Source organism: Pholis gunnellus, assembly GCF_910591455.1.
Source record: "Pholis gunnellus genome assembly, chromosome: 14".
Lineage (NCBI taxonomy): Eukaryota > Metazoa > Chordata > Actinopteri > Perciformes > Pholidae > Pholis > Pholis gunnellus.
Window position 1 is genome coordinate 14,755,463 of NC_136541.1, and position 123,749 is coordinate 14,879,211.

Below are 123,749 nucleotides of genomic sequence, written 5' to 3' on the forward strand. Positions count from 1 at the left end.
AGTTGACTGTGAGCTGGAGCTATAGATATAACCCGAGGTCTTTGAGGCTCCTGTGTCCTGACCTGGCAGACGGGCTGGGAGCGCAGGCCATACTGGGGTCAACACAGATATGCTGTAGATGCCTCCCCAGTGGACAGTCACTGTGTAGCCACATAGAGAGACTGGATAGAAATACAAGCATGACAGACATATGGAGGTTTGTGTGCAAAACGCAGAGAAAGCTATGGCAGACAGCTGTACATGTTAAGTGCCATCGCACTGTTATCTCTGACATACATGAACACACACACACGGCTCAAAGCAACTCTCAGCTCTAGGGTCAAACTGAGCGTGTGCAGTGAGAACAAAGAGCTTTGATCTGATTCCACTTTCGCCCCATCCTGAGCGGACATCCATTAATATTCCTCCTCCAGTTACATAAGACTGCCATACAATATATGATGCTATTATGCTGCCCCAAGAGAGATGGGCAGATATACAGTTCTGTTTAAAGCAGTGGCAGTTCTTTCTCCAAGTCCTCAATGCAGACTGGTTTCAGGATAGCTGGTGATTCCCTCCATCTCGTCTATGCTGGTCTGTAGCAACTTGCTTCATAGGCAGTGAGTTATAGCGTGCTCTTAATTTCATGGATTTAAACTGCAATAAAGGAATTACAAAATATTTTTTGATGGGAAAGATCCTTAAAAGGTGCTAAGATTGGGAGCATTTGTATTGCCTCTGAAGGGTGCCGGCGTGGTGCCTGTCTTGCAGCTAACGGAGCTAACGGCAGGAACAATGAGAACAATAGGAAAAAAAAGCTGACAGAGGCAACAGTGTTTACCTGAGGGGGAACAGGAGGGTGGGTGCCACGCTTCGAGATGCTGTTATTGTCTGTAGCTGCTGTATGAGCGCAGTGAAGAGCTGTGGCCTTGAGCTCGTCATTGGGGCACACTCACATGCACTCACATGCACTAAGAGAATGCACCTTTGTTTCATCTTCCAAATAAGTTTGACTAACTTTGGGTTTGTTTTAAACCTGTGCGACGGTCTGTATACGCCCGTATTACTTGCCCCATTAAACATGTTTTTTTAATATTGCCGCATTCCCAGATAAATAAATAAAATAAATAACTTTGTTAGTACAATAAAACAAAATTAGGAAACAAGAATTTCCCTTCAAGAATCACAGAGGATGCTTTGAGTGTAGCTGCAGTAAGCACGGACGTGAATGGGGTAAAAAAAAAAAAAAGAGAGGCAGTAGTGCTGTGTCGTGATACAGTTTAACACCATCACATACAGTGAGGCAGATAAAAACCCACAGATGTTTGGTTAAAGCATGCAGGAGACCTTTCGAGTTGCATGAGACCTCACATAACACCCACACACCAAAGCACTCAGGGCCAATCGATGCAGACTGAGAGGGCAGGGTGGTGGTGGTGGTGGTGGCGGTGAGATAAGTGACTGAGAGTAAGAGAGAGACAGAAAGACAGAGAGAGAAAGGCATTGAGCATGCAGTAGATTAGTGTTGTTGCTGCCCTTGGGCAACAGAGCATGGAGGACAATTAGCAGCAGGAGAGAAAATTCTGGCTCGACTATCTCTCACACACATAAATACGCAGTGCTCTATATTAAATCATAGCCTAAGACACCTGGATGACTCAGGTGATCAGCTGAAGAAACAAAAGAATCTGCAAATAAGATGAAAAGCTTTGTGCCGAACAGAAAATGATGACTAAGCCTCTCCTGCCCCATGCTCTGTGGTTATATAACTTAAGTCCAGTCAAGTTAAATCTCACTGTCGGGGTCTCTGCCATTGCAGATCAGTCAGTCTGACTACGGCAGCCAAAAAAACAAATTTGCAACAAAAAACTATTTTCTATATACAGGATTGTACCACTGTATTCATATATTGGCGGAGCAGAAATTGAAGTGAGACTAAACCAAGTCCAACGGAGGAAAACTGGAAAACTCGTACTTTAAGGGAAAATCCAGCAGAACTCTCTACATATGCGGGGACATAGCCAACCTCCATCCAACCACACGGAGAGCCGAATCCATCATTATGTGTTTTATGTCCCAGTGCTGCAGTGGAGCCGAGCTGCACCCCCTACGTCTCTATTGTCATTACGTATAAAAACCCGCTGGCACTTACAGGACTCTCCTGTTCAGGTAGTCGGGGCATTGGACCCAAATGTCACCATGGAAACCAGATGATAAACCATGCGAGGGTCGATACAGAGTGGGGGAGATTGAGACCACCACTGTCTGACAGAGATACGTTACAATATGTGAAACGGTGTGTGTGCAGCGTGTATTTGCGAGTGTGGATAACAAGAGGACATACGATCGCAACAGTCAAAGGAAATGAGAACGCAGTAATGTCACATCATTGTTTACTTAGTTTGAAATCTTCTTATAGTATAAAAGACACAACGATGAAAACATTTGTAAAACGTTAATATTCACGTTATTGCAGAGCACAACAGGTTGAGATTAAAATTGATTCTTGACTTTGAAAACAGTACTTCATAAAACAATCTCACCATAAAACGTCATATCTGTCATGTGAGAACACACATGTAACTAAAGGGGGGGGGGGGGGGGTGTTGGGTTTAGCCAACAGCTACTTAAATGGCAACTGAGCTAACGCTGTCTGCTGAGGAAGATCGTGGGATATGATCAAAAGCTCCAGAACAGCTTACCTTACCTTACCAACAGCAAAGTTGAAGTTAAACAAACTAGAGTTACACCATCAGGAAGTCATGGAACAAAAGAAGAGCCATCTGAAAAATCAGGCACCTTTTTTTTTTCTTTTCCCCCAAGTCTTAAAAATAGGCAGTAATTAGATCTCAGTGGAGAATTAAAAATAAATGATTTCTACTTTATCAATGCGGTCCCCCCCCCCCTCCAGTCACCAGCCTTCCTGCCTGTCTGCATGCCTGGCTCTCTCTTTCAGGTCTAAATTTAAGCAGCAGAGAGCACAGGACCCGAGACTCATCTCATGTTTCCTCAACAAATAACACGCAGGGTGGGCCGTTACTTGTATGTGCTGGCTGGTTTCAAACTCTGCATGCCTCCATTAGCAGCTTTTGTTTGGAGTCTAAAGCAGACATGGTCCAGATGCAGACAACCCAGAAGGGGAGAAATCGATTGACATATAAATAGACTTTAACACCGACTGAACATGCAGGTCAGCGCTGCTGTTATGTACCGTGTCTAGACGTGCCAGTTTGTCTTGCAAATGTTGCCACATGGGCAGACTTGTGCGGCACCATAGAAGCAGAGGCTGGACAGGCAGAACAATTAAGAACACTGGGATGTAAAATAGTTTTTTCAAAGTTAAAGGTTTTCTATTATGACCTGCGCTACAACAGAAGCTGATGGTAGCAGCTTCTGAAAACTATGACACAGACAGAAACATGATGAGTCATAGTTAGACACGAGTACAAATGACTCCACAGTAATCACAAACTGAATGAATGACCAATACAAGTGTGTGACTGTTGTAAATAGTCTAAATAAATACCACAGTTTCTTTTGATTCGTCTCAAACATGATTATTATGCTACTGTTTCCAATTCTTCTTTGGAAATGTAACAAATTATGGTGAATTCACCACATTGTTTTGTATGTATCTTTGGCCACTATTCGCTATTGTGACAGAACATTATTTGTATTTTATTTGTGTCGAGTGTGGCTGGTGGTGCATGGTCTAAATCCTGAATAAAACAATCCATCCTCACAGAAGCCTATATGAACATCTGTGCCCAACATAAACCGCAACTAAAAATACACAACAGTTCATTCTTATAAAATTACATAACTGTAAGGCAGAAATTGTCAGGTCACGAAGGCCGTTTCTGGAGAAGTTTGAGTTTCTTTGGTCATTGTCACAGTATAGAGCTTACTCATAAATCTCAGAGTTAATCTGTTCCTAGAATTCAATATTAAACAGGAAGTCTTCCTCATCTTTAGTTTGCATTGTGACAATCGTGGTAGGCGGGGATTTGGTGTCCTCCAGTAGCTTTTTCTCGAGAGCTGCATCTTCTGGGCTTAGCTCCTCTCCTTTGGTCATGACGTACACGAAATATTCAAAGCCTTCGCCGTAACCATACTTCTTAATCGACCAGTTGTACTCTGTGCGAGCATAGAGGCGTTTCCTGAAGAGGGGTGAGGCGAAGGTTATAGAGACAAATCGTCCTCCAGGCTTCAAGCAGCGTCTAACCTGGAAGAAGAATGAAGAAAGAGGAGAGGAAGAGTATTAGAAGCCCTACTAACAAGACCCACACACTCATGGCACTGCGTCGCTGTAAGCCAGAGCAAATGTTAAGCATGGAGATTTTCAGTCCGCAGTGCTGGCTGTTCAGCCATGCGATCTGATAACATGGTGTGACTGTAGGAAAACTGTGAGAGTCCCTCTATATGAATAATTCTTGTTCTGGGTCCATCAACACACCAGTGTGTCGATCCTTCGTGTGAGATGCACGTGTGCATCAGGACACAGTTAGCTTGAGAGAACTGCAGAGCTCAGGCAAATACGAGTACACACACACACACACACAGAATGTGGAAATTGACAGAAACACATGCATGCAGAGACACATTTAGTTTGGTTCAGGCAGGGAGTTTCTCCAGAGACAAAAGGTGTGTGTGGGAGAGAGGGAACAGAGTCTGCAGAGCAGTGAGCAACACACTTTTTGTGTTTCATTCATCAAACATGTAGACTGGGTCAACATATGGTCACATATTCTCTCATTGCATGCATTGCTCAAACAAAAAACACATGGCAACATTCAAAACATGTGGCTAAAAAAAGCGGAGAGATGCAACGACTTTCAACATTTAAGGAGAGGTGAGTGAAGGCTAACAATGTTCTCTGACCAGTTATGGATTAAGCTTCTATTCGCTAGCATTTAGCGGCACCATTTGAAAATATGAAATAAATGAGCCCTCAACACTATTAGCATGGCAAGACAATTGTTGTAGTCAAGATTTTGGTAGCCTAAAAGGTTGTCTTTTAAAACAACAATCAGCTGTTTCTAATGTTAGCTCCCTGACGTTGGAGGCCAGCAGTAAAGTAGACTTAGACTTCACATGGGACTAGGTGGTCTTGACTTGGGACTTGAGACTTGCAAAACATTTTTTAGGGCGTCTCTATTGGTAATTTGAAATATTATATTAGGAATCACCACTACATGGACATTTATTGTTCCATGGGATCAGTGAACTAAATATAAACATGTTGTCTCAAGACATCATTTATGAGCTAATGCCATAGACTGTAGATAAAGTATGTATAGTGAGAAGCTGCTGCTCGGTCTCAGTGGATGGCTGAGCTTTGAAGGCAGAGGAACTAGCGTGAAGCTCACGTGTGACTTTCATGAAAGCTGGGACGGTAATGTCCTGTAGGACGGGGTAGAGTTGTGGTCTATAAAGCTGTGGAAGAGCAAAGTGCCCCCCCCCCCCCCCTCCCCCCACGCTGTCCTGGGATCCTCGGAGAGAAGAGTCGCTCTGAGACGAGCACGTGTATCCTGCTCTTCTCACATGATTCATCTCCACCAGCGAGCAGCTCGAACATGAATTATTCACTCTCCACTGTGACACGGAGGAAAAACCAGAGGAAGGGTGGAGGGGTCGTTGAATATGGGATGAAATGAGTAATAAAATGCACAGCGATGGGAGGCTGAAGCGTAGAGTGATCTACATTAAGAAGTGCCCGACAAAAACATGGCAGAGAGAGTTGGCAGAATTCAGAATTGAAGCCATGACAATCACAAAAGAAAAATGGAGCAACATACAGAAGATACAACACAGCTTCGAAGTTGTTGAAAGGCTTATCGTGTTGCTTGTGACAGGGCTAGGCTAACTGTTAACCCACCTCAAATGTTTGGGCTGAAGAAGCCTCAACGAGTCCTCGTACAGTACAGTACCTAACGTGTGCTATAGAACAAAAGATATTGAGCTAAAAGAGGCACAAATGCTCAGTAGAACTGATCTTCTTTTTACCCTTTCGATGAGCACATTGCTGGAACAAAAGTCAAAGTACAGTACAGGTGGGGCCCTCCGGAGGCTTTGGTGAGTGAGGAGACCGAAGTGGGAGATAAAGTGCATCATCCTGACCTCACCCTTCAGCCATTATGCATGACACTGAGATGTATGGGTGCACACTTTGTACCTGTGCGGTGTAACTCCAGACCCCTTATGTCACCGCTGATTAGAGGACTGACGTCACTGCAACCCAAGACGACACTGAACTATAGAAAACACCTCGGCCATAACCGCCACGGCTTGTCAGCTGGGCCGGCAGCTGGAGGACGGCTTGAACACTAAACTCCCGTTATTTAAGGACATTTTAAACAAGCTTGACACAGACATTACCCCCCCCCCCCCACACACCTCACACCATGGGTTTCTCAGGATACATTGCTGACCGAGATTCTCACGCTCAAGTGTGTGGTGAGTCATATTTATACATATTCTGTATGTATATCAGCATGCGTACTACGACAACAGCTCTGGCAGCTCTATGCTAATCATCCACCCACAGATCAGAGTGGTGGCATTACTATGATAAAGGATCGACAGTGGCAGGTTTGCTCGGATGTAATGCTGTGCTTTGAACGCTGCAGACAAACAAAGTGTTAATCTTAAATGTGCCTGATGTAGAGTCTCTAACCGAATCAACAGGTGGAGGAAGGCTCACTGGCTGCTACACCCAAGTGAAGGAGCAGCATCCCAAAAACTCTGAGTCAGTTTTCAAAATCCCCTCTCAGTCCAACATCTGTAAGCTGATCCTAAGTGGGCCACAGGGCTTCTCCAAGAGCAGAGGAAACCACTCCGTTAGCGCCCATCTTCACACACTCACACTCCACTGAAACCATTCCTCAACATACACACAACACGATTTACTTAAAACACACACACACATTGCATCATGGCCTCTCCTGAATTATTCAGTGTGGTGGAAGGAGCTTGTGTCTGAGTGACCTGACCCGCCTCAAGTGCACTGCAACAAAGAGGAAACATGAGATCCGGAGTTCAGATCCCCATGAGGAATTCCAGGTAATCCCACTGCCATTTTGAGATGGTCAACAAGATTGTAATATCAATCATTCTACTGTATTTCTTCATGTGGCGATCAACTGTTTAGTGTTATATTATCAGAACGTTGTCTAGCCTTCCTGTGATCACCCCGTTAAGAATTAAGAAGTAACAGTCTTTGTACTGGGAGAAACAAATGAACTTGTCTAAAACTTTGAAATATTAACTTTGTATAGGTCAGTCCAAGTCCCCGCCTGACCTTTTCAATAGTCAATGAGAAGATAAGTTGTCGATCCAATAAGAATGACATTTCTCTGTGTCCTCAATTCCTCCCATTCATCGCTTTGTCTTCCCGCTCACACTGGACCGCTATAATAATATTCATCCTATTTATCTCCTCTTTGAGCTGCGGTTCGCCTAAAAGATACTGTACATGAGATAACTGGTACGATGGTCGGATGAGGAGAGGGGGGCCGGGGGTCACATCTTACTCTGTGATATCACTCTGCAGGACCTTCGTGTTACCCAATCTGGGTTCATATAAGATTGAAAAGGTACATTTGAGGCTCCTGAGGCAGTAAGCGCACACAGTGTCTTTCAAATTCTCCTGCATCAACACAACTCAACGTCCACTTACCGGCTGTAAACCACGGCCTTCATCGCTTTTCTTCAACTCGATTTGCTTTTAAAGACCATGAGATGAGGTTAAAAACTACCAAACTAGAAGGTGGACCATGAGTTAAGACTTGTATCAAATTATCAGAGGATACCTATTTTTGGTGTGTCACCACTTTCATTATTTCTCTCTAGAACAGTCTTATGAGCACAAATGCACACCTGGCAAAGTGAAAGAGGAATGATGTTATTGCTGGTGGTTAAGTGTGTCAGTCACTTTGGTCCATTTCACTTCCTTGCCGATCGCCAAGTCATGAAGGAACGGCAAGCTATAACTGGTCAGGGTCTAATGTGTAGTCTGCTATGCTTCTCGATCAATGCACAATAACAGTTCACAACTCTACGATCCCCTTCAATGACACAATGACCGTCTCAAAAGACCAAAAAAAACATCCTTCAGTCCTTCCTTGCATTGAATGCGTTTCATCCAAAATGTGTGAGAATCAAAGAAACATTGTGGTTTGCCCACTAAAAAGTTATTGTAGTTTTGTTATTTTTTTTGCCCATTCTGAACCAACGATGGAGGCTTTAGTGTGGGGGATGATTAGTGTGAGGCAAGCAGAGGTACATGTGTGTGTGTGTGTGTGCACCCACCTCCCTGTGGGTGAGGCAGAGCTGATCAGTGGGTAGAGGCAACAACAGAGTGCTATCGCCGGTCAGCAGACATGTATGGGCCCCTGCCTATACTGTCTCCTTTAGAGACACTGTATACACACACACACACACACACGCACACGTATAATATATGCAAGTACACCCACACACACATGGCTATGCAGCCTGTGCAGCCCTTAAATATGCACGTAAGAACAAATACTTGAACTGGGGCAGAGAGAAAAGGGATGAGGAGGTGTACTTTTTATTTAGGTCATATTTTCATAGTTTATAGAATCCCTCCCATCTTCTCTGTGGTTGTTTACTGGTCTCATAGTAGACCCGTAGACCCCTCACTGCAGCCCCTCCCTGAAGTAATGTCCATTTGAAATCAACCGCTTCTCTTCCTTTCAATTTCACCTTACACACAGACACTGCAGCCAGACATGTGGATGGCAAAAACGTGTAAATGTCTTGAGGAAACAGAGAAACAACGAGGGAGTGGGTGAGAGAAAGGAGGAGGGGAAAAAAAAGGAGGGTGGTAAGAGAGTAAAGATGGGAGGGAGGAGGGGTGAGAGAATGAGGTCTCAATGACGGTCTACCAACAAAGCAGATCTGCTCTTCTGCTCTTCCCTCCAGGGGTGCAACAGCCTGCTTTGCTTCCTTCATTCTTCCATCCCTGTTTTATCCCTTCTTGTCTCTTCTTCCTCCTCCAAGCTCCTGCCTTCAAGAGCCAAATGTGCAAACGCTATAAGGCACCATCTGCCCCGGAGAAGCGAGTATAAATTTGCCTGAGCGAGTGGGCTGTTGCTGCACAGGCAAAGTGGCTTCCTCTGCAACGTGTTTTAAAAATACAAAAAAATATATATTAGAAAATAATACACCTTTTTAAAAAGATAATAGCAGTTTTTCTAAGTCTAGGCGCTCCATATGCACAAGAGCAAACCAACAGAATAAACATGCATACTTGTGATCACACGTATTCTTTAATACAGACACATTATCGCACTGGAAGACTTACAGTACTTGGCACAGTGATGGATAACAGTGAGTGTTGGATTCCCTCTCTCTACCCTCCTGTCCTCCCCTCTCCTCACCCAGCTCACACCCCATCACCTCCGCCCCCCCACTGCATAGATCAATTATACATCAAAGACCTTTTCTCTTTTCTCCCTCAACATCTATCCACCCTTGCCCTGCCAGGACAAAACCCCCCAAAAAAAGGCTTTCCTGTGCGCGAGTTGACATTACAGAAGAAAGCGGACGCTGATTCAAAAATGCAGATTTCTAGGCTTGATACCTGCGTGAATATTCACTCCGGTATAAATCAGTTTGTGTGGTGCTTGTGGAGGCTCGGGCGATCGTAGGAAGACGACAGCGTCCCGGCTTTCAAGTAGGCGCATCCCTCCCGCTCACACCTCACGTTGCCATGGAGACAAAAGTTTAGTGCCGGTCACGGGGAACGTATGTAGGTCAGAACGAGACACCTCTCAAAACACAAACACCAGGCAGAACAGAGAAACTCACGCCCTTCGTTAGACGAGGAGATTGCCAGGAAGTTTGGATAACGAGCAGCGCTGATAAGAGAACACAAGCTCCAACGACAGAAAACTACACCCAATGTTTACAGTGGAGATAAACACCAACACCTCACGGGGATTTGAGGCGCTCTCAGTCTGCAGACAAGCACGACTGTGTGTCAGAGAAGTCTTTCTCAGTAGCCTAATTAGCGGGTTGGCTTTAGGTGAATGCCGGAGTTCAATAAAAACAAGGACTCTTTTTTTTTTTTTTTACAATAAATGTAGCTGTGAACTGGTTCGCTGTTGATCTGTTTACGAAGCGCTTTTTCAACATGAATAAAACTGAAAGCTGCGCCTTGGTCATTTCCTTTAACATGAGGGGAAACTCTTGTCTTCGGGGCAAATTTTCAACCGCGTGTCCGCGCTGCGAGATGCAACGTTTAGTGTCAGTGTGTGTGCGCTGTGTCCGTGCGTGAACCTGTCTAACCGATCAGCATCTTCGCATTCAGCTGCCAACATTCTCCCCTCATGGCAATCTGGCATGCCAAGCTAAAATTAAAACCTCCCTTTCTTCCCTTTTCATCAAAAATAACTGTCTCTGGCTTTTATCGCTCCTTTCTTCTTTATCTCTCCCACTCCCTCTCGCAGCCTCCTCACCCGTTCTGCCTTCCCGTTCCATTGGGGACCAGAGAGAGGTTGGCTTTAATTACTGAACTTCTTTTCACACCGGCGGAGAAAGACAGAGACACACTTCAGACACCCACATCCGCCCACTGTCATGCTCCCAGCATCCTTGCACTGCTTTTAAATGCCTGTACTCACAAACCTGTGTATGTGTGTCTGAGCAATTTGAGTTTGAGTAAAAACTTTCCTCATCCACGGACGCTACTCGATAGCAGCCACAGATAGAAAAAGCAGCATTTCACTGCAAATACATATTCAATTTAATTAAGCAATGTCTGCTGTTCGTGGTGCAGTATGACGAAAAAATGATGCAGACTCTGTGAAACACTTTGTACTGGATGGGAAAGGCAGAGAGTTCGCGAATGTGTAATTAATAAATTCATCTGCCTTTCAGAACAGTTTTTTTTCTTCAAAAAATCGTGAAACCGCAGAGGAACTGGAGCAAAACGTGAGCAGCTGGTACAGTGACACGTTTGGCTTCGACGCAGGAAGAGTGAAAGGAGAGAGGGTGTTCCCCTCTTTTTGGCTGGCTCCCTTTCGCTCCCTCTGCACCTCCGTTTCCCTCCGTCTCTAAATCAAACGCTACCTTTTAAAGCCCAGGACACTTATTACACTTATCAAGCCCTTGCTTGCACTTATATGTAATTATCCATTAAGTTCTTGTGGGTAGACTAGCATCAGCAGCGGTTGGGTAATTAGTTTATTGCAGCCATTCCCTCTTTAGCAACACTTGCCGCTAACAACTTACACCGCAGCTAATGTTGTGCTACTTTATATGATTAGTTTTTAGCCATAAACTGACAATGCACATTTAACTGCTTGGACAGAAATGAAAAAGTCAATCAATACAGATAGACATTATGGATAGATTCAAGAGCCAATACGTAAACGACTACTTCAATAAAGCCTAAGCTTGGCGAGTCGGAGATAAAGCGCTTGGCAGCAGCTGGAGACGCAGGGCGAGACACAAGAAGAGAAGCAGAGCAGGAAGGAGGCAGAAAGGGAAGAAAAGTGGGCCAGTGTGTCTGGCTGCTGAAGGGGTCTCCTGTGGGATGGGGAAGGGGGGGGGGCAGCTGGGAGGAAGTTCCAGAAGCCCACTAACACAGTCCTGTCCAGTCAATGGGCCAGCAGCGCGGGGAGCCACTAAAACTGAAACCAACTCAATGTTACATGACACAAAATTGACACCTGAAACACTTTGATACTACCGAGGTAGCTCTGAGGGCCGTCACAAATTCAAACTATTACCCGAAAGTGGGGTAATAGTTGATCGTTAATCATCTGTTTGAATTCCTTAAACGACTTATACTGTAACTCCTTTTGTCTGGAATACTGTACTGCTGTACAGCGTCCAACAGGTTGAAAACTGTTTTACTTCAGTTTCTTTTTAAACCCTTTACTGTCATTACCTTCCATTTTTGTACTGGCACTCACTGCCTCTGTGACTCTTCCCCCACTGGAGACCTCTCAGTGAGTCATCTTACGACAAAGCAAAAGTTCTCCTTTGCTTTTCCTCGCTGGCTTGACTAATAAAAACAAAACAAAACCTAGCACCCTATCATCATGGAGAGACACATTCACTCCTGAGTGCAGCGAGTAAGTTGTCTTTACTTGACCCCTGAAGAGGTAAGAGAGGGGGAAGGTTCACTCCGGCCCGCTGAGGGAAACCGATTCATTTGAGCTGCTGCTTGTCGGACAGAATAAGAGTAACAGGTCAATTTATCATGATTGGTTTAGAGGACACTGGTACATTTACTGTGTCCTTCACTGGTTCACACACACAGTACTGGCTGCACACAGTGGTGCCACCCTTGATACAATCGCTTTGTTTTTGGTGTGCAACCAAGATTTGCAGTGGCCCCATCAGACTGCTCCTATGACAAAACTTCCGGAGGCGCCACCGGCTCCAAAGAGCACAACGTGAATCGCCACGGATGGTTTTCTAGAGTCAGTTTGTTTTGCCGTATGCAAGTTGTGCTGAATAATAACAGTAAAACTATTTACTGAGTGACTGTGGAGAGAATTAGAGGTAGAAAACACTTTTGTACAGCACAGCACTGCTGCAGACGTGGGCGGGCCAGTTTCCATAACAACCTGCCAAAAAAAAAAAAAAGAAAAGATATAAAATAATAAACAACTTCAGCTAATTTATTCTTGAAGTTTGGGTGCAAAAAAAAAGAAGCAAGGCGGCTCATCTATTTGTGATTGTGATATCCATAACATATAACTGCAGCCTCAGTTGATTGTTCCTAAACTAAATGTGTTACATTTTAAAACCATATTAGGATTTAAACTTATACTATTTGTCAAGGCTGGCAGCTGTGTATGAAGGCGCCACAACACAGAAGGAGCCAATTAGTGTCAAAGGCTGCAAGCGTTCCATTGGTCAGCATGGAGTCTCTTCTGGACAACAGTTTGTATTTTGTTCTTGGTCAAATATTAACATTTCAACAGTGTTTTGATGACATACTGCGTAAACTACAGCGGTGTCGATCATGTTTGCAAGGTGACTGTTTTTGTTGAAAAGCTTCTGCTGGGTCACAGGGACGATAATGTCATTTTGTCACAAACGTTGCAGACGTGATGGATGGTTTTCACAACTCCAGCGAGTTTCAAGAGTGTGAATTGATTTTAACGCCGCATGCAAATTAAAAAGGAAAGCACTGATTGTCCGGAGGGGGGAGGAAATAGACTCAAAACCTTAACACACAACAGTAGCAGCAATGTGAAGTATACATGGGTTAAATCAAATGGGCTAAGACAACCAGTCACAGGTTTGATCCATGAGAAGGTTTACAAATGACAGAATATGTCCCCTAACTCCCGGCCTGTACGAGAGCCTATATAACGGGCGTTCAAATCTTAGAATTGCCCCCTTATCCGGGTAACACTTCAATTAACTCCCAACTCTGTGCCGATGTGCAGTAAGACAGCGCTCTTGTCCTTCTCCAGTTATACTGCCAAAATTATAAAGCAGCTCTTGCTCTTCACACAAAACCGGGCCGAGACTCATTAAATACTAGATCATCAAACTGCTCTTTAACTGTGCTGCTACTGTCTCATTATACAGCAAGTGTTAGAGCCCCTCGCAGTCAGGCAGTTAAGAGCTGCAGACTCAGGGGAACAAGTGATGGGTTCGGGCCCAGTGTAGTGTGACTGTACTGTATGTGAGGGCGGGAGAGGAGGAACTGGATCCACATTAAAGCAGTAGGGGACTACAGAGCACGAGAGGGGCAGAAAATGCTAGTTGGAAGTGCAGACTACAAGCTATAAAAAGAGATGTATTCTTTACCGGGCTTACTGGACACCTCAATTGCCTGTTAGGGCAGGACAACTTTCATTTCATCATCATTTATATTGGCGCATAGAGTTATGTGTAATTCTCAACAGAGCTCCTCCCACTCGGAGTAGTCAAAGACATCTGTGTGGGTGTGCAGGTGCATATTCGTTTTCCTCACGCTTAACTGATAAATATCTAAATCTGCCCAATGTCAGACCACAACACACTTACCTACAAGCCATAGAACAGAGTCTGCCCCGAGGTACACAACATTTACTGGACGTTGGAAGGCTCCAAAAGAGACTTGGCTCCACTCTGAAATCCAGCTGAGGCATTGAGCAGGGCAGTTCTGGGATGCCCCACGCTGACTCACGGTGTTTTTCTACTTCCACCTGGGTGGACTGAGCTCCCGCAGTGAGCGTAAAGCAGCAGTGGCCGTAGGAGTTGATGTCGAAGTGACTGGAGTGGGACTGAGTCACCGCCAATGAGGCTTTAATACATATTTAACAGCCAGAGGAATTCCCTGCCTGTTGTACTGCAGCATCAGGACCTATAGTACACAACCAAGAGTAACTAATAATGATCCAAACACAAAGCTTACAGTGTGAACACACACATAGCACAATGCTTGAATGGCTTCCACTGTACTTTGTATACGGAACTGCTGGTGGATGCAGTCTCGTATCCTCACGTGCTAAAACAACAGCAACCCACATTTAAACAAACCTGTGTGTGCAGATTAATACGCAGCTGGCTTGGTTAGCCTTCAAGCCTCCGCAGTAGATCCCTATGCAGTTAGCAATAGCTAATCCATGGGGCTAATTTCTATGATTACTGTGGTGAGGAAATATGGCTCACGCCGCTTTCTCCAATACAGATTGTTTTTCCAATGGATGTGTTTTGTTTCTTGAATCTCTGCAACACAAGTGGCGAATGCAAAGTTAGAATGACCCATTAGTCAATATGGACACACTTAAAACTACTGAGAACTCTCATCAAGGGCAACAACAACCACTGAATGTATGGATGTGTGCGTGTATGATGAGTTTCAAAACCGCTTAAATCAATAATGAGAAAACATTTGAATAAATCAAAACCTGGGGCAATCATTATCATCTATTCATACGATAACACAACGACACAAGGTGTCGTGTGTTGTTTGGGGATCAAAAACAAGATACCGCTACTGACTGATTATCAACCAGGTTATGAATCGGGTTCATTTTGGAAAACAGCAGTTTTGTGGGAAAACCCGAGAGGCACTTGACACTGAAGATGCACCTGAGGCCCAAATACAGATATTTGTAATTAGACGAAAATTCATGAAGCATAGATTTAACTCTGTATCACCGTCACAACTTGTTTATTGTTGGATTTAAAAACAAATAAATCATTTATTTTTTGTCTTTTTCAAAATTCAAAGAGAAAACAAGGAAGAGCACTGCTGGGTGCTCGATGTGTTACTTTAAATGCTTTCTCTCCTCAGCTGTGCTATTGATTTTTGATAACTTATGTAACTTTGTAAACTCTCAGTCCTCTCTTGAGCAAACCAAGAACAAACTGTGATATGTTTCCAGTAACTGGAGAATTCCAATTTAGTTACTTCCCTTAACTTGTATCCAGCTCCTCTGTTCTTGAGAGGATCCATATAAACGTGTGTGGCACAGTGATAAAATCCCAAAATGTTAATCGGGGTTTGTAAACCTATGATCTAATGGTTAGTAGTAATGGAAAGTATACATTACAGTTAATAGACTAACACATGCAAAGTCACAAGAACATCAAATTGAATTTAAAATCAGATTGTGATGTAAGTAGCGTGTATCTGATATGACTTTAGTATGATTGACTGCATATTTTCACCACTGCATGTTAGCCTGATTTCTATGGAAAGTAATGACAAACAACATCAAGAGTGCTTTTCCCAGAGCTAATCCCAAAGGGGACTGAACAAATCCCTTTGCATCTTGCCACCGGCATCAAAGCTGGAGAGTAACACTGCACATCAAAGCTCGAAACAACTCAACCAAAAGAAGAAAAAAGAAATCATCAACAGCCTACAAACTGAGCGCCTAACAAAAAAAAAAACGCCTCGAAAAATTGAATCCACCTCATTCCTTGTTACTGTTTCTGGCCCATCCAGCGAGTAACCACAGCAAAGAACCCAATGCTCACTGAGCTGCTTTGTCCAACCTTAAAATGTCACATTCAATTTAACAGACACTCAATAGTGCCCTCAATAGTGCCGAGTACCGCTGAACTGTTGCTATTATTTTTGGAGCTATTTCTGTGGCAGCAGTGGATCCTGTAGGCAGAACGTGCAGTTTGTAGACTGCTACAGCGGCGTCTCCTCACGTGCCTCAAACCAGGTCGGCTGCAGAGCAGTAGAGGGGGCGGGCTGAAGCTCGCCCACTTAGGTCCCTCACACCCTCCACCCTCTGATATAAAGCGCTGCTTCGACTGGGGGAAAAAAAAAAAAAAGAGTATTCAACTTTCCATGCAATACAAGTTTTCATTTGCAGTTCTGATGCGGCCGACTCGTTTGTGCACATCGGTGCAGGTAATGCAAAACATTTCGGTAGTAGCAGGAGCTGATGCCACCTCGGCAGCAGCAGGCGTAACACGGTCTCTCCATCACACTGTCGCACCTTCTGTTTGTTTGTGCTCTGCTTATCCGTCACTCTTTTTCTTTTTTTTTCTCTCTCCAGGCCCCTCTGTCTGTCTCTTCCGTCGCTCTCCGTCTGATCGAGGACTGGATGAGCAACTTGGATTCGAGAAGCTGTGATTGTTTTGTGAAGATCCGACGCGGCCCCGGGCTGTTGTTTTTCATAATTAAATATTGGGAGCAATAATCTGGCTACAAACAAAACCCACAGCAGACAGGGACGGTCACACGGCCTGGGCTGTCATTGTAATATCCATACTGTACATGTCAGAGCAAAATGACCACATACAGTGGTTCCAGAGTGGAGGCACTGTGGAGCGTTAGAACGGCTCTGAACATGTAAGACAGGAACACATCTCCCCACCCCCCCCCCCGCCCTCCCTCCCTTTACACGTGAGTAGCTTTGTCTACCAAAAACGCCCTGCTGTTATCTCTTTTCCTCCCGTCTATTTCTAAATCTAAAGCGACATAAAAGCCAAGTCCAATTTTTTGCTTTTTCTGTATAATTGCATCATTTGGCAAGTGGTACAGTTATTTCAAGCCCTTGGATGTCGCTCTATACACGACGCAGAGGCTCAGAGAGACATGCAATTGAAGATTTTATAGGATAGAGGAGAGGAAGAGAGTGGAGAAAAGGGAAATATCACAGATTATGGATGGACACATTGGAATTCTGCAGGTGGGTCAGCATTTGATTTGATGTATGGTGAACACAATGGACATGGATTTAATTGTTTTAAACGCTGTATTAATGGAGATTCAGGAATCTTAAAAGTACCCTGATCGACTGATAAAAACCTCCACATCTTCAAGATTCACTCTTCCTTTGAATATTTGTTGGATGATAAGATTTGGATGTTTTAAAATGACTTAAACATTCTGTCAAAGTTTATTCAAATTGCACATCAACATCACTTATTAACATAATAACAATTTCTCTGGAGGTTTAAATTAAAAGTGTAACATCAAACGCACAGTTTCATCTCGATTTTCTGCAAACAGAAGGCGGACAAACTTTCCCTTTTTCCGAACACCTCTCGCCCCGGCGATGGCACGATGGAAAGCACTGCACTGTCACCTAGTTTCCATGGTAACCTGTTGCTATGGAAACAGGCCCTGGAACAGACTCGGGAGTCGGGCGGTGGAGATTTTGTTGCCGGAGAGGCAGAGGGAGGTGAGGATAGAGAGGCAAAAAATGGATAGAAAGTAAGTAAAAAGTGGAGGGGCTCAAACGAGAGTATTATCCGAGCATCAGAAACAACTCGCTAGTCACCAGAACTTCACAATTCACTGTAACCTACATCTCTCCTGACCGGGGCTGGGGTTTATTGCTCCGATTTTTTGGGGGGATTCGAGTGATAGTGGACCTGATTCCACATTGGTGAAAGGAGGAAGCAGCCTCATTTACATTCATCTCACTCGTCCGTTGGCCTTAGTACAGCAAACATTACATAACCACCGTGATGGCTGATGGCTGCCACTACAGCCAAACACAGAGTTACGCTCTCTCTCTCTCTCTCTCTCTCTCTCTCTCTGTCTGTTCTACTCCTCTCATCTTTTGAGGAACAATCTTAATTTTTGAGATTCAGAACAAGGACATTTTGAACCCTCCTCATTGTTTATATAAGATATACCAGTGTTGAGGGTCGAGGTGAGACGCTAAGCGTTCCTGTCATGCATGTAGTGCTGATGATTTATGGTCAACAGAGGGAATAAAATAAGAACAAGAGTGTGTGACTGCATGGGTGTCAATTCACTGTAGGAAGTTATATAAATCATCTTTTCAAGATAACAGCAATTGACCATGTAGCAAGCACACAAACACACTCAATCCCATATAATATGAGTAAAGAGAGGGTTAATTTGACAGCTTAATTTGTTTGTTACTGAGAAAATAACAAGTGGGCAGCGCTCGCTGGCGGGCAGGTTCACACAAGCCTAACACAAACATTTGCAGATGTCCGGATAAAAGGCAGTTTCCCAGAAATTACAGCCCGACCAGCCTTTGGACGTCATTTGATTTCCCGTAACGTCTTCCTGCGCACGCAGCACCCCCTCCTCATCTCCATCTAGCTCTCTAATCTCTCCCTGGCTGAAGTTGGACTGCAGCCTGCTGAGTTCGTCTATTTAACTGCTGTCACATAGAGCGCCTTGGAGCATGTTGTGTACTACAGTCAGTGACAGACAATATGGGCAGCAACTGGCAGAGAGCACCAGAGGACAGATGGATACACACACACACACACACACATACACACACACACACACACACATTCAGATACACACTTATTCACTCAATCGCTCTTACAAACTGCACCGGGGAGTTCAGTCAGACCTTTTCCATTATGGAATGTAAATAAAGCTGAAAGCAAACATGTGTAAAACAGGAAGTGATTTATTAACTTCATATGCAAAGAGAATTGTAATAAGTTTTGTTTTTAGAGTACATACGTGTACGTGTTTTAGCAAATCTGAATCCAGCATTGAATCTGAATTCATTTGAATATCTTGTCGAACACTACAGTATTTAGTGGTAGCCTCATTAATGTACCAACCTGGAGATACGACTTAAAAAAATAGACGTCAAACGGAAAGTTTGACATTTTGATATTTACAGGGGGTTTTGTGCAGGACTATATCTTGTTTGGGATCAGTCAATTTAACTGGCAAAAGCAGTGATTTAATACGAGAAGCCTGCTAGCTGAACGTCTTCTATACCTCTCTTTGCTAATCACAAAGAACAATAAAATAAAAGGTTCGGCGAAGGATGTTTAGTATCAGAACAGTATTTTACCAACTGGGAATCAGATCTAAAATGGAACAGACTTCTGTTATCTGTTTCTAGACTTTACGATGAAATGTTTCAGTCCCACCTTACAAATAAGATGCACATTTCACGATACTGGAAATACACGTTTTATATCACAACATCCCTTCAGAACCACTGACGGGGGGAAAGGAACAGAGTTAAGCAGGACGCAAAAAGGAGAGATGAGCAGAACATCTGATGGTCAAACCAAGAGAGGAAGAGAGATGAGGCAAACTGTGCTCTGCTGTTGCCTCCGGCATTACGGTTTCTTTGGACGACAGGATAAAAGGTTTGCAATGACTTCAGTCTGACGAAACTGAGGGAGGCGATTTAATTAACTGATTGGGAGTATTACATAACTCCACTTCTGTCCAATGAAACATAAAACTAACCCCTAAAAAAAAAACAGTGAAAGTCTCTGTTTGTAGCAAACTGACATCTTTCCATCTGCCCGTTTCGTCGTGTAAGCTAATGTTGACGATCCGGGTTTGTGATGCGATGGCAGTGTGATTTCAAACTTGTATCTGCATCAATAGTGGCAAATTATTTTCTTCATGAACTTGTGACGAGGCCATGAAGCCGATGTAATTGTCTGAGGTTCAAACGTAAGTCAGCCAGACACTCTGTACATGGAATCACTTTTAGAGTTAATGAAGCTTCGCAATACAATAAAGTCATTTAAAATGTGCAATTTAACGCTTAATATCCAAATACATTAAATGGCAAATACAGGTTTTATTCCTTAGATTTTCTGAAGCTTTTTACACCAGAGTAATGGCAGGCATTAGGACATTTCTTGGACTTGATTTGCACATGTAAATACACAATATTGTGTGTGCAGTGTCTGCCAAAAAGCCTGTAGACAGCTGCTGGCAGCAACTGTGTTGCGGATGCATAAGTCACTGTCAGATAGTCACGCTTCTTCCAGCATGGGAGGTGTCAGTTAAATAAATGTATAATTATCTAGAGGTTGTCAAAAAGCAGTGTAGTGTGACACCACGCAGCCTAACGCAAAGACATTTTTAAGTGCAAAAAAGGCCACAGGGTTACATCTGTGTCTGTATGCCGAAACATGCATGACGTTTTTATGCGCGTCCACATGCATGTAGGTGTATGCATGACTGTGCGTGTCTTTAGCACTACCGGCCAGCTGTTCAGCAGTGGCATCTCTGCACATCTGGCAGCACACACTGGCCTGAAGTGGAGAGGGTGTCTAGCACGAGAGGGATGGGAGAAAGAGAGGGAAGAGGAGGAGGTAAGATTAAAGACAAAAAGTGGTGCAGAAGGCTTGAAAGATTATGGATAAACAGTATATATATATATATATATATATATATTTTATTTTTTTGGAGGGGGGTTTAGTAAAAGATATTGTAGCAGCGTTCCCTGTCAATTGGAAGATTTGATTTGTGAATACAGAATATTCTGAAAGTGTTTACAGAACTCAGCCATCAGGTCCTGGTGATGTTGAGTCTGAGTGCATTGTGGAATTCTGTTACTGTAAATGGATTCTCAAGTGCATTGGCCTGGTCTTCATTAAGTTGAGGTAAATCAATATTGCTTAGAAATGTGTCGATGTCTTCTTGGATTGGTTGACGTTTTGACGAGTGTTGGTGTTTATTTCATCAGGTGTCTGCACGATCTTCCCTGCTGAGTTCACCATCGTTGACATAGTCGTTTTTGCTTTGTTTCGCTTGATTTGGTTGACCAGGTATTTACCAGATTTATTACTGTATTCGAAATGTTGGTGTCTAAGTCTGTGTATGAGGAATTGAGTTTTTTTGTTTGTGTGTTCATTCAGTTGTAATTTGTATTTCCGTAATTCATTTTGACTTTGTGTTGTGGGATTATTTGCGTTGTTGTTCTGTAGTTCTTTAATCTTTTGTTCTACGCTTCCTGTTCGTTGTCCTTCTTTTTCTTGTATGTGGAATATGACAGCGCTAACTACGGCAAAAATGCTGACTGAGCTGACTGTGTTTACTTAAAGGGGTACCGGGGGTTGGGTGCTAAGCTTCCACGCCACTGCCATCGGTTGCGCCGGCGTTATCAGCTGTAACCGCCATATGAGAGCAGTGCAGTTGCCTGCCAGTGGGGGGGATGCTCACATGCATGAACACGCACTAAAAGCATGCACGGCCAGCACGGCTATGTCCACAAAGCAAGGAGAAGCTCTGATAGCGACACACAGAGCGAGAGGGGCTTCATTCTCGGCTCAGTTAGACACGGCTCCACTATATCTTCACAAAGCAAATTGTTGTTTTCTGCTATATTAATGCTCTGAATCCAATATATTGCACCTTTAATACAGCACCCACCCTCCGGATCCCCCTCAGATAAACAGTGTTAGCTCTGTCCACTTTGTCAGCACTGATAGCCGGCTCCGCCGTCGCCATGCTGAGAGCCATATGGACGCAGTAGGTGTGCTCTGAATTTGAAATGTAGCACCTTTAACCAAGTTGAGAAACACACACCTGTTATAACTGAATATATGTAATACTGGGAACACTACAAACTAAATTCAAATTTGTACAAAGTGATCAGAGCTTGCAGAAGCTTTCTCCAAGGTCTCTTCAAAGCGGTGCCTAAAAGGACTCCAGAGCTGACAATTGGTGAGTTACATGATCTGTTTGTACCTGCAGGAAACAAGTCTATTTCTGGCGAGAGGGTCAAACCTCAGGAGTCCAAATCAACGATCTTTCCCCGGCTTCAACCACTCCTTTAAGCAGCAAATAGCTGGTACATTAGTTGTCTGCTCTGTTCTATTAGTTCAAAAATGAGGAGGTAATTTTGGTCACTTGAGATGGAACCGGCATAATCTTGTGTGGATCTCTGCCAGCAAAGACTAAATCAGTTTCTTACAGAGTCTTCTGTGTGTGTGTCCGCTGTGGGACTGGAGGACGGGCAGATAGAAGATCACGAGGATGAGCCATCGACCCGAGCTTTCAGTGGACAGTGAAAGGTTCGGGGAGAGGAGAGAGAAGAGAAAATAGAAGGCAGCAGAGGAAAGAAAATGACCCAACTGCAGACTTGATTGACTTGCTGTGTGGAGAAAGGCCGCTCTCGCAGTTGGCTGGGTCCTATCTATCCAGAAATGCACATGCCAATGCGCAGACGCACAAACAAACAGTTTCTTTCTCATACATGCACAATGATGCCTCTCGCATATCTGATTCCCCAGATATCCAAACACACATGCAATGTAAAGAAAAAGCAGGTCTGTTAGACTGATGTTTTCCTCCCCCATTGCCCACACCATCAACTGTGGAGAAATAGCTCTCTCATGTGCAACAGAAAGACAGAATCCATTCTCCATAATGTGAAACTGGAGACAAACATGATCATGACGGCGAATTGAATCAATGCAAAACAAACCCAGCCTCCTAAACTCTCCTCAATCGGAATATTAACTTTCAACAGGAGAACGAAACAGCGAACACAAAGCATTTCAGTCGAGCCTCCTCTTCCTCCCTCCCTCCTCTCTGCCTATGAAAGGCCTTAATGAGAGAAAAGTGTCTGTATCGATTCTCCTGCATTCTAACACTCTGTGATCGAAGAACAAAAGAGGAAAGATACGGACGGAGGCAGAGCGGGAGAGGAAGAGTGCATCCTATCGGAGAAGATCCAGACACTGCAGCCAACCGAGGAATGAAACACTCTGTATAAATAATACAAAAGGTTTTGTTTGACTGCCTGGCTGTGAAATAGAAACAGAGATGTAAGTAGAAATGTGTATGGCTCTCTGTGATTGCACTCAGTTGCGCATGTCCACAGCATGTGTGCCGCTGTTGTTAATACTTCTTAAACTCAGGAATAATAATAAAGGAATACACCTAGAATAATCGTATCGTCTGTCCTGCAGGGAACAGCTTAAAATGTAGAATAACAACGCTACAATAGTTAGCACCTTTAGGAAGCATATACTGTTAACAGTTTTATTTAAGCAAAAGAACATAATCTATGAGTTAATTGAAAAAAAACTCTCACATTTGCCAGCAGCCAGTTAGCTTAGCTTTGCACAAAGACTGGAAACATGAGCATACAGCTAGCCTGGCTGTGTCCAGAGGACACCTGGAGCATCAGCACCTCTAATAAACACATTCTCCTGTTTATTTTATCAGTACAAAAACTGAACAGGATGCCAGTGAAGACACCAGGAAGATGCTGGTCACTGCCTCGTATTTTGACCAGAGAAATGGAAAAAGATATCTGATGGATAAACACAGCAGTTGTAAGAATGCAGACTTAAACAAAAAAGAGAAAAAGAGACTCAGCTTCCAACAACATTGACATGTCTTGCATGACAAAATAGGTTGCAACAACATCTACTTTTACATGATGAATAGTTCAGCTTACAATCAGGTCAAAAGAGCACACTAAGGAAATGCCGTGTGGTGTTGATGAAGGGGTACTTGAACTCATCTGACAGGAACACGGAGGTACGTTCGACAGAAAAGGTAGGGAACCACTTCAGTGTACGGACTGACTGACAATGATATGGTACAATAAGCTCAGGAACATAAAAACATCCCAGCGTGTGCAGTCACACACACACACACACACACACACACTCCTGGGATCTACTAACCTTCTTTAAGGAGTGTACTCCCATTCACTACACGGTGGCATACAAGGATGTTCCACACTAAGATGTGGAGCCTCCCTACCAGGTTGTGCTTACCGTGTGTCACCTGGATGAACAACAGTAAATCATCAGAAAGATGAAGTGAAAAAGGATGAACGGACAGTAAAATCACTATAACACTCTCTGGTAATAATCTATGTTCAAGTGTTAAGGGTCCACAGCTCTGCTGAGCGACACCTTCTCCCTCATTATCCTGCCCTCTATCTCTTTTCCCTTGTCTCTAGTCTCTGGTCTTCATCATCCCTCTCTCCTATATGCTCTTATTCCAATTAATGATCTTCCTCCTTTAGGCATCTATTGTTTCCATAGGAACAGTGCTCTGTAGTCGATACCAGTCGTCTAGGCAACGGTGAGCTGGGAAGGACATTCTGTGTGTGTGTGTGTGTGTGTGTGTGTGTGTGTGTTTGAATGTGCGTGCACATGTCACATGTTTACTTGGACTGGCTCCTTGCCGTGGTGAGGTAGGTTCTGTCTCATGCATTTCTTTACTTGTAGTTAATTTCTCAATGTAGCAAAATAATACCTTTATTTTCATGTAAATGTATATTCAACCAGCCTGCTCCGACATATTCCTCAGTTTGTTCCTCCAATTCTACTACATTGTGTTGTCGGTTCTCCTCTTTAAACATTCTCTCTCAGTATTGTGCACACATATGCGCCACCTTTTTCTGAAGGGCCGTTCTTATAGATTGTAATCTCTGTCTCGAGCACAGATTATATTGTACAGTATGTCTTGTGAAAAGAGGGAAACACAATGTTTCCCAAAGCAATAGTGCAATCAGCAACATAACAAATTACAACCAATACTGTGTGCGTGGGTGTCTCAATGCATCAAGTAAGTATTAATGCATGAGATCTGTGCATTCAAGCATGCAGTCACATTTATGAGATTTAGTAATGACTCATGTTTAATACAGTTGCATCTGCCAACCCATGTCAGCACATTACAGGAGACGTTATATCCGAGCAGACAGTAAACTTGAAACGGTCTTTGTGTGAGAGAGTGAGGGGGGAGGGAGAGTGTGTGTGTGTGTGTGTGTGTGTGTAAAAGGGAACAGAGGGATTGCGTCTGGCTCCGGGGGCTTCCCTATTCACAGCTGGGACGAACCTTAACGCTGGATTAACAAAAGTATCCACGGATATAAAGAGCGAGCGCGAGGTGAAAAGTACAGAGGAGGCATTGGATTAAACTGGGACAGAAGAGAGGGAATATGTAGAAAATCGGTACAACGGGAAGGCAGTAAATGAGAAAACGGTTTTATTGAATGTGACGAATATACACATATATCAAATATATCTAATGAGCCTCAGACCACAAGTGCATCTGTGTTTGTCTCTCAAATCCATTTCACACAGTGAAATATCATAATAGAGAAGAAAAAAATACTACTTAAACTGTGGTATTAATATACACTTACTATAGCATATTCTAAATATGTATACATATAGCGAATGTATGTGTTGTTTTGGTGGTAGTGTCGGTGTGTATTTGTGCGTGTGGGGCAGACCATCTGCCAATGTGAGCGCCGAGTGTGTGTATGACTGAGCATGTGCAGAGAATTATGCCTGAGCTGAGTGAAAATCTCTGGAGAGCCGGTAGGCCTCGGCTCACCAGTCCGTCCCCTGACACACATCCACACGATCACATACTACATGTACACAAAAAACACATGCATGGACACATATAGATGCAGTGCTGGGATTATGCACACACACACACACACACACACACACACACACACACACACACACATTTTGTAAACCCACACACAAGCATGTGGAAGACAAGCACCACAAGAAGCAAATGCACTTGAAAAAAAAGACAGCATAGACAAACGCACTCGCACACCACGTCTTTCATCCTTACATCTATACACATGCGCAACCAGAATTGCAATCACCCACACTCTCTCTCTTCCTCACGTGTGCTCCACTGCAGGAGCTGGAGAGGACAGGGCTAGCACCCTAACCCTCACGCACGCGCTCAGACACTCACTCACACAATTCATAGGTGGTATTGTACACGAAATGATGCAGAAAAACTCACAAAAAGCATGCATGAATGACAAACACACACACACCTGCAAAGCAGCCTGCAGGTATGAAAAACACGCACTCAAATTTGCAGTTTGGGGGGGATGCACATGTATTAGCATAAAAAGAACAGCATGTATATGTGCATATGTGCAAAAAAAAAAGATGGGGAAAGAAAGGGTTGACATGGCTTGTAGATAAACACAAACACACAAGCAGTGATGTAAAGAATATACTTCAGCTGCTACGGACATTAATCAGGTTTTTAAGTTTACTTGTGCACTGACCTCATCACTTTGGCTGCTGGGACTAATAACTTCTTACTTCCATAGACCTACACAATCCAAATGAATCTTTATCCAATAAAGCTGGGCATACGCTGTACGATTTCAGCCCGTTTCTGACCCCATTTTATGAGCCACACGACTCCCTTTGGAGTTGGACCAAATTTCAGCTTTGTCTGGTGTTGTGCGCCATGCAAGTGCACAAGTGGAAGCGAGGACCAGTCATGGACCGATCAACTGCTCCCAATGTTCTGATGAATATATGACATGTCAGCTTTTGGTCGGCTGTCTTAGTCTGTTGAACAGTTGAAGCACAGCCACTAATGGAATCAGTGCCTTTTTGTCTCACTGCACCGGTGCAAAGTGGCAAACAAAACACGTCATGTGGACGAAATAAACACCCTAACAGTCTGTTTTACTGTAGACAGTTACAAAGTTCAGGCTCAGAGGACCTTTTCAAATGCCAAGAAAGTGGAGCCCAATATTTACATGTATGCCTGATATCTGAAATTGGCAGAATCTCCTAAATCCAGATTGTACTGAATAATGTCCGGTTTTAAGTTAAGCCTGCAAATTGCACTTTATTTTCCATCCTCTATTCAAGCTTCACATTTTACAAGAACATGGAACGGGGTGAGGCAGACAAGGGAGAGTGTGAAAAGTGAAAGAGGGAGAGAGAGAAATAAAGTGGATTGGTGTAATCCACTTTATCCTGGAACAAAAGGTTCAAACAGCAATGAAAGCATGCCGACATCAAGACAGACAGAAACACACACACACACACAGGAATATACACAGTGTGTTAAATGTTATGCGAGCATTACTGGACAATGTTTCAGAAACTCGACTTGAGCTGTGTGTTTGTGTGTGTGTGTGTGTGTGTGACTGTTATGCCATGTATGTGAGTGTGTGTCCTAATATGAATGTTCCCCTGGGGCCGTCTTCCCGGCAGGCATCCAAGCTTCCCGGTAATGGAGCACGGGAGGACTCTCCACAGCAGGAGCCAGGGACAACCAATCAATGTCAATGAATGTTTCTCACTGTATGCATTAAACCGGCTAACGCTGATGTCATGACATGAGCCTCCCCACCATGATGTGTAGGTGGGTACACAGAGCTTTCCAACACATTACATTAGACCATTGGAGGTGGGGATACCTTAGGATTGAATCACCAAATATCTCACTTTGTAAATTCTCTTATCTCAGTTTTCAACACTTGCACACAAGAGGACGACATGTTTCTCTCACGGTTGCCAACTGGGACAGAGAACAAAAAGTAAAAATATGACTAAGAGAAAATTGCACCCGGTGAGACAAAGGAGAACTCCAACCAGGGAGCACCACACCGAGCTGAAGATCTCTTAGTACTTAAGAGAACACCCCCAAGAGAGTTCGCCTTTGGTTACCACAATCAATCTCAAAGCACTGAATACTACACGCCAACATTTACTCCGTTCAAACACATGTATGCACCGGTGGCAGAGGCTGCCATACAAGTTGCCACCTGCTCATCAAGATCTATTATAATGCTCATTTCAAACACACCGACGGCACAACCTTTGGGAGCAATTTGGGCTCCGGTATCTTGCCCAAGGACACTTCTGACATGCTGACTGGAGGAGCCAGGGATCGAACCTCCAATCTTCCGATTAGAGGATGACCCGCTCTACCTCCTGTGCCACAGCCGCCACGAATATGAACCTCCTAATTTGAGCAGCAGTAGATGTAGCTCCTGGACCAGCGGCGCTGGAGTCCAGCATTGTCCAGAATGCGCCACAAGGGTTCAAGGTGACATCAAAATAACAGCTGTGGCCCCTGCTCAAGTAGGAGGGGTATTGGAAGCACTGGACAATGTAGACACTTGGGGCGAGGACGACCTCATGGCCAGGCCTTTCTGAACCCAAAGACCGAAGCCCAATCTGTTGCAAACTGCCAGGTCCTGGGAGATGGGGGTCTACGCGGGAAGGAGGCTGTCGTTGCTAGAGGTTCGTGCACAGAACCCTCCATTGCATCGTGGTCAACCAAAGACCAGTAGGTCATTCTGGTTGAGCTGACGGTGCCGTGGGAGGAGGGATGCGAAGAGGCCAACGACAGATATTGATTTCAAGAAGTCCTGAATTGAGTCTGAATTAATCTAACAGAGCAGGCCCCCACGGACCTCTTCACGACATTTTGAATTTCTCAGTTTTAAAGTTTTTCCCCTCATCTGTTGCACACGACGACGACGACTTGGCTATAATTCAAAATCTCTCACTAATACACTGACACTATGCAGAATTACCAAACTTGTAAATGTAGCTAAAATTCTAGACCTTGCATTATCAACAATATTCACTTCAGTGCCCTCAAGCAAAAAAAAGAAACACCAGACACCAGGGACACTGCTCCACAGCTGACACTGGATGTTTATTGAAGGTGGAAAAAGAGAGAAAATCTTCACGTACATCAAAACAAGTATCACGTTAAACCTCTGATTGATATTTACTTCTTTAAACAGAACCAAAAAAAAAGCTTTTTTTTAAGATAACTAGCCCCTACCTCTTTGAACAAGGCTAAAGGTTAGCAATTAAAAGTGTTAGTCTGAAATGATATCCAATAAAAGAGTCTCCATAGCAACAGTAAAAGTGATTCACAGAGCATGTCAGGCTGTGAAATAAATTTCGCACCTCAGTGCACCTCGGCCTCTACTGTGAGATATTGTGTGTGTGTGTGTGTGTGTGTGTGTGTGTGTGTGCGTGTTTGCAACAAAAATAAAACAGTATTTGTTGCTGCACCTTTTGTTCCATGTTTCTACAGCAGCCCGTCCTAGACAGACGCCAGCGATGACTGCGTGAGGACGTCTTTGTAGTTCTGCATATTCTGGTGCATTTGATGTTTCCGCTGTGACTCTGTCGCGTGTTATCTACATGTATTGTTTTGTTCATGTAAAATAAAGAGTTTTTCATTTTAAGTGGTTTAGATTATTGATTGTCACTTGAATATTTCTTTGCTTTTTACTTCAACACTATTTATTCAGTTAGGAAACACTCACAGGGCATATTTTAGAATATAGTGGGCTCCACTCTTCTCCCTCCCCTCCCTATTTCTACCTCTCCTTTGCTACCTTCTTCCCATCGGTCTCACACTGGTGCACTGCTCATGAGCTTTCTGTCGGTCTCTTTTTGCCCCCCCTTTCTTTTTCTCTTTCTCCTGTGCTGTCATGCAGATTCACCCTTTCCTCAATCTCCTCCTCCTTCTTTCAATCCCTCCTTTCTCGTGTGTGAATTCAGCAAAAGCGATTTTCCTGCTTCCAGTAGTTTCTTTCATTCCTTCTCACCTTTCTCTCACTTCCTCATCTCCCTTCATCTGTCCCCGTTCCTTTTTTTCATTAGGTAACAATTTTGTTGTTTTTTTTGCAAGAAATGAAAGTAGGCTTTGAACCCGCCGCCTACATTTCTGCATAACGCACACATAAAGTCGTGACTGCTGTAACTATATATGCTATAGTGAGAGAGCAAAAATACACCAGCGGAGAGAGCTATCGACTTCTCTGTGATTACACTCTCACCTCGGTATTTGCACACATCGAGATGAACAACACTCACAGTGCAGCAGAAACGGAACGTGGCACGAGCACACATTGCCATCTCCACACAGCCCTGAGCTCAGAGCAGGGCGAGAGAAACGTAAGTGGGAATGAGGGGAAAACAGAGTGAGAGTCATACGTGAGAAGAAGAGATGGTGTGAGGGGAAGCAGGTGATGATGACTGAGAAGGAACTCGACTCTGTAATGGCTTTCAAACAGGGCTGCTTCGTGAGTTCAGCCACACTTCTTTTTAAGGGATGTCAAATCCTCCCATCTGTGCCCCGAACTCACTCACCGATCCTTCTTTAATACTTCCTTCTGTTAAGAGGAAATCACCCAGGACACTGTCTACGTCTTTGAGTGCACGTGTGTGTGTGTGTGACTGTTGCTATCGTCAGACTTTATCCTTAAAAATCTTGGCCCATATACAGCACAGTGTATGCCTTTGTTTACTCCTTGAGAGTCAGGCCTGTCCCTGGTTAAGCTCACAACATTGGGTCCTGAGATGATTTGAGGTGATTAAAACTCTGACCGTTTTCCGCTCATTCCCGGGGCCTCTGCTGCCTCACTGGCATGACAAGCTAACGTTACACTTGTGTCTTACAAGGTCAGTAAAGAGACGTCCACTGCATTTAAGGAGTTGGCATCCACTGCAGTACAACGATCAGCCTCTCGTACCTATACGCGTGAGTTTAAACAGATTTTCTTCACACCTTCAAACATGGCCCGGGATTAAAATAAACAATCAATTACATTAACTAACTAACTTCACATTACTTATTAATCTGTTAATTACTTCTTAATTAAAGTAGCCCCTCTGAGTTACGTTTAGATTTAGTGTTTCTCCCTAAAACTCGCTGTGTGTATCCTTGAGGCCATGTTCAGTCTATGGTACTAATACACTACATCACCTAATGCCGCATCCAAATCATCAGCAGAAACTGTATGCTGGCAGCCTAATGACTGCAACAATTCCAGTGGAATATTCGACTGAAAAGCACCTTAATATTTTCATTTATGTATATATTAAAAATATCAGGTAAACAGGCCTGTATTTTTTCTTCCGTTTAAATGTGCATTAACATTGGTTGCACTTTGTCCTCTCTCCCTGCCTCCATTAAAATGATTCACACAATCTGACCTTTCCCACTGATGCGTTTACTGTAATTATATATTCGGTCTGTGTGTGGAGCCTACGGTACACCTGTAATTACAAACTAAACTTTGAATTACATCTCGTTAACAGTGCTCCAAAACGTGGCAGTGAGTACATCGTGAGTAATTCTTCCACAGTCAGAGCTCGGGAGTCACCTGCTTCAGTTGATAGCAGTGCTCTCTTGTCTTAAGTGTGTCAAGGTCAAGCATGGCTAATGGCCAAAACATTGTCATTGTCACACTGAACAGTGGTGGTTAGTGCCGCAGCCAGCAGCTGAAAGGCCTTGGACGTCATGTAAGTCAACTGATGGGCTGTGGAGATGGAGTGGAAATGTAAAGTGCCACTATTACCGATTTCACTGTCAGGGAGAAGTAATTTACAGATAAACTCTTCCTGCAGCCGAGCGTTTAAATCATCATAGGCATGTAAAGACGCTTGTAGGACAATAAAATATACAGAATGTATTCCAAGTAGCCGCTTTCCTCAAGAAAATAAAAGCCAGTCTTTCAAGAGAAAAACATCGTCCAACTGTTGTAGCATTAAACAGACTATGGGAGTTGCTGGACCTGACTTGATAGGAGCTAAGCATTCGGTTTTTAACCAGATTATCCTGTTTAGAAGAACTACTGTATGTCTATACTGTCCCATCCATCCCAACCCAATCACAGGCCTGAATATGGGAGAGGCATGACGGAAATGCAAGCTTATATGTTCAATATGTTTTGTTGGTTTCCTCTAATTGATTAAGAATAAAACAAATGTATAAATCTTTGTAGGATTTTATCAAAGTGTTACTCAATTCTCCAACACAGCTGAACTGTAAGGTGCCACTTTTAGCAATGAAACCCCATTGAAAAGTCTGCTGCAGCTGAGAAGCTGATCTACTTACATTACTGTCATAATGATATTTGAAGTTTGGTATCTTTGCTTCAGCGGGTAAACACAACGACATGGAACCCAACAGAAACACGAGAGCGCTTTTGCTAAATTAACTAAATATTGGCTTTCCAAGGATTTCCAATAAACCTTGTGAACTCAATATTCAACCCTTTCATTCACAGAGTTTTAACAATACCTCTGTGAGTGCTTGGTGAATTAAAACGGCAGCTTGGGGGGACACCTCCCACGGCGTCTTCTCTTCCACCATGATGGCATCCAGCGTGGCCTTCTCTATGACGACGTCGAAGGACGCATCGGGAAAGGAGAGCTGGCGCACGTCCATCTGGTGCCAGGTCATACCCAGGCAGCCGCTGTACCTGGCACTCATCGTACCGACGCACACAGAGGAGTAGTCTATGTTGGTGATGGAGTGGTAGCCGGCACTGTACATGTCACCGCTCATGCTGCTGTTTCCACAACCTGGGAGGAAAAGAAACAAGACATGTTGGGAGGAGAGGAAAGAAGGTCGTGGGAAGAGACGAGGAGACAGCAGAGGAAGAACAGAGAGAGGGAGGCTGACACCAATATGTCTCTGATGACTCAAATCCCCAATATGTTTTCAGTAAATGATGGTGTGATCAATATTGCAACAGCATATGATTAAACAGCAAGGTCCCATCACGGCAGCAAAGACTGTTGTGACTGGGACCACCTCCTGTGATTGACACAAACGCTCACACAGTCTCCATTTGATCAAGCTGCCCTTCAATCGCGAGCAGCAAGCAGAGATGGAAACTTTCTACTCCAGAGGACCATATGGGCGCTCAAATAAAGTGCATTCGGGGGGGTGGTGGGGGGGAATGACCTCAGACTGCACAAAATCTCCCACAAGCAACAAGGTTTTCAACTTGTAGCTCGTCACCGGGTGACGGTTGGATGAAAGCCAAGGAGGGAGATGAAAGAGGACGAAACGTAAAGATTGCCTCTCGTGTAGCTCCGCAAGATGAAAATAATCTACTGAATGCTGCATCTCACCCTTTGGATCAGATGACTCATAGATTGTGTAGACGGAGGAGGAGGAGGAGGAGGAGGAGGAGGAGGAGGAGGAGGAGGAGGGGGTGGAGAAGACAGACAAAAGAAAAAAGGGGACGGACTAAGTAGGAGAACATGAAGAACCATATGGGCCAGCCAGCATATTCACCATATAAGAACCATATTCACTCTGTCTTGATCATGTTTGTTGTTCTTGGAAACGCTCATGTTATCTTGTACTTATGAAAGTCTGTGTGCGTGTGCATCTGTGTTTAGGGGTATCCACCTGGGAAGAGTGCAGAGTGCAGAGTGTGATGGGAGGGGGTGGGGCTGTGACTTCCGGCAGCACGTTGGCACCGGCACCTCTGTTGGAAAACGTGTGGCTGGCGCTTGTTATCACCTAACTGCTTCGACTAATTACCAGCCTTTAAAAAGCTGTGTGTGTGTGTGTGTGTGTGTGTGTGTGTGTGTGTGTGTGTGTGTGTGTGTGTGAGACTGATACCGTTAGTAGCCTCACACACTAAATGACACATTTGAGTCTGTGTGTGCAGTATGTAGAAACCTTACATGCATGTTGTACTCTCGTAGTAATAACTGAAAGGCAGCAGATAGGAACTATGAAAACAGAACTAATAAACAGCCACAGATAAATTAAAACACTATACAGCAAGACAAGCCTGTGCCAAATACACTCGACAAGTGATAGAGTGTGTTAGCTGTTTATACATGCACATTTGTGTCTGTGTGTGTGTTCCAGACATCAGAGTGCTGAAGGTCCCGTGACGGCTATCCCTGGACGTTGGCTGCAAAACAAGGCAGAAAATATTTCAGCGCTGCTTGCCACACTCAAATCCGGCTTTCTTTATGGATGGCTGGAAGATGAGAGAATGTCTCGGCGTTGAATTACACGGACTCAAGAGGTTATTTTAGGTAACCTTAATCTTGCTTTACACATGCCAAAAACAAGCAACAGCTTTGGGAAATACGTATTGCGTTCGAGGAGAGGCCGGCTGACAAACGGGACAAGATTTATAGGCGCACTGAAGATTATTTTCCTCTCACAAAGGGTCAGAAACACCGTAACAAGTGGTGACATCATCCTCATTAGAAACAAAGACAATCAGTTGATAAATTCAGAGGAGTGAGGTGATGAGGGTCTGTGGCCCCGTTTCATGCACCGGGTTTGTTGCTCTCCAGAATGGGTTAAATCCCTCCTGCACTCCTCTCTCAAATCCCCAAGCATGCCAGACATTGTTTCAGAAGGGTTGCCCCCGCTGACACAGCTATGTGCGTGTGTGTGTGTGTGTGTGTGTGTGTGAGAATGTGTGTTTTCTTTTTCCATTGCCCTCGGTTCTGAGGAAGAAGTGTCACATGACAGCTCATTCCTCGGGGTTGTCACCACAAGTATAGTTGCCAGGCTGTCATCAAGGACACTCCTCTCATTTTGGGTCAGTGACATCAGCTGGCGCCCCCCCCCCCCCGCAACCTCTGACCTGCCTACACACAAACACAAACACACACTCAACAACTAACCTGCACACAAACACACACATACCAATAATGAGGTTTGACAGGATGTGCTGCATGGCTGTGTATGGGGAGATCCTACAGTGCAAGTATAGCACGCACTTATCTGACAAAGGTTTATTCTGGGTAATAGGCCAGTCCAGGCCAGACTGGAGCCAGGAGTCTGTTTTTCCTCCAGCTGGAAGCAAGGCAGCTAAAACCTCCTGATAGCGCATCCTAACTGGATTATCCAGAGCGGCACAGAAGGAGACTAAAGTTAGAGGTGTCATATCACCTCGTTCTGCTGGCTGTGTGAGTGTGTGTGCATGTGTGATGGAAAATCTGAGTCCTGGTCTTATAAAGTATCATATCGCTCATAACAAATTGGCAAAAACAAATTGTGGTGAACATCCATCATCTGCTGTGACGTGTAAACTGTTTGTACGTGATGTCTCCGCGTCCGTTCATACAGCAAATTCTGCACAAACAAGGTTTCTTTTCAAATAGGAGAAGACGAAAACCAGCTGCTAGTGCAGAGAGGAATGTTGGCCAAACATGGAAGTGGCTCCTTCCCGCAGACTCCGAGATGCTCGGTCCAACAATGGCATCAGGTTGCAAGACTGACCTGACAAACCTTTGATATTCAAGAAAAAAAAGGGCTGGACACGAGTCGCTCACAGGAAAGGAAGCCTCAGAGGTAAGCCACTGGAATAGCGCAGCATTCCTCTGCTGCTCGTAAACAGTTGGCTTACCAAGCACCAGGAAATAGGGCCACGAAACAGAAGAAAGTATTTTCCTAAATTGTACTGTTAAAATGCATTTTTTTCCAACATAGGAAAGGGTTAATCTATAAAGTCCATGTCATACGAATTGAAAATGGACATGATTATATAGCAAACATCAGAACTCCTACGATAAAAACGTTTTAAAATTGGAACAGACACCTGCTGATATTTCTGAAATGTTCCAAGTGGAATAACCTCATTCAACACTCCAGTGAATCATCAAGCTGGTTGTCCCTGTGAGTGCTCACCTCATTTATAGCACAAGCGTATCGGATAGTGTTACAGCAGACTATCCACTGCTAAATGTAAACTCAGAAGTGTACTTTAATGATGACGTAAAATGCTTTACATCTCGAAAGTGCTGCTCCAGCATACTGTCAACTGTTATTTTGATACTTAGTTCAAAAATGGGGCCAAAACTGCGCAATCACATCCTTATTTGGAATATAGCAGCAGCCCGTCCCTGACACCAAAACTGTCAGCTAAGATTTAAGGCTCCTGTATCGTCATTTCATTAGTTTACCAGTCACGCTCCTTGACTTCTACACAACATGAACTGTTGGGAGGTTTAACCTTTGGGCTATCAGATGACCCCCTGTCCACGTACACAGCGACTCTCCAGAGTCCATCTATGGTCAGGAGGGGTGGTGGGTGGGGAACCCCTGCGAGTGAGCATGCGGTGTGAAATATCAAAGCTGCTATCTCTGAGATGAGTTGAGCGCAGCAGTGGAAACTCCATGATGTCAGAGGCACGCAGGGCACGCAGTCACATCCCAGCTAGGTTTAGACACATTAGGGACGGGGTCTGTGGACATTGCTGATGAAAGGTGATGTTCCCCACCACCCCCCCCCCGCTCACCATGCAGGCCCTGGGCTAGCCCGAGGTAAACCGATGCCACGGTGACGCTCCACAAGGGCTCAGATGCAACTACCGTCAATGTCAACATATGAAGAAAAAAACAAACAGACCAAGTGGATTGTTTGTTTCTGTGGTGTGCACATGCACATTAATCACGGGCAGATGCGAGGACACGGTGTGCTATGCGTCACAAAGAAAACCTTAACGAAGACAACATTTTCCATTACGTTCACAGAGGTGAAGCTAATGTTGGTGCAGTTTTGCGCACAATGTGTGATTAAATATGACTGACTGGTCACGTCGGGTCATTGGAAGCCTGCACACGTGTCGTGGCATCATGACAAAAGTAGACAAGAGTCACACTGGGCCTTGTTTGAACCAATTATCTCTTGTTATCTTCCCTCTAAGTTAGGTTCTAATCTCATTAATTAAGCATTTGCTATGACAACCACCTGTTGACATTTGCATGCAATCACAGAAAAAACAAACTTTCAAAAACTTTCACTTATTTGACCTATATGGACTCTTAAGGCTGAGGTATTCTTATTTAAGTAGTTTGAACGTCTTGTCAACCGACCACCAAGTATATAGGTGCTCCGAACGGCCACACTCGAAGGCAGGGTTTTCTTAGTTGGCAGTGACATATGATGAATAGCAGAAATAGAGACACTTCTGACAGTCTCACCTTGAAGTCATTTGTGCTGTTGCACTTCAGCCGAGTTCCCGATTAAAAAATGGACAATTTTCCAAAAGTTGTGCTGACTGAAAACAGCCTCACAGCTTGTTCGGCCTCACACTGAGACAGAGCAGAGAGGATTTTGGAAGGAAGGAAGGAAGGAGGGGAGGTAAAGGTGGAGAAGAACGAAGGGAAGATTAAGACACCAGAGGAGAGAGGGGACACAGAGAGCTATACAAACTAAGGAACAGTGGGTGTGAGAGAGAAGTCGTCATAGAAGGGGAGAGGGAAAGCAGAAGGTCAAAATAAATTGGAGAGAAAAAGGAGGAAAGTGAAAAGAGATACATACATCACCAGCTAGCATTCATTCACAGTGATGAAGGGATATTAAAATACAGACAGACATGGCTGCGTGTTTTGGTATCTACAAGTGGATCTGAACTGAGCCTCATCTAAAACTAGATATAGATATTCTTTATTTCCATTTCTTTCCAGCAGTTTCAGATGCTCCGGAGAAGTTGCATCAGCAGCGAGGCCAGATGAAATTCTCTCAAAAGCTCGGCTCTTCCGGCAAGTTCTCCTTACACGTCTCCTCTTCCCTCCACTCACAAAAGCAACCTCAGTTACGTAACCGGGTACGCGAGATAATTAGTGACTGAATAATTAAATGTGTGCCCGTGACAGTGGGGCGGTTTGATGGAGTGTGAGCCTGCGTGTGTGAGTATATGAGCGATGGAGGACTTTTGGAAGGACTCCACTGGATGAATATGCCTCTCGGCTGTGGCACGAAGCCTAAAGCGTCTCTCAGATCCAAAAACACCAACAGGCACAAGGAACGGGGGCTCGGTAAATGGCGACGAGAGGAGAGGAGAGGCATCTTTTCTCTTGTTTTAGCCAGAACTAAACGGTTCTTGAACGCTAACCACCTCCTTCTTTATATTACTCCCGAAGCCTTGTTACCTTCCCTGCCACAATTCACACAACACCACGAGTCAAGGATAAGCTGCACGTAACTTCAAACTTTTGAACGTTGGCAGCCGCAGCGCTTTAAAACTTCACCGTCCGCTCAAAGAAAAACACTCATCACGGAAGGTGCAACACTACTGTCTGCATTTTAAGCACTCTCTGTCGTCAGCAGTGGTCAAACAACAGACGGGGGGGGAAAAAGACTGCGCTGCGGTGAACGTTGGACCGATGGATAGAGCACTAACATGACGGCTGGGCAGCGGTCAGACAAAGTGGGAGAGATGAGAGCAACAGGGGTGACTAAGAAAGACAGAGAGACAGATGGACAGAGAGAGAGTGTGTGTGGTAGAGAGCCCTAATGATGCAATTCGATCTTGCTGTGTAACTGAAGAACTAGTGGGGGCACACACACACACACACACACACACACACAGCAAGAGTCAGGTGCGTCACGTCAGGTCCTTGTAAAAGGATGATGTTGTGACCTGTTATACTTACAGAGACAGCAACAACAAATGATCCCTCCTCCTCATAACAAATAAAGCTTATAATAGCAGCTATTGAGTCCATCTGTCTCTCGCTCCCAGTTTACCTCCACAATACTCTCATGAGATCTATTAACGCCCCACAATGTAACTGTATCGAAGCACAATCCCCATCACATCATGACATCCTTTGACACAAATACAGATGGATGAGAAATTGGAGATGATAAGGATTAAGGATGAACACCATTCCTCTAAGAGATATTCTCTCATTTGCTGTTTAGATGACGGTGGTGGGTAATGGTCGCTCCGAAATATATATATATTCAATACAGTTATGGTCGGGGGACGGCATACGCCACATCATATGATTCAGATACTTTTCAAACTCATCATACATCACAGTCACCACTCATAGTTTTAGAGGAGATGCATGCATTGTATTTTTGCACAGTTATGGTCGCTTTAGGATGAATTAGAATAACATTGGCTGTAGACTTTTAGCCGTGGTCTAAAAATACCTTCAATGTTCCTCATCATGGAGACACAAGGCTCTCTGAGACGATGCAATGATAGGTTTACATCATGGTCCTTAGTTTTGATTATTTTGGTTTTGTTTCTGAGAAATTATGTTTTGCAGATTAGTTTGGCGCGGAGGATGGCAAACGGCACCCAGGTGTAATTCAAAATGCTTCATAATTTCAGTCTGGAACAAACCACAGAGAAAGTGATTATGTAATCAGTCTTTTAGAAAGTGTTATCTTTAGGCTTTTCATTGAAGAACCAGCTATTTTGGTACTAATGATTCAACCAGGAGCCTTGAAAGTGCTCCAGCTACCAGTCACCTATCAGTGTCGTTACGGATATCGAATGGTTGCATTCAATATCCTTTTCTATGTATTTATTCATGTTTTTTCCTCTGTTTGTCCCTCATAGCTTAAACCTCTGAACCACAAGCAGTGTCGCTGAGTTTTTTCACTCCCGTCACATTTTAATCTCCGTGGCCTTGTTTCCACTGCAAGTCCTGCACCGCTATAGAACCGTAGAGAGAACTCAAACATCTTTTGTGCAGTATAATCATAAATCACAAAAAAATAAATAAACGCAAGTTGAGTTTTTTTGATAATTTATTTGAAAAAACAAACAAACAATGGAATCTATTGACAGGTACGCATTAATGGGACAGCATACAACAGTTATGTACAACTCTGGAGCTTTATTTTATGTTTTTACGCCCTCGATTTGAACATCTTCCAGGCTCTTGCCTTCCAAGACGAGAGGTGATTGTCCAATTATCTATGATCTATAGATCTATCTCTCTACCTTTACTCGCTTTTGTCACAACAACTTAAATAAGCAACATAAAAAAATAGTTGATCAATAACCGATGAATAAACAAGGTGTGTAATACAGCAGATTCTTGCACCATCTCAAATCTTTAAAGTGAATGTTTCTGTGTAAATGTAGTATGCCAGGTTGAACAGCCATGTGACATCCTCTTTATTTACCCTTTTTTATGCTTCAGGGCTTAAAACCAGCTGAGCTCCAAATCCCATACTTTTTTCCTTTTAGTACATACTTCAGCTGCCCTTACAAAGTGCGTACTGTTGCATGCAGTACGTATTCAATCGGGACAAACTACTTTGTCATAACATTGCACCTTGAATTTTGACCCTCTTGCTTATATATCGGCTGCACAGAGGATTGTGGATCAGAATAGCCAGATTAGCATGCTGGCTTGAATACTGCAAAACGCTACCGGATGCTGTGGGACATCCTGGTACTTTTTGGCATACTGCATTTGACATACTATCTATGGAGACATACTAAATCTTTTTCTCACATACTAAATAGTATTGTAGTATGGGTATTGGAATGCTCGGCCCGTGGTGAAAGCCACGCTATGAATTGTGGGCAATTCCCTCAGGCAAAGTTGTCAGAAATGCAGACTTACGGTGCATAAAAGGGCTCAAAAAGGTCTGCAAGAGAGACCTCAAGCCCTGACAGACTTTGCGGGAACGCGCCTCAAAGACTGTTAGTCTGTGAGTGTGGACACTGGGACTGGGCCAATACCAACTCTCTCAATATGTTTTAATATTCAGAGAGTGCAATCTTATCACTGTAGTGGAAATAATCCTACCGTCACAGCCTTTGTCAGGTCATGCTACCCCACATGAGGTACAGAGAACTGGAGAGGCTTGTCCAGGACTGTTTGCCTGCACAGTTGTGTTTAGCAGCTGTGTCTGTCAACAGCGTTCACCTCTCGCTCCCCTTGATATTCATTATAGCCCCGCTGAGTCAGTTGCAGAGGTACCAATATTTATTTTTCCGTCGGGCTATTCAGGCAAGAAAGTATGTGCTTGCGTGCGTGTCTTTGTGTAACCACAAACTGTACCGTTTGTGTTCTCTTTGACTGGCAGTGTTTTAATCTAATGTCAGTCAGTGGTGTTGCAGCAGAGAGGGAGGTCATGATTCAGCAAGAAAATGTGTGTGTAAGTGTGTGTGTGTGTGTGTGCAATCAGGTTCACAGGAATCATTTCTCTGCTCCCTTTAATCTGCCATTAATCCACTTCACCTGTACTGTGACCTGAACACACAATCAGACAGAAACAAGTACAGCAGAGACAGACTCACAAACAGTATGCAGATGAAGTTAGAAAAAGCAGCTCGAGTTGTTTCTCCAAACGTCCCCCACTAACACACTGTATGAAGCTAATATATGCACGAGGCGCTGAGACATCACTGTCGCTGTCGGGTACTTCCTTGTAACTGCATGCAAAGAGGATTCGGTGCAGATTCTTTCAGCAGTCAAACACAGCACATTATAACAGTACAGATTAGGGCAAAGTCAGGGAGATAGTGTGTGTGAAATAAGACTGGTACAGAGACCAGCTGACAAGGATTCCTCAGAGACTTCATGACAGTTCGCACAAGATAGATTTTTACTGTCGTTTCTTCTACATTTTTGTGAGGCAAGATTTAAATGAGGCCAAAACTTGAGAAAAATCTCAAGTGTCCCAGAGAGTGTAACGTTGGTGGATAGTCTGACACACGCTGGGAACAAGGAAACTAATACATAAATAAATATACACACACACAGACACAAACACACACATTATTGTGTGGAGGGGGACGAGAGGGTAACAGCAGTACAGGCATTTTCAATTAGCCACCTACCAAGACCACGTCTGTGACAAAATAAAATGGCCGAAAAAGCACAGGTATTCTCAAGTTTTTAAACACACACACTCACTATGAGCCCTCCTCTCCCTGCCTGTACACCCCAAACACACACACACACACACACACACACACACACAAAATCACTTAACACACACGTGCACGCAGAGGCTCAAACTTGACTGGTTAATTTTCTGCCTGGTTGGCAGGCGAGTTTGTCAGTTCAAGGTGCCTGCGTCTATATGTAAATGGCTCTGTGGCATGACCTTGGAGTGATTATGCATATGGATCAGGTTTTACAGATGAGAGCAAAGCCCAGAGTGGGAGTTTTATGGCTGACCAAGCATATTGATCCCTGCAGGAGGAAATAGCATGTCTCTCTGCAGTGTCATTGTGTCACAGTCTAATCTAAATCGGAAGTCAGAATTAAGGCTCGCTCACAGAAATTCAGCGCTCCAAAGACAGCCGCTCACTCCGGGTCCTGAAACACTTTGTGCTCACTAAATCTACGAGAAATGAGCCATTAGTCCAAAACTTCAAAATGTCCTTTCAGACAAGGGTCATTTGCACATTCTGAAGTTATGAAGGTGTTGTTTTCTTGGTCAATCTTCAGACGAATACCGTGACAGGGAGGCCAGCGCCTTCAATGAGCACATTCAGCATGTTAGCTGGGGGAAAACATGTTAAAATGTACACTGATGACTCCATTAAACGCCATCTTTCTTTTTTTCGACAGCGCATAAACTAAGTCATTAAATGACATTCATTGATAGCCCATTTACATCTGTTCAAGCTAGCTAAATGGCCAAACCTGCCGTTTGCCTCTGTATGAAAATGGTGCACAATTTAATGATTCACATCATGTGCCTCTATCTACCAGAGCGGAACACTTCAAAACACAATGGTAGCCGTGGGCAAACTCTGCATTGTCCTACATTTGATCTAAAAGAACGCGTAGAGTGGCATCGGTCCTTTCATGATCGTAGACGGTCTGGCCGTGCTTCCAACAGGTGCTCCAAAATAGTTACTGCAGTTTGTACCGACATGATAGTGTAATTTTGCAGTCTGCTTTTGGGGCCACCAGTGAGCAGCTGACAGCAGTGAAGTCGCTAATGAAGAGTGAGTCAGCCTCCGAGACAGGCTGGTGGATGGAGATGGTGATTAATGCTGCATGCTTCATCCCCTCCTCTGGTGTGCTGATACATGCAATATGCCAATGCTTCATCTCCATCGCTCTCTGACAGACACACTTTGATGTTCCAGCTGCTTGTCTGACACTTCATAAGGAAACTATCACTTATTTAGTTCCGTCTTCATTTATGTCAGTCATCTGCATCGGCGCACAAGAGCGCAGGTAAAAGGAAGGTCGCGCTGCAGCCATCTGCTGCCCGAGTGACTGAGAACTGGAACGGACCGGACTGAACAACATGAGATACACACGGACGGAACACACGTGCGATGGTCTGTTCTCACTGAGTCATAGCCACTTCCTGTTTGGCAGGAACTGGGTGTTCTCCTCTCATGAGAAAAGCAAGAAACAAGTACTGGAAGAGGTGAGAAGAAGGACGTGAGGAGACTGTGAGAGTGTGTGTGTGTGTGTGTGTGAGAGAGAGAGTGATACAGAAGTTATGTGGTCGGTATCTCCCAACAGGCTCCCTTTAAACACCATCCAATTCCACCTGTCTGTGACCTTTCACTTGCGCTTCCTGCAACTGCTCAAGTCAGACCAACACTGTTATGTCACTCACTCAGCCAAGAGGAAGTGCTTATATGGTCATGGGAACAGGAACCGCAAGAGGAGCCGCGGCGCTTTACTGTAGTAATATCTGCGGTGCTGTGAGGCTACCTGCGGTGTGAAGAGGGCTGCTGAAACTCTCAACAGCTCTTTCTAGGCTGCAAGGGATTGAGAGAGAGAGCGAGAGCGAGAGAGAGAGAGAGAGAGAGAGAGGTATGAATGACACTCAATTTGGTGGAAACGGGAGGGCGAGGGATGTGAATGGCCGGGGCTATGAATGAGGATAAGAGAGGAGGAATCTAGTGGATGGGGTAGGGAGTGAAAGGGAAGAGATGCGGAAGAAGAGCAGGCTGAGATAGAAGAGTGTGAAAAGGAGTAATTGGCAAGTGCGACGATAAAGAGGAGAGAGGAGAGGCTGCAAGTGAGCGGGTGGCATGACGTATTCAGAGTCTTTCTCTGGCTCTCTCTTCTCTCTCCAGCGCTCTCGATTAGGCATCGCTGCTGCAGCGTTGACTCCAACTGCATACTTGATGAGAGAGCCAGTACAGCTCCCAAATCTCAACACGCACTCCCGTCGCCACCACTGCCTGCTCACACACTCACTCTCTCACTCACACACACACACACTCTCTCTCTCACACACACGATTACAAGAGGGGTTCCACTGTTTTCAAAAACATTTTACAGAAATGAAATATTTGTTTACTGAAGGTGCATTGAAACGTACCATACCAACTAAAATCCGACCTCTCTTCTTGTGTGAGCTTATGTAATGTTCAGTTGCAAAGCCAGAGTGCCGGCAGTTTCAGACCTGCAGTAGCAGGTGTGGCATCCTATAAGTAACAGTAGAAGCAGTTTTATAGTTCTCAGATGTCTATATAGACTATTTATTTAGCTATTTATATCGCTGTAGCTGCTCATTAATCATCTCATCTCATTTAAAACAGATTCACACACAGTGTTGAAATTGTTTCAATCTTTTACGCTGATGGAGGCTACGTCATAGTTTGGAGTCTGGGCTTAAACAACCGTTCTCTCACACGGCTTATGTGTCAGTTATGTTTGCTGGCTAACAATAATTGGTACTTTGGCACTGAGTGATTGATAAATGTAGTAGCAAGTAATAATAATGATTTATATTACATTACACAACCTCGCCTTGCATTGTTTAAACAGTGGCTTAGAGTGGTTAATGTACTTTATTAACGTTTTTTGTGATATTTGTTGAAATGATCTTAACAGCAATCAAATAAATCAAATGTTCTAACAAAAAAGAAAAGAAAATCTGGTATCTGTGGCTGTTGCAGGACTATAATAAACCCTTTAATTCAGGCTGATTGAAATGAACTGCCGCCTACCTGCCTGCTGCTGCTAGCTGAACAGCTGTGAGTACACTAACAATAGCCATGTTCGTTGGTTACGTTCATAATTCTGATTTTGGGAGAGTGGCTTTGGAGGGAGGCCTGAAGGGTTGGGCTGTCACTGTTGCCAACTTTGCAACTTCGGAGCTAGATTTAGCAACTTTGAATAAGCAACAATGAATAAAGACCGACCCGGATATACCGGAACAGTGTTGGTCCGTAATGTCATTGTCTTCAGTCTCGATCACAGGTAGATGTGATCTGCAGGCTTTAACTCTAATCTTAAACTGTGTTTGCTGCTGAATCGGTTTGACATCCTGGATATATCTTACAAATGCATATTGTGGACCCTTCTGTCCGCTTCTCTCTGAAATCCCCTTTTTCGTTTTCCCAAAAATTTGGGACACACACACAAAATTCAAGTAGGATTTCTCTGTAGATTAAACAGCTTTAATTTATGAAAACCAGTCCTCTTCAAAACAAGGCATAGCAGAAGCCCTTCCCCTCCTGACCCACCCTGCCCTCAACAAACACACTTACATGTGCATAAGAAAACACACAAACACACACAAATAATACTAGAAGCAGATTAAAGTCGGTATTAATAGATGAACAGCTGAAATGACATACAATTTTCCCTCGGCATGAATAGGAGTGCAAAGATTATGACATGCCACAGACAAGCAGTCCAGCAGTTAATGAAAACCAGATCCAAATGTGTGATCAGACAATGATGTCATGCTGCTGTTGTGATTTGCCACTTCTACATCAATGACAGAGAATATGTATACCGTCTCTGATGCGACTTCATCTACCAATCGATGTTCTTCACGGTCCGTCAATAGCACTGGACTTGCCTGGGTGATAAAAACAAAACTCAAAATACACAAAAATGATAATCTATTTGGTGGACAACTGCTCACACTTCAGAGGATATTTAGACACAAGAGGGTTTTGAGAAAGTCATTATTGTAGATATATTTACTGTATCACTTTATTATAGGACAGCCAATGAAACACATTTAAGAAAACAAAGAACTGAAACACTTGAAGAGTAGTTGACATACATTGTAGCCTCATAGTTTCGCTATAGTTTCTCCAGTAGATAGCAAGTGATCCGTCGGCCCCCGCCAATTTGCAGTCGCGACAGCAGCTGCGTGAGCAGTTATCAGGAGCAGTTAAGATTTGTCACATTGATCACAGAATAATGGTGATTTAAGAGCCGATATTTAGTCAAAAACTGTACAGCTGTGTTGATCTCATCCACGCTAGTCTTTGTTTTTCTGTCATTTATGAATGCAGCTAGTTAGCGATCTAGGATCGAAGAAAATGATGTCCCCATTATTAATCCCGCTTACTGAGCCCTGATTGGTCGGTTGCTTCTCTCACAGGGATTAACAATCACCGCAGCGCAATTTGAAATAGTGAGCGAATGCAGCCAGCAGACCGAGAAATGCTCCTAAATATAACTTCGAAGATGACGCCTGGAGACAAGACAATCTCAAAGTGGCCAAAGCTGGAGGCTGCCAAATGCCATTAACCGTCATCCTTTTACTCATTACTTAAGAGAAGAAACATCCATGTGCTACAGAACGTCTTCCAAATCTTTTTTTTGTCCTTACAACTGGAGCATCAAATCATCTGACATTCCCAAATGGTCTCTCCTCAGCAATCTCATTCACCCCACCCATCACCCTCATTGAGCTATTGCAGGGAAATGCATTATGAACAAGATTAAGACCGTATAAAAATGGGAAGAGCGTGAGGCAGAGGCCGAGAGGGGGGTGGTTCTCAGAAAGATGGGAGGATATAATGCTTGGCGTGGGGTTAAGTCTGCTGCCAAAAACTAGTTACATCATCGCAGGTCAGCGAGGCAAAGTGTAATCATGATAGAGATGAGATGAGCGAGGGGATGAGCGAGGGAGGAGGAAAAAGGAGGAGGAGAGGACGGGCAGACCAGATGTCAGCTCCTGAAGATGAAAATGAGCTAGACCGGCTGCAGAGGGTACATGCTTACAAAAACAAGCCCTATGAGGGGGGGGGGGGGGGGGAGTCATTTGAACACATGTGAAAGAAAATGAAACAAAAGTAAGCTAAAAATATTTAATAACACAAAAACATCATTTTGTCGTAATAAAGACCCAGACTGCCGTGTCAAGCATCATTTGCTCAGACATCAGGGTTCTCAGGCAGAGCGTCTTCTTCCCCTCCTCCAGCCCCTCTTCCTCCCTCCACCTCTCTCTAATGTAGATTATGCAACGTGGGCTACAGACTCCAGAGGAGAAAAGGTGGCCAGCGATGAAAAGCAAAAGGACTGTGTGCAAAAGGTAGAGACGGAAAGACAGATACATAGACGGGGATAGAAAACACACCAGAACACGGAGCATCATGAGGAACAAAGAGACAGGACGTGAGAGCAGTTACCATGAGTCGTGAGGAGCCCCCTTGAAAAAAATAAATAAAAAAAGCAGCGTACTGTGACATGGACCACATTTATAATCCAAGCATATATGCACAGCAAGGGTGGAAAGCACAGCCAACTGAAAGAGAGGAGACACCATGCGTCTCAAACGCAGCAGTCTCATCCTGCTTTGGGTGTGTGTGTGTGGTGGGCGACATAGTTTAAATATGTGGATTCTGAATGTGGATTTAATCTGCATGGGAACACCGGGTCTGGAAAGACTCCCAGTAGTAGGATTTGTGAAAATCTGCAGCTCAACTCTCTCTTTTCTCTCACTCTTTTCGTCCTTCCTTCCCGTCTTTCTTCTTACTCCTTTTCATGAACCCGGTAACAGGTACATCGACTGTCCACCAATACACAGAGTTCAGGGTAACGTTGGCATCTCTGTCGGGCTCTTTATTGGATTTGGGGAACTTTACACTGCAGCAACGCAAGCCAATGAAACCTAAGCGTTATGTTTTGCTAAACACATCAGTTCGTCCTCAATTTAAAAGCTTCATTTCCTGTAACTTTAAAAGTGAAACAAATTGTTTGAAAATGTCGAACAAGTACGTAAGTTAAGCAGTCAAATCTGGTTATGTCCGTATTAAATAACGGTATGATATTAAAATGTCCTCTTTATAAATTACTAACTGGCTTTACGCTGCAATACGAGCATGATGCAGTTTCTTTCTTAGTGCTATGTCTTCTACAAGGATTATTAACTGGTGGGAATGGATACGTATAGCCTTGGGACATGCGGCTTTAGCCTTCCGTATTTTAGCATGATAGCATGTATGTAGCTTTGGCATATTTAGGACCTCCTCTACAAGATTCTCATTTAAAATGAGTCAGCTGGAAACATTAAAGCGGCAGATGGACACAAGAGTTTTCAAGCAACTCATAAAGCTAACGCTATATTAATTAGCTAGCTATAGCTAGGATAAAACCCGCCAGCAGCTGTTGTCATTTCAGCCTGCAAAATGTAGGTCGCCGGCTAGAAGTCTGCTTTTGTCGACCTCTGTCTGAAATTTAAAAAAACGTATCTTCTCAAATATTACCACTCATTTTGAGTGGTTAAACTGCCACTCGTATCTTTGTAAATTGCATGAGTGTCATGCCAAAAGGAAAAAAGTTTGACAGTAGCATCAACAGTAACTAAGGCTCGCAGGGCTTAGTGAACAGTCAATGCTTTTTCTAAAGTCCTTCATCTCCCAGTGGTCTCAACACAACGCAGCATATGACACACAGCACACAGCATATGACACAGCCCGAGTCCATGAAGGCTCTCCCACTCATTAAGCTCACACACAGAAACAACACCACCACCTCCTTCTTATTATTATTACAGACCAACAGTAAAATTAATGCATTACGATGCGTTTTTAATTACATATTGTCTTGGGGAGTAGGTAGCCATGGCAACAGGCAGAAGACCTGACTCTGCAATGGTGGTTTGGGTTTGTTCTCAGTCCTCTCACAAACTCCAACATGACTTAATACTGTAGGGATGGGAGGGATTGTTTTCCAATACTGCGTTGCATTAAAGAAAAAAAAGAAAAAAAACTGTCTCACGCTCTTCCTTTCGTTCTCTTTCTTTCGTGTGTGTGTGTGTGTGTGTGTGTGTGTGTGTGTGTGTGTGTGTGTGTGTGTGTGTGTGTGTGTATGTGTGTGTGTGTGTGTGTGTGGGCATGAGGTATGCGAGGCCCCTTGTTCTCAGGCTAAGCGTACACAGCATTACAAACCACGGCAGACCATCTGCTCTCCGATCCCCTGTACAGGCTAATATAGGCCACGCGAACACACAGTTGTTTGTCATGCTCTAATGGCGCTCGCTAATCCTAGCACCACTGGACGAGATAATCCTCCATCCAAACGTGAGACTTCTACTCAAAATACCTTTTCACTCAACCCCTGCGTCACTGTCCTTTAGTATTGTCCTGCCGGAGTGAACCATGTAGCTTTAAGAGACGGACAGTAGCGAGCACGGCCGCTTCTTCTTGCTTCCGTGTTCGCAGTTAATACTTTTGAGAGACAAATCAAAATAAATAAATGGCACATAAAAGAGGAGGTTCAATGTTATTTGACGTGACAAGCAGTGGAGCCTGTTGGCAACATTTCGTGACCCCTTCGATTATTATGTTCCACTCTAAAAAGGGAAATGTCAATAGCTCTAGTTACTAACTTTTGTTTATGCGTCGTCCGTCTCTCTCTCTCTGACATACAATTAGAGAGGTGAGGAGAGTCATGATGAATCTTTATCATGGAGTGCAACTAATGACTGTCCTCATCCTTGTTCCCTTTAACCACTTGATTAGTGAATAACTCATCAAGTCATAACTTCCCAAAACATAAATTGACATATTTAAAACAGCTTGTTGTGTCTTAAAGCCCTTCAAAATCTCATTCATGAGACAATTTGTCTACTTTAAGGTCACAAGATAAGGGTTAGGTTTAGATGATTGGAAGGTCCTAGAGCCTTGGGAGTGGGCTCCCGAGTGTCTAGGAACTTGGGAAGAGGTGGATCTCATTAATGATCTCACTTCAAATCACATTCATGAGACAATTTGTCTAATTTCAAATGAGATTTTAGAGAAAATGGTGCATTGTTACAAAATAATGTTAAAACAGGCTAATAGCAGACCACCTCAAGGCCTCACTCTGAAATAACCAGGACATTCTGATGTAGCATTCCAAAATTAAACAAAAAGGAAGAAGACAACCAGCAAATAGTTGCATGAAAAAGGCTGGAACTGGTGAGTTTACAATGTTGCAGCTTTATTTCTGTGGACTATTTATTGAAATTCTAATCTCGCAATTAGCATATTATGGTATAGAACCTTTCCTGGAAAATGAACTGAGAGATAAATAAACTTACCAAATAGGAATTAGCAATGGCTGATATTGTCTAGTTCAAATATTGTGATATTCTAAAACAAATACGTCAATATCACGTTGTTGGTTTTGTTCTTAAAAATAATGGCACGGTAACGGCACCCTGCACGCCCAGCAGCACGGAGCGCAGGGGAGGTCCAGGCCAGTCGAAGCCAGTGATGTGCAGTGATGGAACTGAGGGGACAGGTGGCTTTCAGCGAGCCAGGGTCAGTTTCCACCATTAATCAATTCAATCTCGCTCTCACACACACACACACACACACACACACACACACACACACACACACACACACACACACACACACACACACACACACACACACACACACACACACACACACACACACACACACACAGCACCTCGACTCGCCCTCGCTGTACTCCTTAACTTGTCTCACTGAACACCCTCATTTGCTTTCTGGTCAGTTCATCCAAGCACCAATACCCACAGTAATACATACAGACAATGCGGAGAGCAATTGTCCTGAAGAGAGGGATCTATATTAGTTTAATCACTACTTGTTCATGCATTCTTATCCAGCATGGTGTGGGTCACAGGTCAGTGCATGGCTGCATTTACATGGAGCCTTCCATTCAGCTAATAATAAGAGCTCAATCTTTACATAATGACTAATGGGAAATCATTAACTGGGTCACTCTGAAGGAAATGTATTCATTTATATTAGGTAAAAAAAAAGATTCATCATTTGCACTAAACGCTACTTACCCTTGATCTCAAGTTTTTTGTGTATGCTGACCAATAAGTTCTGGGTCCAACCTCTTTTTTAACAACTGCAGGAGACATTTTCATCATTAAAGATCACAGCGGGACACCAATAAAAATGCCAAGCAGCTGAAGCAGCATAAACTTGGTGATAAACTGACAGTGGAAAATGCAACAGGACACTATCATCATCATCTTCATCATCAGTCAGGTTTCAGAAAACAAAAACCTGCTGATGTAACCACAACCAGGCCTGGAGCACGATGTCCGTTTGACCTTTGTTATGTCGGACACTTGTTTGTGAAACTGAATATGTTCATTAGATTATGTCCACCCATTAGACGCTGCCAGGCCTGCGTCATCACCGACGGAATACACACTACTGCACACAACATGGCCTCGTCACACAGAATTTGATCAAAGCTCGGATGCGTTTGATTCAGCAGGCCTCGCGTTTCCCGGGCACTCTTCACATCACTATGGTGATTCATAGGATGAATGTTCAGATGACTCTCTGCTGTATTTACATTTTGATATGAGTTATCATGCAGCCAGGCAATCATATGATTGCCACCATAAAGTCATCCTGCCATATCTCAATCAGCAGGGACATCTGTTCGAAGTGGTCTAACCACCCTGAGTTCCATCAACAAATTACAACACCGTGTCACACGGTGTGATGAAGTGTGGCGCGGGCAGAGGCGGCAGAAACGAAAAACTAATAAAACAGAAGAGTAACACAGTGAGGAAAGCCTCAGAGGATCAACAAAATCAGGAACACGATGACAACCCTGCCACTGATGGTGAGAAACTGTTGCTGCACTGCACAGCAACACCACCGGTTTTTTGGTTTTTTTTCCAACCACCTGAGAGAGACCACAAAACACAACACGCAGAGCTGTGAAGCCAACGAAGACATCGCCAGAAAATCTCAGCTGCCAATTCACACCAACAGAACAGAGAAATAGGAACCTTAAACCGTGCATCAGAATATCTGACAAGACAAGCTCTCCTAGACACACAGAGATTACAGAATATTTGTGTGTGTGTGTGTGTGTGTGTGTGTGTGTGTGTGTGTGTGTGTGTGTGTGTGTGTGTGTGTGTGTGTGTGTGTGTGTGTGAGAGAGAGACAGGGGAGAGCGCAAAGGCAAATGGAGAGTTACATAAGAATATCACGACCGAGCCGAACTAACTCTTGTTATGTGTGCCATATAAGAAGTGAGAGATAGAGAGAAAAGATGTACAAGCAGCCAGAAAATAAAGCAAAGATTGAAGACCGGCACTGAGTTGTGTCCACACACACACACACACACACACAGAGTGAAGAAGCAGACAGAGAATTAGCAACAGACAAACAGTGGCTCAGGGAGTAAATCTGTCAGCTTAGAAGGCACAACGAGAGAAGGGCCAAAACGTTAGTAGTTAGCGTAGCTACGTTGATGGATGGCTGTGTACTTCACACAGTCCAGGAGGTAGAGTGACAAACGGGCAGACAGATCCACGTACACAGACTTGGGGGGGGGGACATGAAGAAGCAGAGGTGGAGGTGCGAGCTTGTTAGCCTGCAGCATTACAAGCAGTATTATGTAAGAGTGCTGGGGACAGTGTCGCACAAAGGTGTATTTAACGACTTAGCTGCAGGATGACGAGGGGATTTGGAGACATGTGTGGAAGATACTGCAATTCAAGGTTCAGGTGTAAATACAGTACTAATTGTGAGGGGGTTGGAATATGCAATGAACTATAAATATGTCATTAACGACATCCTCGGCTTCGCTATGTGGTGTAAAAATGCTGTGAATGCCATTCAAATGAACATACTGTCAATTCAGAGACTTGCTGCTGTAGATCCTTACTCTAACGAAGATTGGCTCACAGGCGGCAATATGTACACGGCAACGCACCTACTCCAAAGTGACCAAAGTGTGTATAGCTCTACATTACCCCAGCAAGGTGGCAGCAACAGTGCGTCACTGCAGAGGTTGACATGCATTGGTACATCAATGACGCACACCCACTGCTGCTATCAGGTCGTTGACAGGGCTTTCCCTGCTCAGAGCCATGTGCCGATCGGGTAATGACGCCATTGAGACTCAGAACGCAGCGCCTAGCTGTCTCCCTGACGAGCACCCATGTCAAGCGCTCTGAAATTATTTTCCCTTTCACAAACAGGCACCGAAAACCTGGCGGTAACGCTGCTGTGTCTGTAGAGTGTTACAACCTTTTAGCAAACAGTGAAATAATAATGCGTGTGTGTGTGTGTGTGTGTGTGTGTGTGTGTGTGTGTGTGTGTGTGTGTGTGTGTGTGTGTGTGTGTGTGTGTCCAGCTAACTGCACCATAGGAAGCGATGCTGACACTGCAGAGGCTGTTAGGTGCCCCGCCTGGAGTACACACTTCAAAGCCTTGTCTGAGTTGTTAGATATTCAGCTGTGGAGCTCTGTCGTGCCGCGCGCGCATGCTTCCATGACCATATTTGAATATGGCTGAGCAATTAGATCCAAGTGCATCCTCGACATTTTCCGAACGTGGCGTCAGAGTCCATTCAGACACTGCAGAAGCATTTAATGCTACGTCACTCTTAATGGCGGGACCATATGTGCTCCAATGTCCATTTGACAAGCACCGCTCATTTTGTCATCCGTCAAGCCCTATATGAGCACACTCATTATCGCAAAGCTTCATCTGTCTTTAAGCAGGGTACTAGCCGCTGTCTTAATGTCTCGTATGTGGATTTTGTGGGACAGAGCCTGTCGCTGTAATCACAGATGGAAGTGTACAAGGTCACAAGGAAGTGACTTTTTGTGCCGCGACTGTCACAGCAAGGGAAGCTCGTCTCTTTCATCATGACAGAAGAGCAGGGCGCCTCTGAATACACTCACATGACCTTTCTTTTGAGGTCGACATAATGTCTTTGTGAGAAATGCACAGCGAGCTCCAGGACGACACTTCAGCTCTTGAGAGGCGACTTTGGCTGCAGATGCACCTCTCGGCAGCCACTCTTCCTTCCTCCCCCTCCCCCTCCTCCTCCTCCTCTCTGCGGGGGGGGGGGGGGGGGGGGGGGGGCGCAACGAGGGGACAGGGAGGAAGGGAAGAGGAGAGGTGAGAGAGAGGGGAGGGAGTCAGCAAGGGTAATGTGATGCAGCAGTGAGCAGTGCAGACGGGGGAGGCAGTTTGAATGCCAATCACCAATATACTCCCCAGCCTCAACAGACAGGCACAACACAGTTCTGTTAGAACATTGTGCTTGTAACATAAAACCCTTGGGTTTCTAAGAGACTGCTCCCTTACAGTTTCATGAACGCTTTAATTGAGATACTGCATTCACAAATACTGTACAGATGCAATTTAATGGGCCAGTTTTAGAAGTGTATTATATGTAGCTGCTGATGTGAGAGGGTGGATTGCTCCTTTCAGGACACACACACACACACACACACACACACACACACACACACGCACACACACACGCACACCTTCCAGAGCAACAGCCTCTGACACTTTAACAAAGACATCTGCAGGCACGCTAGCTGGGCTGCAATTAAAATGCAACCATTGTATGTGGACTCTGATTGGGCAGAAAGGATGTCAAACTGTAACCAATTACAAAAAAGGTTCAGTTCCACAAATTCCAACATAAGGAAAACATATCTTTTAACTCACCTCTCGTGGTACGTACCATGACGACCTCCAAAACCAATACAAAGGAGGTAACTGGAATTTTGTTGCCCTCAGTATTGAAAATTACATTTTAAAAACTCAACAGCAAACTATCTTTCCATTTATAGTATCTTCATTACTATGGACAATTCAAATACCGTGAAGTAAACAGATTTTGCCGGAATTACCGTCCACCGCTTAAAAAGGTCCCTGTGAGGATGGGTTTGGTGGATATTCCCGCTTATTGGGGACATTGTTTTCGGGAGAGATGTTGCTGTTTTGAAATGTGATGCTTCAATGCTGCATGGACCACATTCTGAATTCCACTCAGCACCGTAGTATTGTGAGGGTGGAAGCAGATTTGCGAGATATGCATGTCTCAAACCCCTGTGCACGTAAAAACAAAACCGTTTCAATACCCTCTTAGTTTTCACATCTCTGTTCTCTACGCTCACCAAAAACCCAATTTTATTGTTTCCAACACGCGAGCTTACCCTCACAACAACAGCACAAAACGTAATTGCATGCAGCACACATTTAATCAAATCAAGTAGCCAGTCCAACTCATTGGCTAGCTATATAATTTGCACTCAGTGGGGGATTGGGGGAGTAAAAGGCCTCTCCCCTTCCAAAGGCCACACTATTACCGTAAGTGTCAGCAGAGTGTGTGTGGTCACCCATACAGTCCGCCTGCACAAGCCCTCTCACCAAGGGCGTTCAGTGTTACTGAGAACAGAGTCGGTCACTGAAAAATAAATAAATAAACCTCCACGTCCACACGCAAACCGCAGCCTCTACTGCCGCTAACGAATACACACAGCCTGTGTCCCTGTGTGCAGTCTACGTACCCAAACACACACACACACACACACACACACACACACACACACACACACACATCCCATCTAAGGTCGAAGGAGAATTGATAATAACATATCTTATAATTGTCCCAGAACAAAGAAACTCCCACTGCGACATCAGAAACTCTGTGTGACACACACACACACACACACACACACACACACACAGCACCCTCTGTGCTCTGTTTATCAGGGCCAGGCCCATCGATCATCCTAGCCTGGTTGCCCGGGTAACCCCGTTATTATTCAAAGCACGGTGCACCAGCTTGCAGAGAAAGCTGTTCATATGTGTGTATGCAAGTGTGCAAGTGTGCGTGTGTGTGCGTGTGTGTGTGTGTGTGTGTGTGTGTGTGTGTGTGTGTGTGTGTGTGTGTATGCTTGTTAGGTAGTGGAGGTTCCCATTGGCTCATAGACAAAGCAGCCACCGGTCCAAGCATCCTACCTGATCTGCATACCAGTTAGAGAAGACATTACCATACACACACACACACACACACACACACAGACACACACACACACACATAGGATAATGGCTTGAAAAGGACTCCCATTTTCCTAATATCACCCACCACACCATCTCCCCCGCTCCCCTCCTACACTCCCTCCCACCCTTGTGATTTTCATTCAGCATCTTTCCTCCATTTTTCTTCCCCGCTTTGCTGCATTTCATTCAGCCTGCACCCCTATCTGCTCACTCCCTCTCTTATTTTTCATTCACATTCTGCGGCTCTGAGGCTCATTCATAAACAGCACCACTCCTTACAGCGGCAAAAAGTAGGGAGGTGGGAAGGGGAGAGGAGAGGAGAGGAGAGGAGGAGAGAGCGGGATAGAGGGAGGGTTGCCCTTACTGACTTACTGACTGCTGCATGGTGAGGGCTCCCTGAAAACTGAAAACAGCCAATCCGGAAGCTGAGAGGAGGGGAGGGTAGGGAGGAGAGAGAGAGAGAGAGAGGATGGGGTAAGAATCCCTCCGCTTCAAACTACACCCTCCTCCACCTCCTCTGTTCCTCTTTCTGTCATTCATTCATCAACCCACCCTCCATTCACACACACACACACACACACACACACACACACACACACACACACACACACACACACACACACACACACACACACACACGTCACACACCTCCTCTGCTGCAGTTTTGTATCTGCTCTGCTGCAGATGTTTCAGCACCTCGAGGGAAAAACAGACAGGGTGGCAATGCAGAGAATTTTGTGTCCATGGACAGCATATATGTGTGTGTGTGTGTGTGTGTGTGTGTGTGTGTGTGTGTGTGTGTGTGTGTGTGTGTGTGTGTGTGTGTGTCTTTCCTGCTGGTTGGGGCCAGAGGACACTGCAGACTAAACAACCTCTACTGCCTTTGTATGCGAGCAGCTCCATTTATCTCTGCATTACCTTGTTCCTGACCAACTGCTCATTATTAATTCACCCAACAAGACATGCAAATCCTTCCGTACCATCGATGCAAGACCACGACATGAGCCTGATTAACATATTAGCTTATCAGCGACTGCCTGGGCCTCGGAGACCATACAACCACCTCAGAATTAGGCCACTGTTAAACACATAAAAGCAATATATTCCTTGAACGCCATGCCGTGTATAAGCTGGATGGCAACTGCCAACTGAAACTGGGGGCAGTGACAGGGGAGGACGGAGCTGATACGAGTCTATCTGATCCGACGTGGGCACCGCCTCCAGCCGCCACAGGAAGGAAGGGCTGCAATCAATAAAAGGAAGGGCAAGCGTGGAAACGGCCGAGGCCCGTCTCCTGGTTCTATTATTCCTCTGAAAGCTGCCCGTTCCTCGCGGCCTCGCTGCTGTTGTTATTCCAAGTGCGAGGAGGAGGCGTGTGCATGCATGTGCCTGCCAGTGAGAGACATGAGAGACGATAGGAGAAAATAAGAGTGGAGGATAAATGGAAAATGGATGGAGGAGTAAGGAGAAGAGGGAGGGCAGGGGTGAGGGAAAGAAAATAAAAAGTGGATGCAGGAGGGAAATCAATAAGGAGGAAAAGGTCACCTGGAAAAAAGAAGAAACTCAACTCTATAAATGAGGGATGAACTTCAACTGCATATCTGATGTCAGCCGGGTCTTCTGACAGCTGCAAAGACATAACTCCTGACTTCAAGTCTCTCTCACTATCCCGCCGCGCTCTGTGTTGCCAGTGACTTTCCATCCCATCAGCATTTTGAGTCAGTGTGTGCGTCTGTGTGTGCGCGGGCATGTGTGTGCATTTCTAACTCGGCGGAAAGAAGGAGACGTGAGAGGACTGTCGTCTAAGATCTCCCTGTTAACACTGAAGTAAAATGAAAGCAGCATAGCCGCCTAAATCTACAATATGAATTATTGGTATGACATATTAAACACATTGAATGTTGGAGCTGATAGATACTCAAGAAACGTGCAAGTCTCTACTGGCATGCCAATTCCTCAATGAGCTGTAGCTCAACATAATAGCCCACCAACAGTTAGTTGGACTCTCTATGAAAAGCGCAGCTCCCACAGATCTCAACACTGCTGTAAACACCTTCGCTCCAGCTATATATATATATATATATAGCCGGACTGACTCTGGATACACAGGTGGACGTCTTTGATACCAAATACTGACAAGTAGGCAAAGGGGAGGCACAAGTGAGGCAATGGTCGCCTTCAGCGAGGATGAAATGGAGGAAGAGAGGGAGTGATGGAGGTGACAGAAGAGCGAGATGGGGCTGGAAGAGAAGGGGCCGGGTGTCAGGAATGAATGAGCAACGTGTGGCGTGCTAGAGGCAGAGGGGGTGACTGAGGGGAGACTTTACATCGTTGTTAGCATGTGGTAATGCTCTTTATCGAAAGGCATAATGTCATTGTAGTCGAGGCGCTCGGCCATACATAGTTACACGACAGCTGACTGAACGGTCACACTCGTGGTCTTCCACTACTCCATTGCCAATAAACACCGCTTACATCACCCTCAGGAGCCGAAGGGACCCACAAAGTGACGGGACAATGATGTCAGTGGGTGAGCTAAATAGAGGCAGCAACGCAGGACAGTTTAGAGAAGATAAAACATACCCTGCAAGTCTATTACATGTGCAATGTGGCTTATCAATTAGTTATACTCTTGATTGATCGTTTGTATTAAATGTTAGAAAATAGGGACATTACAAAATGCCCAAAATATCGTCCTCAGATAGCTCGTTTGTGTCAAGAAGTGACGCAAAATTTTGCTCATACATCATCTGCCGAAGTGGACCGTGAGATGCAGCTGAAAGCTCCAGAAAGAAAAAAGCTAGTAAGAGAAGGCACTGTATAATTTTGTGTTAACTAACATTTATTTTGGTCAGGAATGAGCTTTTGGCAGTCAAAGATCTTCAGCTTCATATCGTAAAGGGCAAGAAGAAGCAGCATCTTCACATCTGAGAGGCCAGAACCAGCAAATGTTGAAGCTCTAATGTGCAGCTTTTAAACAGCCATAAATACACAGCCTGTAAGTCTAACATAAGCAGCCATCCCATAACAACCTACAGATGAGGCCATCAGTTGTACAAATATAAAAATACAGAGTAGTGTGTGTGTGTCCGCATGCGTCTTGTTCTGAGAAACCTTGAGTAGTTATTCCCCTGAATAACCTATTCTATATGCACTTCAGACAAATATATTGTGATGCTGAAACACACTTGTGTTGAGTAGCCCTGTGGTCATGAAAGGAAGGTGTTCTTGGTCTGACTGGAGACTCTGCGTCATGCCCTCTGGACCGGATGCCCTGATTTGAACATGTAGAGAACATGGTAGGCAGACAAGACACTCCCAGGGTAACAACTCGCACACATCTCAGGCCCCATTCGCTGCTGGAGAACAGAGCCATTACATCATCACCCCTCTCCTTGGAGAACGAGGCATGAGCGCTGACCACTGGCAGACGCGGGTGTCATTACATCACTGGCAGCAGCCAGGGGCAAGCCATAAAGGAAAGAGCAGTGGCTGCGCGGCAGGCGGGAACTGGACCGTGCGTGAGCTGATCATCGCGAATGCTCGGTAATGTTGCTAGAAGACACACGGGTCAGGTGGAGGTTCGGGAACTGCTTGACGCAATGCTGTGACACACACCACCCAAGGCCCAGTAATAAACACTGTTATGTCACATTACGAGGCCGTATGAGAGACACACACACACACACACAGTGCTTTCATGAGAACATTACATTAATATCAATGTTGGAGTCCCGTTTCATACATGTAGACCTTTTGATAAGACATCAATATGTATATTTCCAATGCAAGAGCATTTTAGGTCTGATTCTCTGTATCATTATTCTAAGGTACGATACAGCGCTCTAAATAAGCAACTTTCTCCATCTTTTTGAAGCAGAAACAACACTGATCTAATGTCTTTGTGGTTAAAGTGGGTGTCTGAGGGGGCAGTGGAGCTTCTAAACAGGATATGCTATTTTAGATGGTTTTACCACCTTTTTAATCACGAAGGACTAGAAGATCAATACTGTATCTAGTAAAAAAGCACTGTTAGCAAGTATATTTTAAAAAGGAAACATACCTCAAACAGTAAATAAATAGTTTATTTATTGAGGACTATATTTTGCTGCAGCTTTGATGCACTAGAACATTTAGTAAGCAGAAGTATGACGTATGTGGGATTGGTTTACCAACATATTACCACGTGCAACTGCGTGGCAGTGTTTTTGAACAAGCAGGAATACACTATAGCAGGCCCTGCATACACAAACAAATCTTGGTTTTGGTCTTTTCGGACGTGGTCATAGTCTAGATCTCACGTCAAAGAAAGGACAACACAGACAGGCAGACATGGGTTACTGAGAATAAGGGGAGCAAGAGCGGCGCGACGGTGAAGCCAGTATCTCCACATGTCGCGGTAGAGTAAGGCTGAGACAGTGTCAGCTAAATATGCACGTATGGAACTGTGGAAGACATTAAAACGGTCATCAACCTGTCAGATAAACAGAGGACAAAGAATGAAATATATATACACAGTATATTTTGAAGACATGAATAAACTGAGGGAGACAATAAAACTGTCAAAGTGCTCTAGCTCTCCTCATCTACGCACCGCTCCCTCGCTTGTATCTTTCTCTCTGTGATGTACAGATTATCTTAATGGAAATGACCTCCATCTGAAACAGTGGAGTGGCTCAAACCTGATTAGTTATTGACCTACCTTCCATCTCTCTCCCCCCCCCTTTATCCACTCATCATACACACACACAAACAAGTCTTCCTTTACAGTATGTCTTCCCTCCTTCTCTGCCAAATTATGCCCCGGGTCCCCCTATAGCGGTGATAATTTATCGTGCCGTTTTATACGAGACAATCGTCCCTCTGGATTTACAGACTCGACGTGTGAGGCCAAGCGCTGTGGTATCCAAGTGCTATTAAAGAGCTCTGTACAACACACGAGGGTTCAAACATCTTTCCAGAAGGCTTCCCTATAGAGCTGCTTATCTGTGCAGCAAAGCCGTTGAAGACGTCTGGTGACAGACACGTGTGATTCCATGATTTGGCGAGAAGAGAGCGATAGAGAGAGAGAGAGAGAGATTTGCCCTTCAAGACGAGAGCGCTCAAGCGATATAGTGACTCATCTTTGGGTTTAAATCAGCGTGCAGAAAGTGCTCTGACCTGGTGTTGGCTGCTGCAACGCAACGCAGGAGAGAGGCAAGAGAAGATATATATATATTTATATATAAATATATATATATATCAGACTCCAGAGTCCCTGAGCCCATTGCTGTAGGTGTGCCTACTATGACGCACATCGAAAAAGTGAGGCTGCATACTATTTGTGTCTGTCAGTCAGTCAATGTTCTCACCTAGAAATGTGTTTCACAACACAGGTTTTTAAACAGGCAGGGCTCCAGACCACCACCACCACCACCACCATCATCATCATCATCATCAACCAGATCTAAAAAAGATCTCCAGGTATGATAAGCCTGTGTACTGGCACTGTAGTCTTGCAGGAATTAGACAGCAGCGAAACACAGGGAGGTTTTTTGTCGAGCAAAGAACGTCTGACAATCTTGTCAGTCCCACTCCTCTTTACACACACACACACACACACACACACACCAGAAGCCCCTGTCCCTCCCTGACACAAATTTAACAAACCCCCTGACACACACACTCACACATACACACACACACACACGCCACTGAGCATGCATAAACAAGGCTCACATCGGGAAAAGATAGACCACCGTAGCCCTCTATGCTTCTGTGGAGGTATAACAGTTACAAACAAAAGACTTCAAAGCTGGCATCTCAGCATACACACATCTGTGTAGAAGTCATCCCATGATAAACCAACAAAAAACGCATTATTAATGTGAAACACGTTGCCTGCCATCAGAAGGGACTACATCGAAGTGTAAAGCTCGTATTGATCACGATTAAGTAGAGAAAACAACCAAATTAAGAACCTCTGTAATACACAGGTCCATACCAGCTGTGTGCACTCTTTAACAGCAATAGTAGGCGAATAGCAATTTGGCATGCCAATGATTAACAGATAAAGTGTACTAATAGTGAGAACGCCTCGAATAGCTTTTTGGCTCTCAAGCCAATTGCTTCATGTTTTGCACATCTCCAATTCACGTGCAGGTCTACTCCATGTTCAGCAGCGACAACACTGCGTTCATGTTGTTGCATGTTTCACAGAGCAGCGGGGCCATTTAAAACCAGGTACTGCATCGTGCTGGATGCGAGAGAAAAGGCCACATCTTTAAGGGAACAGGGACATCTTGTGGACACATTTGGAGATTTCGCTCCAAAGCCCAGGGGATTCAACTTTCTTTGTCTCTCAAAAGTGATGTCAAAACTCAATTCCTCTATGTCCTTCACAGAGAGAGTAAGTATGCTTTGTATGACTTTGTAATAGAAATAAAACAGACAGAATAATCATCATCATGCACCAAATGTTGGTGTGTAATGCCTGATCAGGCTGTATTATATTTAAGCTTCTTTATGTTCTTTGCACGGCTGCTTGTGTTAGACAACATTTTAAAAAAAGTTTGGTTTCTCATGTTTTCGTGTCACAGATAAGAGATATCCAACAGAGGATTGTGTGAACCAATACTCAGATATCATATTGGCAACAGTGTTAAACATTATCAGTTAATACTCGTCCAGGTGTCAAACCTATTAATTACTAAAAGGCTACTTCTACCACAGCATCTATAAGGACAATTCTATAAAAACAGCTGCCTAGGAGGAGTTACCAAACGTATGTGTGATGCTAATGACAGCATTGACAACCATGATGACCATCATCATGGTTGTCGATGCTGTCACCATTTGAGATGAGTGTCAGATACCATATCTGACACTTGTGACAAACGGTGACAGGCATAGAGGGTTGACTTGCAACAAGAGTCTTCGGTTTGAGTCGAACTGGGGGACCTCTACTTTACCAGAAAGCCAGCCCCCCCCCCCAATGGTGACAATACGTTCAGACAGAGAGATGCTTTGTGTCTCGTACAATCAGAATAAGATTAAACTACTCACCGAGTATCAGAATGGAGTCTTCTTTGTGGACGTGTTTTTCCAGAAGATGCTGGAATTTGGAGAAGCTGCCCAGCCAGTCAAAACACTGCTCCGTCTTGTATCTTTCATCCCAATAGTCAATGTCTTTGTATCTGGAGTTGTCATCCGGCAGGTAGTCCATATTCTCTGGGACATGAAAATGTAACAAAAAACATCAAGCGTTTATCCATTTCACAAAGGACAGTGAAGTGCTTATGTTTTGGCTGTAAATATATTTGAATAGCTTTGAACCAGGAACATGTGTATTCAGAATAAGATCTAGTTCTGCAGCCAAACCTTTTTCAGACATTCAGAGCTCAAATATTTTGACATAATATAAAACGCATCAGCGAGAAGGTAAAGTTTTAGTGACTTATGAGTGAAAAAAAAAAAAGTCAATGTCAGGTAAAAAACAATATACTTTAAAGGGTTAAAGATGAAAAAAAACAACACATGAAATCAGAGATTAATTAATTTATTCATCAAATATTTTCATTTTTGAAATGACCTCTTGTCGTGTGAGGAAAGAGGCTGGAAGACGTTCAAATCAGTCTCAGTCTCTCACACTCAACCACTTAACAGGCGACGTTCTAAGAGTAAAGTGTATTGCAATATGTATCGTATATATCGTATCGTGACACGTGTATCATGCGAGCTGCTTGCCAATACACAGCCCTACAATTGAGGTTGTGATTTGCATCCAATATGTTCGATGTTTTACTCTTTAGTTGTGTATAATTTAGGTTAGGTTGGATTTTTGTTGTGCTAATATGATATTTACCTGATGCTCCATTAGTCTCGACTGTCTTTGTCAAACTATTTTTTACCTCGTGGCTTTTAAAGGAGTTGGAAGTGACTCGGGGTCATTTGTTTTTAGGTGCTGCCAGCAGAGCTCTTTTCTGAGTGAAGAGAAAACAAACTGTTTACTGTATGTTTTATGTGCTTTATTATGTTTCTTGTATTTAAGTCTGTGTGTTTTCTTCCGTTTTTAACCATGGATGTATAAATCAACTGGCTTCAAAACAAATATATCTTCTGTCCCAAATATTTAAGGTTTGTGATGTTTCTCTGGATTTTATCCGTCGCTCATTGACTGCACTGCTTTCAGTGCTGCCATCAACTGTCAGACGCTGTAATGCCACAACTGTAACTGGCTATTCCTCCGACCGCCCTCAACACCATCGGGTTAGCATTAAATAATATTTGTTTATTTATTTTCTTCTAAAGTATCACCTCTCTCCGGTGACTTAGTATTGCTTTACATCCTCCTGTTAGAGAACCAACTGGTTACTAAACAGCTGGTTAACCTTTAGTTTGCCAAATGTTCTTCACGATATAGTTTTTGTGTGTAGTTTATTTTCTCTGCGTGCCACGAGCAAATCTGGCAACAAAACCCACTGATAATCTACAATAAATCATATATTATACATGATATAAATGATCTGATCAGTGACGTATGGTGGATATTACAGTCAAATTAGGTATTTAGGATATTGTATTGGGGCTAGTTCACTCCACACCCCCCCCCCCCCCCCCCCTCCCCTCCCTCCACCACCACCACCACAAGGGGCTCCAGAGCAACCGCACTATTTACGCCCCTGGACCTGAACCGAATAGCCTCGTGTCACTGCTGCTTATCATTTGGGGTATTAAATATACGTACTTGCTCCACATAGACCTATGTGGCAGTTGTGTCTAAACCGAGAGTGGTTCACGACGAGCAGACGTGAAACACAAGCAGACAAACAGACGGAGTGAGATTAAGTAAAGGGCAGAGGAGCAGGCGGACCCGAGAAATGCGCCTCTGGCGTGAACCCCAGCCTGTAGAGGTGAATACATCTCACGCGCACATCTACGTTAACTATAACTTACGATTTCCTGTCTGTGTTCAGCGCTGACGGCGGTGTGGAGATCGGGGCTGGCTCCGTTCTGCAACCAGTAAAAACGCCGGTTCGCAATTCAGTGAGTAGATCCACGTGAGATCCACGTGTTGTAGTTTTACAGCACTAACGCTGTAGTGCCCCAGCCAGCGTGGGTACTCTTCAGTACTGCAGAAGCAGCTTTTACAACAAAAATAAATCTTGATGAGAAACTACATCGAGTCCGAGTCCTTTGAGGAATTATTAGTTTGAATAGAGACTTATTTCCTTGTTGTTAGTGAATGATTCAGAGAAGGCGGGGCGTTATGAAGTAACACTTTAGTGCCCGGGTGTAAACTCAGGCATGGGTTTAACGGTAAACACACGAGAGAACCAAACTCAAGACAATTTTGATTTTTGCAAATCCCTCTTTTGTTTGTAATAAATATAAATGAACGGCGGCTGATGAGTATGTTTGCAACAGTAGTTGACTACATATGCGATTTAATATTCATTTATAATTTCGTTCATTTTAGCACTTCACTTTGTTTTCATGTTGTCGTGGAGTCTTTTTTAAAGGACAACGTGGAGGCTGCTGTGTTGACATGAAGCCCACTGTGGGCTATAACGTTACATGCTACATGCACTTTGCCTGAGGCAGGACTTGGTTAGCTACGCATGTATGACACAATTTAAAATAAATGATATGAGCTTGGTTCTCTCCAACTGAGGATAAATAAAATAAACACACAAGTATCTATTTACTGTGCTTTATTTGTGATTAGTTTAAAGTGCACACAGGTTTTAGAATCAGCACATGAGATGGGAAACTCCCCCCCCCCCCCCCCCCCCCAAAAAAAATGAGGCTAGTTGCAGGACATGCATATGGATGTCCCGTCAAAAAGAAGAGGAATCGAAGGTGGGGTTTACTTGATGCACTGCAGCAATACCTTCAGCTGACGGATGGCACCTCTAATACGGTGACCCCATGCTCTGGATCAGCACTGTCAGGTTCCTCATTGTGCAAGTGTTCTGCTTGCAGGATCTGAGATGGACCAAACACATTAATTACGATTAGTAAAAAGAGTGATATAGCAAGAATAACCTATAAATAATAGAGTTGTAGCACATGCATGTTCATTTCCATGTGAGGCATGCATGTGATCTAAAATACACCGATTTAAAGTATTTTCCCAGAGCCTGCGTTCATAATAGTGTGTGTGTGTGTACTGCACAGCTTCTACCACCAGGTGGTGCGTTTGAGCAAATTAAGGGACGTTTCAAGCAGTGGTGACAGAAGTAGTACAAGTTTTCTTCGGTGTCTGTCCAGTGTAGTCAGAAGACGCACGTTGTTTTTAGCTACAGTGTCGTCAACTGTACCTACCTCGCGCTCCACTCAACAAGTGGGTTTCAATAAAAGGCCTAAATGCGTTGGATGGACATTCTGCATGCAGCCAGTAAAACTTAAATGCACCAATCACTTGGTCTGCTTCCTGGAGTGCTTGTAAATCTGCCCTTTCCCACCTTGGGAGAGCTTGCATTGCCAAAGTAGTGAAAAGGTCCTTAGGTGGATATGCATCTCACCTCGTCTTTGCATTAAGAAGCCTATAGTCCACATGTACAGCCTCATGCGCCCATCCTTCCTTTGGACAATGACTATGGGGGAGGCCTAAGGACTGCAGCTTGGCCGAATGACACCGCTACATAACAGCTCCTGAATGTGAGCCTTGACTTGCTCGTACTGTGAGTGGGGTAGCTGCCTATAGCGCTAGCGAACAGGGATGTCATCCGTCACAGGGACCTCATGCTCCATCAGTGTGACGCAACATATCTCCCTCTCCTTGATTGAGCAATCCTGCATATTTCTTCAATAGTGCCTTCCCCTGCTGCTCTTGTTCTGACAGCAGGGTAGGCCATGAAGCACCAGATAGATCAAAATGTGAGCCACTATCAGCAGTAAAGGATTGCACTATAGTTCGTACTGGAGCAGCAGCAAGGATAGGTACGCTGAACCTTGCTGAGGTAGAGGCATCAGACTCCTTAGATGGGAAACAGTACTTTGGTTTGTCACCGGTGACTTCATTTTCAGCCTGAATCTGCCGAACCTGATCCATGACAGCTTGGATGTCCTCCATACCTCAGACTAATGTTCACTGCAGAGGCTTGAAGCGTCCTGAAGTCGTTCCAGATGATCCTCCGTTGGAAAAACAGTGGTTGGCTCCTCTAGTGTCTTTGTTTAAAGCTAAAAAGAGACAATGCATTATACAAATAGGAACCTTTACACAAACATTTGATAAAACATGCAAAGTAAAAGTAAATAAACTACCTTTCTAGACTGGACACCGTCCCCTCCCCTAGTTGAAGACATGCCGGTGACTGGAATCTAGATTTATAAGAACCATGTTAATATTGTGTTAAGGGGACTAAAAACCGATATAAAAACATCTCCGTTCTGCTAAAGCATACCTTTCTTCTTGGCTGATGTGCCGACGCAATCGCTCAAAGTTTTACTCCCTCACCAAGCATGAATCTAGCAGATAACACATTTTTAACCATTATCGAACACACCTTCGATTTAATGCTATGACCTAAAAAGAATACATTGTCTTTCTACAATTTCACTCTTAAAATCATGCTTTTAAACATATTTACAAAATAAAAGAACGAGCCTACCAAACGAAGGCTGGCCTCAGCTGCTCTCTCAGGTGTGTCTGAGTTCAGGAGGAAAGGCCCAGGTGAACCTCCCACCCCCTTTTTATTTAATAAATATGTAATCATCTGAGCTTCTATGTTGACTGAATGGAAAAGAGCCAAGTAAAGAAATAGGAGGAGACAACGAAGAATCAAGCTTCTTCTTAGGGGGTTTATATAGTCTTGGCTCTTTTGGGGATTTTAACTTTTGACAAAATTGCAAAAACCAAATAAAACTGGTTCGTATTTGGTACATTCCGACCAAAGTGCAGTCTTGCTGATCTCTGCGGGTGCCTTCGTAGTCTCAAGGTGAGACAGCTCTTCCCCTGGGACAGGCTGACGGCAGTAAATGATTGGTCATAAATCTGAATGACACCTGTTACGAGCGAAGGTTAAAACGGTGTTGTTCAGTATTATGTGATTTACTGACTTGGTTGGCTCAGATTGTTCTTGATGCTCTGCCTGTTTATCATGCATGATGGTGCATTGTGATTATAGTGCTTAGACATTAGCTGTTGTGTTGTTAGTGAAGTCATAGGGGTCAGATTGGCATCTAAATTGATGGTGTTAGGCCCAGGGTCCTGAAGCTGCCCTATATAACCGAGCAGGGTTCCCAACCACACGGGGTTCCTCCTCCAGTGGTGGCCCTTTCGAGCGGGCCCATCCTGGAGTACTTCCAGTCCTCCTACACCTGTTGCACACACACAACAACGTCCGTTACTCATAGGTCAGAAGTCACTGAACAAGCCGTCTTCCAGTGCCTTACCTTGGGAGGGGGTGAGAAAGACATTCATTAACGATTGGTCTACTGATTATTTCCTCTATTACTTGATCAATTGTTTTTAGAGTATGAAATGTGAAAAGTTACAAAGACCAGAAGACCAGAAAGAGGACTTTTTCAAAAATAATTTCAGCTCGTCATAAAGTATCTGAGTTTTTACGGTGACACCCCATCTGTTATGCGACAGATCACAAATCATTGCATGTGTTAAAACTACTGAACAAAATCAATGAAAGGTTCTCGGCTGACATTTCTAACCAAATGTAATGTTTTCAGAACTGTCCCATTAAAACTTGGTTTAGTTCCTCTAAACTAGTGGTTCCCAACCTTAATTTTATCTGATGTAAATGATACAATGTGAGCTCCAGCGGCCCGAGAGACACCACCATTTAACTGGATTTTATTTAACACCTTTAACAATCTCCTGGAGTGGCAGAAGATGAATGTAACCATTAATGCAACCATTAATCCATTACTTTTAGCTATTTCGACCTCTAACACACTTTCAACGGAGTCGGGTTGTCAGGATTTAATGCTTCCCTTTGACCTATACGACAGGGAACTGAACCTCTTTGGGTTCTGGACTGCTGGTCGGATTAAACAGTCAGTCGAGATAGCTCACCTCGGGCTGTGGATATATTAACAGGCTTGTTTTCCCCTCTATTTTCTGACATTTTATAGACAAACTGTCAGATTAATCACTAAAAGGGGGGAGAAAAGGCATTGGTTGCAGCTCTTACTAAATACTCAACTACATATAATATAGGAGACTCTTATGTCTGTATGTCAAAATTAGGACCACATTTCCCATAAACCAACATCAAGAAATGAAGTACTACTCTACAGATACAAACATACTGAAGTAAAGGCTAATGATATTAAACGCCAGCCACAGTGGATTTTTTACTAAAGATATAAAATAATCCAGAAGCTAAGTTCTGGATACCCAGGACGGGTACAGTCAGCAGACTGGCTCGCACATCAGAAATTATTATAAGCCTCCTATAATATAAGTAAACATGGTTTAGAGGCTGAACAAAATAAGAATAGCTGTAACCGCTCACACAACAGCGTGCATCCTACATCACAAGGTAGGAGAACAACTCCAAAACCGCAGTCTGACCCGGAGGATCACGTAAACACCAGCCGGCACACAGATGAGGCCTCTGTGGCCGTCCTCATGGACCATGACCACTGTCTTCCCACTAACGGTGAAGCAGAGGACCATGAACGGTATCGTGCTGATGGGACACTGAATCCCTCCCCCATTTGCATCACCTGAAATCACTTTTTCTTTTTTTTTTATTCCTATATTTACCGATATAGGAATGCAGAATCTGTTTACAGAGATTACCCTGCTTACCGTTCCATGTGATTTCATAATGGCGAAAAAGAAACAACGAAAGTATAACTAGAAAATTTCGCAAGAAATTTTGACAGTGTGGCTTCTACTGCCGGAAGACGTCGCAATATATAGCTACACAGGCCGATGTTACGGTTCGATTGAGTTATCGCTTCTCTCTTTTCTGCATTTAAAATCCATACTCTTGAATTTAATCTTGTATAACGGTTTCAATTTCCTGTACATGTGAGTTTTTCACACACCAAGCCGGATCAAGTGCTGTCTGTCTTCAACAGGCAGTTAAATATATTGTCCACCGTTAATGGTGTCAGCATTGGAGCTAGTTTTCTTATGTGTATTGAGAGGGACCCCTAGTCATGGTCATTACTTTATAACAATGAACAACCCACAACTAACGCTCTTTAACAGAGCAAATCACAACGACACAACAGTCTGTGACACAAACAATTTGTAACACTAATCATTTTACATTTATAAAATTACACCGCCGAACTGCATGCTGGGTACAGCTCACTCGCCTGCTAGCAAAACAGTCTGCTAACAGCTGGGAGAGGCTCCGTTGCTCCAGTAAAGTTTTTCACATGATCTGCTCTTCAACTCATCATTCCTCTCATGTAGTCATATCGGAGCAATAGGAGCTACGGTTATGGGGGTTTGAGGATTTGTTTGAGAGGTGTTTCCCTGCTTTTTCTCCATGAACAGGCTGCAGGCGCACAGGTGATTCTGATTGAGCTAATTAGTGAACAGAGACTCACAGTGTGTGTATGTGAGTCTGTGAGCCTCTGTTCACTAATTAGCTCAATCAGAATCACCTGTGCACCTGCAGCCTGTTCATGGAGAAAAAGCAGGGAAACGCCTCTCCTCACATTACGTGATGCCTACTAGTAATGCCTTTGGAAATGATGGGAGCTTACGCTCCCATCATTTCTCTATTTGAGATAAATACATTTGTTTGAGAAGCCTTTGGAAATGATGGGAGCTAACGCTCCCATCATTTCTGTACGAACCTCATTCTGAGCTTCATGTTAAGATACAGTTAATCTATGGGGCTTTTATTTTGAAAGGGTGGGACTGGGTGGGTGAGAGAGGGGGAGAGGAGACATATTCATAATGTTTGACACAAACACAAAGGTTATTAAATGACAGGCTTCATCACAAGTATTCCAGTTAGGATTCACTCTGTGGGGCTTTTATTTTGAAATGGGAGGGGGGGTGGGGGGGGGACAGAAAGATATAGAGAAACAGAGTGAGTGAGTGAGACAGGCAGACAGACAGAGCGAGAGAAAGACAGACAGAGAGAGACAGACAGTGTGTGTAGAGAGACAGACAGAGAGAGCCTGCGTGCGTGCGTGTGTGTAACTGGTTGCCATGGTGAGGACGCACCTGGCGTTAGAAGCAAACTGATTAAGAAACGTTACAGTAAACAGTGATTTTGAAACAAAACTTTTTAACAAAAAGTAGGAGTCTGAGTGCCAAAATAAGGATACCGTGAGAAAGATAAGACTCTTGCGAACATGGTGATGTGCTTTTTTATGTTAGTGGTGTTAAAAATGTGAGCTCCAGAGCAATGTACAAAAGTGGTACCGTCTGCTTTCTTTGAGAAATGAGTGGTCAGATTTAACATTGGTCTCTATGGAGCAGAAAGCTGGTTTTCCTGTCAATTAAGGTCTGTAGTGCAAAATGTGTAAATGTGCTGGATTCCACAGTCATTTCTCTAGACCAGCACACCATTAGCTAACTTTTTGCAAAAAATAATGCATGAGGTGTGCAAATTGTGGCACTCTGAGCAATTTGTTTTCAGAAATCACAAAATATTTTCCTGCTCTGCTCCACTCTAACAATTATGCCCTCACTCTAGCCCTTAACGAGCTGCGCAATACACACCCATTATAAAATCTGAAATGGAGCCAAAATGTTCCTGAAACTTAATCTGCGACTTCATGAAAACTGTGCTAGCTATCAAAATGTCCATTTGGCTCAATAACCTCCAGCGTTTTGTCTACGTTTTAAACTTTAAATCATTTTTCTATGTTAAAGTATGGCTTGTCAATATGGGTCCAAAGTTCAGTGTTTTTTTTGCTCTCTTCACGCCGAAACCCCATTCAAGTCTATGGGCCAATTTTGCTCCGTTTTTCGGGATTTTCGGGAAAACCGCTGGGCGAATCTCTTATAAAAGTCTTAGCACACCATTCCCGATCGGGCCGCACGTTCGGATATACTTTTCACGCCGCTGTTGGCAACGCTGTGTGACTAGATACACGCCGAAATTCGGGGTGGCAGATGGAGAATAAGAACTAGAAAATGCATTTCCTGCTGAAAATGCGTTGGAATGCTGAAAGCTGAAATTAATTGCAAAAACATTGCTGAAAATAGATATCCAAATTAAAAAAAATTGCAAAAAGCTTAATAATTCATAAAGTTTAAAGATTACAAATGGCTGAAAATACAGAAATGAGAGACTACCTGTCTGAAAAATGTTGTAGCCTGAACGCATTTAAACTGCACTGCTGAAAACCCTTCTAATTGAAATGTTTAACTATGGCGTCTGTAGCTGAAAGTATGAGGAAGAAGAAGGCTTTGAAAGTTGAAGAAGTTTAAGAGGATTTGAAGATTCAAAAAAAGATTGCAAAAAGCTGAATAATTCAAAAAGTTTAAAGATTACAAATATGAAAAGTCATATCACCCATCTCCTGAAAGAGCTGAACATTTTGATAGTCGAACGGTTTCTGTAGCTTAAAAAAGGGAAAAGTCCTCTAAAAATCTCTAAGACTAAATGAATATATGAGAGACACAGAGAGAGAGAGAGAGATAGACTGAGTGAATGAGTGTGAGAGTGAGAAAGAGACAGACTCAGACAGTTAGATGGACTGAGTGAGTGAGTGAGACAGGCAGACAGACAGTTATATATACTGAGTGAGTGAGACAGGCAGACAGACAGTTATATGTACTGAGTGAGTGAGTGAGCCAGGCAGACAGACAGACAGACGGTCTAAAAATGCCTTTGACTGAATATCTCCAAGTCGTGTGTGTGTGTAGAGAGCGTGCGTGTGTGTATCTGGTTGCCATGGTGAGGACGCACCTGGTGTTAGAAGCAGACTGATTATTAAGAAGCGATTTTCAACAAAACTACCTGTCGAACATATGCTCTTTATACCAAAACCAGTCAATCTCAAAAAACATCAATCTCCATTGATATCTCAAAAAACATCAATCTCCATTGATATCTCATTCAAAAAAGATTGCAAAAAATGGAATAATTCAAAACGTTTAAAGATTAGAAACATGAAGAGATATAGCACCCCTCTGCTGAAAGAGCTGAACATTTTGATATTTGAACGGTTTCTGTGGCTTAAAGAAATGTCAGCAGTAGTGATATTTGTAGTAGTAGTAGTAGTAGTAGTAGAAGTTGTAGTTGTAGTAGAAGTATTATAAGTAGTAGAAGTACTAGTAGCATTTGAATAAGTACTCGTAGTAGCAGTAGTGATTTTTGTAGTGGGTAGCAAAAGTTGTAGTTATAGTAGAAGTATTATTACTAGTAGAAGTATTAATAATTAGAAGTAGTAGAAGTAGTAGTATCAGTAATTGTAGTAATAGCTATAGTCGTGGTATTTAATATAACAGTAGTAGTAGTAGAAGTAGTAGTAGTAGTAGCAGTCTTACGTAGTAGTATTACGTAGTAGTATTAGTACTGGTAGTAGCATGAATAGCAGTAGTAGTAGTAGTTGTAGTACAAGTAATAGTAGTAGTGGTAGTAATAGCAGTAGTGGTAGTAATAATATTGATGGTAGCAGTAATAGCAGTAGCAGGAGTAGTAGTAGTAGTAATACTAGAAATATTAGCAGCTGTAGTAGTAGTTGTTGCAGTATTAGTAAGAGCATGAATTATTTCAACAAAAAAGCCTAATTTTAAGCTTAATGTTTAAATACAATTAATCCATAAGGCTTTTATTTTGAAAGGGTGGGACTGGGTGGGGGAGAGAGGGGGAGAGGAGACAGAATCATAATGTTTGACACACATAAACAGAGGTTATTAAATGACAGGTTTCATCACAAGCATTTCAGCTTAAATTCACTCTCTGGGGCTTTTATTTTGAAATGGGGGGTGTGGGGGTAGGGAAGAGGAGACAGAATAATAATGCTAGATAAACACAGACAGGTTATTAAGTGACAGGCTTCATCACAAGCATTTCAGTTAGAATTCATTCTGTGGGGCTTTTATTTTAAAATGGTGGTGGTGTGTGTGTGTGTGTGTGTATGTGTGTGTGTGTGTGTGTGGGGGGGGGGGGGGGGGGGGGGGGTCCTCTAAAAGTATCCAAGACCTGAATGAGAGACACACACAGAGCTAGATAGAGAGAGGAGTGAGTGCACGTGTCTGTGAGTCTGTGTGTTTATAAACATCCCTAATTAGAAACACCTGTGTGCCCGCAGCATTTTAATGGAGATAAAACTGTTAAACACCTCTCAAACAAATCCTCAAAAACCCCATAACCGTAGCTCCTATTGCTCCGATATCATTACATGAGCGGAAGGATGAGTTGAACAACAGATCATGTGAAAATTGTGTCTGTAGTGTAAAAAATGTGGCTAAACTGGCGATGTAGAAATGGGGTACCGAGTTCTGTGGAAGATGTTTTTGCAGCAAGATTTAACATTGGTCTCTATGGAGCAGAAAGTTGGGTTTTCCTCTCAATTAAGTCATTTTCTGGCAAATGTGTAAATCTGTGGGATTCCACAATCACTTTTTAACAAGAAGACAGGATTAGCTACTGTATGAACTAAAAAATATATATGAAGAGTGTAAATTGTGGAGTCGAAGGCAAAAGACAAATATTTTTTTCACAAGAATCTGAAGCTGCTCTTCACTCTAGCGGTGACATCACGCACTCTAAGCTGCGCAATACACACCCATTATAAAGGCAGAAGAGGACTGAAAAAATCATAAAAGTTAAAATGGGACAGTTCAAAAAGTATAAAAGATATTAAAAAGATTATAACATACAATAATAGCTTAAGATTTTCTCTGTATTTTAAAGTTGAAATGGTGTCTGTAGCTGACAGTATGAGGAAGTTGAAGGATTTGAAAGTTGAAGAATTATTTGAATTATTTGAAAATATTCTCCATAGAAACCCATTCAAAAAAAAAGTTGCAAAAAGCTTAATAATTCAAAAAGTTTAAAGATTAGAAATATTAAAAGTCATAGCATAAATGTCCTTAAAGAGCTGAACATTTTGATATTCGAACGGTTTCTGTAGCTTAAAAAAGGGAAAAGTCCTCTCAAAATCTCTAAGACCTAAATGAATATATGAGAGACACAGAGAGAGAGAGAGAGATAGACTGAGTGAATGAGTGTGAGAGTGAGAAAGAGACAGACTCAGACAGTTATATGTACTGAGTGAGTGAGTGAGACAGGCAGACAGACAGTTATATATACTGAGTGAGTGTGTGAGACAGGCAGACAGACAGTTACATGTACTGAGTGAGTGAGACAGGCAGACAGACAGTTATATGTACTGACTGAGTGAGTGAGACAGGCAGACAGACAGTTATATGTACTGAGTGAGTGAGTGAGACAGGCAGACAGACAGTTATATGTACTGAGTGAGTGAGTGAGACAGGCAGACAGACAGTTATATGTACTGAGTGAGTGAGTGAGACAGGCAGACAGACAGTTATATGTACTGACTGAGTGAGTGAGACAGGCAGACAGACAGTTATATGTACTGAGTGAGTGAGACAGGCAGACAGACAGTTATATGTACTGAGTGAGTGAGTGAGACAGGCAGACAGACAGTTATATGTACTGAGTGAGTGAGTGAGACAGGCAGACAGACAGTTATATGTACTGAGTGAGTGAGTGAGACAGGCAGACAGACAGTTATATGTACTGACTGAGTGAGTGAGACAGGCAGACAGACAGTTATATGTACTGAGTGAGTGAGACAGGCAGACAGACAGTTATATGTACTGAGTGAGTGAGTGATACAGGCAGACAGACAGTTATATGTACTGAGTGAGTGAGTGAGACAGGCAGACAGACAGTTATATGTACTGAGTGAGTGAGTGATACAGGCAGACAGACAGTTATATGTACTGAGTGAGTGAGTGAGACAGGCAGACAGACAGTTATATGTACTGACTGAGTGAGTGAGACAGGCAGACAGACAGTTATATGTACTGAGTGAGTGAGACAGGCAGACAGACAGACAGTTATATGTACTGAGTGAGTGATTGAGACAGGCAGACAGACAGTTATATGTACTGAGTGAGTGAGTGAGACAGGCAGACAGACAGTTATATGTACTGAGTGAGTGAGTGAGACAGGCAGACAGACAGTTATATGTACTGACTGAGTGAGTGAGACAGGCAGACAGACAGTTATATGTACTGAGTGAGTGAGACAGGCAGACAGACAGACAGTTATATGTACTGAGTGAGTGAGACAGGCAGACAGACAGTTATATGTACTGAGTGAGTGAGTGAGACAGGCAGACAGACAGTTATATGTACTGACTGAGTGAGTGAGACAGGCAGACAGACAGTTATATGTACTGAGTGAGTGAGACAGGCAGACAGACAGACAGTTATATGTACTGAGTGAGTGAGTGAGACAGGCAGACAGACAGTTATATGTACTGACTGAGTGAGTGAGACAGGCAGACAGACATGTACTGAGTGAGTGAGACAGACAGACAGACAGACAGACAGACAGACAGACAGACTCAGACCGTTAGATTGACTGAGTGAGTGAGATCTCCAAGTCGTGTGTGTGTAGAGAGAGAGCCTGCGTGCGTGCGTGTGTGTAACTGGTTGCCATGGTGAGGACGCACCTGGCGTTAGAAGCAAACTGATTAAGAAACGTTACAGTAAACAGTGATTTTGAACAAAACTCCTGCCTCCTTTTAACAAAAAGGGTGCCAAAAAATAAGGATACCGTGAGAAAGATAAGACTCTGCCGAACGCGATGATGTGTTTTTTATGTTTGTGGTGTTAAAAATGTGAGCTCCGGCGCAATATACAAAACTGGTACCGTCTGCTTTCTTTGAGAAATGAGTGGTCAGATTTAACATTGGTCTCTATGGAGCAGAAAGTTGGGTTTTCCTCTCAATTAAGTCATTTTCTGGCAAATGTGTAAATCTGTGGGATTCCACAATCACTTTTTAACGAGAAGACAGGATTAGCTACTGTATGAACTAAAAAATATATATGAAAAGTGTAAATTGTGGAGTCGAAGGCAAAAGACAAATATTTTTTTCACAAGAATCTGAAGCTGCTCTTCACTCTAGCGGTGACATCACGCACTCTAAGCTGCGCAATACACACCCATTATAAAGGCAGAAGAGGACTGAAAAAATCATAAAAGTTAAAATGGGACAGTTCAAAAAGTATAAAAGATATTAAAAAGATTATAACATACAATAATAGCTTAAGATTTTCTCTGTATTTTAAAGTTGAAATGGTGTCTGTAGCTGAAAGTATGAGGAAGTTGAAGGATTTGAAAGTTGAAGAATTATTTGAAGTATTTGAAAATATTCTCCATAGAAACCCATTCAAAAAAAAAGTGGCAAAAAGCTTAATAATTCAAAAAGTTTAAAGATTAGAAATATGAAGAGACATAGCACCCCTCTGCTGAAAGAGCTGGACATTTTGATATTTGAACGGTTTCTGTAGCTTAAAATATGAAGGAGCAGAAGCATTTCAAAAAACGGACGGAAGAAATATAATAATAAAAAGAGGAATAAAGAAGAGGATAACAATACTTGGAATGCTTAACAGCATTCCAACAATAATAAGCCCGCAGGATTACAGTCAGTGTGCTTTGGCACAGGCAGTTCTACTGCCTTTGTGCCACAAAGCCACACTGAATAAGGCCTTAATACACTGACTATGGATAATTACCTCATTCAATCCTCCTTCAAAACGTCCCAACTACCCCTGTAGGTCTTTGAAAATGAAATGTGTTGTGGAATATTTCTATGTAGATGCGGGATAAGAGTTGATTAAATAAACAGAGTCTGATAAATGCTCAAAGTAGTAGAGTCCATTTAATGCTTGCAAGCAGGAGAGTGGACACACAGACACGTATCTCAGTGAACTGTGCAAACCACTGTCAAAGAAATACAAGGCACATCATGTTTTATGCATACAAAAGGTCACGCCTCCAGTTACCTCGTGAAAAGAGGGGAGTATAGGGTCTCTGGACATGGGTTGATTTGTTTCTGCTCCTTATCTGTTATCTCCAGGTGCGATCAACTGGGGGTCAGTTCATGCAGAAACAGGAAACAATGGTTCCCTGTTTCTCCTTTTAGTGTTCATGTAAACATCAACACTGGAAAACAGGACCTAGGTTTTATGACCTGATTCACCTCTGTAGGAATGCAGTGTTTATCTGCATCTCGAACCTTCCCCTCAGTAGAACACCCATCTTCCGAAACATCCCAATATACTAGAATATATTTTACCATTACAAATGTCAAATGCTGTTTTCATATTCAAATGGTTAGAAAAATGCATTTTTATTTTAATTGTGACTAAATAACTCCAAACCAAATGGAAAGATAGGCTTTTCCATTTTAACCAAATCTTTTTCATATAGTCATAGAACGATCAAACACGTATGTGAAAATCAAAATCACATTTCTCATTTTTAATCAAATAACACATACATATGTGGAAATTAATGCCATTGTGGGTTTACATTTTAATTTTCAAGTTTAATAAAGTCCCCTATGGGCTTCCATACTGAGATGAGCCCAACACTATGATAAAGTAGTTAGTTACCTGGATGAACTCCAACATAAAAGCTATGCACATGTACATTTTACATGCCAACTCATCAATCTTGGGACATTATATTCTATATGATCCTTTGTTTGAATAAAACAGTGAAGAAGGTGAAGATAATGCATAGATGAACGTAAATGTAGTGGCCATTTGTCGAATAAATCAAAATAAAACAAACAATAATCAAAGGCCACTGATGCACCGTGGTTTGTAGTTTACGCAGGCAGAAAAGAGTTGAATGTCCATACAGGATTCATATTTTTCTTATTTATTTAAGTAAACCAAACCAAACAAACAAAAAGAACAAAGAAATACTACCGTCGCGTTTCACGCGTCGCGAATCGCGCCAAACGCGCCGCCGGCATCGGCCGGGGACTATTTGTGTTCATTCGCGTCCAAAAAGGGGGCGTGGCTTATCGGCCTGAAAGCTGTTCAACTGTCCGCCATCAACCGTAGAAAAATAGCCTCTATTTCTGCTCAGTACGTGTTGTGGAAGTCCCAGATATCACGGGGAACTAAACGCCGTCATGTCTGGTTCATAACATAGTCCGGAGGAGCTCCGTGGATTTCATCGAGCTCACTGTGTCTAGCGAGCCACACGTCGGCTGTTTACTACAGCTGTATGAACACACAATAAACTGACTTGGCTGTGATTTAACGGCAATAAACCGACAAAAAGGGACTCCGAAATAACTACGTAATGATGCCGATTTGTACTTGTTTTATCAATGAAGCTCGGATCGATCGGTGCTAGGCTATGCTAACATTACAGCAGCTCCATCAACACTCACGATAACGTCATATAGACGTAAATACGGCAGCGTCTATTCATTGTTTGTACCATATGGTTTACACACACACATGTCTACACATAGTTTGGTCCGGTCTCTACTGATATGAGGTATTGTACAGCTCTGGGTGAACATGGCAGCTACAGCATTTATTTTCTGATTTAGCAACGGCAGGACTTCACTGATGACGGGGAGAGCAACTCAACGCTGATTGGCTATCGCGCTGGAGCGTCACGCGATTTTTTCGCAGAAGTTCAAATATTTCAACTTCTGCGTTTGGGGCGTTTCGGCGTTTTGACGCGTCAAACGCAACGCGCCAAACGCGCCCAACAAGCCAAACGCGCCCAACGCGTCTGTACATAGACTTTGTATGTAATCGCGCCGCGTGAAACGCCTTTGGTGTGAACACGGCTTTACACTGTCTCTCCTGTCCTGATAAAAAACTATAGGCCCACCCGGTGCATGCTGGTCCTACCATACTCCTATGAGAACTATTATGAGAACTATTATGTGCACTATATTTTAATTACACGACCACAGTCATACACACAGTAAACCAGGTCTCTGTGAATTTGGCACATTCTCAGCTTTGCACTTGGTTCCGGTCAGTTCACACATATTTAAGGACAAGCTTCTTGGTGAGGGTGTACTTAGGCTGTGGAATTTGTTTGTAGTTTGAATATTCTCCTTTGCCGACCTCCCTGTTCACACGTGTCAGCACAGTGAGTATATCATCCTTCTCCGAGCTGCACGGAAAACAGAGGAAACACACAATAATAAACATTGCTCAAACCGTGGGTATATATTTGAATACAACATCATAACACATGACATCAGCAGCACAGCAGATTTATCTAAACACCAAAAGCACACCAACAGAAACAGCGACAGAATTATGGTCCCTAATCTGGGAAAAGAGGAACATTCTGTTTTCTTTTTTTCTGGAAAAGGGGAAGATTTTTCTCTCACCTTTCTGCTGACCTCCTCAGCTGTTTGCACAGCTCCTGGATGTAGATGGAGCCTGTGGAAGGGCGTCGAAACGACACGCACTCTGGCACGGTGGCCATGCCCAGCAGAAAGTCGGCATCCCAAGGAACAGTCTCGCTGTTGACAGCACAAGAGTCTTCCTCCATGGGACTCTCCCCGACCACCTCCTCCTGTCTTGGCTTCGGGGGACCCGGCACGGCTCCTCCCTGGTAGCCGCTTCCCTGACACGCTTGGATGAAGAACAGTTTGGGCTTCAGTGCCAAGGTGGGTGCCCCGCTGCTGATGAAGGGCTGGGTCAGTTGTTTTAAGGACACCTTCTGCTCATCGGTCCCATAGACACATTCCAGTTTTCCATGGGAGAGCACGCACACCACCTAAGATCAGAAGCAGAAGCGAAAGCCAAGATCAAGAGCTAAACATGAGAGGATTTTGTATAACACACTTACGGATGAAGCCGATTTTGTGTACTTTTAAAGGCACAGGATTATATGGATTGAACGCTGAGATGCTCACTCAATGAGTCCATGTGCACACGGCACTTCTTGAACATCACTTCCTGTTACTCTGACTATTTACACTTTGCTCACTTCCTGTTCAGTGCAGCTATTCACAATCGCCACTAGGTGTTGCTAAAGGGCATATAAATTAACCAATACATTGAAAACAATGCAAATAATCACAATTAATCCCTTTCTTGCTGAAAGTTAGAAGAGATCAATACCACTCACACGTACGTTCTGTAAATATGAAGCTATAGCAGGCTTCTCAGAGTTAAATTTGAGAGTTTTTTATACACATGAAATACTAATTTCCCGATCATATCAACCAAAGCATGAGGGAAAACCATTAAGGACAATATAGCCCTATATTTGCAGATTTTATCTTTACTTACTTACAACCTGACCCAGAGACACGCGGCAAAAAAGTGTATTGATGGGTCAACCAATTGAAAACGATTCATCAATTTAAGTTCTTTTACGTCATGACTAAAATCTTTTCTTGACGATTATGGGAAGATGAGCTTCCTCGCTAGTGTAGCTAGCAGTGGTGACAGTGGTGCTGACTGAAACCCTTTCCTGTGCAAACAAATTACTGTCACAACATCCTACGTTCAGTCTATAGATGTTTAATGTCTCTCAACAGCCTACAATCTGATAAAAATATACCCGATAACAAATAAAAATGTTTGTCTCTACCTGATAATGTGTTGTGATTGGCGTGTTGATATTCAAATGTAAAAGAAACGATTCTGATTGAATTACTGTTTTTTAAAATGTATTTTATTATTTGAATTTCTTTTTATGTGAATTTTTTTAGAAGATTTAGATACAAAAATAATTAACTTTGTAAATTACCAAATTGTTTTTGTGACATCAAAGTGACCTTTGACCACTGGAATCTAATCAGTTAATCATTGAGCGTGGATGTTTGCGCCAAATTGGAAGAAATTTCCTCGAGGCGTTCCTGGGATATCACAATCACAAGGATGGACCAGACGGACAGACAGTTGGAAAACCCGAAAAACAAAATGGTTAGAAATAAAGTACAGTATATCCAGTAGTCACTGATATTACAGCCCTGAAGGTGTGTGACACTGCTCACCAACGCATCTTCATCCCGAAAATCCCGTGAGCCCAGTTTCTGTAGTTCTCGTCGCATGGCTTCTGCAGTCAAGTTGTTGTGCACCAACACAGTAAAGCCAAGGTCGGTGAAGACTGAGCGCAGAGCCTCTGTGTCACATAAAAGAGATACATTGATTGTTTTTACATCATCTTATCTTATATTATCATCAAATCATGTGTGATAAGCAGGATCACAACCTTGAATGCTGCTCGGTAAGTCATAGATAAACAGTACAAAAACAAACCAGATCACATGGTTGATCAATAACAGGGAGACATACCCTCATCCTGCTGAGTCCCTCTTCGGTTTGTCAGCCGTGTTTCCTGGAAGTGCTCATTATTGAAGACCACACACAAACCACGTGGTTTATGAATCAGAGCGTAGTAGTCCGCCTAAGGGGCACAAGCACAGCCACATAGACAAATCATAAACATTAATGTTCTAATAAATGAATAAAAGTTATTTGTGTTTGAGTGAATGGTTACATGATCAGCAAGAAAGGACTCTATCAATTCCTAATTGTAGTTAAGTGTATATATACAAATTGTTTCTCCTGTAAACATATATAAATACATTTAAATATGAAATATATATATATATATATATATATATAAATATATATTTATTAAAACATTTTTTTATTATTGGTTTGTGGAATTAATTACGTTATTCTATTTAACAAATGTTCGAGCATGAGCAAACCCAATATCAGGAAAGTTTACAAAAACGTACATGACAATATTTCAAAATCGGACTGAAACTAATTTCTAATCATTTTTAGACCCTACATTACATAGTTAGAGGGCTATTATGGATTTCGGTTTCCGGATAGAGAATACACCCATAAAAACGGCAGCCCTGGTGGTGACATCATCTTGTCCTGAGGACAATTAAGGCGTCATAATGAGGTTATTAGGAGGTGGTTCAACCGTAGAAGGACAGCACAGAAGGCCCAGATATAAAATGCACGACCCGCCACTGCATATGATGATGCTTTACGCAAAAGAAGAGGTAAACGTGCTCTTGATTTACTGTCAATAACGTAGAAACGTAATAGCATTAGTAATTCAGTCATGCCAACTAACTTAACTCGCAAAGTTAAGGCTACAGTCACAGGATCATAAGCATGTCATGTGTCTCTCTAACAAAGAATAACTAAAACAAGGGCGTAGGTTTGCATATGGTCCATAGGGACTAGTCACGACCAAAGTTTGGGAAAGACACATTTGTCCCCACCAATATTTTGTTAATTTTAATTGCCTGTTAGAAAAAAATATTTTGCACAATATATTTGCAAACTCATTCGTATTATTATTAGTGCTGGACAAGTTAACGCGTTATTATCGCGTTAACGCATTAATTAATTAACGCAAATGTTCATATATTTTAATAAAGTTTGCCTGTTCAACATAATATCAACTACGTTTTTTTTATATGGCGGGGCAGTGTCCCTACCAATGCTGAGACCAAACCTACGCCCTTGAACTAAAAACACTGACGCAAGCACAGTGTTTCAATGTTAATACCTCACCTCCTTGGTCGTCTTGCTCTCTGGAGGCGGAACATCTGAGGAAATCAGAAGGGAACAGAATTACACCTCCAAACTTAACAGCCTTAAGACATCCACTTCGTGAACGTGAAACGCATGTTAGGCTGAATAGGAGTCATTTGAATACCAAAACTATTATACCATTATAAATCATACGTACCATTAACTGAAAAAGCTTGGACAGGCGTGGGTAAAATGTTGTAATTCAAGTCCATGTTCTTCACTTCAGGGTAAGTAGCTTTAATGTCCTCATCAGTTTGCAGGAGTTTCAGGAAGGCTTTGCAGCTTTCCTCACCTTTGTTCATGAGCGTGTCCACGAGATTAATGACGTGGCCCTCTGTAACTTCCTTCTCGATGCTTTTAAGGTTTTTGTACTCACGATCAGTTATCAGGTGATTCTCATGAACTTTGGTGAGGATTAGCATGCGGTCTCCACTCAAAATCGTCAGAAGGTGTGTCTTGTTACGTCTCACCGTGTCTTTGGCTGACATGTTGAATCTGAGAAACAGTAAACCACGAAATAATGGGGTTTTTGTTCATAGAGGCAATCTGTGACAGCTGAGATGTTTTTGTACCATATATGGCATACATTACAATTAATCATTGTGTCCCAGTGAGCACTAACCCGGATTTCAACGTTGATATTTGGTTTAAATCGCGGTGAAATCGGGTCTGAACGTCTTAGACCTATTTTCACCCTCATTTCAACCGGCTAAATTACGGTTACAATATCAACGTGTCACAAAACACCAATTTCTTTTAAAATATTGATGGTGTGTTCAGTTGTAGGTTGAAAGAGACGCGATTTTGGTTACTTTAAACTTATTTCTCGAAAATGATATTATGCTGGCCGTTGATATGTGGTCTATACGAAGACGCGATTTCAACGCATTTAATGTTTCATATAAAACGTCATAAATATGGAACTATAGACTCTGTGCTGTCAACAAGAAGCTCCCAGGACATCATCATCTGGTCCGTTAAATACATTACTTTTAAATCAGACAGTTTGCTTACAGCTGTAACGCGCATGCGCAAGTCCTCTACGCCACAGTCTGGAGCTTCGACTGCACCGCCAGAGACGAACAGCAGCAGACACGTTGCGGCTCCAGAGCATCGAGAAACGGCCTACTAAACCCAAGGCTTAACGCTCCACATACTTTGTAAGTACATTGACTATTTTAAACCTTAAATTATAACCATTTCTTTCACTTTATGCTGCCCACACGATACTGGATGGGCTGCTCGTTCTGGCATGCTAGCTTGTGCTAGCTTGTAACGTTAGCATGCCAACTTAGCACGTGCTGCTGCGACGATACAAATTAAACGTAAAAAGTAAACTTAAATAGTCTCCCAGACTTTAATGTACAGTATGTGTATGTTTGGTGTTACTAATGCATTTGGCTTCGTGGACTGTCATTACCTATAAAGTACTTTTAAAGCCCATTTCGCATCGGAAATACACTGCAGAACGCGAGAGGGGCTAATTACAGATTGGATGGGGGAGGAAGTAAACAAGGCCTGTTTTGCAACCAATACGGCCAAAACATTGTATGTTGCTGCATGCTAAACAGCAAAAAATGTACAGTATAATACAGTGTAATGCACAATGTTGAGAATGTTACTCTATAAATGTAATAGCTAGTAATATTTATCTTGTTAATAGTGTAATAAGTAAGCTGTATTTACTTTATTAATGACACGTTACTTATTACATGTGAGTACATTTTCATTATTTTTTGTATAACTTTTTTTAACTGGACAATAATGCTGAAAAGTTTTTAAAAGAGCACCATAAATAGGCAGTGTAAACCTCACAACACTGATCAACATTTAATACTATCCAACTTGTATTAAAGTTCTTCAATATAACTTGATTTAAAATTATAAAGGGCTACTATAATGATTGATCTTTTCTACATATATTCCAGCCTAAGCCTTTTAGCAAAAGTCAATTTGGGTGTAACCCCTTTAAAACATTTTGATAAGAAACTGTTAGTTAATTGCATGTATTTTTCTCGGTAACTGTAACTGATTCCAATTATATTTATTTGGTAATATAATAATGCAATTCTACCTAACAATGTACTAATTGTAACAATATGTTTATTTACAGGCATCTTCCCTGTCAAACACCCACATGGACAACATGGACAACGTAAGTTGTCTACATGAAATGTACTTGAATTTGTCAATTCTCCGCACAAGCTGAATCTAACACAACTACATTTTACATTACAGTAATTAAACGTCTGCTCAAACAATAATGGATTACAATTATTTGAAAGAATGGAGGGTACGAAAAGCCAAAATTGATGCTTTAGCTACTTCCAACACAACTGATGGTGGACAGGAGGGATCTTTTGCACACGTGGAATCCGACACATCTGTTAATGAGGGTTCCAACACGACACATCTGTTAATGAGGGTTCCAACACGTCTCTACGAGAGGACTTGTCCATGTCTGCACTCGAGGGGTGTTCTACACACTCTGTCTTTTTCTGAAGTTAATAACATTTTTCATTGACATTCCACACTGTTCATGCTAATGTATCATGATTTTACTCTTGTTAGGTTCTGTACGCACTCACCTAGAGGCCAGCACCATCAGCCCAGAACTGTCAGACCATGGGCACAGAAGTCCGCAGACACAAACACAAAGAGGTGAGGCTTAACCACTAACAAAGTACTACATTCTGCCCTGTAATAAAGACCTGAAAGTATCTCCTAATTTCTTTGACTTTCAACTTCGTATGACTCAACAAAATACTTGACTGACATGTTCAACACAGTATCATAACATTCCTTTTCCATCTGTCCATCAATTTCGCCAGGCAACAAGAAAAGTCTGTTTCCGATGTCCACAGCAAGTAAGTAATAGCTTTTAGACTGAGGGATTTGTCTATAATACCTACATCAATGACCATTTAATGTTTTTTTTTAAAGAATTCCAGGGGGTGGTGCTGGGAAAATTGGTGGACCTCATTGAGGAAGTGAAAAGAATTGGGAGAGGGGTAGAGAACGAAGGACTTGAGAGACAGGTGCCAACATTAAGAAACAACAAGGAGCTGGATGAGCTGGAGGGCAAGCTGCAAAATGCTGAGCAGCGGGCATTGTTGGTAAAAAAAGAAAAGATTTTTAAAGATAATTTCTTTTTAAGCTTTAAACATTTATGAAAAAACTGAAGTCGGTTTCTAAGAGCACAGAGCAATAGATTGTAGGGCCTTTATTTTTAAACAGGTTCATCTGCTGGCCAAAGTGGGGGGGAAGAATATCAAAGATGCCACAAATAAAATCATGGACAGGTATGAACGTCATACCAACACGGTAATATCTGACAACTAAGGAAGTGGAAATAAAATGTATATGGCATGGACATTATGGAGCCATTCTAAACAGGTGAGCATTACTGAACAGTTGAAACAGCTTAAGTGACACTATGCGTTTTCTTATTCACAGACTCTTCACAAACAGATTAATGGCCACTTTCAATATGAAAGGAGGTGGTCATAAGAAAAAGAGGGCCTTCAGGGAAACTGAAGTCTACGCCGTTGTTAAAGGTAATATATGTTCTAATATGCAAAATACATTTAATGAATGGTTGTACAGTCAAAGTCTCTCATTTCATGATCTACTATATTCAATAATGCTATTCTCCTAATTTTATAGAGGCTGTCATACGGTCCGACCAAAGTGCCACAGAGTCAGCAGTTGACAGAGCCATGGCAGACCATCTGAAACAGGCTCCTGGGAGGTCCGGTGGGGGTTTGAAGAAAAACGTTATGTTTACCCCACACTAGTTTTATTTCCATAGTTGTTCAGCTTTAATATGTTATTGTGCTTTTCTTGTTATTTTTATATGGTTCATTAATAGATCCAAATGTTAATATATTATGATTATTTAGCTTTATTTTTGTTATATTATTGTTCCATTTTATTGTGCTTTTATTTAATAAATGTAATTCATGTTATTTTTATATTGTTCCATTTCATTTTGCTTAAAAATACTTCGTGTTATATTGTTCATGCATTGTTTGTTAATAAATCTAAATGCATCAAAAGCATTGTGTTGTCCTTTTAAGTGAAAAATGTTAATGTATTATGAATAAGTATGTAACTTTTAATGTGCTGTGGGTTGTCTAGTTGTCATCCTATACCCAGAAGTAGCCTACTGTATGCATTTTGGCATTTAAAACACGGTTAAAAGTGAACGTTTTTTAGACGACTATATATAGTCGTTGTTTAAACGTTTAGGTTTAGACCAGATTTCAACGGGATTTGCGATACTGGCTTTCAACTGATAAATGGGGATGTGGTTTCTTAGTAAGCATCTAAAATGAGGATATACTATTATTAGCACAATGTAGAGGACGAAAAATTATAGTATTGCAAATCCCGTTGAAATCTGGTCTACGCGTGAACGTTCAATCACCGTCTATGAATAGTCGGCGAAAAAACTTTCACTTTTGAACCAATTCTGAACGTCTTTTCAACGGTGGGCGTAGACGTCTTTTGAACGTCTTTTCAACGGAAAAATGCTCACTGGGGTACTTCAATCATGAGTGAGATTCCTTTCTGGCAACTTACCAAACGCAGCAGCAAGCCTTACTCTGTAATAAGTGAGTTTAATGAGTTGGCTTTATAATGTTGCCAAGTAGCTTGGAATTAACGATATATTTAGAAATCATATAAGATTTGATTTGAACCGTCCTTTTCTATGATTACGGCATTCAAAGTACCGCAAGTTGACTGCTGTACTCCGAAACTACAGCACAGCTCCAATACAGAGGTTATTACTTTAAGCTTTGTACTTACAGTCAGGAAGTTGTTTCCTCCACTTTCGGTCGTACCTGGAATATTCCGTGTCCTCGTTTAAAACAGGCTATTCAATTATGAGTTTCAAACGCTCAGGCTTTGTGCAAGCAATTCACCAAGTAAGTCGGCTGAATACGATTTAGCTACAGACAATGGAGGGCGGTGACTGTGGAGCTTGCTTTCCCGCTGGAAATAGAGCACCCGTATGGAAGCCCATTTCTGGCGGCAAAATAAAATAAAAAATCCACCCAAAAAAAAGATTATGTTTTTTTTTTTGTTATTTAATTTTATTTAACCGGAAAAAAGTTTAAAAAAAAAAGAAAAAAGATCATGATGTTTTTTATTTTATTTAACCGGAAAAAAAGTTAAAAAAAGAAAAAGATTATGATGGTTTTTTGGGGTTTTTTTGCCGGAAAAAATACGACATGCAATTCTACACAAGGTAACTATTACTGGTGACTTTTGTAAATGTTAGATGTTATATATCATTATAAGTATTAATATGTAGAATTGCATGTCGTTTTCATGGAAAGAGTGGCGAGGGGATGAAGGGACCTGTGAGGAGATCGTCACTGAAGCGCATGTGCACTTCTAATCTCTTTTGCTAGCAAAAAAAACATCATCTTTTTTTTTAACTTTTTTCCGGCTACAAAAAAGAAAAAACATTTTTTTTTTGGTTGGATTTTTTATTTTATTTTGCTGGCGGAAATGGGCTTTTTCAGGGTGTTTCATTTCCTCCGATTCCCCGCCCCACCACCAAGTAACGCATTCAATGTAAGTAGACACCCATACTGTACACCAGGGGTGTGAAACATACGGCCCGCGGGCCGGATCCGGCCCGCCACGTCATTTTATGTGGCCCGCGAATCCGCCAGCAAAAAAAAAAAATGTAAAAGTCGGACAATTTACAAATATCCGTTGTATCGCGCACGGCGGAGCTCCTCCCCGATCCGCACGCGCCGCGCACACCTCGACCAGTGTATGTGGCAGCAGCAGCAGCAGCAGCAGCCCCCCTCCCCACCGAAGACGAAGGAGCACCCCCCCCCCCCCCCCCCCCCCCCCCCCCGCCGACAACCGGCCCTTTGGGGGCAACCATGATGCTGATGTGGCCCCAGAGCGACAATGAGTTTGACACCCCTGCTGTACACACTGTGGAGAATTTAAGTATTAAAAGCATTATTTAGTAGAATTAATAACACCCCTAGTGGTGAATAAAATTGTCACAATGATGAGAATGTAAATTATGTTAAGAGTCACAATATATTTACTTATGGAATGTAATATAGGTTTACAGGATGTTTACTTATAGAAGATATTATATGTTTGCAATAAGTTTACTTGTAGGAGTCTTAAACATAATCATTGGAAGTATTGAACCAAAGTACAGTCACATAGGTTAGGGGGTTCTGAGCCATGAGGCAGAGAGATCAGGGGAGATAGGGTCAGTGAGGAATGCAGAGGACAGGCTCTTCACGACCATATAAGGGAATAGGTCGAGGACCAGAGACATCAAAGGGGACACAGAGGAGCTGGAAAGATGACCAACAGAGCAGGAGGAGTCCAGACGACTTCAACCAAACACTGAGCTGATAACTGGCCAAAGCCATTAGGGGTTTATTGTATTTCGGCCAATCACAGAGGCTGATACTGGACATTTAAACATTCGGACAGAGACTTTTAAATATAGGAGAGTTCCAGAGAGTTTTGGGTTCTGTTCGCGCCGTTACCACTCGGGAGTTGACCAGCTGGGCTGGCCGATTAGGTGGGGCAAGTGAGGACTCAGCCCCAAGGGACATATTGATATCGATAGAGTAATTCAGTTTGCAACTGTTCTAGCTTCTCATGTTAATTATATACTTTTTGATTGTAAGACGGATCCAGTTCATTTTTGGTGGGACTTTGCTGCAGAAAGTTAGCAGCAGCAGAAGTCCAGCGGCCTGGCTCTCCCCTGAAAAGGTCTCCCCTCGACAATTTGGCGACCGCGGCAGGACATGATATTGGACCTCGAACACGGACTGGACGAGTTTGTTGACACTAGATACCTTCTGGGCCCACAGACAAACAGGTAAACAGAACCTTTTTAATAAAATCTGTATAGTTAGTTTATAGGAAAACTTAGTGAAGGTATCGAGTGGTCAGTGTCTCTGAAAGCAGGTAATGTTGTTTTGACTGGAAACTAAAGTAGCTGTACTACTGTATGAGACGCATTTGCAGGCTGAATTACGAATACTGATATATGATGTTAAGTTGGTTGCCTAAACGAGAAGTTTGGATGAGTTGGTAACTTTTAGTTGTGTAGTTCAAGCGAGATAATCGGAGCATTTAGTAAGCTAAGGCGGACTGAGACGCAAACCGACGTATCTTAGGAGAAGGTCACGGCTCTTCTGGTTATTGCATTAGCGTCTTGGGTCTAGTAAACTAAAGGCTCAAATATACGGGAGGGAATAAATGTAATACAAGCTTAAAAAAGCCGAAAGAACGGGTCACGTTTTTGTTAGCTCCGCTGGTTGGAAGCTAGCTGTCGCGAAACGCTGGTATTGACTTGAGTTCAGGGGATTATAATCTGGGGTGGATAAATAAGAAATAAAGGGATAATAGTACATTGTATTAACTGTTGTATTTTGCGATAAATGATTGTTGCAGTGCTGAAAATAGCGTTGTTAAAGATCGTTGTGTTGAAGTAAGGCATGAATGCTAGTGAGCAGGGGCCATACAGGTTAGCTCCGGTGTTTAGCTTTAAATAAATAGATAGAAAAGGAGATAATAAAGAAGATATCCGGTACGGTGGTGGAAGGCCACGGCCCGGACTAGTCTAATAAAGTGTATGAAATGCTATTGAGTTAAAACTACGGTGCTGTAAGTTGACTGAAGAGACGTTTTCGCTGGTTAGCTTAGCTTGTTGCGTTAGCAGCGAGGTAGCTGTTATCATTAGCGCCAAACTGTTTCCGGTCACATCCGGTTTAAAATAAACATTGAAGAAGAAGAGAATTTCGCACAACTAGCGGACAGGAGGAGTAATTGCTAGATAATTACAGAAAACTGCACTACCCAGAAAACCTAAAACTACCTAGAACTACAAAGTAGTTAAATAAAAGTACGTCACCCAGTAGATTGGTAGATAAATTACAATAAAGTGAGTTTTGGTGATAAACTTGTAAAAATCATTGTTTTTGACTCAATATTCGTTTGGATCTACATTTCTTCAGTTTTAGTTTTAATTCAGTATTTTAACTTTCATTGTTGGTGTTGATTGTGATTTAACATTTTAATTGGCAGTGTTGGTTTGATATTAATTGGGATTTTGACTTCCGTAGATAGTTTTAATTGCGTTTCTTCAATCTTGATTTTAGTTTCAATTCGACACTTCAGCTTCAATTAGGTTTAGTTTTAATCCAGTATTTTAACTTCCATAGTTAATTATAGTTTTGGTTCAGAGTTTTTTAATCCTGATTTAGGGTTTGGATTTTAAATTTTGATTCAAGGAGTTTAATTTTAATCCAACATTTTAAATTTTGTATTTGATTTTTTAATTGGGATTTTGATTTTTTTAATTTTTAATTTTATTTTTGGATATAGGTTTTTAATTTTTAATTTGATTGAGATTTTGATTTTTAGGAAATTCTATTGATTGATTTGTTCAAAGTTTGAAAGACCTACAGTCAGAATCGAGATCCATAGGATAGAGGTAGCTGAGAGGTCAGTGAACACTCTTAGGCTGCATGATGGTCACACTAAGCACTCAGGAAATGCTGGGGAGAGCCAGAGAAAGGATGGAGGATAAGACGAAGCCCAAAGACAGGGGAAAGGAATGGAAAAGAATGAAGAAATATCTCGAGAGATGGCAAAAGAACGGGTGGTTTCCAACAGTGACGGCCCCCATAGCTGAAAACAGACACAAAGTGTGGAGAGAGGCTGTGAAGGCCAGAAACGATGCCACTGCTGATTACGAAGGAGCCAGTCGCATGAGCAGATACGGCAGAAAAAGAGCCCTCAACAGAGAAGACAAGAGGTGCGCAGACACTCAACGGCTGCTCACCTACTGGAAGGCCGTCGACACGACCACTCCTGCATCTACTGTGGGACTCCCTGAGGTCCTGAAAGTAGGAGTGACAGACTTCAGGCCCCACAAGACCACCACCACTCCCGAACCTGACAACCCTGTCCACACACCGGTTTATCCGACATTGTCAACAGACGCACGCGAGCAGTCTGAACTTCTCCCACAGTATGAGAAGAAGAAGCAAAGAACAACCAATCCCTCCTTGGAAAAACCCTCAATCCAAACAATCTTGTACAAAATAAGAGAAGAGAATAAAAAGAGAGAAGAAGAAAGAGAGACCACAAGGCACAACAATGGTGTCTACAGACAAACAATGACATTATCGGACGTGATGAATATAGTGGAGCAGGAAGAAAGAGAGTATGAAGGAGACAGACAGAAAAAGGAAGACGAATTAATACAACTGGAAGACGCCAGAAAGAATCTGCAACTGCAGACAGAGCAAAGAAGAAGTGAAGAAGAAAAGATAAAGAAGAAGAAAAAGGATGAGAGAGAGAAGTTTGAGGCAATGGGAGTCTTGCCCTGGAGACGTAGAACATCCCCAAGCGATGATGATGAATACCCTAACAACACTGGTGATGAAGGGATGAGGGGTGCATCTGGATGTCGTCCATTTCTCAGACGGTCCACCCGAGAGAAGAAGTCTTCAAATAAGTATGGAGACTGGGTTTGTCCTGTAATAGGTGAGAGGACACCACTGCCCAAAGCCCAACAGTACCCCCTACTGATGAAATCCAATGGTCAAGCTGAGTTTGTGCCATGGGGACATCGAGACATGGACACACTGGAGAAGGCACTGCCACCGCTTAGAGGAGGAGCCAGCCCTTGGATCCTTCTCTTTGAAAAGCTCACGGCAGCAGATAAATTGGCATTGGGGGACATACGGGCTATGATAATCCGAGCAGAGGGAACAATTCAATTAAATGCCCTGGAAGCGAGAACAGGAACTTCCGCCAGAACGGACCAGACCCCTTTCAACAACTTCAGAGGAGTCTTCTGGGGATCAATGCGAAGTATCTGGCCCACGAAACCAAACATGAATCCCCTCACTGACTTGAAAATAAAACCAGAAGAAGAAATGCATCAGTATTTAAAAAGAGCGGAAAAAGAGTGGCTTGTGGCCACAGGGTGCAGACATGACCGCCATGAAGCTACTACTGTTGTATGGAGACATACTGTACAGAAAGGCCTGCCCCTACCAGTACAAACAGCGCTGGAAGGAGTGGTAGGGTTGAGCAGCATGGAAGATGCCATGTGGAGAGAATATCTCACCCACCACAACCAAAGACACCAAACTGATGAGACAAGCGGAGAGGAAGATCTGAAAAAGCTGAAGAAGCAGCTGCTGAAAATTCAAATAGCAGAGGCCGACAGAGAAATAAGTAAGAAACAGATGGCAGTAATCGAGGCTCAGCCCCCTCAACAGCCCCAATATCTAGCAGCACCCCCGACCCCATATCAACCATATCCAGCAGTCCCGCCCCCTACAGTGGTGTACTACCAACCACCTCCACAGTACAGAGGAAGAGGACTTCAGCAAGGGGAGTGTGAAAGACCCGCAAGTAAAGATACATGCTACATATGTGGAAAAGAAGGTCATTGGACAAGACTCTGCCCACATAAAAGAAGAGGAAGACAGTCCAATGCACCACCACGACGGGCTCCATTCCCACCACAACATCAGCAGTACTCAAGACCAGGTCCGCCAGGACCACCTGTACCTCCCATCATCAACAGATGCCCATGTTGTCACCAGACAGTGGGACGGGGCTTACCAACCAGGTGAGTACTGAGGAGGCCTAGAAGCAGGTGTGGTTTACAGGAAGACAGAACCAGTGGTGACCTGTAGCGTGGTCGGAGTTGACATTGAAATTATGGTGGACTCTGGTGCCGCAGCAACAGAGGTGCAGAGATTCACAACACCATTGGAAACCACACTAAGAAGACAACGCTTGCTCCATCAGTTCCTGTCCTCACCCAAATGCCCTGTCAATCTAATGGGAAGAGATCGAATGACCAGAGTCGGAGCTGAAATTCAATGTTCAGCTGACGGACTTAGAATCGCATTCAAAGGCCGGACACTCACCCCATGGCAGACACATGGAGGAAGAATTCTCCTAATGACAAATGCTGAAGAACCAGAAGAAAAGACTCAAGTATTCTGGGCCAGACTGTTACCAGGAGAAAGGGAACAGCCTTGTGTCAATAAACATATCAAGACTGTAAGCCATGGATCAACAGCCAAGGGGAAAAGCAGGGTGTAGTAAACGGTCCTATATCAGATGAGGAGAGAGGGAAGAGCAGTTCTGACTTACCACAGTTCTAAATTAGACCCCATAAAGCTAGGACGGGTAGGATGCATCAGACACCTAGCAGCAATAGTTAGGGCTGTCCAAAAGACCGCATACATAGGTATGTGTCACCCCTTAAAAATACACACAGAGCACAACAGTACTCATTTAACACCTCATGAGATACTCACAGGCAGGCCAATGTCTGGCCCACTAAGGTCCAGCAGCCATGGTCCTAGCCTAGACTTGCTAACCCTAGAAATTGAAGAATATACTAGGGCGCTAACTAAAATTAGTCAAGTTTTGTTTTCACAGGTGGTGAACACAGAGGAAGCCACTGACAGGAGAAAGCAGGCTCCTGTTCTATTACCAGGTAGTGGATAAAAAATCCACAAGCGTAAGTGTAGTGATCCAAGGTGGACCGGCCCATGGGAGGTAATATTGGCAACCTCGCATGAGGTAACGGTAAAAGGTAAAACTAGAGTTAATTGGCACCACCTCACTCATTATGCATCAGCTAAGGTACCGAGTCGAACCATCGCAGAGACTCGATTGAACATCGCACAATCAAAAAGTTGAATCTGAAAACATACAAGCAGAAGGGTTAGATGGCTCTGAAACGATGCCTCCCCCACAGCTTAAACAATGACATCCATTCAGAAACCTAGATTCAGTGGGTTATGGAAGTCAGTTATTATTCTTTTTTAATTTCAATAGTAGCAGTAGTTTCAAACTTAGTGTGGGAAGCTAGAATTAACAAACAGAACCATAGATCCAATGTTGCCTAGTAATTGGACAGGCACATGCTCGTTTGTGCAACTTATATTGCCATTTTATATTATACCTGTAAACGACACGACTTATGAAGAATTAATTTCCTTACGCACACAGGTCAACAGAAGATCCAAAGAGATGCTGATAGCCCGAGAGGCTCATTTTATAGCCAAGTTTACATTGATGACTTATGAGTACCAAGGGGGGGTGCTTAATTAATTTAAAGCCAGAAATCAGATTTCTTCTGAAGGGTCTCAATCAATGAAAATGTCGTTTGGATTAATTACATATAATATAACCAACAGCGTTTTGTAAACTTCACTAGCGACGCCATATTAGGACTTTAAGCACAGCTAGAGAAAACTAGTTTAATAGCCTTGCAGAATAGGACGGCATTAAAATATGATTCTAGCAGAGTTTGCAGAATCTGCCTGTTGTACTTCCATTCCAAACAACACAGCGCCTGATCATCTTCACTGGGATCTAAAGGACCTGATTCAGTCCAGAAAGACTTCTATAACATCCGGTGAGATACTGAAATTTGGGAAATTTACTCTGAGAAATTGTTTTGTTTATGTTTTGTTTTGATGTCAAATTGGGATTTAAAATTGCAAGGAATTAGAAAATAGAATTTTTAGTAAAAAGAGCAGACAAAGCTTCTCAGAAATCTCCTTCTCTATCCCTCACTTCACAGGATGGATCCTGACCTCGGTGGATGTCCTCCACCTGGTCCAGCAGCACCAGCTAGGACCACCCACACCAAGCGAGCCTGACTTCAACCCATCTCCAACCAGCCCTCCTGCCAGCAACCTCACAATCTCCTCCATCGCCAACCTCATGCACACGCCATGTCCCAACTAGGCAGCCCAGATAGTCCTTGTCCTTCGTGGATGCTGTTCCATCCCTTGCATCCGTGGACTTCTACAGAGGCTTATTGATACTGCGCTCAGTGAGACAAACATGTAGGGCAATCAGTTAAGTGTATAGGATGAACTTGAGAGATAGATGACTATTGTTTAGTTAAGGAAACTCACCCTCGGACCATAAAAGTCCATTAGAGAGGGATTGTGTATTTCCAGGGAATTGATTAATTCGCTGTGAACAGCGAATTAGGGGGGAATTGTGGAGAATTTAAGTATTAAAAGCATTATTTAGTAGAATTAATAACACCCCTAGTGGTGAATAAAATTGTCACAATGATGAGAATGTAAATTATGTTAAGAGTCACAATATATTTACTTATGGAATGTAATATAGGTTTACAGGATGTTTACTTATAGAAGATATTATATGTTTGCAATAAGTTTACTTGTAGGAGTCTTAAACATAATCATTGGAAGTATTGAACCAAAGTACAGTCACATAGGTTAGGGGGTTCTGAGCCATGAGGCAGAGAGATCAGGGGAGATAGGGTCAGTGAGGAATGCAGAGGACAGGCTCTTCACGACCATATAAGGGAATAGGTCGAGGACCAGAGACATCAAAGGGGACACAGAGGAGCTGGAAAGATGACCAACAGAGCAGGAGGAGTCCGGACGACTTCAACCAAACACTGAGCTGATAACTGGCCAAAGCCATTAGGGGTTTATTGTATTTCGGCCAATCACAGAGGCTGATACTGGACATTTAAACATTCGGACAGAGACTTTTTAATATAGGAGAGTTCCAGAGAGTTTTGGGTTCTGTTCGCGCCGTTACCACTCGGGAGTTGACCAGCTGGGCTGGCCGATTAGGTGGGGCAAGTGAGGACTCAGCCCCAAGGGACATATTGATATCGATAGAGTAATTCAGTTTGCAACTGTTCTAGCTTCTCATGTTAATTATATACTTTTTGATTGTAAGACGGATCCAGTTCATTTTTGGTGGGACTTTGCTGCAGAAAGTTAGCAGCAGCAGAAGTCCAGCGGCCTGGCTCTCCCCTGAAAAGGTCTCCCCTCGACAACACCCACAAATGGTGACAACATTTTGGTTTTTGTGTTGTGTTGCCTCCAGCTCTTCCACCCTGCTCCGCCAGCCGAGCCTGTGGAGGAGATCACAAACGTGGAGGATATGGATTATGGATATGGATTATTAATTTAAAAAAGGGAAACATGTCCAGCGACAAGTTTTGAAGAAAGACATTAGTTTTGGCTGAACTTGCTGGTTAGCTGGTTTTGAAACGTAGATCTATAGTGCTTCTACTAAATGTGTATACCTTTTGGGATGTGAAATAAAGTTGAGTGATATACTAAAATATCAAATGCTAACAACATCAAACAAAAATAACAAGTACAGTAAAGTACACCAGGAAATACTGGGGTTTTGGTTCATAGAGTCAATCTGTAACATATACGGCACATATACATTACAATTCATCATTGTGTACTTCACTCATGACCAGTGGCGGCTGGTCAATAGAGGTCCATGGGGCCTGGCCCCACCTTGAGCCCCCCCCCCCCAAAAAAAAGAAGAAAAAAAAATCCTGTGCTTTTATTTTGAAGGGGATTTTCTATCCAGCCTGTCTGCTCATCATCTCCGCTTGTGTGCAGCGGAATCTCAATTGAACCTGAACGACACTACCGGTAACATCGGTGTGTATGTATATTGCGACGTCTTCGGGCAGTAGAAGCCACACTGTCAAAATTTCTTGCGAAATGTTCTAGTTATTTATGTTGTACTCGTAGTCGAAGACTGAAATTCCTGAGATATTTGTCATTTTTCATTCAATACCAAGGTGTGGTCACTCACCTCTTCAGCAGCCTTTCTCCAATTTAGTTTCCACAAGAATATGATAAAGAATGTGGCCTGTAGAGTGACACAAATAGAAATACCCAACCACAGTCCTGCAACACAGAAGAAAAAACTCAATTTAGCTTCAAACAAGACTTTAAAGTTACGTGGCAGAGAGCTCCTCTGTCCTCACCCATGATGCCCATTTTGGCAGCAAACATCAGGGACACTCCAGTGGGAATGCCGATGCAGTAATGTCCCATCAAGATGCAGATGGCCCCGATCCTCATTTTCCCTGTTCCTGGTATAATGCCCCCTGCCACAACCTGCACACATCCAATACCAGGCTCTCTCTCTGCTGTGCTTAGCTTTGAAATGAAACTGATTTCTCATGATGATAACTACTCCCTGACCGCAATGGCATCTACACGATGGAAGATACCATAAATGATCATGACATCAGCAACCCGCTGAACAATTTCTCTAAAAGATGCAAACAAAGATAAACAAATTGCACAAATGCATAATTTCTGCAAAGGGAATTTTGAGTTTTTTGTGTGCTTTCCTATTGTTGGAAGTAGCACACAACCTTCACGTGGCCGTGGTTTTAGGATGTTCTTTTTAACAAATAGCACATTATGTATAAGCTTTGTATTTTTTCAAAGGGTCTCTTGGGAACTCTTATTACAGAAAACAACAATCAACTCTGACACAATTAAGACGGGCTCAAGTTTGGATCAAGTGCAATTTGATCAGCCTCTTTATCAGAGACTTCATACACACATCTGGATGGAAATGTAGTGAGTGTGAATTATCTTTGTCTTAAATAGTTAGGAAATGTATGGCAATACTGAAAAGTGTACAATATATACAATTAGGGCATTGTCAAATGATCTGTTGTCGTAAAACTTCAGGGTGACGATCATGGTATTCTAACACGGTTTATAAATTAAAGAACAATTAGGGAATGTCTGTAATTTCATGTAAGAATTAACACATCCCAGCGCAGTAAAAATTCTAATTACATTGCATTTCTGGCTTTTTGGACATAATATGTAAGAAAAATAAATACATGTACTCACAGTTCATCTACATTAAAATACAAAATGCCATCAGAGTAATGTCATATATTCCCCTGCAGATGGAAGTACAACACTGCTATTTTTCTTTTTCTTTTTTACTGGTTACTGGATATTAATCATAAGCACGATAAAAAATTAACTCATAACCTAACCTAGTCATCCTATTTTATTATCTTCACTATCCAATATTTTGCCTCACTTTGGCAATCACTCTACAAAACCTATACAATCTATCACTGACGGTACAGTGGTGCGAAGATGAAGTGCCCGTTCATCTCCATCAACAAGTGGCTCCCTGTGAGAGGCTCATCTTGTTCCTTCTCTGTGAACAGCTCACAGAGGGAAGTTAGTATGCCTCCAGTGCATCAAGAGCCACTCTGTCAACTTAATGCACATCCCTCCATTTCACACTCACTGAGCTGTACTCGAATAATTCTCGACATAAACTTGGCCAGTGAGCGCTTTCTTGTCTGCAGTCTTTTTTAGGGCTTCTGTCTTTTATTGCCAAACCTCCACTATGGGGACATGATTAGTTATCTCACAAGAATCAGAGCACTTCTGAGCCTCTTCGTCCATTTCTAATACCATGTGAAAGGCAACGATAACTTACTGTTCATTCTAATACCTGCTAAGTGAACATTGCACCGCTGTTTGATTCACATCGAGTCTCATTTTTGAAGCAAACAATTACATGAGCTACACTTTGTTGAATACAAATAAAATAAATATATATTCGAAGCATTGAAGCTGTGTTTTATTTATTTATTGAACCTCATGACCTCAATGGAGATGAAGCAGGTAAGACATGGCAAAGAGTAACCTGAGGAATACAAATATTCCCCACACACTCTCCGCAATGGGGTCATCGGGTTTGATGAGTAAGTTGAGTCTTACCCGCTCTACCACCCTGAACAATAGGTCTGATGCTGCATCATAATTATGTAACCCTCACGCTATCATCAGTAAAAGTACAGTAATATCAGCGATGGAAAGTGGAGAAGCCATAAGAACTGCTCCGGCTCAAGATTTTTTTTGCACAAGTGTAATTTTAATAAATATGAAGGTTTCTTTGAGTTTGAATCGGATGCAGACCCTCTGGGTCCGCCTGAAGATGCGGAGAATAATTTGCTACAGATTCCTCTGCATAGTGGAGGCACTACAGACCACGTGAGAGGAATATTCAACCACGGTCCCCGACAGACCGGCTCATCTCTGCTGGCGCTCCTCTGCTGCTGACATGGACTCTTGGGCTCTGTATTTTCTCAGCTTACCACAAACGGACGCGGAGGGAGGGCGACACTCTGTCTGAATGTAACCTTTGATCTGTGGCCGTTTTCTCTTATTTTTTTCAGTTCTTTCTGTTTGATTCTCTCTTCTTCCCTTCTCCACAAGTTATTAAACCAGTTACGGGGCTATGGCTTGGCCGTGCATCAGCAGAGTGTGCTGCCTGGCTCGGTTCTGGAACCAGTTCGACAAATCGGACCTCTCCGTCCCGCTCACCATCCAGAACTACTCGGACATCGCCGAGCAGGAGGTGCGATCCGTCACCAAACAGGTCTCCGCCTCGGAGCGCGCACCCTGGAATAAGTACTCGACCCCGGACCAGCGTGCCGCCGGCGCCCCTAGCGCACCCAGAGATGGCCCGGGGACCCGAGGATCTTTCAGGGCGCGAAAGGAGCCCAGTTACAAGCCCCGGGAGGACTACCAGCCGCCCGGAGTGCCTTTCCCCAGTGTCACCCAGTACAAACAGGATTTCAAACCCTGGCCCATTCCCAGGAAGGAGAATTTCCCTTGGATTAGTAACGGGGGCAGCAGGGCAGACAGTGTTTCGGACAGCCCGGTGAACAGTTACCACAGTCAGGCACAAGCGGCGGACAGAGAGGAGCGGGGCAGGGGGCAGAGGTGGGGGGATCAGCCAGTGACGGGGGAGAGCGAGACCTCATACAGGTAGGGCATGTCATCCTAATGCTCGTTTCAGTACCTGTCGCTGTCCACCGCGGGCTGGTGATAGAATGCTGATTCCTGCTTTGATGCTTAATTTGATGTGTTTTAATTATGCATCGACTTCCAGGGTCGGCCCAGCAAGCCGGCATGGAAATAGGGGTCATCAATAATTCACTTACAGATTTTATATTCATAAAAGACAGAAAGTATAAAGTATGCATATTTGATTTTTATTTTAGGTTGCAGGAAGTTTTCGAGCAGTGATTCCCAACCTTTTTGGCCCATGACCCTTTAGAAATAAGCAAATGATAGTCTTCTTGCAATCCTCTGTCATACTGTTAATCATGTTGCGAGCCCTATCATTTTTCTTATGATCCCTTGGTTGGTTCGGACCCCCCACGTTTCAGAACATTATAAGACAACTGTTTTCACATGCTAAGCACACCCCATGACAAGTAAATTGATGTTCTCGTGTGTAATCAGTAGAATTCCCCTATAAGTCCCACTTAGAGGCTCAGTATGGGCAAACGTTTGTCTATCAGCCACCTGATGCATTGCTCTTCCTCCAGGCAAGAGTACAGACCATGGACGGGGTCGAGACCAGCCAAAAGTGCGAGGAAAAATCCTCCGGCTCAATACTCCAGCCCAGGGACAGAGGCCACCCACGTCCCGCGCGAGACCAGCTATCAGGCTGCCTACAGCGGGGAGGGCCACAGGTCCATAGGGCTGCATCAGGGGGAGAACGATATCACATCAGCTGCCTCCAACACACAACATTCTGCTGTCCCCCAGCCCATCCCCACTGCTATGCAAGCTGGCAGGTCACCCATCCCCTCCAGCCTCCAGCAGAGCATCCCGCCTGAGAGGACCGAGTTCAGTAGAACAATCAAGGGAGAGGTAGGCAAAGACAGAAGTGTTGTTCAGATGGTGTATTTTCTACGATGTATTAGAGCAAAAGCCGGTGTCAATCCTTCTGCTGGAGCGGCATAAAGTGCATTACTAAAACAGCTGTATGCTCAAAGAGCTCATTTCAGGAGCTACAGGTTTAAATTGCAGCATGCTCCTCCAGAAAGTCATCTTGTCTCATCTCCCTGGTTGCCGGTTGCTGTTGAGGCGTTTCGGAAAAGTGATACAGCATTCTGTCCCTAAGCAGCTCAAAGTGACCCAGCTGTTTAAAACAGGCCATGTACTGTGTTAGGTAACACTCTGCTGGTGCTACACTCATTACTTTGACCTTAATAGAGCAGGCTTAATGAGAACCAAAACGTAAAGTAGTTCCTCCAACTGTGGTCCAATGGTCAGAAAACAAAATAAACCTGCAGACAAATGTATTGATATCTGTCTAAAAAAATAAACCATTCTTGGTATTTTATTCTAACAGATATAAATCTAATTAATAACATATTTCATTAATTATACAATCTTAATCCGTATTTGGAGTATCTGTTTCTTTTCAGCCTAGAGACAATAACATAACACAATGCAATGCAAAGTCACACCTAAATTCATGATTCTAAAGAAGATGATACAGGGGGAAAACGAAAACATTTGAAAAATCACCCAAATATTCACCCAATTGTACAATAAGTCCCAGATTTGTGCTCTCAGATATAATGAGACAGAAAGACGGGCCCACAAAGAACCAGATGTCGGATTGAAGCATAACTTACTCCAACAAAACAAGAGGATTTGCTCAGGAAGCTGAAAACTCATCAGTTCAGTCAGGTTGTTCCAGATTATTGTAGGATGAACTGGGTGAAGGGAAACATGCCCCTTTCTTCCTCCCCTTGGTGCTGTTGCTCAAGTCAGCTGTTTAGCGTGACAGTAAGTGAGACAGATTTCGGGAATCTCCAGAGGTTTAGTGCCAACCCTCTTTCCCCGCCCACACTCCTCGGTGCCATCTGCCAGTGGATAGCCGGGGCTGGTCTGGGCTGGGCCGGGTCAGACGGGTTTCGTCTGTTTGCACAGTGTAGCAATAAATCTCACACGGAAAGCTATCTAGGTTAGAAAATGTGTTTTTGTGGGAAAAGGGTTGTAGCTATACGACTGAGAACACGAAGGTCCTCAATATTTGTGTTCTTTAGGAATCTGGGAGACATTCACAGTCTATTTTAGAGGATATTTTATAGGCAGTTTCCAGTATTTTGTAGACTCCGTATTTTAAAATTGGACTACTTTTAGGTTAATAAATGTTTCATTATTTTCCCACCAGAATTACCTCCAAACTCTAATGAGTGTTACTCCATGGGCTTCCTCAGCATGGAAGTTTTTCTTTGCTCATAACAAGTTGACTTTTTAAGACTGGTTTTCATAGGATAGAGACAATCATGCTGACAAACATTTACAGACATTATCACTGAATAAGTGAAATTAAAATAAACAAATAAAATGTGAAAATTCAAACAATAAAAAAAGGAGTTTAATTTTGGTGTCGTGTCAAGTTTTTCTTTGGGAAGCGAGACTTCGACTCATTACCTCAGTATTACTAAAATCCTCTTTGTGTTTGTCTGCGGTCCTGCACCTTCAGAAGTTTAGTTGATTTATGCTCGAGAGAAAAATATTAATTTGCATAACTCTTAGAAACATTACTGCTCAATTAAGCCGCTATGTCAAGAGCCTCAACATCCTGTGTGGTGGTGATGGAGGTCGAAGTGAGAGATGTCAACGGCGGGACACATGCAGGCTATTAATAACCCATGGCCCAGTTGGAGTGAGAGTTCACGGCACATTAAGAAGGGACGTGCCACTGGCAGTATGTTCGGCTGTGGGACTGAACACTGCAGTCGGTATTATACACACACACACACACACATGCAGTTTTCATGCAATTTCATCAGCTCCACCACAATCTGCCAGTGCGACACAAACCGGCCTGGCAGCAATTTAAGTTGATCTTAGATAATCCACCCCGGTCACCGACAGCCCACTCACTGCCGACTCATTATTGACTCACCAGCCCCCAGCAGAGGTGTCTGACCAAGCACAACACATCCCACTCCAGTATGCATTACACTGGGTCATGGCTGGTATTCGTCTTTTAGGGCACTCTCGGTTTTGCGACGCCCTCCTGTAAAATACAGCGAGCGAGGCTTCCTCGTTTAGCAGGCCGACTGTTTCCATTCATTAAAACATTTAAGTCCCGACTAAGCTGCTGAAATCAGAATTAATCTGCTCTCGACGATAAAGGCATTGAGCCGCCATGAAATTCTCATTATTGCTCAAATCAATCTTTCAAATTGAGTGCTCCCCCACAGCTTTTTATCAACAGATAAAAGCTGCCTCCAATTTCACGACACGCGGCAGACAAGTGAACGATTAGGACACGCTGGCGCTTTTAATGATGAGGGACGTGTTTTCTTGAACTCACTGAACTTGCAAACCTACATTTGATGTCCGGCATGTGTTAAGAATCAGGCCCGGCAACTGCACACACATGCAAACACACATGCGAACAGATTCGCAAGGACGGCCTGTATAATCAGGTGTTTGTGTGTCAGGGATGAGCAAGACAAAACACATTTAGCATGCAGAGTGGAAACCTCAGCAGGAAACTCTTGTTATGACAAATTCCTGATTTTTGTACAGTCAGCTAAAGAGCAAGCAGCCCCCCCCCCCCCCCGAGATTAAAGATTGTACTCTCAGAGCACACAGGCAACCCTGCTTAACTTCTGAATATAATTTATAACAGTGCTGTATTTTCATATGGCAGCAACATTGGTGCACAATAAAGGGTGGAAATGCTGCTCACAATGGCCTTAAACTGCATAATGAGAATAGAAAGCCTGCAGGGACAGTGCAGCCTAAAATTCACATTCCTGTTACCTCCCTTTACTCTCGTCTCTCTTTCTCCATTTAACCAGGGGCGATAGGTAGTTCGGCTGGCAGGAATACTGAACAGATTTACCGTGTGCCGGCCCAGAGCCTGGTCGCCCCTTCATATGTTTTTTAAACCTGCCGCTGCAGGTACCCCCTTCAGTCCTTCATCTATTTATACTTTCTCTTTCCTTCCCCCCTTTTTCTACATCCCCCAAGCCAGGCTTTCTGCTTGTTTTTCTCTCCGCCTGTCTTTCACTTGGACGTCTTCCCTTTTCCCACGCTGCCCAAGACTACAGAGGACGAGCCCAGTGCCAAGTTGGCAGAAGTCTGTCCGGGACGAGAGGGTTGTATGAAGAGGAGGGGAAAGGCAAAACAAGGTTGAGGGAAAAGTGACAAAGCTAGGGGGGAAAGATGAGGAGAGAGGAAGCTTGTGATAGATAGATAGGTGAGTGAGTGAGTGAGTGAGTGAGTGAGTGAGAGAGAGAGAGAGAGAGAGTTAGTGAGCACCATTTGACGGATTATCTGTTTCAAGTGCGATGTTGCACCGGGTAGCAGTCTTCTTTGACACCAATCTAATTTAGGAGAGAGGCAGACCTGCTACACAGAGCAGAAAAGACAGAGTGAGTGAGTGGGTTTTTTGTGTGTGTGGGAGGGAGAGGGAGGGGGGGGGGGGGGCGGTGGATTCACTCACAGACTTAACATGAACCGCCATCCCTGCCACCCACTGCGCTGCATAGTCCCAATCAAAGTGTTGCTGGGACAGCAAGTCATCAGTCTGATAAAAGCTGCCCCGCTCCACAGCTATGTGGGTAAATTGAAGGCGCCTGGCCCAATGTGCATTGGCCGATCCAATAAACTGCTTGCATGAATAGAATCTGGGCGACTTTAAAAAAAGAAATCTGCCACAGCCACAGATTCTGGTCAGGCTTTGAGAACAGCTGCCATCAGCAGAACCGAGCAGCGCTAAGCAGGAAATAGCAACACAGTCCAGGCTGCTGGCTCTCTGACAGCAGAACTGATGCTTGTTGACGGCACAGCCAAAACCAGTCTCCTCTCATTTAAGGGGTCCGGTGTGAGCACCACAGCTGCTGCCCTCTCTGGTTTAATCTCTCTGATCACCTTTAAAGCTGCTGTTTTACCTGCCTGTCTCTCTCTCTCTCTACCTCGTCTCAGGAACATCTGGTGCGGACCAAATTCCCTCCGAACTCTTCTGCGGTCTTTCAAAGCGGGCCGAGGGTCTTCAACATCTGACAGCTGCTCCGATTTACAACCATTCCACTTTAATCGGTCTTAAGGAACTAACAGGGGAATGATTTGAGTCCATTCCACAACACAATAATCTATGCAAGGGAACGTACATTGTTGTGGAGCCTGTGGAGCTGCAGCGTCACTATCCCAAGTGGAGACAGATAGACAGACGGACCCCCCTTTTACACTCTGTCCCGTCCCCGTTGCTATGAAAATGAATATGCATGTAACTAAAAACAAGCTGCTTTTTGTTTTTGCAGTTATAGATGCACAGAAAACTGGCTGCTTTTTGAGTCTGTATGCGTGTGTGTGTGTGTGTGTGTGCGTGCACCTGCTGATTTGTCCTTTATTGTACATAATGTTGAGTATGCTCGAATAATGAACGACATGGTTGGTCAACCGTGTAAACTTAAGACTACTATTTTGCCCTTTGGTGTTCTGCTAGAAATCTGCTAGAAAATAAGTCATTTATTTCCTCGGTATTCAATTAGTTTACTATTTTGAGAAAGTATTGTTCGGTCTGGTATTTTGTAAATCTATTGTTAAAGAAAATACATAAAATATATAATGTAAGCCAAAATTACAATAAAAGAATATTAGGTTCTTAACTCTTTCTACGAGGTGTCACTCGGCTCTTTTCCTCAGCTGTATTCTTTCATGGCGTCTCACTGTTAGTCATTAGAGGATTGTATCGTTCCTGAGATACAAAGGGCTACGAACAGACAACCGACCAGAAACAAAACGCATGTCGTCACTTCCTGCTAGTGGCGTCTCGCTACGCGGATGGTTTTGGTTTAAGATTTCTGCCTAAAACAAATACAATAGAGGTGAATGGAATATTATTCATGGTGCTAACAGCATTGAAATTTGATTTAGGGAAGTATTTTAAGTTATTTTGGTGAATATGCTTATTTGTATTCTGTGCTAGAATTAGATGAGAAGATAGATAGAGAAGGTGTCAGAGAGTCACCTCAATAGTTTCTGGGTGGCTGCAGACATATTCAGAAACATATTTGAGAACCGGGTCTCATTAAACCAAATTGTCATGGCTATAGTGAGACAACGTGGCCCTTTAACTCTGGAGTATGACGGCTGCCTACATCACAATCAGGAGACACTCCAGTTCATCGTTCACATCCTGATTATGTTTTATATAAAACAATCCAACGCAAACAAACAAGTTCAACACGACTCTCGTGGGCAAGAAACAACTCAGCTGGAGTTTTTCTTTGTTTATTACAAGAATATTGATTATATTTTTGGTTTGCACTGAAACATGAAAATACAATGCTTGGGTAACCGTCTACACTAATTTGGTTGAACAGGCATCACAACCAAACACTTCCACTCGTCCAATCATCGACACATTCCCACAATGCAAAGCTCCACATGAAACAGGATTACACTACATACGCCGACGAAACACACACACACACACACGAGCACTCACTACTGTTAGGGCATCACTGTTCGCAGTTATTGTTATTAGATAAAAAAATACAACAGGATTGGAAAACACCATCTATTTCATATTGGTCATATACACTGTGCACATCACATGATTGATACGTCATGGTCGTTAACCAGAACACTTAAAAGCACTTTCAACTGGCTATCAGACCGGACTCACGAAGGAGAGAAGATAAATATTGAGAGAGACGCGTTGACTTCATGGCGACAGTGTGATTGGTTCATCAGACGATCAGCTGTGTCTAGTTAAGGGATGTTTCATCACCCTTCATAATCTGTCTGCGACTTACAAAATAAGAAACAAGAATCAGTCGCCTCTTCTGAAGCGCCTTTAAAAAAAAAAAAAAAACAGCTGTATTGTAAGAACCATAATTACCTCTGCCAGGTAACACATCAAAGGATGCGTCGGTTGCCATAGCAATGGCACTTTTGGAAGAATCTCTCTTTTCTTTGCACCCGCCTGACACTGCTATCAATGTGACTGATGGAGAACTCCAACACTCAGATGTTCATTAGCGTTTCCGACTTGTTGTAAATCTGTGGTTTCACCTCTGTCGGTAAACTGAATCTGCGACCGCGGGGGCGAAGCGTGACGGAGCGAACAGCTGTCTGGCGGCGTCTGTTGGCCCCGTAAGTCACACGGGCTTCATTTCCCTGGTGACTCGCTGGCTGTCGAGCAAGGAAACCCTTCATCGTTAAAATAATCCTGTTATGAGGTAAGCGAGAGCGCAGCAGCCTCTCAAAATCAAATGTCCCGAGATGCCCGCTTCTCGATACGTTAGGACTAAAATGTCACAATATACCCAGGGTATTAGAAACAGTTTTTGCGGCTGCTGTGAGAAGCAAGCTGAGCCCTTCTATGATTAAGTTAATGAATACAGTACATTAGTTATAACTGCGCAACCTGAGGCAACAGGACTACATCCAGGACTACATCCAGGACTACACCCAGGTGTGAATAGTCACACAGTCAGCTCACAGAGTCTCTTCATGGTATTCAGGAGTTTAACCAGTACGGTCCTCACATCTCGTTATGTGTCGGTTACCAGTCAATGTCATTCGTTGTTATGCTTCAATTGTCCTTCGACAGGTAGCCCATGTGTGTGTTGGTGATGAAGTCACAGGTGGGGACGCTACTGACAGCCTGGTGGATGTTCATAGCTGTGATCTCTCTCGGCGCTCTGCAAAAACCCAACGGTACAAAGTTAGGACTTCGAGCGCGGCACAACACACAGGAAATAGGTTTCAGTCCGCTGGCTTCGGAATATTTAGGGAATCTCTGAATCAAAGCATTTCGAGGTCTCTTATATCAGTTCAGCTGTCTTACATCGTGCAAATGGAACAAAGCACACAAAATACTCTGCAGAGAAAGACGGTCAAATGTACTGATGTTTAACCAAAGCATGTAATGACAAAAAGATGGAACAATTTAAGGTCATTAAGATAGCAGATGTTACCAGTATTAGCAGATTCATTACAGAGCGCAAAACACACTGCTTTGAGCAGTGCTTTTAAAAAAATGTTTTTAACCACTGATGATAAATATAGAAATCATAATTGAATTAAAAACAAAATAATCATAATTCCTGCAGCCACCGGATCTCTTTACATTATCTTACATTACATGTACATTATTGAATTGAAGTTGCTGTAACTTCTTCATTTCGATATTGTTCTGAAACAATTATTATTATTATTATTATTTATAGATCTTTCTTGTTGTGAGTGGCAAACTGCTGGCTCGGATACAATGAATGAGGTGAAAACTGGAGCATTAAGCAGGTTGCATGTCCGAGAGAGCGACAGAGTGAGAAGAGAGGCTGACCTGTTCTGAGGGGATTTGGCGTAGGCCCCGGCCAGAGCTTCTCTCAGGACATCGCTGGCAAACTGTTCAGTAGCCTGCAGAGCGCACGAGCACACACACACACACACACACACACACACACACACACACACACACACACACACACACACACACACACACACACACACACACACACACACACACACACACACACACACACACACACACACACACACCATTAGTCACAAAGAAACCCACTATCTTGTACAGCACGAGGTGAAACACGCGATACGACGTGCAGGTGTACACATCTCAGACGTGCTGTATATTCATCCTTCTAGTCAAGGGTATACGGAGGTACTGATGAGCCAAAGTAAATAAGCAACTTTTTGTTTTCTGTTCTGGCCTGCATAGTGACCGACCTTCAGAATCATGGCTTCCACTACTGGAGCGAACACATTTTTCTCCACCTCGACTGGCTGGAAGGTTACTCCGATCTGAAAGAGAACGAGAAGCCATTAAATAAAAGCGGAGAACGTAGTACAGCACCACAAAACATGACGTTTTTGGTTAAATGTATAAACCCTCCCTGCATTTTCACTTTGAAAACCCAAGAGAGGTTCCTTACTTGCTGCGCCGTTTCACTGACAAACTGAGCGGACACGCAGGGGCCGAGGAAGAACTTCGGCTCCGAATCGGCCTCTGGCTCCTCTTCCTTGACCTTTAGCTTCTGGCAGGGAGGGGTGACGGTGACGATGTCGACTATTTTGTCGTCGGCCTCCTCCGGTTCAGTCTTCAGCAGAGCTTGCATCTGCTCCAGCCGCAGCACCAGCTCCTCGCAACTATTCAGGGTCGTCGGGCACTCTGCGGACCGATGCACACGCACATTTAACACACCAGTTCACAAGCAGCAACAGCAGCTGCTGCTTCACTCAGCGGCTCGTTGTGTGGCTGTGTGTGTGTGTTTAACAGAAGAATGATGGGGAGCTTTTGGAGACTATTGGCTCATTTTACCGGTTTAACAATTAAAATGTTATTTGTGCAAGACGGAAGGGACGAGGACAACACAAACGTAGATTATCATATTGTCTGGCTCAGGCAAGTGTGTGACTCACTGAGCTGAGCAGCCTCGTCTCTCACCCTTTACAGACGAAAGACGGAATTAATGAGAACTCTCTGTGAATACAACAACGCGGCTGAACAACAACACCGAGGCTGCACACGAGCCCGCTGCAAACACATTACTGGTAACCGCAGAAGCACTACACCCACACACGCCACACTGAAGGGAGAATATTGATCCACTTTGAGCAGAGTGGACAAAGAAAAGCACATAAGCCCTGTGTAGAAGCTACGCACCAACAACACACACACACACACACTCACCGGGCTCGTTATCTATCTGCGTGAGGATGTCCTCGATGGACTCGTCGTCATTCTTGCGTTGGGGTTCGAGGTCAGGTGGTGTGTAGCCCCTCTGCCGGCACCACTGCGCCACCTCTCTGGTCTTTGGGGGGGTAAGGGCCTGCAGGCGGGGCGAGCGGTCCAACACATCCTGGACGACCCGCTTTACCGCCACCGCTCGCTGAAGCTACACAAGAGACGCATGTATTAATGTAAAACAGCACATCAAGCCTGAAACCCCTTAAATCCTCAGCTTTGCATAGTTTGACATCTTGTGTCTGCCAAGACTTGAGGTGCACACATTTGGGTGCGCACAACCTCTCCAGTCGAGTACACGCTTCCTTGCAGCCCTATCCTTGTCTAATGATGTGCTTTGAGTCCCCCGTCCCCGAAGTAAATGAGTGACCTGTAGATATAAATATCCACGTCCGAGAGCCTTTTATAGTCGTAGAGAAAGAGAACCGACATCAGCCGGTCTGTCTGAGCCATCGATGAACCCATTAGGAAGAGATGAGAGGAGACAACCAGGCAGATAACACATCTGACCAGATATATAGGACGACATGAGCTAAGCAGAAAGCTCGCTGAGTCAGGGGGCCCCGCGCCAAGCACCAAGACAGATTACACAGACAACAAAACTGCAAACAATGCAAATACAAACTGACATTATAGACGCCCTCACCCGGGAACCTGGAAAGCAACTGCTCGTAAGTGGCCGCTGTAGCTCTGAGATATTAATGAGTCGATCAAAGTCGGTCAGTAAAATGACAGAAAATAGTGAGGAAATAAATAATAAAATCACAAAAAAGCCAAACATGACGACTATTGCAGCTGTAACTTGCATGATTTGATGAAGTATGGTAAGATATTTTTTTTACATTGACTCCACTGAGGTTTTATGATCACTCAAAGGCACCTACAATGTACAGCCTTCATTTTGGTCATCACACACACACACACACACACACACACACACACACACACACACACACACACACACACACACACACACACACACACACACACACACACACACACACACACACACACACACACACACACACACAACATCAAAAGGTCACCTCTGATGCTCTGCGCTTGCCAATAGTCCAGGAATAATACTGTTCTGTTGAAGAGGCACAGAATGGATGGGAGTCCTCAGCTAAACAAACAAACACAGTGTGTTAGCTTTCAGTAGGTTTTAATATATGGAGTTGGTTTTTAAGCATACCAAGTGGAAGGCAAGCTCACTTACTCTTATCTGGAACAATAAGAGGGAACTTCTTTATCACCGCTGTCAGCAGCTGCATCATGGTCTCTATGTGTTCAGTGCTGAGAAGGAATCACAAGTGTCAGGTGTACCATCTTAAAACCGTACATTCCTACGCTGGTTATTATTTGATAGCTTTAATAAATGGAGCTGCACTGTTCTTCACAGAGGAGAAATAAATATATATAAAAACAACACACCTTTCCTCTTCACAGATGATAAATGATCTCTCCTTTTAAGAATAAGTTAATGTGCATCCTGACTTGTTTTTGCACTCACTTGATGAGGTCGTGGGCAGCGTTATCGGCCCCTTGCTCCTGCTTGACTGTGGTAGCGGCGGAGACGACGTTGACAGAAGTGGCGACGGGAGCAGCCACCGGGGGAGATGGACCAGCTGTGACAGCTGTGCTGGCGCCGGGCTCCGTCTTCACTGTGGCAGCAAGAGAGCGACAGCAGAACAGCAAGAGTGAGGGATTCATTTCAATTATCCCACACTATTAGTTTGAGGCTGACATTTGTCTTTTTGTTTGTATTAAACATTTGAGAAGAGTTTTTTTGTAGAAACATGTGTTATCAGTACCAAAACTCAGTAATGTGTTGCTACTAGTGTCAAAAAGGTATGACGAGAATGGAAGAAAATTGAGGGAAAATGGAGGTTGGGAGTAAAAGACTGAGGAGAGTGAGAGAGGAGAGGGGAGAGGGTGGAGCGGGGGATGGACCCCTCTCACCTTGTGCCAGAGGCAGGGCAAGGGAGGGGGACGCCTGTCTGGCAGGACTTGGGGAGGCTCCAGCTGCTCCAGGAGTGGTGGGAGAGGAGGAGGAAGGAGTACTGGAGACTGGGCCTTTAGACACCACTATACACAGAAGAAAACACACACACAGGAAGGATCAATGGCCCATTAGGCAAATAGGCTCAACAGTTAGATGAAAAATGGCAGAGGATGAAGATGATGTACTGCAGAGAGGAGAATCTACAGTTGATGTCTCCAATAAATCACACCCTGTCGTCAAATGTATTGACAAAATGAACTCCGTTCAGAAAGTGAAACTGAATAAAGCTGCTCTCTCCTGTCTTGCACTACAAAATGCTTTTTTTTTCCCAACATTTGCTCTTCAGAAACTTGTAAAAGATGTGGCACACCAACAAAGCAATCGATATCAATGCTGCTTCATGTTTTATTCAAACTGCAACTGCCTTTAATCTACTTTGAGACGTGATCCAGAGGGTTTGCTATCTGTAATGCGCTCTTTGACTCTATGTGAACTAAGGCAGACTGCTCACTTACCTTTCCCAACAGGCATGAGTATGGTCTGCACCCCCCCAGACCCAGGGCCTACCCCCAGCTGCTTGACCTGGTTGGCAGGGATGGTCAGGACTGTTTGTTGGGAGCTGGAACCTCCAGAATGGATCTTCAGCATACCTGCACCAAACAATACATGCACGTTGTTTGTGGCTGGGCCTGTACCATGTTTGTTCACGCATTTGAACTTGCACGCACATACTGCACACCTGAGAGAGTAGCGGCCGTCTTCCCTCCTCCCGCAGCCATTCCGCTGACTAACGAGGCTGCAGTGACCAATGACGTGCCGCTGCTTTTGGGCACGCCCACCACCGTCCCCACCCCTGCCCCCTTGGACATGCTGACGACGGGCATGTTGGTGATGCCTTTGGCTACCGCAGCTACCGCGGCTCCCGTCGAACCTGCAGCACTCTTCGTCATCGTGGCGGAGTTTCCAGCGCCCTTGACCAAGGTGGCCACCGCCGTCTTCGACAGGCTGCCTGCAGCGGCGGCACTGGCGCTCTTCGCTGCGCTGATTACCGCCGCTTGGTTGGCCGCCACCAGGAGCGAGTGGTGCGGCGAGGCAGACTTCCCGCCATCGGCAGCCTGCGGAGAACACACAGAGACACAGCTGTCAGCCAGGAAGTAAACAGAAACACTGTCGTTTTGAACTATTTCAATGTGTGTGTTAGACGACTAAGCTGAAAGGACAACAAAGCTCAAAAAGAGTCCTAAAAGAGTCGAAAAGTCTTTACAAGAGTTTTTACTTATTGGTATTGTTCTGATGACAAACTGTGCTAACTCTGCGTGTAGACTGTCTTCCATTGTGGGCACAAAGGCAGATTACAGTGATGTATTATAACTAAGCAAAGATTTAAAACGTACGTGTATTTGGGCGACAACTTTTATTTACAAAACATTTATTTTCAAATACTTTATAAGACAAAGAGGAGACAAAAAAAATGGGCGACGCATCTCATCTGTTCTGCAGCTACATGGCATAATGTGCACATGATGTGACCATTACTGATGTGACTAACCATGTTAAAAATACACATTGGTGTTTAAAGGGGAGGGAGTGCTGGGAAATTGAATTCACTGTGACTTCAAAGTTAGTGTTAATGCTCGTCTCTTTGCTCCGGTCACATTTTGTTTTCCAGTGTTGTGCAACTCCCAGAGTGAGATGTACCGATCGGGTCACTGGGTTTATGGAATCCTCAAAGACAAAAGAGTCAATTTCTCTCCCGGAGAGTCCTCGTGATTAAATTAACGGTCCTGAAAGAGCAGTTTTTCCAAAACAGGAACAGCAGTGACGTATTCCTCCTTTGTTTTTGCGTCAACATCTCCAGGACGGTGCGTGTTTCTCTGTTACATACCGTTTACATATTTGTTTTTGCCTGATGGAGCCTCTAGGAAGTCTTTTAGTGCGTTTCCATTTCTCAAGTTAATGAGGCCTGGCCACTGGCTCTGAAGCTGTAATCACCCAAACACAGACCACGGCTGATGGACTGCTTAGGGCTCCTCGCACACCATCAAAACTCTCTGCTCTCTCTGACAAACACAGCGCTGTCCGTGCTGCTGCACTCACTGGGTCACTCCTGCTTTCTGTGTATCCATGCTGCAGCGGGAAATCACGAGAATATTTGTCTCTCACTTGCACAAAGGTTAAAACTAGAATTACCGCCTCACGGTTGTATGCCTCTGCCCACCAGTCAAGTTGCAGTTTATATTCATGTCTGTCCACAATCTCATCACTTCATCCTTTTGGACAATTGTGAGAAATTGTCATTATTAGCCTATGAAATCTCGAGTTATGGCCATACACGTGTTTTATGAGGTCACAGTGAAATTTGACCACCGAATAAAATCAGTTTATCCTTGAGTGCAAATGGACGTTTGAACAAAATGTAAAGAAATTGCCTGCAGGCGCTCCTCAGATATTGTGTGGACGAGAATGGACGGACAGACAAGCAAAATATAATAACAGCAAAAATGTATCAACTTGGATTATTCCTTCTGTAGAAGCATCCAACTTCACCAAAACATTCAAACTATGAAATTAAATATTTCATATCAAATTGTATTTGGTAGAGATTATACAAGGCAATCTGGGGTATTTTAAAAGAAAATAACCAGTTTGCAAGCGTAAATAAATGCATCAAATCCATTGTTAATGCAATGGCTGTATGGTTTGAAAGTACTTTTAAAAATGAACAGCTGTCAGGCAGAATAACACAGAAGAATGTGAGGACTGTGAAACTAGCCTGTTGTTGACCGGCTACTGCTGCTGCCGCAGCACTGACGGAGCCGGGGGTGGAACTAGCGGCAGTGATGACTCCGCCTGTCATCCTCAATGTGGTCGTCCCCGGCTTGGACAAGTGGCCTGCTGCAGACGCCGTGACCGTCTTAACGGAGCCGTCAGACAACTTCATCTGTGCGCCCTGGGAGCCGCCCACCACCTGTCAATCATAAAAAAAACACAATGAATCTGAAACTAAGAGACACACGTCATGCAAATCTAAATACTTCTGTAATTGATGATGTTGATGAGTCGTCCCAGCCCTACATACAATTCACAACAACAGTCTATATCAACATACTTATATTGCAAATGGAGCAAGTGATAACATTGGTATGTAAAGTCAAACAGTAAAATGCTCAAATATACATAAGTTACAGGTCATACATGGTCTGTGAAAGAGTTTAAAGGTAATCCTTTAACAGGCCATGGATTTAGGACAGTACAAAGGACAGCCAGGGGTGCTCAGGGAGAGCTAAAGTGCTGACGAATACCAAAGGAGGTCTTCAAAAGGGATGCACCGATCAGACTTTTTCAGTCCCGATACCTGGGCTTTGGGTATCGATATCGGACTAAGTCTGCATCCCTAGTCTGTACTGGTCATTGTCCGGGGAGATCCCTGGTGATGTATACCCGAAACACCAGCCGGTTAATCTCGGACAGTGCTTGTAGCTCTTAACTGTAGAAAAACGGGTCTTTTTGGAGATTGTGACGCAGAAAAGGGGCACAAACATAACAGTAGTATTCAAAGCAGCTTCCATCGGTATCAGACATTGCAGAGGTTCGGTCCTGCTCTCAGTCTTGTTACCTGAGCCAGGATAGCCGCCTTCTGTCCAGCTGTCACCCGGATGGCCTGCTGGGTAACGGTTGCTGGAGACGATGCTGCATGACCTGCCGAACTTGAACCTCCCTGCTTCCCCGAACCCTGTGCTGGCTGGCCCACCAGAAACGTGCCCTGGAGGACAAGAAGGGTTAGGGATAGGGCAGAGATCCAACAACGTATTACTCTGACTGAACCCAAAGTCAAGGGGATGGTCACGGTCTCCCTTCAGCTGGGTAAACCACACAGCATTAACAAATAGGGAAAAACAAGGTGTTTTAAACCATAGTATGCTGTGCTGTATATTTGGAGGTACAAAATGCATCTATTACATCATGTGCTTCCTCTTTTATATAATAGAATAGCTTGCAGAAAATAAAATTAGCCTTTAAGTTATCCTTTAAGCTCTGAACTGGTGTGTGTGTGTGTGTGTGTGTGTGCACTAGCTCTTTAGCTGTTTATGGAGATTTGGAGAACATTTGTAGAGAACACCTTGAAGATTGATCATTATTAGGAAACACAGCCCAGATTCCTCACTTTGAATGTAGGTGGGAGCCTCTGTAGACCACTTCATTAAATGAAGTTGGCTAAATGCACGGACAGCACTGTTCTAAAGCCGACTGCAGGATCAATGCTGCTGTAATGAATGTGTCCAATTAAGAACGCACCAGGCTCAACCGCTGCATGAGAATGGAAGGAAAAGAAGCCTCGTCTGCAGACTGTGCATGCGAGTCCTGTCACGCCTTAAGGGAATAAACCTTCCGTTTCCAGTTTCCGTACTTTGATGAAGCACTTCAAACTCTGCTCAACACAATGCTCACAATGCTCTAATAAACACAAATGAGAGTGCACAACAACACAAAAGACATCAATAAGAGTTTTTTTTTATACGAGTATGCATGTCATGCATAATAGTGTAAATGCCCTTCTACCAACCTGTGGGGTCTGTTTAAGGATGTATGACGTGTAGGAGAGGTTAGAAGGCAGACTGCTGGATGAGGAAGAGGAGGAGGAGGAGGTCTGAGAAGCGCCAGCGCCTGCCGATGAGCTGCTCTGGGACTGCTGACCTAAATTACAGACAGCCACATAATCACATCAGTCTCAAATCTGATAAACAATCCTGTTATTCCTTATCCCAATATACAGCTCATCTCCTATTTGTGTAATTTCAAATAGGTTGAATCATATTGTACTTGACAAATGGTTCTGAAGCAGAGCGACACAGAGTGATGCTGGTTTGCTGCTGGGAAATTTGTATTTTAGATCAAATGGAGGATACTGCTTAATCTCTTTAATCTCATTGCAATTTGACAGGGGAGTGTGGCGTGTGAGGGATTATAGCTCGCGGTACACATTACATAAAATGCAGAAAGAAATAGATGACTATGACTGACTCACTGTCCAGAAGGTAGCAGAGCAGCCAAAATCTGTATCTGCCACCAGCATGCCTCAAACTGCAGAGTCACTTCAGAAGTGGGTTTCTTCCTTTTGCCAAACTTTATAATGAGCCGAGAGCAACAACACTGTGAACACAGCTGTCTACAGTTTGAGGCATGGAGGGAAAAAGTCAGAGTGGGACACTGACCCCGACCTAGAGATTCATGAATTAGTTTCAGTTATTCCCAAACTATTTCCAACGTTACTAAATTCAAACAGTCATGTAAGAGACACACAGCGGGCACAATACAGGCCTTTGTTGTGCATAACGAGATGCTGAAATATTCTCAGGCTTTCTGCACACACTTAAATAATCATCATGGCCCAAATCAAAGAGAATTGGGTTTTTTTCTTGCAGGAAACACTTTTTTAAACTGGAGGTTGTATTACATTTGAGGGCTTTATTTTGTGTCAGTGCGTCTGCTGGAGTATCTGAGACCCTTGAAAAACGTACAACCAGTATGAAGAAGGGAATAACTATTAACCGAAAATGACTTATTTTGCCAATGCCTGTATTTAAAAGGATTGATGCAGGATGCAGCATGTCTCACTTGCACTGGAGGCTCGGAGGATGGCTCCCTGTGGGATGAGAAGCAGCTTGCCCTTCCCCGAGGGGTTCTTGCTGTTGGTGGTCAGGTAGAGCTTGGTGCCTGGAGGTAAATTGGCCAGATTGGCCAAGTTGTTGGCTGGCAGCTGAAGAGTGGCCATCACTAAGGACATACGCAGAAAAAACAAAAATATTATTTACTCACCTCTGTTTTTGCACTGCAAATACATGAAGCTTAGCGGAAGTTTCAGCCGGGAAGACATCTTTACGCTCATCATTCACAAATATCAGACGTAAACTCTAAATGAATCCAACCAGATTTTGCCTCAATCTTTCTAAGCCAATCACATCATTGCTGGCAAATTTGAAAACTGTTCTCTCTGCTGCTGTCGGTTGTCATTTCAGTACGAACCCTTGCAACCTTCCTTCACTCCATTCACCTCCAGTCTTCATCATATCTAGTGCCCAGTCCTGCTCCTCATCCCGTCATCAGATCTTCAACCAAGGGGAGATATTCCTGAACTACCCGCTTTAACATTCTACGTCACGATGGGGTCTAATATTCACCTTATTGTGCACCATGTAATAAATCATTGCTTACTCTAAATGAAGTCTCCTGATTGAAGCAACAATATGAATACATTTTGGAATATTACTTTGATCCAAGTACAGGCTTTAGTACACTGCTGGCTCTCTGACTTAATATACAAAAACATAAAATGTGCATATCCAATTTAAAATGTAAAAAACAATTGTACAAATGCTTGTGCTGCCCTAGTGTCACATGAACCTGTGCATCGTGTGTGTGTGTGTGTGTGTGTGTGTGTGTGTGTGTGTGTGTGTGAGAACTCTGACCTCCACTCTTGCCACTTGAACCACCAGCCGCCTTGGCAGCGGCCTGCTGACCGGAGATGCCACTGGCTCCACTGACGATGGCTTTAGCGACTCCCTGAGCCAGAACCTGCTTCCCCCCAATCACCTTGGACACAGAAGGGCTGCCCTTCGCCACCAGAATCTGTCCACTGCTGATCGCCACCTGTTTGACCGCAGACTGCAGCGTTGAGCTCACAGGAATGCCCAACATCTAGAAATGAGAGAGGTGCCACGTGTAGTTTTTGAATGAGAGCATACACACACATCACTGTTAACGTTCTAAATGATTGATGTGCTTCTGATGCAAGAGGCATGCCAGACTGACCTTGCTAGTGGTGGCCCCCGTGGCCCCTCCTGCCTGTTTCTGGGCCGACATGGAGATCATGTGACCTCCCTTCACTGCGACAAACTGGTGCGCTGCTGTAGCGGCAGGTTGCTGCTGGCTGGTTACTGTGGAAACCATCTGCTGCTGATGTGTCGAAACTTCCCCCGGCTCCTGCTTGATGATAACCTGCAAAGAAAAGTGAGTGCACATGGAGAGAAGGACTGTAACAGGAAGGCCACCGTACCTCGAAAACAACAACAGTGACGCTGTTATCATGGTGTACATTTAATGACACATTTTCACTGCAGAATTAAGATTTTTTTTTTCCAACAAACTACAGACTGCAGAGCTTAGAGAGGAGTTTTGAAAATCAGCGTCATCTTTAATTCATCAAAGAGATGTTTTTACATTCCCCATCTGCCCTGACCTTTGGTACCACAGCAGAAACAACTGTAGAATCTGAGTCAACGAGCGTACCGCTGCGATGAAACGGAAATAAGAACGTGAAATGGTATTTCATTCTTTGTAGATGGCGACAGGGTGATTAGCATATGGTAGTGGGAGGATTTTGCAGCGGGGTATTGACACTGAGTGAAACAGAACCATGCAATTGTGCTTCTGCACAAGCTCACAGCAACCCCCCTCCTATCTTTAGAGGGATGTCCCATTTAAATAGCTTGCCAAGGCATTCACATCTGCTGAAGATAGCACCCGGCATACTATTAATACCACCTTGGTTTGTTAAAGATACAGATACTACAGGGACAGACAAAGACAAAGTGGTGGGAAGAAGAGATCAGTAAAAAGAGAGGTTTTAGTTTATAACAACTCTGTTAAAGACTCTACCAACTCACCTTCATCCCTGAAGAGAGGAAGGTGCCCGTGTGAACTTTGGGGGCTGGAGAGCGAGTGCCTTGAGCAACAGACTGTTTGGCTGAGGGGCTTCCTGTGGAGTAATTTGCACAAAAAAACACACGGAATAAATCATGGAGGAGATGACTGTGTGACTTGGTGAGGGTTCACTGCGACATCACGGCCGTCGTGTGTTGCGAGGCGACAGTTCCCCGTCAGGGTTACTCAGCGCGGGCGTTGAAGCCGAGCGACAAAGTTCCGTCCCTTACCTGCCGCATTGAAAATGTGTTTTATCCCAGGATTGGTGAATCAGCCACAACGCCCACATCACCCAGCTTGATTAAAAACATCCCTCACTGACACTCGAGCCCTGCTGCCAGATCTGGTTGAGCTGTACATTTTGCGGAGGAAGAGTGGGAGTGGCTGAGTGGGCGAGAAAGAGCGAGCGATCTCAGGGAAAGAGCTTCTAAGTGGAATATGAGCCGACACTGTGAGGAAGTAAATGCAATAGCCTTGGTGATGTTAGATGACTCTGCTCCATGATGGGGGTGACGCATACATAAAGCGCACAATCGCTTCATCTTTGGAGATAATTGCACACCTTGTTCATGGGGACATACACACACACACACACACACAAACCCATACGAAACTCGATGTGAGCGTGGGGGGGTCTCATCCTGCTAATCTGGCCATAAAACAGAGCAGCTCAGTCACCATAGTAACCTGCTGGCTCACCACACGTCATACTTTATGAGTGCAAAACAGGAATAAAAGAGAAACACAGGAACAGATAGAGACAAAAAAAACAGAAGGGACGAAGTACAAAGAGCTGGATAAGAAAGTACAAGGTTGAAAGGAGGACGAGCTAAATAAAGAGAGAGATGGAGAGTCTGGAGGGTATTGTTCACCATTTGTTCTGCTATAGAGTACATTCTTCACAGACATTTCTATATTTCTATGATGTGCGGCCCAGACTCCGCTTCTCGATTTCACGGCAGGGTCCACTTCCGATTTCAAGCGGCACTTTGACACCGAGTGGGAGATGCGTACCTGTGGCGGCAGCGGATGAGGAGGCCATGCCGATCACCTGGCCAGGCTTGTCAACAATGATGTAAGGGTTATTGAGGACCGACGAGGAGCTCTGCTTGCTGTGGACCGGGGTCGAGGTGGTCGGTGTGCGAGGCAGCGGCGAGTGGCTCGGCGTGGAGATGGGAGACCCTGTGGGGAAGAAAGTACACAGGCTATTAGAGGAATCATTTTTCCTTTGTGCAACCTGCTAGTCAAGCAATTTGGCCCAACTTCAACTGTCCATGATGCAGATTTAAAGAAGTCAGATGAGGCAGAAACATTTATTTCCTGCAGAGACCATTTCTAGAATTTTTGCCTGGAAAAGGAGGAAATCACGAGGATTCTTGTTCCTCCCTTGTTCTTGTGATGGCTGCATTTTAAATAATTAGACCAAGTGAAGAATGAAGACCAATGCCAGGGAACAAAATGTGCAGAATACATGGAAACGGAACAATAGAGGGAAATTTGGAACTCTGACAAAGTTTAATATAGACAGAAAAGTGTATGCGGTCAGCGTTTCTTAGTGGTGTTCATATTCGCCATCAGTGTAAAATCTGAAATAAACAAGTCTTCTAAAAACATTTGAACATTTGGCTGTTAGGCGACAAGCAAAGCGAGGAAAAATGCCCACGAATGTCAAACGGCCACTGGGTGGAGACATTTACCTGAAACTATTTTACAGCTCATGGTGATTGGTTGGAACGATTTACTGGGAGACTCCGCGGGGCTGGGTGGCTGGTGTCCCAGGGGGACAATCTTACAGCTCGCTGTGATAGGCTGGAAGGCAGAGTTGCCATGGGAACCCAGAGTGATCCTGTCGGCGACTTTGGGTCGGGTCGGAGTGCGTTCACCAGCGGTGAGGCCGGCGCCGTGGCCACCTGCAGGCCTCCCCGTCTCCGCTTTGATGAAACCTGGAAAGGGAAATGAAAGAGACTTCCTTTACCCTCCCTTTCAACCTCATCTGGAGTTAAGTTACGCATCTCGTGACAGATTACAGATGTAAAAATACAATATAATAATTCATCGGTTTTGTAAAATGACTATATACAGCCACAGGCTGGGCGCGTGATATGAAGGTACTTTTATGTACGAATCATGTGTATCCTTGAGGACTAACAAACCCATGAAACACATTCCTTATATCTTTTAAAACATTCCAACTCTTGCATTGTTTACATCCAGGTTTACTAGTCAGCAGTTGTCTTCTTCACTGCTTTTATTGGTACAATGTTATGTTTCTTTACACGTTACAACAAAGCAGCATGAAACCATTTCATCTGCATGCTTGCGTGTGTGCAATGTGGATCTCCAACCACTACGCGTTTGTACAATACTAAACAAAATGGGGAACTAGTGGTCAAAAACTTGAATTACTACAGTGTAAATATACCTTTTTATAATCAATGTTTCTGTGTGCATACCTTTGTCTACACTGGCTTCGTGTGAGATGGGAGAACTGGAGCGTCCATAACTCTGGGCCAGGGAGGTGGCCGACGTGGGGCTGGCTGCTCTGTGAGTCACCTTGGAGGAAGAGGGCTGAGGGATGTAGTCCTCCCCAAGAGAGTTCCTATAGAGCTCCACATCAACCACCTGCAACAGAGATAGCTCACTGTCAGACTGAAGCTCTGAGGGGGGAAAAAAGTCAACAGAGTGAACATTAATAACTTACAGTTTCTGCCCCGAGCGTCTGCAGCCCAGTGTATGTTCTGTCCAGCTGCAGGAAAAGAACAGATCGATACAAATAAAGACTTTAATTCATGGTAACGTGCCCAAATCAATTAAATACAATAAATGATCATCAGTACCTAATTTGTAATTTACCAGTGGCAGTACAGAAGTCATCACAAACACAAAGGACCTCTTAGACGCACCAACAAGAGGCTCAGTTAACAACTGCATGTGGAAAAACACTGTGTCTCAGTCTGAAGAGGAAAACAAGCCGACTGGCGGTGTGGTCCACGCTGTGGTCTGACCTTTAACTGGTGGATGATGTCAATGCGTTTGTTGCGGGGGTCATTGAAGTGGATCTGGATCCTCACAGGAAACTCCCCCCAACCGCGACGTGTTAAATGAAAGGGTGGCTCACTGAGGACAGAACACATTCAAAAGGCCTGATGTAAAGTCATCAAACACAAATCTGGAGGGAAAACAAATGAAGGATGCAGCACAAAAACAAACAACAGGAAGCTACAAAACAAGCCAATGAATCCATTGGTACCAACCATGTCATGCTTGTTGGAAAGGGGGCTGAATAAAGCTAAACATGTTTTAGGCAAAATGTTAGCGAGGGAAAAGTGGCATTGAATTTTTGGAGGGGTCCCTTGACCTCTCACCCTAAAATATGTGAATGAAAATGGGTTCTATGGGTACCCGCAAGTCTCCCCTCTACAGAGAAGCCCACTTTATGCTAATCTCATGAAGTTGTGGGAAAACACCACCAAGTTATTTGCGTGCAGTATATGTGTTGAATACGTATTTGAGTAGAACACCAGGGTCCCTAAACAGTCTTGGAACAGCATACATTGGGGGTGACTAGAAGGCTGACACTGTTGTGGATCCAGAGAGCTCAACTGTGTTCATATGTGATGATGTTAGTCCACATAGTAGCCATTTCAC

At 43.5% G+C, this 123,749-nt stretch overlaps 5 protein-coding genes and 1 long non-coding RNA gene across 6 annotated transcripts in view; 3 read left to right on the plus strand and 3 right to left on the minus strand.

Moving 5' to 3' along the window:
* Positions 1–3,511: 3,511 nt before the first annotated feature.
* On the minus strand, positions 3,512–67,810 carry ece2a (endothelin converting enzyme 2a). The gene is made up of 7 exons (XM_079173515.1): positions 66,843–67,810; positions 66,703–66,759; positions 66,514–66,618; positions 65,327–65,421; positions 62,500–62,664; positions 32,006–32,289; positions 3,512–4,204 (listed from the first exon to the last, which is right to left on the minus strand). Exons 5-7 carry the CDS (start codon positions 62,657–62,659, stop codon positions 3,914–3,916), a joined length of 735 nt encoding a protein of 244 aa, XP_079029641.1. The 5' UTR covers positions 62,660–62,664; positions 65,327–65,421; positions 66,514–66,618; positions 66,703–66,759; positions 66,843–67,810; the 3' UTR covers positions 3,512–3,913.
* Positions 67,811–77,198: 9,388 nt separating this feature from the next.
* LOC306706567 (caspase-8-like) lies at positions 77,199–87,931 on the minus strand. Its single transcript, XM_079173697.1, has 7 exons — positions 87,758–87,931; positions 83,103–83,440; positions 82,925–82,959; positions 81,674–81,785; positions 81,373–81,500; positions 79,753–80,144; positions 77,199–79,529 (listed from the first exon to the last, which is right to left on the minus strand). Exons 2-7 carry the CDS (start codon positions 83,431–83,433, stop codon positions 79,394–79,396), a joined length of 1,134 nt encoding a protein of 377 aa, XP_079029823.1. The 5' UTR covers positions 83,434–83,440; positions 87,758–87,931; the 3' UTR covers positions 77,199–79,393.
* On the plus strand, positions 85,935–86,702 carry LOC306706712. The gene is made up of 4 exons (XR_013767391.1): positions 85,935–86,061; positions 86,183–86,247; positions 86,402–86,502; positions 86,612–86,702. It is a non-coding gene; the product is annotated as an uncharacterized lncRNA (long non-coding RNA).
* Positions 87,932–88,916: 985 nt separating the features above from the next.
* On the plus strand, positions 88,917–99,279 carry LOC306706806 (uncharacterized protein). Its single transcript, XM_079174028.1, has 2 exons — positions 88,917–89,519; positions 89,629–99,279. The coding sequence occupies exon 2, from the start codon at positions 91,477–91,479 to the stop codon at positions 93,601–93,603; it is 2,127 nt and encodes a 708-aa protein (XP_079030154.1). The 5' UTR covers positions 88,917–89,519; positions 89,629–91,476; the 3' UTR covers positions 93,604–99,279.
* Positions 99,280–100,087: 808 nt separating this feature from the next.
* Positions 100,088–105,778, plus strand: map6d1 (MAP6 domain containing 1; the record flags this gene model as incomplete). The annotated part of the gene is made up of 3 exons (XM_079173711.1): positions 100,088–100,620; positions 101,187–101,514; positions 105,607–105,778. The coding sequence occupies 3 exons, from the start codon at positions 100,088–100,090 to the stop codon at positions 105,682–105,684; spliced, it is 939 nt and encodes a 312-aa protein (XP_079029837.1). The 3' UTR covers positions 105,685–105,778.
* A 1,105-nt stretch (positions 105,779–106,883) lies between these two features.
* The window catches only part of yeats2 (YEATS domain containing 2), a gene marked incomplete at its 5' end in the record, with an annotated part of 21,194 nt that continues 4,328 nt past the window's right edge, over positions 106,884–123,749 (minus strand). Inside the window, 23 exons of the mRNA XM_079173460.1 lie at positions 106,884–108,332; positions 108,977–109,050; positions 109,378–109,452; positions 109,584–109,819; positions 110,342–110,546; positions 111,442–111,521; positions 111,615–111,691; positions 111,909–112,059; positions 112,358–112,483; positions 112,916–113,050; positions 113,140–113,515; positions 115,174–115,368; positions 116,017–116,163; positions 116,965–117,095; positions 118,017–118,175; positions 118,868–119,096; positions 119,211–119,396; positions 120,065–120,156; positions 121,116–121,283; positions 121,799–122,044; positions 122,555–122,723; positions 122,803–122,847; positions 123,107–123,218. Coding sequence (XP_079029586.1) covers positions 108,224–108,332; positions 108,977–109,050; positions 109,378–109,452; positions 109,584–109,819; positions 110,342–110,546; positions 111,442–111,521; positions 111,615–111,691; positions 111,909–112,059; positions 112,358–112,483; positions 112,916–113,050; positions 113,140–113,515; positions 115,174–115,368; positions 116,017–116,163; positions 116,965–117,095; positions 118,017–118,175; positions 118,868–119,096; positions 119,211–119,396; positions 120,065–120,156; positions 121,116–121,283; positions 121,799–122,044; positions 122,555–122,723; positions 122,803–122,847; positions 123,107–123,218 — 3,523 coding nt within the window. The 3' untranslated portion in view covers positions 106,884–108,223. The remainder of the gene's footprint in view (positions 108,333–108,976; positions 109,051–109,377; positions 109,453–109,583; positions 109,820–110,341; positions 110,547–111,441; positions 111,522–111,614; positions 111,692–111,908; positions 112,060–112,357; positions 112,484–112,915; positions 113,051–113,139; positions 113,516–115,173; positions 115,369–116,016; positions 116,164–116,964; positions 117,096–118,016; positions 118,176–118,867; positions 119,097–119,210; positions 119,397–120,064; positions 120,157–121,115; positions 121,284–121,798; positions 122,045–122,554; positions 122,724–122,802; positions 122,848–123,106; positions 123,219–123,749) is intronic.

What these genes read in the sequence shown, in the direction of transcription:
- ece2a (XM_079173515.1), bottom strand. Translation starts at nt 62,659, where the DNA reads ATGGACTACCTGCCGGATGACAACTCCAGATACAAAGACATTGACTAT. An exon ending in AGACTCCATTCTGATACTCG is followed by an intron (nt 32,290 to 62,499) that starts GTGAGTAGTTTA and finishes TTTTCCTCCCAG; the next exon opens with GTTGTGGAAACAGCAGCATG. An exon ending in TTCACCAAGCACTCACAGAG is followed by an intron (nt 4,205 to 32,005) that starts GTATTGTTAAAA and finishes TTCTTCTTCCAG; the next exon opens with GTTAGACGCTGCTTGAAGCC.
- LOC306706567 (XM_079173697.1), bottom strand. Translation starts at nt 83,433, where the DNA reads ATGTCAGCCAAAGACACGGTGAGACGTAACAAGACACACCTTCTGACG. An exon ending in AGAGCAAGACGACCAAGGAG is followed by an intron (nt 81,786 to 82,924) that starts GTGAGGTATTAA and finishes TGTGCCCCTTAG; the next exon opens with GCGGACTACTACGCTCTGAT. An exon ending in TTCGGGATGAAGATGCGTTG is followed by an intron (nt 80,145 to 81,372) that starts GTGAGCAGTGTC and finishes TTCTGATCTTAG; the next exon opens with GTGGTGTGCGTGCTCTCCCA.
- LOC306706806 (XM_079174028.1), top strand. Translation starts at nt 91,477, where the DNA reads ATGATGGTCACACTAAGCACTCAGGAAATGCTGGGGAGAGCCAGAGAA.